The 144179-nt window shown below is 38.0% G+C and overlaps 2 protein-coding genes across 2 annotated transcripts; one reads left to right on the top strand and one right to left on the bottom strand.

The window, feature by feature from the left end:
* The first annotated feature begins 3370 nt into the window (after window positions 1–3370).
* LOC139718600 (phosphomevalonate kinase-like) lies at window positions 3371–7968 on the top strand. The gene is made up of 5 exons (XM_071630066.1): window positions 3371–3490; window positions 4522–4585; window positions 6158–6310; window positions 7208–7343; window positions 7808–7968. The coding sequence occupies exons 1-5, from the start codon at window positions 3396–3398 to the stop codon at window positions 7966–7968; spliced, it is 609 nt and encodes a 202-aa protein (XP_071486167.1). The 5' UTR covers window positions 3371–3395.
* A 27000-nt stretch (window positions 7969–34968) lies between these two features.
* LOC139718599 (long-chain fatty acid transport protein 2-like) lies at window positions 34969–81489 on the bottom strand. Its single transcript, XM_071630065.1, has 10 exons — window positions 81205–81489; window positions 80308–80335; window positions 79235–79450; window positions 69014–69175; window positions 57282–57406; window positions 55211–55411; window positions 54298–54391; window positions 42990–43188; window positions 37880–37977; window positions 34969–35679 (listed from the first exon to the last, which is right to left on the bottom strand). Exons 1-10 carry the CDS (start codon window positions 81487–81489, stop codon window positions 35372–35374), a joined length of 1716 nt encoding a protein of 571 aa, XP_071486166.1. The 3' UTR covers window positions 34969–35371.
* Window positions 81490–144179: the final 62690 nt, after the last annotated feature.

Raw genomic sequence — 144179 nt, 5'->3', positions numbered from 1 at the left:
GGGCACTGAGCACTCACTCAGGTAGCATCGAAGATCTTTGTTACGGGAAAGTTGGAAGAATTTTTGTTTGCTCACATCCCGTGAAGCAGGAGGGTAAGATAAAGGCAAACGCCAGGCGATCTTATACTGGATTCAATAACGTTCCAATTGCACTGATTTCAGCCCCAACCTGGTTTCAGCCGCACTACTAATATACGCAAACCTGTGCACGTGCTGTAAATTTACAGGGCAATTCGAACTCCGGGCGCGGGCGCGGGGCATGTTGTTGATGTTGACTGTTGGGTCCCTGCACTGCTACTGGTGCATGCGGCCATGCGTTTAGCAATCAAAATGATCCAGGGGTTTGAGGGCCATACACACTTTTGACCTCAAATTGACTCAATTGATCAATCTGCTGACAAATTATGTTCTCAGTCGTTTGAGCTTCTCTGCAACATGTGCAGTGTCATTACGATGCAGCCGTAGGGCGTAGGACGTAGTCATGAATAATAAAATAATTGCAATAAACTTCACTGTTCTGAAGAGTGTTCAGTAAACATTGCTGAGTGCATGTTGCTTGTCCTGAGTATACGTGAGTAGCAGTAAATTTAACTTAATAGATGAAAGGTGGTAACCCTTTATAATATACTTAGAAATCACTTTGGGAAATGTTAAAACGTATACAATTCAAATAGAAATTCAAAAGTTATTTGTTGAAAATCGGTTTTGAATTTAATTTTAAGTTGAAAAGGCTGAACTATCAAAAAAACAAAGTACCGTACTGGTAGGCCTACCTGGTACTGTAAAAGTGGAAATTTTCGTGGTGTTGAAATTTTCGTGCATTTCATGCAACCAGAAGCTAGCGCGAAAATAAAAGCACACAAATATTTTTGCATGCCATGTTTCAGTAGCTGATGTCTTTATTCCGCGGAATTAAAAACACGCAAAACTCCTCTTGGAATCTTACATTGTACCTAGCCAAGCGTGAAAAATTAGTCGCGCGAAAATATCCACTTGAAATTACACTAAATCAAAGCGATCCAATAAAAAAGGTGGGTCTGGCTTTTTATAATGTACCAGTGGTATGGATTGCTTTGGTATGGATTATATATCTCAGCAATATCAAGACAAGAATCAATAAACTGAATTCCTCATTGAATTATGTGCTCTTTCATATTTCATAAATAAGAGGTTTCTCATATATTAAAAAAAAACATTTTTATATAAAAAATGTTGAAAACCTTGAACCCTATCTCAACCGAAACTGTGCCATCCCTTTAATTTTGATAGAGCTCTGTTGGGTTGGCAACTACAGCTCGCCACACACTACACGACTCGCGACTATACGACCTTAGGACCATACCCAGTCGTACGACCTGCCAACGCACACTATACCATCAGACCTTACTAGTAGGCTTACGACTGTTCTGTCTTCAGTACATTTAACCAATGAGTATTAAAGTGCACGCAGTGCACACTGCATGCGCTTACATTTTACTGTATCTTGATTGGCTGAAAGCCCACGACCAGTCGTAGAAATTCACCATATCAAATCTCTACGACTGGCGCTGAGACCCAGTCGTATGACTGGAAACTGGCAAAACTGTGACGTCACACTTCCAGTCTTCAGGTCTTTATTACAGTGTAAATAGTCTTACGACCTGTCGGATCGTATAGTTTGCGACAGGCTTTACATTTAGATACAAAACCTGCAATATTAAAGGCCTGGAACTTTCATGTATTTTTTACCCAGTGTTACAGTTGTATTTATCATATTTGAATTTACATACGGTACGGTACCAATTGATTTACAGGAAATAAGTTGATAAGTTTAAGGGATAAAAGATGTCACCTGCTTCCTCCTGTACTGGAGTAATATACAAGCTGAAATTTTCGTGGTGGTGGTATTTTTGTGAATTTCGCGAGTTGCCTTTGAACTGCGAAAATAACAACACGCGAAAATAACAATGCGCAAATACATTGTAACTAAGTTCATTGCAGTTAGACCCTCGCAACCGCGAAATTAACAACACGTGAAAATATCCTCCAAGTAGCAATTAGCGAAAATATCTGTATGCGAAAATTTCAGCTCGTACAGTACTATAGGTTCTGCCATTCCTGTTGACACCGGCCGGTCCCACTGACGCTGGTGAAGTCTTGGCCTTTGGCGGGGGGCATGCGCCTTTATGGTCTTATTGTTAACGATTGTTATCGATGTTAATCGTGAATTAGCCAAGTACTAGTAGACAGGGACATCATCAAAGAAAGGGGGTGATAGAAGAGTAGTGGAAAGGGTGATGACAATGAAGAGAAACAAGCAGCAAGGGAGGTTGAGGGTGCTGAAATTCTCTGACAAAGGGTCATCCCATTCCCTAGCCCGACTAGACGCTGTTACTACGCTATGCGAAAACACCATGTACAGCGACTGGGCTGTGTATAGTTACCCATTCCCATGAATTCAAATTTCTCAAGAGAGGAAGGGGATCCTGATTTAGAAAGATGGTGAAAAAGAAAAGTTGCAATGCCGAGTGTATACAGAAATAACAATTTTAAGAAATATATATACCACTATTTACCAATTTGAGATTTGATCACTAGCTACCCACTGTACTGTATGCTTCTGTGAGTATTCCTGGCAGAGGCGCATGTTCTGCTGAAATTAGCCAGCAAATTGTGAATTGTGAATTATAGTGAATTGTCGGGGCATGCATGCTGGCTTCTACAGCAGTTTAAACACTTCTGGCATGGGACCCATTGCTAGAAATTTGTCATAATGCCATTCAAAGCAACTTTCCATCAAATGCATGCAAGTACAGTCAACCTTCCTTAAGTTGAATCTATTCGGACTGAAAAAAAAAATAGCTTCAGCTTAAAGAAAATTTGACTTGTAAGGGATTAGAATCAAGAGAAAATAAAGAGAAGAGGACTTGAAAAGAACTTTTGAGTTAAGCGATTATTCAACTTAAATTCAACTTTGGATCTATCGCTTTCAACTTTGCATTTACAATCCGCTCAAAATTAAATGCAAAGTGGCATTTGATTTACGGGTATTTGCGTATAAAATCAAGTGCAAGTCCTGTTAGCAATGGACTTGCATTTACATACAAAGTTGCATGTACATTGTATATGATTTTGGGGACTTGCATTTGATTTTATGAGTTTCTAGCAATGAGGCCCTCCCAGGTTCGCAGGAGCATTAGGTGCCAGGTTTCCATCAGAGAGGCTGGCTGATTTCAGCGGATGATGTGGGTACGCTAGACATGATATGCTTGTAGTGTGCATTTGAGCTCAACTGGTATTTGGCTTGTAATCTGACTCTGGCCGCTCTTCTATGAAAAAATGGTCTACTAATCAGAGTCGGTGTGTTCTTTTGTTTCTTTCAGGGCAGGAGCTTAGCTGCTTTCCATGAAGTGAAAATGGCCTCGGCGTCAATGGATCCAGCAGTTGTGGTTGTTTTCAGTGGCAAGCGCAAATCTGGCAAAGACTTTGTTACATCCATTTTGAACAAAAGGTAGAACTTCCAAAAAGATGATAACAAACATTGGGCTAGTAGAAGTCACAGCATTGATTCCTGCTGCAGCAGATTTTATTTTAATCATGTCTTAGAACATCATATGCCATGTACATAGTTCTAATAAAATTTGTAGGTATGTACATGTACATATCGGACCAGAAATGATTAAATTCACTATTCAGTATGCTACAGTGTGAATGTTGATACTAGTCTATAACTGCAGTAAAGACTGCCCAAATTACAAGTGTGCTAAACTTTTGTAAGCAGCAATCAATAAAAAAATCTTTGCTCCAGTTCAAACTGTCAACCCCCCGCCAAAAAAAACCCAAAAAACCAACCTTGACACCTTTGTAACTGTCCAGAAGTGTTCAGTGTAAGAATGGGTTCAACGTAGAGAAATAGACACGTCAGGGAAAGTTGAGTTGTTAAGAAAAAAATTACTGAGTTAGATATAATACACCATATGCTATGTAGGGTTTATATGCTGTTTATGGTCTCCTACGAAAATCAGCTTGTTTGTCTTTTACCCACAAATTGACACAAATTCATGAATGTTTAGTGTCGTTCGAATGTCACCATTTGCCTTGCTTACACTCGCCCTATGTCGCTTCCCTCATCCTCTCTCCTTTTCTACAGTCTTCTTTTGCCAAACAACAGTCCTTTCACAGACTGCATGCACATAGTATCACCATGAATCTCTCTTTCTCTTCTTGAATATCATTTAAATGCGGAAGTGAAATTAGATAGCCAGGAAAATTAATCTGCATTGTAATATAGTCCAATTAATTGATATGGCAGGGGTCGCATTTAACTTTTTTTTTGACTAGCCAGGCGGACTACTTAGAATCAATTTTGACACTGAAGCAATATTTTGGCTAGCCAGACGGACTAGTTACTTTAGAATTTTATGATTTTTAGCTAGTCCGACGTGAACTTGGGTGGCCAATGGCCAGCGGACCATTGCCAATTTCGAACCCTGTATGGTGATTTCCCAATGGTGTGAATATGTTGTAAATTTGTTGTTGCAGAATAGGAGAAAATGTTTGCAAGATTCTCACTCTCTCTGCTCCTTTGAAACGCCAGTATGCCAAGGTATGTACTTTCCTTCTTTCTTTCTAAATAGATCCGTGGAAACAGTCTAGATATATTCTGGTTTCATGACAATACCAAGTCTTAAAAGCAGCAGTTAATCATCTTTATCAAGTTCTTTGAGTGCTCGGTTAGATTCCCTTAGGCTGATTTATGCAACAAGGTGAATAACTCCATTTTTGTAATTGAGGGTGTAAGAGAGAACATTGGATGAATGTTTTTGCAGTCCAAGTATAAAGGTGTGGATATGTAGACATTGACTGTTCTCAGAGATGGTTACCATGGAATGTCAAAAAGAAGCACCTAGAGAATTCAAAGCTCTGTCGAGGTCATAGGGTCAGTAACCTCATGGAAGTGCATGCATGTTTTAGAAAAATTGTAGAAACGGTTCATGATCTGGCCCACTGTCCAAAACTAATTTGAGTTCTTTTCCCCCCTTTTGTTTTAGTGAGCATATTCCGAGTCTTTCATCGAAATCTGATTCTACCTTTTGAGAGATACTTTTTAGAGACAGACAACCAATACTGCTACACACTGTATATAAAGCATAACCACCTTGGCCGAGGTAACAGTAAGCTATTAAGAAACCTAGTCGACAATACAATTCACAGTATTGGGTTCCTCAAGGTTTTGCATTATTTGAAAGTTTTGATGGATAATTTTTGGTACACATTACCTACTAAGTACTGCAGATCAGATTGCTGCAGTCTGAATTCATGATGATCGGCTGTGTTATTTTCAGTTGGATATATATTTTTGATTTAGTGCAAGTTGTTTTTGCCACTCAACCCTTCCTGTTGGCTGATTCATTAACCCATTGAGGACGAGTCCTGAGTATACTCGGGCAGGTGTCTATGGGAAATGCGTGTTGTAGCAAAATCAGTCCGTCCTCAATGGTTAAGAGTTGTCATTAGCTAAAATAGAAATTAAGCCCAAATCTGCAAGGTTCAATGCGGTGTAGGAGCACTCATGTTTTACTTGTCATCATAGCAAGTTACACTTGTTTGTGCATAATGTTTGGTTTATAATGTTGGTAGCATTGCATTTTCAAGCGTCCAGCCACTACAATGGACATTTTACTCACTTGCCGCCACAGGTATTTGGCAAGGGTCCTGTGATTGCATTAGTCAAGGGCCTAATGATTTAACCGACATAGAGTTCTAATTCCCTTGGGCTCTCATGCAAGTGCATTTGTAGCACCCTGAGCTCATAGATAATCTGTGGACTTTTGAACAGGAGGTTTTGAATTGGATGATGATGATCCACAGCATTTGTATAGCACCATATATATGTTTTAAAAACACTCAAAGGTGCAGAGAAGTTGAATTGTATGTGGCGCAACTAACCTGTGATGTGTTGTTTATTGTTTGCCCTCATCACCTTGGTTTAAAAATGGATACTATGTACGATGTAGCTTTGCACTGAGGTAAGGCGGGGTCTTCTAGGAAAGCAATGCTATTTGCACTCGCGAGGGTAAGTGAAACTATAGGTTTGTCAGACCACTGTTAATAATTGTATGATAACCTGTCAAAGTCTTACCATTACAGGATGGATGTTTCATTCTCTACCCAACAGATTCACAATCTTGACTATGAGCAGCTCCTGACAGCATCGTCGTACAAGGAGCGTTACAGGCAGGACATGGTGGTCTGGGGAGAGAGGAAGAGACTGGAGGACCCCGCTGTATTCTGTCGTCTTGCTACTGAAGATGTGCCATCTCAGTTTAAGGTAAACACCTCTTAGATATAACAGGACAGGTAGACTAGTACAATGGTTTCAGTGGAAAGACTTTCCACTGAAACCATTAGTGTGTAAGTTTTTTGTTGCAATATGTCCTCTTTTGTTCTGATGTGATTGTTACAGTTTATTTTCTGAGTTTCTGCCATACATTGTTGACAAGTATGCCTGTGGACAATCAGGAATGCCATTTATCAGGCAAAAACCTGAAGTGCCATAAAAATAGTAATTTTCATGCTCTTTGATGTACAGATTAGTTCTTTCTATTTTTACCCACATCCCTGAGTAGTGTCTGCTACATACAGATGTAGCTACACAGCATAGTTAGGGATGTGTGTAGCAGTGTTGGCCTTGGGCATTTATTATCCAGTGCCCATCACATGTTTTCCATAGTATGTAATAGTCATGGGTAAATTTTTACATGTTTGTCTTCTTCTTGAAAACCCTATGAAGGATTTCCAGCAAACTTGTCTGGTAACATTCCTAGAGTAATAGGACATCTATTTGTTCAAATGGAGGGGGAGGGGGAGGCAGAGCCATGAAATCAGGGAATCTTTGCAATCTTCTGTAGAATATCTTCTTCACTTCTTCAGAGTAAATATATTGTTGATTGTAGTTTCAAGTTTGTTCATGGTGGATCCAAGGGTGCCCCCTCCGGCCTGATGGGGATTAAAATAGGGGCTAATTTCACAGCTTCATCTTCATCTTGAAAGCACATCATCAAATTTTTCACCAAGCTTGCCACGTATTATTGCCAGGGTGATAGAATACTTTTGGACTGACAGGTATCAATATTTTCGTACAAATTTAATTGACGAATGCTAGTAATGGATGTCGTCCCGTAAAGTCTATATTGCACTAAGTTCCTTTCGTCACCTGTAATTGTAGGTGTGGCTAATAAGCGATGCACGACGACAGACTGACGTGGCCTACTTCAAGCAGACTTATGAAAGCAGGACCCTGCTGGTCAGAGTTCAGGCTGAGGAGACTGTGAGAGCGTCAAGGGGATACGTTTTCAAAGCAGGTACAGTAGCGTGGCATGGCATGTAACTTTCACTTATCGCCACTGGCATTCAATGCATTTTATAAACAAGCACTTTTGCATGCATAATTTTACGTTCATCAAAATCTTGGCCACTTTGCACAATTTGCAAGAGTTTCGTGCACAGGAAAATTTATGGTTTTATGGTAAACCTCTTTGATTAATTTCATAGACTGGATGGAAAAGCACCACTTGTAACAATCTGCAGTCCTTACAAATGAACAATGATAAAATAAAACCAAAAACATAGAGTGGATAATGTTGCAGCCTGAATTTTTACTTCATTGTAACCTGAATTTTGTTATAACCGTATTCGTTATGATTGGAGTGCAATGTACATGAAGTCTTTGCAACGCAGCAAAATGTAGGGCCATGTGTATGTTAACTTCAATCTCAGAGTGTTGTGCAGTGTAGAATAAACTTTTCTGCTTTGTTTCATCTCACAGGTGTCGATGACAGCGAGACAGAGTGTGGCCTAGATGAAGGCGTGGAGTGGGATTTCATCATCGCTAACAATGGCAATGAAGAGGAGCTACACAGACAACTCACCCAGCTAGAAAACTTCATCAACTCCAAGTTAATTAATGGAACCTCCACAAAGTCATGACAAACAGCTAAAGATTTGCTCTTTTATTTTTAAGTTAGATGTGTATCATTCAAGGCAGGGAAAGTAATCCAAGGTATGTCAAAAATGGTGTGGATTTAACATGAAATGTGTATACAGTAGCATGCAGCGGGTACTGCGTAACTACTGTAAAACATGATATATTCGCGGCATGAATTTTTCGCGAATTGGAGCGGACGGCCTTTTTTGCGGCATGAAATTGTCGCGAACTGCCACTGGCATTCAATGCATATTGCGTAGACAAGAACTTTCGCGTGCATTTTAACTTCGCGAATCTTGGCACTAGCGAAATTCACGAAATTAAAATGCACGCGAAAATTCCTCGTTTTACAGTATTTAAATTCATGAAATTCTTCCGTCAAGATATTTTCATTGCAACTGATTATCATGGCTACTACTATAAAAAAAACAAACTGATCAATTCAGTGCTTATTTACATTGATGTAGGGCACTTTGTCAGTCAGTTGCAATGAAAACATCTGGACGGAAGAACTTCATGAATTTGAATGAGTATGCAGTACTGGCTGCATGCCATAAGGATTAGAACCTACACTTGATGCCGGGCAGAAGCTCGCTGGTATAGTGGAGATGACGCCTGCCTGGAGATCAGGAGGTTGTAGGTTCGAATCCTGCTCGAGTACAGTACGTACGCCCATGATTCTTTATCATGGCTAGTACTAAAACACTGATCAATTTAGTGCTTATTTATGTCAATGTACATGTGTAGGGCAATTTGTCAATCAGTTGCAATGAAAACATCTCGACGGAAGAATTTCATTAATTTGAATAAAGGGTTACTAAAACTCCTTGGCGTCACATGCATTATCGGAAGGGATACTAGAATTTGTGTACTTGCCACTGAGAAGTACTGTAGGTTTCATTGAACATTGATATCGTAGACTGCTTTCACACAGTCGAGAAACAAAAGTGCAATGCTGAATTACAATTACAATATTTTGTCTTTTTCATTTTTCACTGGTCATTCCAGCTTACTGAACTTATCTGCTACTCTCCTGAAGGTGAGGAAAAAATCATGCAAAAACCCATGTGAGGTCCTTTAATTTACACATATCTCCCAGTTCAGTGAAAAGAACGACAGGACCATATTTATCTTGAAATGCTCATGTCCTATTCTTAGAAGGAGCCAATTGAATTCACGGACATAGTGAAGATCACCCTGTGGGGTGTCTGTGAATTGTTCATGATCATGGCAGTGTCTGATGTATGCATTACACGGGAAGAGGGCTTGTCCGCTCTCCCGGCGAGTGAATGTTTCATTAAGAACCTGCTGGCCAATTGTGAGTGACAGTCCGTTGCAAGTGACTGCCACCCACTGATGCTTCCCACCATTCACGTACTTACTGATTGAAACTTGCTTTCCAATTTCTTGGAATACTCTTATCAGGCTGGTGTGAGAGTTGGGGTTGACAAACACAGTTTCCCCTGCTTTGACTTTTACTCTAGATGGTGGAGGAGTGTTGTTGCACGATGAAGAATCATTTACAGTGCTCTCCTGCTGGTCCGCGTAGGAAAATGACACTTTCATACGAGTTTCTGTGTGACGTTTTTTCGGTCTCGATGGTACTGGCTCCTCTTCTGTAGGTACACCTGTTGTACTTCAGGTGTTTGGTTCAAGTTTGCATAACAGCAAACACAGACTCGTTTAGTCTGAACATTATCTGTGCCACAGAGCCAACACACTTTCCACTGCTGTTTTTGAGTCTCTGCAGCTACTTGATCATCAAATGTGACTGTGAGAGTCCTGATTGCGTTGTTACTTTGTTTGGATGAGATTTATCACTCTTATCATCTCCGGCCATGTGAGCAGGTTTTTATCTCATCATCATCAGACCTTTAATGTGGATCTATGTCTTTGATACCACCATTTGCCGTTTTTGCCAGATCCCGTCTACGGTACATCCCTCCCGAGGCTGTTTGCACGATGTACGATTGCGGCTTGTGTGTTTTTTCTATGACAACAGCTGGTTTCCAGCCATCTTGTGCATGCATCATGACAGACTCATCTTCACCTAGCTGAGGGAAAGGTTTCGCTCCACGATCATATTTTTTTCTGTTGTGCCTGAATCTTTTCCAGCTTTTTGGGAACAGAGCAGAAAACACAAGGATTTTCTGCTGCAAAAGCTGGTGTGCTTCCTCGTAGGGCATTGCATCAACCGCCTTGTTGAAGTGGCTCTCTGGATTTAGAACTCGTTCAACCTATTTGGCCAAGTTTTCCTCAGAGAGGCAGTTTCTGGGTCGAAGTGTTTCCTGAAATTGTACTTGTGGGTTTTTCTTCTCATCTACATCCTTTGCAATGCACACACTCTTAATGATGCTGCTGTGTACTTTGTTGTTGGTACGCACATGATAGCTTTTCCCTATTACCTGGTCATTGTCAAATGCTATCAAACAATCTCCAGCTGACGGTGAAATGGGCTTTCCTGCCTGTGCAGTTAGCCAATCTAGAACATAGGTGTGACTGCCTGCCGGAGACAATGACAAATTTATGTTACATGCAATCTTGCTCCTTGTGACTGCATGAGTGATAAGGTTCTCAGAAAATGCCAAATGTAGCACAATGTTCTTGTGTTGTAGATGTAAATTTGCTCCACAGTTTTCGTGATATCCAAATCTTTACTCTCATCGACAAATGCAAGCTTGGGATTGGTGCTGAGTCCTCGTAAAAATGAACAGATCACAGGATTGCTTGACTTTGTCCACTCCCTTATGTTTAGGTGGCAAAGTGCAACATAATTTGTGTGCAAGCTTTTTCTTGATATCTTTCCCTACTCTCTTATACTGGCTCTCACCAAGAATAAATCATGCCACTCGCATCAACTCCTCTGACTTGAATGTTTCCGGCAGGAAAGTGAAAAAACAAACAAATTATTGAAGCATAAAAAATGTTACGCTTCAAAAGCTATGTAGATGACACCCTGGTAAAACTAACACTGTTCTACTTTTGCTCAAACAAACGCTACTTTAGCTCATATATCCTGAATACACCCTAGTATAACTCACTCGTATTCTACTTCTGTTCAAACAAACGCTACTTTAGCTCATATACATACTGGTGACTACTAGGGTAACTAGGCATATTAAGCACTACTGCATACATTGGTACGGGTTCATTGCATGAGTTGTAAAATTCTACATTCAGTTGAAAACGCTGTCTCCATCGCTTTCAGTTTTCTGACACGTTGCCAGACATCAACAAAGGCTCTGGAGGCTTCACTCCATCCATGTTGAATATTATAAGTAGCCACTCCTGAGAGTATCTGCCCAGGAGAGTACAGTATACACAGTCATGTAGATGTTATCTGACACTTTAATAGGAATGTGGGTTTGACCACCACTGTTACTGGACTCTGTATGCTAGTCTCAACAACTAGACTCTTACAGTGATCATGCCACTTCTTGTCTTTCGAAATTTGCTGAGCAGATACCACAACGATTTTCTGCTGCAAAAGCTGGTATGCTTCTTGTAGTGCGTTGCATCAACCACCTTGTTGAAGTGGCTCTCTGGATTTAGAAGTTGTTCAACCTGCTTGGCTAAGTTTTCCTCAGTGAGCCAGTTTCCTGGTTGAAGTGTTTCCTGAAATTGTACTTGTAGGTTTTTCTCCTTATCTACATCCTCTGCAATGTACACACTCTTAATGATGCTGCTGTGTACTTTGTTGTTGGTATGCACATGATAGCTTTTCCCTATTACCTGGTCATTGTCAAATGCTACCAAACAGTCTCCAGCTGGCGGTAAAATTGGCTTTCCTGCCTGTGCAGTTAGCCAATCTAGAACGTAGGTGTGACTATGTGCCAGAGACGATGATGAATTTATGTTACATGCAATCTTGCTCCTTGTGACTGCATGAGTGACAAGGTTCTCAGAAAGTTCTATTAAAAGGCAGTACAATGTTCTTGTTTTGTAGATCTATAGCAAATTTGCTCCACAGTTTTTTGCGAAATCCAAATCTTTACTCTCGTCAACAAATGTACGGTGCTTAGGATTGGTGCTAAGTTTTGCATGAGTTTCAAAATTCTACATGAGCATCATATGATCCAAGTGGAATTAAAATCAGGCAATAAAAACGCAAGGTCATATGCAATGTCCAGATAAACTAAATAGCCTATTAACAAAATTCATTAAATGTTGTAGAGTGTAGACTATTACCTTACCCACATCATGGCCGCTGTGGTCGATGTCATCGGGTAGGCTAATATATATTCGCCTCTCCGTACGCAGCTCTTCTCCTTTGGTTATTGCTGCCCTTATTTGAGCACTGATGTGACTCTTCTTCCAATGTCAAGCATCCTGGCTGACCTATGCAAAAACATACATACAAACAAACAAACAAACAAACACACAAAAAACACCTCATGAACATTAGATGCAAGGTGGTTTGAAAACATGAGTGTTGCCCATTTTATGATATTTTAAAGCATAGTTCCACTTGAAAATAAAATTTCAATAGGAGTAAATCAGACAAGCAATGAAAATTTCAGCAAAATATGATGTATTGAAGAACAACGAAGTTATGACATTTTATAGTTTTACATATTTGGATGAAACCGATATATACATGTACATGCAATATCATCTTGTCAATTTCTTTTTAATTCTTTTACATGAAATGACATTCATTCAAGCTTCCTCCTCCAAGAAGGTAAATATAGGAATCCATTTATGGCCGATTAAATGTTTTTTCAAAAATAGATTTCTTAGCTTTTGCTTCTTTTTTATGTTGTCATGTATCATGAACTGGTCCCCCCCCCCCCAAAAAAAAAAGGATGGTGCTATTACACTTTTTGGTTTCATGCTGAAGATATTTGTTGATGCCGCCATCGTCAAAGCAGCAGCTATGTCGCACGTCTGCCATGCAGGCAAATCAAAATTGCACATCCTCAGTACGAGATGTAGTTCAATTAGTAGCTCAATTAAAAGCAAAAAAAAAAATCAGACATTTACTGAATCAATTACCTTAAAATCAGGAAATCTTACTACTTTCTTCATCTTGATTTTTGCTGGACATCCCTTCTTCCTGGATTGCTGAACTAGCCGATACTTCCTTTTCCTTGGCAATGGGTGATCTTTCTATAATAGAGAGGACATTTATAGATAATATGAAATATATGTCAATGACCACATGAAATGTTAGATTAGTTGACATAGCATTTAACACATATTTTGCAAAAATTGAGAGTAATTAAGAAAATTTTTTCATTAAGCAATGTTTACATGTTATACAGATAAAAGACTTTCAAATTTTAATATTCAAGCAGTTACTCTTATATCCACACTTTGCAGAGGTATCCATTGTTTTTTACTTATCCTCTTGTGCACTATATGAATGAAAGCAAAGGTGCAGAGGTAGCTGATTTAAAAACAGTAGGAGTTGGAAATGATATTCCTGTCTAGTATTTTTCCTTGAAGAAAAACGAATGTGAAGTAGGTCTACACCAGATAACATATAGTGCATGTTCCTGTTTCAACAATTTATATTGTATAACCTTACCTTTGAACTAACTGTTTTGTGGAGATTCCGTGGAAAAAAGGTACCCTCATTTCCCATCCCCCTCCACAAACCATCGAGAAGTGGTCCCACATCTGATAGACCCTTTCCATTTGCACCAACGAAGAGGGACTGGCTGCCTGTTTTTGTCAGAGGCCTTACCTCTTTGACATAACAGTCGAAGAGAGACATGGCCTCTGTACTGAAGTACACATCTGCATGGCCATATTCTTGTGAAGGTCACATTAAAGGCGTAATTTACCATTTGCAGATGAAACAAAAACCCAGCATTAACGCTTCAAAATAGTTCTAAAATGTGAGTTAGGGCTAGAAACAACCACTGTAAAAATTTGAATCCGTATAATTGATGTTAAGTGTTGCTATACACAAAATGTGAATAATACACTTGTAGCTATTATAAAAATGTTTCTAGATTAAACCGTCTACAGTTACGGTTTATTGAGAAAAACACTGATATCTCCTTATATTTTAGGATTTATTGCGAAAATTTTATATGGCAGAATGTTTTGTGATACAACAGACCTACACATATGCATCAAATGTGAGATCTTGAAAATTTTTGAAATCACTGCTCCCAAAGGTAAACTGGACCTTTGATTGAATTGAAAATATCGTATCTCTGTTTACTGATTTATCAAAATTAATTTCCATTAAAAAAAATATGAAACAGACATAACAGAGTTTCAATGATTATTATAGTTATTACTATACAATAATATTTTGTCAATTTGTATGAACTAAACTTATTGAAACAATAATAACTGCTCTAATTCTAATACTTGCTACACTTAGAGTTGTAAGAGCCAAAGTATAGAAGACTAAACCAATAGCATAGTCTGTACATTACTTAGCCCCCCCAAAAAAAACCTGTAAAAAAGTTGTCACATTCCATCACCCCTGTTAAGTTGTTTCCAATTTTGTATATCTGTAATTATTAGCATGTAAAGTACCCCTCAGCTTAATTTCTTTCTCCATCTGCTGTATCCCAAACTTTGAAATCTAATAAAGTTCCAAAATATTTGTTTAAAAATAATATTTCTGTACATAATATAATGTGTAAGCCATTTCTACCGGACGTCCCAGTCAAAGTTTTACTGGTTAATTTGAACCACACAAAATTTACATGACAGATTCCGTGTACAAACTACTTGCATACAATGTATTTATATATCATGTGTCTAAAGTTCATGCATTTTGTGAATATATTAAATCAAATCAAATCGAATCAAATCAAATCAAGTCAAATCAATACATTAATACACTGATAACAAAACCTTAATGCAGGTCTTCCCATCTACCCTTCGCCGCTCTTGGTATTCGGACAGGGTGGCCCTGATTCCCATGCATGACCGGTGGGCATTTACTGTGTACAGGTCTACCAACAGGTAGTCCCGGACGGCAGCTTGACGATGCCACGTGATGTCCCCATCTCGAATGCAATCTGTGACAGTGAAGATAACACAGCAAGACAACAGTTTGTTACTGTAAATCGATTTGTCATTACATTAAGTAAACGTGAAACAATTCCATAAGAATGCCTTTTGAAAGTAATCAGCAAATAAAATACTTGGCAGTTACCAACATTACATAATTCCACAAATACCTAGTGGGACTAAAATGAATTATTAATAGCATTGATTTTTTTTAGGTTGATTTCACTAACATAACATAATTATTGCTCAGATGATAATAATTTTGTAAGTTTTCAGTACACATATTGAATCATGTGAAACGAAATTATTTTAGACCAGGGCCCCGATGCATAAAACGTTATGGAAATAGATTAGTTGATTTTGGAGTTCAGACGCTTTGGCTGATCATCAAAATTTACTTATATAATTGCTTAATATATGTTGCATAAAGCAGATAGTAGCTAATTTAATTGAAATATATGAAAATAGAAATTGATTGAGGCAGAAAATTTAACACATGCGCAAGATCATTGATATTGTCGTCTGTTAGGTTTTAGCAAGCTGGCGAGATGGCGCGCGGACTATATGCGATACGGTAAATACGCGGGTGATAGGTGTGATCAACGCAGTCTTTGCTTCCATTACGTGACTACGTCCACAGGTAGTGAATGGGTACGACTTGGGCATCCACTCATCTTATATCACAGTCTATGTACGTAGGTTGTTGTGCATGCAGGAAAGTACACCGGACAATTCACACGCACGTTTCCTTTGAACTCATTTTCTATCATATACTTTATAGTAGGACTGCTCTTTAGTATTTGTCAGAGCCTTTTTACCCATTTGCCGACCAATTAGCCCACAGATAAAGAGTAAGTCTTCAGACCAGGGTTAAACTCTGTAGCTTGAGCTCTAGCAGTAGTAGACGTACTTAATTAATATATTCTTATTGGAACAAAAAAGAGTAGACTCCAGACCTACCTCATCCTTCAAGGTGATATGAGTGTTAGAAACTCTATAGATCGCCCTTGATGCTGTACTTCTTGTGATGCCATGGATGGTGGAGGTAGTGTCAATTACAGCCCCAGTGGCATAAAAGTTCAAAGCCACGAATACTTGCTGGCTTGGACTTAATGCATGGTTCCTTCGGGTGTTGTGTTTTAAGGAATCAGACACCATGTCAATTATCTTGATACAGCCTTCGCGCATGAACCTATACTTTCGAAAGATCTCGTCATCGTTGCACACGTCTAGTGGGTGCTGTCTGTCTCGGAAGACCCTCTCCCTCCTCCTTGCTCTCTACAACTCCTCTCTCTCTCTCTCTGACAGCACATAACGCTTGTAGTAAAGCTGCCATTTTGTTCGTCTCTATGGTAGTAACCGCATCTTATGAAGGTGCGGTTAAGTAATACCACAGACAGTTTTGTACACTTGCCGTAGTTTTGGAGTGGTAACTTTACCGCAACTGTTTTATGCAACGTAAATTTTAGCTGAATCTCTTACTTACCGCAATTTTTCTACTTACCGCTGAAAATAGACAGTTACCGCTGCTGTAAGTTTTTTATGCAAATTAAACATGGGTTTAATTTCATTAAAAAGAGAGATGCTATATAAACAATGCTTACTGCAGTAGGTCCAGAACTGCAACAATCATGCTGCATTAATTTAAATTCAATTTGATTTCATGACTTTATTCATTCCATAATGATTGATATAAACCTACCTGATAGTTAATGTAGTTAATCTTAAAATGTGTATGAGCATTGATAGACAAAATTGGACGAGTCCCCAAATTCATTTGTACAAGCTAATACAATACTGGTCATTTGATACTCTTCATGGTGCTTTTCATGATATTCTTCATTTTTTTGAGTAAGAAATTGTGTGTTCTCGTTGAAATACAGAGGGGAATACTTGAATAAATATGTAAAGAAAAACAAAGAACAAATTCAAAAAGAAGGTTAATATTTGAAAAAAAAAATGACTGTTGGTTGGTTGAATGATTGTTCCTTCTTTCCATTATCTCTTCCTTCCACAAATTCTCAATGAACACTGAACAAGTAAAGTTTATGCTGCCGCCTTGCAAAGCACTGTAATATCGCCCTCGTGTGTTGTGGCTGTGTTGCATAAAGATTGCCAGGTGCTCAGCGTCTGTTGGAGGCAAGTACTGTCTGGCCTATCAGGTTAATAGAAATCATCAATGAGGAAATGAGGATTCACCAATTGCATCACATTCTAATAAAGTTGTAACAATAAAACTTTTCCCAGTACTTACTGAGATTAAAACAGAGAAGAAATATAATATCAATGATCACATGAAGTGTTAGATTAGTTGACATAGCATTACATATTTTGCAAACATTGAGAGTGATTAAACAAAGAAATGATGATTTTTTTTTTTCATGAGGCAATGCTCACAAATAGATAAAAGACTTTCAAATTAAGAAGTTACTCATATATCCACACCGTGCAGAGTTATCCATTGTTTTGTTTTCCTCTTGTGCACTACATGAATGAAAGCAAAGGTGCAAAGACACCTAGCTGATTTAAAAACAATTAAATATGGAAATAATTCCCGACTTGTATTTTTTTCTTTAAGAAAAACCATTGTAAAGTAGGTCTACACGAGATAACATAGTACATGTGCCTGATTCCACAATTAATATTGTTTACCTTACCTTCGTAGTAACTGTTTTGCGGAGATTCCGTGGGAAAAAGGTACCCTCATTTCCCAACCCTTTCCACAAACCATCAAGAAGTGGCCTCCATCTGATAGACCCTTTCCATTTGCACCAACGAAGAGGGATTGGCTGCCTGTCTTTGTCAGAGGCCTTACCTCTGACACATAAGAATCGAGGAGAGGCGTGGCCTCTCTGCTGAAATATACGTCAGCATGACCATACCTCCAGGAGGTTTTGTGATCCTTTAACTTAGAGATCTTAATGTCAGCTTTGTTAGTAACATCAGCACTACCAAGGTGCACATGGTTATTTTGTTATGCGTGCATCACATATACATGGAGTAACAATCCATCCTACCATATCAAATATCTTAACTATTAGCATGTAAAGTACCCCTCCACTTAATTTCTTTCTCCTACCATATCCCAAACTTTGAATTCTTTTGAAGTGCCCAATACTAAGAAAATAATAAATAATTATAATAATAATGATAATAATGATAATAATAATAATATTTCTGTACATGATTACGTGTATATGTGTAAGCCATTTCTACCAGACGTCCCAGTCAAGGTTTGACTGGTTAATTTGATCCACACAAAATGTACAGGGCAGATTCCATTTACAAATACAAACTATTTAATTTGTAGATTTGTGTATCACGTATGTAAGGTCTATGCATTTTGTGAATATATCAAATCAAAATCGAAATCAAATCAATACATTAATACACAGATATCAAAACCTTATCCATTTTGTGAATATATCAAATCAAAATAAATCAATACATTAATACACAGATAATAAAACCTTATGCATTTTGTGAATGTATCAAATCGAATCAAATCAATACATAGATACACTGATAACAAAACCTTTATGGAGGTCTTCCCATCTACCACCCGCCTGTCTTTGTATTCAGAGATGGTGGCCCTGATCCCTACACAGGAGCGGTGTGCATTAACCGTGTAGAGATCTACCAACAGGTAGTCTCTTATGGCTGCCTGCCGATGCCACGTGATGTCCCCATCTCGAATGCAATCTGTGACAAAGAAGATAACACAGCAAGACAACAGTTTGTTACTGTAAATCGATTTGTCATTACATTAAATGTAAACATGAAACGAAAATTCTATGCCTCATTATGAAGTACATGTATGATGCACGTAAGATCACTTGACTCTCTGAAGATAAAAGGGTATGTAAACTGTTTGTATGCGGTCATGGACTTCAAAACTTTGGTGAGAAGATTAAGATAGCAATATGAGTTGTAAACATAGACTTAGTCATTCAATGATACTTTAATAAAAAGTAGAATTGATATTTAAGATTTAAATTGAACTTGCTTATTATTCTCATTGTTTCAAAGTACATTGATTGGAAAAGTAGTTGTACCTGTCTATTTTTTTTCAATGATTGCCTATCACTTGACCTACAATGTGCTCACTGTTCAAATTTGAAGCAATTCGGATGGAAAATAACACATTAATTCAAATATTCATAATGCATTGTGTACGAAAAACTTGATTCTGAGAAAGAGGTCATCCAAGGTCAGTGACCTTTTTCAAACTTTGGTGTGCACTTTTAACCATTTTATAGGTCCTACATATAAAAACGCATGCAATCTTAATGATTCCACTTTAAATCCCTAAATCACAGCCACGTACAAATATTCTGAGATGTAGCTTAAATGTTCTTACACCAATTAACCAAGCATAAAATGTGATGAAAAACAACAATACCACATGTTTATGTGCATTAAAAGCCTCTAGAAATGTAGTGTATGCCTCACCTTCATCTTCTGCACGCACTTCCTCGGTAGCACAGAATCTTTTCTCCTTCCTCTTTTTCTTTACCTCTGGTTGTTGTGCCTGTTTAACTGGAATACATCAAGTATTTACTCACTAACACCACTATCAGAGGGCATTTATATCTACAGAAGATCGTAATTCTTGAAAAACATGGGAAAGAGCTCCAAAAATCCCTAACTGGAGTTATAAATGGAGTTTCTAGACAAAATACACATAAAATTTAGCAAAGCCAGCTGTATCTTCCTAATCCTATATACATGTATAAATTATAACTCGTTTAAAAATGTCCTTGGAACTCATACTGGACCTCTGAAGGTCACTCGTCAAATCAACAATTAATTCCAAAAACCTGGTAAAGAGCTTCAAAAATCAATAAATCTACTTCTACTTGGAGAGATAATGGACAAACAATGTACTACCACAACGAGCATGCTGTGTAGAATAATTTGAACTCCAATTCTAACCCCAATTTTGGCTAATGAAAATGTTTGTTCTTCAACTCCATAGGCCACTGTGTTACAGAATTTCCCAAAACATAGTTAAGTGAGCCAAAAATCCTACTTTCTGCAGTTTCATGAAAAATTCCCTAAAATAACATTACATATCATCTTAACCAGAATATTATTTCCTACAGTGTATCATAATAACAACAAATTATCTAACAATTCTGCATTTTACAATTTATTTTTATTTCCTAACCCCTTTTCCAAATCTTCCCCCACTCTTCCTATTCAACCTACATTGTATCGTACAACAATTATAAAACAACAGCAAACCCCCAAAACCTTCACTGAATGTTCCCATTCCGCATGAACTAATATCCCATACCATTCACATATATTGTTTAACATCAAGAGGGCCTTCAATCATCTCCTATCTATCAGCACAAACTATAAATCCTAACATCTTCTTTACTCATGTTGCCCGAGTACACCGAGTAAGAGGGAAGAAAAAAAATCTGCTCTGAACTTCTCTTGAACTCTACTGGTCTGCAATCGATCAGCTGTGTCGAGTAAACAGTCGCCCCCTTTACACAAGCGCGTACTCTTCGCTATGTACGCGTAATGTTTACTTATTCATTAGTAGTTTAAAGTGAATGCGCTACTACAGCGCTAATCCAGCACGTCTACATTCCCACAGCTGCCTATGGACTGATTCATTTTACACACATAGGGGTTCTTCCAACTATGGAAAAAAATTATCGGAAGTTAAGTTTAACTATACAAAAAGGGACTGCAATGCAGGAAATGTACCAAGAAAAGCAGGTAGGTACCTATGAATATGAGTCTGTAACTCGGCCCTCTGTATACTAACTGTCATTACAACCCTACTCATCAATGGACAGTTTTCTCTAGGGCTTTCTGGCACACCATGAAAGACAAGGTTATTGCGCCGGGATCTGTTCTCTAAGTCATCTATCTTGGCAATCATGTCTTCTCTCTCTGATTTAAGCTTTTTCACATCTGCAATCACATCATCAAGCTGAATAGCGCATGCAGTGATTTTCTCCTCATTCTCAGACACTTTCAGATTCACTTCATCTAATATCTCCAGAAGAAGTGACTCCATGCGTTGTTCCAAACAAGTGAAGCGAGACTCAAATCGATCAACAAAGCTGCTGAACCAACGGTGGTGGATCAGATTCCATCGACACTATTCAACGGAAGCGATCGTTTAGCCGTACCCACCTGCATCTCCCCTGCACACTCCGCTGCCGAATCCTCCCCCGAAGCGCTGGCCTGCTTCGTGTCAAGATCTTGCACGATGATTTTCCTGGGGGCCGTCAGATTGGAGTCATACTTTTCAGGAGTGTTTTCTGTCATTTAGGTCCCATCACTACCCAGGCTCTGCTACAGATCATCAATCGACAGAAACCTAATTTGCTTACCGCCAGAATCCAGACTCGGTCAGAATTGTGGTGGAAATTTTGAACAGCATTATCACATGGCTACAGTCTGATCCCATAGAAAAGGGCGCCCTCCAGACCAAATCATCTTTTTGGATGGTATGCGGCTTTGTGGCTATCTCCAGAGCACGAAGATACATACACGAATTGTCGTTCTCTGCACACAAACTCTGTTGTGTAATTACTGTCCAAGAATGTTGTACCGGGGGGTTATTCCCAAGTTCTGAGACCAAATCATCTTTTTGGATGGTACACAGTTTCTTCATACAGTCCACCCCTGTTCTGCATGTTCAACCACACTGTCGTGTACTGCAGAAAAGAATCAGCTCCTACAGTGTCCTCGTCATCTGCCACTCTCCACGATGTCAGTAATTTTAAGGATTCCTTGGCAGCCTCACTATCAAGTCTCCCATATTTCTTGGAAAGAACGAATGGTATGTAACCAGCTACATATCACAGCGCTTGTTCCTCCTCTGTGGACAGAGTTATCTCAGGACTTTGTTCGTCACCATCATTTTCTCCCTTTCTGCATCGCAGCATCAACATCTCTTCTAGCAGCTGTTGCAGTATGTACTGGAGCAATGTATTCTTGCACAGTTCATTTCGTTCCATGTTGATCCCTCGGAGGGCCTCCATCCCAGAGGGTTTTCACAGCTTCGCTTCCACGAATGTCTTGGAACTTACTGTAAAATGGCATTGTTCGCAGTTGGCCCTACAGGCTTGCTGTCTCCTCTTACAACTGCCTCCCACAGAATGTCCTAGGTTCCCGAGGTCGTCTTTGCTCTTAATGGCAACCCTTCTCTCCCCCTGTTTATGCAGTGTATAGATTCTGCCATCTTAGGTCCAAGCGACCTTTACAGCTTCTGATGATTTGACTGCCCAGAAAAGCTCACTTCTCGTTTTGGTGAGGCTTTCATGAATGAAAACAGGTTTCCCTTGGCTATTCCGTAGCACTTTCCTTGCCCGGTAGATTCTGTCACGAGAGTTGTAGTTCGCAAATTTAGCTATGATCCCCCTGGGTTTTCCGCCATTTCGGCGTCCTAGTCTGTGGCTCCTATCAAGATCTTTACAATCAACTTGTAGATTCATCTTTTCCCTGCATAGCTTTATAATAGTTTCATCAGTGTTTTCTCCTTCTGTCTCGGGTATTCCATGAAAAATTATGCAATTTTTCCTCGAATATTGTTCTGCTTCCTCATTTTGTTGACTCACTGATTTAAGTTTGTTTTCGAGAACAGCAATTTGGTCGTCACGTAGCTTTAGTTCATGTTCGAGAGTTGCGTTAAAAGATTCAGCCACTTTATCAGTTATGATTGGTGTTCAGAAATTACTGCTTCTTTGATGGCACTCACCAGTTTATTAATAGTTTCGTCGTCTTTGATGGCTTTGTGTAATTCCTCGCGTACGGTGCTCGTCAGGCACTGGGGCGCCGGGTTTTCCGCTTGAAGTTTTGTGTTCTGTCCGCGAGTCGGCATGGTATCCCCAGAGCATCAATTCAACTTGTGTTACAAAAATGAGGAAAATCCGATGTCCAGGATCATAAATTGATCAAATCAGAGATACTGTATGTACACGTAGATGACTATAATGATACTCGTAAGGAAAAAAAGTTACACGGAGAATGCTGTGCAAAATTGGTGACTAGGCGAAGTAGCAAGCATAAAAGAGGAGCTCACGCAAAAACACGTCCGTTCATGACCATGTGTTGAGGTATACTTAGGCTGTTCTGATGTTACAGACAGACAACGGACAAAACAAATTTGAGGAGAAATCACACATTGCACTTTTGTAAAACAAACAAACTAACAAAAAAAGACGGAAGTATATTTAACAAAGCATGTATAACGTTATCCCGTCCAACCATCTACTTGAGCTCCAAGTCAGTCACTTCCTTTCTCACAGTGCAAGAGTAGGTGATAGAGCACGGCAACTCCATTCCGTCAATGATTTGTGTGAAATTTTCTCCTGCTTTGATGATAGTTCCATCCTCTAGCCACAGCTTCACAAACCTGCAAGTGCAAGCAAACACACAATCAAAAACATGACACCATCAAAATAATACCATCTCACAGAGTACAAGCTGTATCTAACAAATTTCACCACCTATCAACCACATTTTTCTAACCTTGTGTTCTAGTTGAACTTGTTACTTCTGTAACAAAACAATTTACTTAACAGACACACCAAAATAACAAACAAATATACAACAAATACATGTATATTCATACACTCTAAAATGCCATGCATTCTTGCACAGTTCATTTCCTTCCATGTTGATCCCTCGGAGGGCCTCCATCCCAGAGGGTTTTCACAGCTTCGCTTCCACGAATGTCTTGGAACTTACTTAAAATGGCATTGTTCGCAGTTGGCCCTACAGGCTTGCTGTCTCCTTCTACAACTGCCTCCCACAGAATGTCCATGAGCTTGGGTCCAATAGTTGACACTATCTGTGGCTTCGTTGACAAACCTTTTGCCATTGCTATCTCTTGTTGCCCATTAGGAGAGGTTTTTGAAGTGTCCCTGTTTAACAAAGCATGTATAATGTTTTCCCGTCCAACCATCTACTTCAGCTCCAAGTCAGTCACTTCCTTTCTCACAGTGCAAGAGTAGGTGATAGAGCACGGCAACTCCATTCCGTTGATGATTTCTGCGAATTGTTCCCCTGCCTTGATGATACCTCTAGCCACAGCTTCACAAACCTGCAAGTTCAAGCAAACACACAATAAAAAACATGACACCATCAAAATAATACCACCTCACAGAGTATGTAACAAATTTCACCACCTATCAACTACATTTTTCTAACCTTGTGTTCTAGTTAAATATTCTGTATAACAACATCTGTAACAAAACAATTTACTTAACAGACACACCAAAATAACAAACAAATATACAACAAATACATGTATATTCATACACTCTAAAATGCCATGCATTCTTGCACAGTTCATTTCCTTCCATGTTGATCCCTCGGAGGGCCTCCATCCCAGAGGGTTTTCACAGCTTCGCTTCCACGAATGTCTTGGAACTTACTTAAAATGGCATTGTTCGCAGTTGGCCCTACAGGCTTGCTGTCTCCTCTTACAAACAACTGCCTCCCACAGAATGTCCTTGAGCTTGGGTCCAATAGTTGACACTATCTGTGGCTTCGTTGACAAACCTTTTGCCATTGCTATCTCTTGTTGCCCATTAGGAGAGGTTTTTGAAGTGTCCCTGTTTAACAAAGCATGTATAATGTTTTCCCGTCCAACCATCTACTTCAGCTCCAAGTCAGTCACTTCCTTTCTCACAGTGCAAGAGTAGGTGATAGAGCACGGCAACTCCATTCCGTTGATGATTTCTGCGAATTGTTCCCCTGCCTTGATGATACCTCTAGCCACAGCTTCACAAACCTGCAAGTTCAAGCAAACACACAATAAAAAACATGACACCATCAAAATAATACCACCTCACAGAGTATGTAACAAATTTCACCACCTATCAACTACATTTTTCTAACCTTGTGTTCTAGTTAAATATTCTGTATAACAACATCTGTAACAAAACAATTTACTTAACAGACACACCAAAATAACAAACAAATATACAACAAATACATGTATATTCATACACTCTAAAATGCCATGCATTCTTGCGCAGTTCATTTCCTTCCATGTTGATCCCTCGGAGGGCCTCCATCCCAGAGGGTTTTCACAGCTTCGCTTCCACGAATGTCTTGGAACTTACTTAAAATGGCATTGTTCGCAGTTGGCCCTACAGGCTTGCTGTCTCCTTCTACAACTGCCTCCCACAGAATGTCCATGAGCTTGGGTCCAATAGTTGACACTATCTGTGGCTTCGTTGACAAACCTTTTGCCATTGCTATCTCTTGTTGCCCATTAGGAGAGGTTTTTGAAGTGTCCCTGTTGGGAAGCATCTTGAATACACCTCTCAAATACATCTGGAAAGTGTGCTGCCATTTCTTCCTTCTCCATCATGTCTGGTCTCTGCGCTGTAATATAAGATCACACAAACAAGAACTGGTTTGTCAGCTTCTGCTGTATTGTGTGGCAACTGCAATGCACCCACTTCAAGCAAGGTACTGTTCATGATTAGCAAAAAATAAAATAAAATGGGCGCGCTTCGAAAAAGTATGCGCGGCCCCTTTAGGGTTAAAGTCAGACGATCGTCATCCCTAATGGTACGGAAACTCTGAATGACCGAAGTTTGTGCATGCAATTGCGAAATGCCAGACTCGATGCTATAGCCATAAACGTGTGGGACAATGCTGCCACTGAGACATGTGTGTGTGTGTGCCTGTGTGTGTACGCATCATACACAAACAGTGTGACCGCGAGCTGCGGTGATTCCAAGAGAGAGGCCAGAAGACGCGTGGCTCTTTTGGCCTCTCTTCATGCGCATGCGCACTGAGAGTGTGCGTCCATTCAGAAGCTCTCGTGGCTCGCTCGGACAGCCATTTTGGGTCAGGAGATTTGTAGCACATAACTCTTGTAGTCTAGAGTGTTGTTCGCTGACCCTTTGAGCCAGCACTATTCTCATTCGGTGTCTGTACATTTGATACAGAATGGGGGAGGCAGCGTGTTGCGTTCGTCTCCATGCCGCACAAACCACTCGCCACGATTGAGTGCCTTTAAGTTGTCATTATTCCACTGATTGACAAATTCCCTACTTTGATGTAAATTAAGTACTGAATTAATCTGTGTTTAGTAGTAACCATGATAGAAGAAATCATGGGCAAACATACTCGGGCAGGAAAGTTATCATTACTTGAGACTAAGTAAACTTGGTGTATGTGCAATTAACATTTTGTATTGCAACTGATTGACAAATTGCCCTACGTCGATGTAAATAAGCACTGATCAATTCAGTGCTTATTTATTTACGTCGATGTAGGGCAATTTGTCAATCAGTTGCAATGAAAACATCTCGACGGAAGAATTTCATGAATTTGAATGACATTTTCTATCTGTAAATAAGTTTAACCCATTTACATGTACTGCAGGCAGCATGTGTATGTACTGTGTACATTGCACTACGGAAGATCTAATGTTGGGGAGAAGTATTCAGTGATGATCTATCTGATGTTCAAGAATGTAGCCAATTGGAAGCGCTGAAATGAGTAACGTGTGCGTGCATTATTTTTTACGATCATGCACGGCCCAACGTCACAATGTTTACACTAGCAGTGCGCACTCAATCAGTTGTTACAAGTGCGTCATGCACTACTATACGCGCTGTCAATCCTGTAAACAACTTCTAGTTCGGGCTGCCAGCCGGCCTTTCTTGTGCATACTGTAACATGTGGCATACATATACTCTTATACGTACAGTACCGGGTACTTATATGTGCAGAATTTCCGAGTGCGACGTGCGTAAATGTTTGGGACGAACATCTTCGGACATCTTGACTTTTGAGTGAGTGCTACATGTAGCTGACTGGTATTGACCGACAAAGGTACGTGAAAAATGCTGTTAGTTTTCGACCCATTTTATAAAACAAATGATGCACAGGATTATTTCGTGGCGTTAGTGAAGGCGCCTCGTGCATGTTGCACCATAGTCAATACTCGAGTGCGCCGCACCTTCAGTAATGCACTCTATCCTGTGCATCATTTGTATAATAATGCATGAGATTTACAATGTGTTATTCCAAGCATTTGTTATTTTCTCAGTTTAATGAGCTTGTTCTTCAATTCATGGTTAGTTCCGTCAAGAAAGCAGTTATGATTATTTTTGTTTATTATAAGTTATGTTTACTTGAAAGCCTAAGACTTTTCCAAGAGAGCAGTGTGTTGCAGAGGTAATTCTGACATACATTATTTAAACCTTTTTCAAATTACATATTAATTATATCTATATGAAAACAAAAAATGGTAAGGCATAAAACAAATGAGCAGTTTCGGGCATTTTAGGAAGTAATAAGACGGGCGGTTTTGGGCATTTCTGTGACTAATTAATAGGTTTACGTATAAATAGGAGATAGATTTTTGTTCCTCTTAGTTGCTAATCAAGAAAGCAGATGAAAATCAAGCAAAAATTATGTATGTATTACACATGTGCAATGTGAAATAGCATGGTACACAATACAATGATATTATGCTGTTTTGTCTATAATCTCTGCAATAAAGTACAGTAGTTAGGAGACTTGGCTGGGAAGTGCTGTAATGATCTACATTTGTAAAGCTACATATCTAGATTTGCTTGTGTCATTTGTGTAATAGCTGAACTACTGTAATAGCATGCAATTGCTGTCACTTTTCATATTCAAACCGAGTTCTTAGAATAAACTACTATAACTTTAAATAAAAAAGTTTTAAATGTTTTCTATTTGGTGTGTCGGGATACTATTGCTTGTGAGTGTCTTGTGGCTATGTCTGTTCAAAGGAGAACGTTCATGCTATGAATAGAAAGAGAGAGAGGGATAGAGAGATAGACAGCAAGTATTAATGCATTCTCTGAATCACTCATTCACATACATGTGTGCACACAAACATACACTCACACAAGCACAAACAAAGGAGGATGGTGGTCAAAATTATGACAAGTAATGATACAGGTAATTACAGTGACATAATACTGCAGGGGTGACAAATCCTTGTACCTGTATTGCAAAAAAAAATGTCAAATTTTCAGGAGAATGAAACAACATGGCAACCAAAGCACTTTATCAAAGGGGATCGCTTTTCTTTGGACATGCCGTGGTGGCTTCATTTTTTAGGGTAAGGCAACTAGGGTTTGGACAGGACATCACTCAACTGATTATCTGTCATTTAATCTATAAAATAAAGTGATTTTCACCAAAGTATGATTTACTGTATAAGGTTTCTTCACCAAGTGAGGATAAATGAAAACTGAAATTGCAACAAAATCACTCTCTGATATTACACAGTTATGTAATACTTACTATGATAGAACATGGAAACATTGTGTATTTAAACATCTGACATATATTGGGATTTTGATAATTGTCTCCAAAATGCGGAGAGTGGACTCTACTAATATTGCAGTCATCATTGTCATTTTATGGACATTTACACGAGCTATTTAAAGGACAAGTTCACCTTAGTATGGAAGTGGATTTAGCGAATGCAACAATATCAGTAGGACACATCAGTGAAAGTTTGATGAAAATTGGACAGTTTGTTCAAAACCAAGGAATTTTCAAAGTTTCTTGCAGTCACTGCTGCATGAGAAGAGCATATAAAGAAAATACAGTGCTGTTTAAATAGAATTCCACAAAATATCAGTAAAAAGAAAAAGTACACATCCCCACGACTTGTTACTGATGTATATCAAGGGTAATGTTTTTACTTTGCCTTCTGAAAGAAAAAAGTCAAGTGCTCTTTTACTATGCAGGCAGAGTGAAGAAAATATGTTGAATTTTTCTTTCTTTCATTGTACACATACATGTAACTGTAATAGTCTTCTCGTCCAGCGATGGCGGCACCGGAACTTATAACTTGTGAGCGGATTGTTTGATTTCCCTCAAACTTTCACTGATGTGATCTACTATTGTTGCATTCACTCAATTCATATCGAGGTGAACTTGTCCTTTAAAGTGCATTTCAGTAATACATGAAGTTTACCATGGTGCAATAAAATGCTATGCTGTTTAACACTAATCTTTGATTGAAAATCTTCCCCAGCATAAGAGGGACTAGCTCTTTGGAGCCACACCTATCCTGCTAAAATGAAAATAATACTGAAAATGGGAGGAAAAATACAATAATCCCTTCACGGTCATACTAACCCATACATCAGTTGTGAATGAAGACACAATGGAGATACTAAGAGTAAAAAGTAAACACTGTTTTATTTGAAATACACATGTGGGATGGCATACATTTTACAAAACTCAGTACATGATTACGATGAAGTCACTTCACACAAAAATAAATGTTTTCATAATTTTAATAGAAGATGTACATATAAGTGTATCAAAAAACACTGAAAAAGAATAAGATACAGCCAACCTTGCCTAAGTCAAATCTATTTGGACTGAGGAAATAGCTTCGACTCAGAGAAAATTCAACCTATGAGGGGTTAAATTCAGTAGAATATAAAGAGAGAAGGCTTGAAAAGACCTTCAACTTAGGCGATTGTTTGACTTATGCAAGGTCCACTTAAGCAAGGTAAACTGTATTCCAACCTGGCACTTAATTTGTATTTAACAATTATATCGTCATAGGATATGCTACATGGTAAGTCGAATAAAACTTTGCAAAAGAGACCCGGTATGTTTAATACTGAAAACTATACATAATTACTCCAGAATCTCAGTGGGGCAGACAGAACAAAGTCAAGACAAGAGTACAAGATTTTTTTTTTTTCTGTTGACTTGCAAACATTGCAAACAGGATTTCTTACAAAAAGAGAGCAGGGGCATGTACTGGTTTGGACGACGATGGATTAAGCTGTTTTTGACACTCAGTGGAACATTTACATTACAGTTCTATCACTGTTATCTTCTTTATGTGGAATCGTGCTGCATTTGCAATTGTGAGGCTCATATCTTTGATGTCTTCCAGAGAAGATAGCTCCTGATACACACTGAACTAGCACTAGTAAAATTCTACCACAGATGAAAAGAATAATCATGCCTTTGTGAATCTAGGGAATGCATTGACAAACTCAAATGTGCTCGCAACTGAAAGTGGAAACAAATTACGATAATCATTCTTACGAGCACTTCTTGTCTTCTGTATCGCAAGGCCATGGGAAGAAGCACTCATTTGTTACAGATGATTTAAAAAAATCTCTCTTAATCATCACAATGAATAGTGATTGTAAAGTTTTGAGTCGCAAACCTTTCAGAAGCTCAATCGTAAAAAACACTTCCAGATCTCGAGATTTGCTTATTGAGATTCTAAAATCGTGATTAGAATAAGTTGCTTTCAAGTACAAGGAACATCTTGGTTACAATCACAATTCTTCTAATAGAGATTATGATGACGACAAAAGAGATTTTTCTTATCATCTGAAAGAGGATGTGTCATCTGAAATTCAGCAGATATCATCTTGATATCATGTAACGCCTGCAGATCGATGTCATCTGTTTTTTTTTTTTTTTTTTAAATCACACTTTATCAGGCCTTGACATGCAAGAAACAGTGGGAAGAAAGTGTTTCTTACAGAAAGATCATATCACACAGAGAATCAACAAGTATTAGAACCAAGTTATTGAAAAACAAAATTGTGAGTGCAAGGGCAAAACAGAGTAGAAAAATTGGAGGAGAAGAAAAAGAGCAAGACATGGGGGAGGGGAGGCTTCGTTTTACATTCCTGAACACAGTCCATTTTGCATTGTGTACTATTCAGCTGGAACTGGAATCCAAATTAAAGACAGTATTTCAGTTAATCCATCAGCACCGTTACATACACATATTCTCACAGAGAGATCCAAGATTACAAGATTACTTTTCATCTCTGAAGAAGCAGTATATGATTTTCTTTTGAAGTTAGCCATACTACAAGAAAAATCCCATCTCAGAAAAAGACTTACAACAAATGTAATGCCCATAAGTATACATTTCTAATCATCCACTACATATCCCTAGCATCGAGTCTAATATGTGAGATATCGTCGCTGGGGTGACAAGACCTCGTATCTACAAAATGTCAAATGTTCAGGAGAGCAAAAAAACATGGCAACCAAAGCACTGTATCCAATGGGATAGACAGTCCTTTGACATGCTGTGGTGGCTTCATTTTTTGATTCATCTAGCTCTCACATAGACTTTGAAAGGGAGAGTGACTCAGATGCAATTTATATAATGCAATTTCATAACTCATTCCCATATTTCTTTCCATGAAAGGCCCCTGACAACGAGTACACTCTGGACTGTTTTGTTTTGAAGCAGCACCATAAGAGAAGTGGAGTATAATCGTGGACCTCGGTATAATTTCTGAAACATGCACACTGCACAAAGCTCTCCATGAAACTGCTTTTCCTCGGAAGCTAGTTAAAATTATAGTCTTTGACATGGATCAATATTCATAATTCATACTTTCACTGTCCGACAACCTGGACTGAATAAGAACTTGCATGCACAAATATTACACACCAGCACAGAAAAAAGGCATGTGTGACTAATATTGTACAGTCATAACTACTTTTAATTACTCCTTTTAATTGCTAAAAACAAACAAACAAACATTCACGGCGGTTGTCTTAAATTGAAAATTTTTTGGTTGGTTTTTATGCTCTAAGAACCCTACCTATCACAAAGTTTTGATTCAAGATCACCCCATGTTAGAAATTATGACATGTGCAAGCACAACTCGATCAAAAATATGTCTAAAGATTACAATTATCTTGACTGTTCTGTACTCACGAATCAGCTAAATTGTGCAATTCATAATCAAAAGGTGACAGAAACAGAAAAAATGAAAATAAAATGAACCCCTTCCAACAATCCACCTATCCCTTTCCTCAATCTGTATAGACTCACATTTTATGATTTGGCTGCCCAAAAACTCAAGTGCTTCATCGGTGCTTTGCACAAGCTGGACCTGGCAATGCTTTGAGAGTATGAAAGAACTTTGAACTTCAGAGGTCCACACTAGAAGAATACTGCTTTAACAGCCTACACCATGTCACAACCAGACCAAGAAGAGTGGCAGGTACACTGTAGGGAGGAGTAACTACAAGATATGGAAAACATTCTACAAAATGTGACAAAATAAAAAAGAAATACAGGAATATATTACACATAATACACTGTTTAACTTCCTCACTGTGGCAGACCTGACTGCAGCACACGATGCGTGTGGCTACCTCTGTTACAGACGTGATCAGACCACAAAAACACTGAAGGCTACCGCTGTGGCAGACCTGACCACAACACGCTAGGCTTGTGACTACACTGTTGCAGACACGGGCAGACCACACAAGACTTAGGACTACTTCTTTTGCATACCATAGCTGATACACCATTTTCTCTATGCAGGAATTGTATATACATTAGACAACTAACACCCCATTAAGATTCCCCCTGTCTAGTAGAATATAAGGAAATCCCGGAAGAAAGCAAGACAATGTTTTTTGTTTGTTTGTTTGTTTGCTTTAATCCAAACTCGGCAAAGAGGTGAGAGGGACTCTTGTTTAGAGTTCTCTGGTCATCTAGCATGAGGTTGGCATACATTTCTATGGAAACCAGTTGGTGTGCTTTTTTTTTTCTTCAGAAGAAGTGGGCAGTTTGTTGTGCGCACATACATGTGCACTCAGCCATGAACAGCGCAGGTCACCAGAAGTGTGTGCTGTGTTCACTCTGAGACCGTTTTGAGTCCCCTCGTCTCCAGTAAACATGGCTAAAGGTTGTGCTAGACCAGTGATAGGTTGTCTAGCACAATATTCACGCCAGACTCATACTTTGTGCAGTGACCGTCTACATTGTGGAGTCCCCATCGTCTGAGGTGAACACAGAATGACCTCTTGAGGTTGTGCCATGTTTTGGCTTGACTTTAAATAGGAGTATAAGACAAAAATGTCAGATTGTACCCATTTGGACATTTATGTATTAATTATCATTTTGATATTTATATTTATATATCGTCTGTTGAGAATGAGAAGAGCTTTAAGTTGTCTTGAACACTGGGTTTTGTGGCAACTTAACGTCCTCATCATTCTCAACCGACGATGTGGACATTCACATATTTGTCAAAGGTGAAGAATGGTGTCAAATACATAAACAAATAGATTACTTTCACATCTCTGGTCCGTCTTGCAAAATTTAGTGTCACAGAATACAACTGATGTGTTGCCGTTACCATGTTGAGTAGAAGGTGCACAGCAAATACTGCACGATATTAAAAAATACCCAAACACGGCAAGCCAATTTGATCCAACCTGTAAACATCAGTTTCCTCCTCCAAAAACAGGGCACTTGCACACAGTGCCACACACCTGCAACATGGTCATATACATTTTTCTTTGGTGCCATTTTTTTAATTTTGTTTTGAAATTTCATTTGCATTGAAAACATGCAAACAGTCTCTCAAAGTAATTAACATCTCCTCTTGTAAGACTTATTTCATTCATGTCTTTGTCTACCCCAAAGCATTCTCCGCAACCCACACCAGAAGATATGGATTTCTATGAATTAATCCCTAAAATCTTTCCGCTGAAACTATACGTGGGTAAGACGATTACGTACTATAGACACCTCATACTTCACAAGTCTAATTTTTCATGAATTGGGACTTCTGCACAATTTCTCGAGTGGTTAAATTGTGATCACAAAATAGAGCGTTAAATGGAGCAATGTATGTGTGCACGCTGCATTTATGTTGGGATCAGAGTTAATGTTTGTGTGTTGGTAAATTCATGAATAGCACCTAATCCTCAAAACTCACAAAGCCCTCCCCGACGACATATGCGCCATACCCAATATTTACAAATTATAAAAAGGAAGATTTTTGATGATCAATCCTGTATTATATTTTATCTTTTTTTTTATATAGTATTCAATAGACCCACATGTAAAAATGAAAAATCTATCTGCTACATGAACCTCAGATTATTGTCTTACAGCAGAGCATACACATATTCCATGAATTTGATGAGTGCGCAACACAAAGCTCAGAACTGTTTCAAGCATAATAGACCAGCACATCTTTATAAGTTACCATCTGAAGAAAATGAAAAAAAAAATACATGTTAATATACAAAATTCAAAAGATATATGGATTAGTATACAAATGTGTTAATATAGAATATAGAAATTTGTAGACATATACATGCACATATCAGACGGCTGTGTAAAAATGTGAAGATTTCTGTATTCCCTGAGACAAACTGATACACACTTTAATTTGTTGTGGGTGGATTGGAACTGTAAAAAAAGAGAAAAAGATGACAAAAACAATGCCTCCTGTGACACTTTGTGGTGGAGACTTATGGTAGTAACAACCCAAAGTATGGCAACCCCAAATTCAGAAGGACACTTGTCACATAAATGCACCAATGGTTAAGATTCTGTGGTTGAAAGTCACCAAACACCTGTACTGCGAGACATATACATATACATATTCACAGTCATTGAAATAAAGCTAAAAATACTCATGATTACATTCAGATATTCTTACTGGCAATAAGATGATGATTGATTCAAACAATGTGAAACAGTAGAACAGTATAGTTTTCAAATCTTGTGATAATTTTTTGATGATAAAACGTGAGATGATCACAGACAAGTAGTTATCCAAACTTTGATATTAGAGACAATTTCTCACAAACAGAAAAATTAAAAAAGAAATAAAAAGAAAGTGAAAATATTTTTTCTCTACAAGCATAGCTTACAGACTGAACAACATCTATGGTAATCACAAAGCTTCTTAATTTAGTATCAGAAATTACTCCTCTTTTGTTGCTGTGTTGCTTTTTTTTTTGACCAGCAGCCCATGTCCAAGTGCTCCAAACGAAGAATTCATAAAGCTATAGCTGTTCAAGTACCAAAACACAAACAATGCAGTAAATTCTTCTTTACACCTTTCTTGTCACCAACTGAGAATAAGAACATTTGAATGCTTAATGGTATACACACAAGTGTAGACATAAATAGTACCAACTTAACTAACGGCAGCATGACGACTCAACACAGCTGCTTTTCTTCACTAAAGTTGAAATGATATTTGACACTTTGGAAAGACAACTTAATCACAGCATGCATCGATCAATCACCCTGTTCCATCTGGGATTTTTCCTGTATATTTTCCCCTTCTTTTTGAGCAATTTTGACATTCATGGGATGCAGGCAGTGTTCTTCATCTTTCCAACACAGTCCAAAAGACAAAAATGATAAAGTACTTTTTTGCTTGACAGCGACATCAGGGCAGGCACAATAATGATATGCCCTTCATCACACCGTCTTAAAATCCGAACCACAACCACTGTACTGCCCATGTCCATTCATGCTGATGGAATTTGACATGGGATAGCAGCATACTGTTTGATTGTGTTCTGTTAGGAATACTACCATTCCCAAGGACAACCCTGACACTTAACTCTTCTGACGACAGAAAATGAATTATAGGCAGGTTGAGGGCTTCATAGTTTGTACGCTCCACGCCCTATTGTGTCTAACAAGTTTGCGTCCATGGCAGCGTAGGTGGCTTTCGCCTTATCCGCCACGTACAGCCGGTCGGCTATCTCGCCTGGGTTGAAACCCTGGCTCACGAGGGCTCTCTTCTTGTGCTTGAACGTCGTCGTGATGTCCATCTCGGACATGATGCGGATGAACTTGGGACAGGCGTAGTCTGGCAGATGGTTGATGGCGTGGTCGTAGAGCTGTTTGGGGTCAAAAGCCTCGCCATCCTGGAGGACAATGGCTGCCATGCCAGCTCTTCCTTCACACCCTACATGAAAAGAAATGAAACGGACCAAGCTGGTAACTCTCTTGATTAAAACACCCGCAATCACTAGCAGTGAATGTCTACTGCAGCTTCAAGGACACAATATGCAAGTATACTGACACTTGCACATACTCGTCTTTGAATTTAATCACTTTTGGCAGCCAAGTACAAAATGTTCCCTTTAAAAACAAACTACAATCAAGAGTTGTTGCAGTGGTATGAATTAGTTATGTGTATTTCCATAACTAAATAGTTAATTTTATGAAGAGGACTTACTGCAATAATAAAAAGGCATGCCGCCCTTACAGCTCAAAAGCTCACAAGCTTTTAATAATATACTTCATTATCCCCACAGTGCACGCTTTTGCGGTAAGGAATTTGGACACAGTGAATGAACGACTTTTCTTCTTTCATTATTAACCTGTTCCTCCTGCAATTCTCCAACCGAAGAACCGTCAATGCCCCAAACAAAAGTCTCTACGCCCCTGGTACATAACATACCTGACTAACTCAGTACTACATCCTGTCTGACTCCTTACTTGACCACCGTAGAAAGCAATTATCATCCATGACTGAGGTAGAACAACCTCCCAACTGATGACACCATACTTCGCTACAAATCTGGTACACATAAAAGGTGCATGGTCGCGGTGGTTTAGTCAAATGCGTACGCGGGCGCACGGCGCAAGTTTCCTATAGAGACCTACGCTATTGACTCCTCTTTAGCGCTTACGCTGTGGCCCACTTCCCCGAGTCCCAAGAAGTCCCATCCACTGTAGTCAGTGGTCCGATCACAGTTTGGCGCATGATTCGGCTGAGGGGATGACAGCTTTAGCAAACTTCTTTTGTGATGTCATAATAAGAAGCACATATGCACGTACCTTGGCATTACTACAGACTGCATGATGCGCAGAGAAGACAACGAAGGCAATGGTACTTAGCAACACCTATGCGCTTTACTCTTGATGACAGCTCAACTTCGGCAATCTTCGTATCAATGCTAACGGTGATCGGCAGTATCATCAACAGCGCCCTCTACACCACCGGGACTATGCGCCTTTAAGCTACACTCACATGATTTCAGTCTTACAAGAAGATGTACTTATTCACATATATTTCTTTATTTCATTTCCTCCACTTTAATATGAAATAACATATTTTATGACAAATCAGACTTCAAACCTATTCAGATTTCATTTGAATAACAAGGACTACCAGGGTATCTCTAATCTCACTTGACAATATGGGTATGCATCACACTTTAAAGGGATTGTATAGTTTTGGTTGAGACCTAACTTCAGGTTTCTAAAAGTTTTTGGTGAGATATTGAGAAATCTCCTATGAAATATAAAAGATCATGTAATTCTAAAAGGCATTCAACGTTGTTTGATGAAAATTGCTTTTGAAATGGCTGAGATACCAAAACAGAGTAATCCTAATAAAAGGTGGGACCCAGCTTTTATTATGATCACTTTAATTTACTTTGTTTTTGGATGTCTCAGCAATTCCAAAACCGATTTTCATCAAATAAACTTTGAACTTGTCTTAGAATGGTGTGCTCTGCACTAGTTAATGACTGGTTTCTTGGTATCTCGCAAAAAGTTAAAAGCCCAATCCTCGCCTCCACCAATACTACACCATCCTTTAAACCCTTTGATTATGGGGTGCCATGTCAGCCATGTAGTAAGTTTTACACAAAATGTACTGTCTTGGAAACAACAAATTAACTAAACAACAAACAAACCAAAATTTCACACAAAATGCACACTACTCTGCAATTGTTACAAGATTTTACAGTAATACCAGAACTTTATACAGGTCATTCACGTTTTATTTTGACAATTCAATTATGTACATAATACGACCAGCACCAGATACCTTTCTCGACTATTACATGGGACCTTCATTCTGCATAAAGCTCACTTGACTAACCCAGCACTTCCAGCTCGCTCATCGTGTGACCATTTTAGTACTACCATCTTTTGCAGTCTCTCATGAACTAATCTGGGACTCCCGGTACTACACACGTACATACTCCTCACCTCCCTATTAAACACACGGTGATCTCGCAAACTGACACCTCACTTGACTAACCCAGCACTTCCAACTCATTTATCACGCTATTATTTTAGTACTACCTTCTTTAGCTGTCTCTCACAAACTGATCTGGGACCTGGGACAACTGACACTTCACTTGACTAACCTGGTACTTCCACCCCGTACACATTGCACTCCATGACAGCAGGCAGTCTGCTCATCGCATTGGAGACTTCAGTTGTTGAAACATTCTCTCCTTTCCACCTGTGTCAAGCAGAAGGACAGGAAGCAGGAGGGTGACAGAAAGTCAGATGGACAGATGGATACAACAAGGGTGAGAAATGGTACATAAGTCTTTTTGGCTCTGATTTTCTTTGGACATACGGTACAGTGTACACTAGTCAAATTTACCCATTGCTTTTTAAGTACAGTATCAATTAGGTCCATATGATTTAATTCTAACTAAACTAACTTTATCATACATATATTACACAATTCACTCACAAATGTAAATACTTTGCATTCATACAATCATGGAACATGTATGTTTAAGATTGTATACAGGGCTCGACACTAACGGTGGCCCGGTGGCCCCGGGCCACCAAAAACGCACGTCAGGACACCAAAATTTCAGAAATGAAGAATTTGGTGGCCTGATCGGGCCACCAAAAAAGGTAAGATGTTTGCCTTTAGGCCACCAAAAATAAAAGTTAGTGTGGAGCCCTGTTGTATATATAATGTAATTGTTGGAAATCAAAAATAAATAATGAAATGAAATACACTTCAATTTAATTTCATAGATGCTTGCAAATGTGAAAAAAAGGAAGTGTATGATTTACCTCAGCTTTTGACAATGCATACTTTGACAATATTACTTTGCAAGAACGACTGTAATTCAATACAGAATTTGTATTTCTACAGACATTTTGATATTGAGATAAATGCCCGTACAGACAAAAGAGAAATTAAAAAAGAAGAAGATGAAAAGGTAAATTGACATCAAACCCGAAAAGGAGGCTGAATTAGAAGAACCTTGAGTAAGGATGAGGCTCCAATCACAATGTGTATCGTGACAGTTCTGATTACTTTGTACACTTAACGCTCACAAGTCCAAAACTGAAATCTATGAAAGGACAGATTCACAACTTCCGGCACTATATACTCATTCAAATGTGTTATCAGTTCCTGCATGCATTTGTACTTCCTGCCAACTAGGGGGTCGCATGAACGGTCGTTGGGACGGCAGCATTGCAATGTTTGTTACTGTTTGCACGGGCCTTCCAAAACATTTGATGACATTCAGTTTTGTGCAATATCGAAACTCCAGACTCACTGTATTCACAATGGCAACAAGGACAAAGTGACCACAACAATGACTTTAAGCACTGCCGATCATCTAACCGGTCAAGGACTCAGCGTGTCTGCTACAGCACGGCTGGCCTAAAAACAACTGCAGACGGCACTGCCTTGCACTAAATGCAATAATTGTAACTTATCTAACCTTGCATAAGTAGGAAACTTCACATGCTCTAGATTTATTACAAAAAAAACCCCAAAACAAAACAAAGAAGAATGTTGTGGAGGGATACATTTGATCTTCTTCAATCTTTTGCTTTTATCAATACTGAAGAGCTGAAGCAAATCACTGACTCACACAATATTCTGCAGTCAATACACACTATATTATAATAGCAAAAAGTGCACTCACCTACACCTGAAATGCATAATTGTCTGAGAAATCTATTCGATGCAGAATCCCTAATATACATGTATAAAGGGTCTTTGCCTAGTGAGGCTCTAACTCATTCCAAGAAGGAGAAGACGAAGAAAAAAAAAAACTTCCTTATTCTGCTCTGATGCCCCCGTTTATGGTAAGGTTGTTTTTGCCATCCTGTAATTTATATTGAACAAAAGATACCAACCCCATCCAACCCTCATAGTGTGCAAGGTTACCTACATTTGTACATGTACAACCATTTGAACGAAGGCATCAGCAGTGTCTGACCTCTAGAATAGAGAGCCATTCATAATTGTCTGTGAATAGTGTGCTATTCAGTCATTTAGCAGTGAAGCATATGAAGTATTCACAAGGTTCCATGGTGTTTTTGATATTTGTTTGCAGGTCAAAACCTTTAACTATCTTTTCTCAATAAAATTTTACTGTATTTTTCCCCTGAATCTAATTTACTGATTGAGAACGAAAGCAACGATTGACTGAGAAAAGCATATGTGAAGTATTCACAAGATTCCAAGGTGTGTTTGATATTTGTTTGTGGGTCAAAACGTTGACCATCTTTTTTCAATAAAACTAGAGTGTATTTTTCCTCCGATTCTAACTGATTGAGAACGAAAGGTCTCACATGACCTACATAGAATATTGATACAATGAACCAATATCACTGAACCATGAGACAACCTATTGATATGATGGACCTACAACCTTACATCACTGAACCACACAATGACCTATCTATACAATGGTCCTATGGAGGACTGAACCATATGATACGATACTACAGTGGGTTGGGGGGGGGGTGGTTATCATCTACGAAAGAAATGTCAGTACTATAACAACAACTTATACCTACAGGTACACTAGTTAGCTGTACACTTAATACGAGTGAGTTCCCCCCCCCCCCCCCCCCACCTCCTGCGTTTTTGGGTCTTTAGTTTTACTACATCATTAAGTATAGCTTTATGAAACCGCATGAGTTTATTACACATCGTTCGTGCCTGAGAGTAGGTCAATAAAATCTTTAAAAATACAGCGATTTGCCACAAATGCAGATATGAGGTTAAGACCTCACTTATCTCTCTGTAAAATGTAGAGACAATCATGGGAATAGTTGGCTTACTACAGAGTCTTATTTTCTTGCCATCCTTCTCTGTTGGGTCGCAATGAACCCCATCCCAAATCTCCTGAGCTTTCAAAATGAAATATGGCAAGACTGTGCACAGACTAAGCAAACAATGACTCTGGTAGATCAAAAGGCACCGACTCGACTCCATATGGGGAATCAAGCAGCAATTATAGTGAGGAGGAATTTCTTGAGAGGGAACGGCAGTCACATACAGCACAGTGGAAAGAGTTTGAACAATCAGCAGGCAAACAATCCCTTTTGATGGGACCACTCGGGATAAGATAAGAGGTCTGCATGCCGATAGGAAATGCTCAGTACATAACGGACGGAATTGAATCACACTTCAGCATGAGCGTGTCATGTTCAAGAGTTTGACGCACCTTCACCTTGTCAAAAGTTTAGATTGTTGTCATACTGGAGTTCTTTGACCTACATTGTGATCATGCGATATTTGCTGGAATATTACAAATAAAAACAACAATAAAGATGCCTTGCAAAGTACAAAGTTCTGCACACACAGAAGTCCTACAACAGAAACCCCACTCATAGCCACAATACAACGGGTACAGTATGAAATGCTGGCTCAACTACGAATGAGACCAAGAATATATGCACTGATAAGGGCTGTTGAGCAACAATGTCAAGGCCGATCAACTGCGCTATAAACGGTTTCTGTAGTCTCTGCAGAAAGGCATATTTCATCTCGTGCAATGAATGTCAGTGGCATGAAACAGCCAGCAACATTGAAAAAGACACTGACATTTGGTAAAGGACAAGTTCACCTTCATAGACATGTGGGTTGAGTGAATGCAGCAATATTAGTAGAACACATCAATGAGATTTTGAGGTTTGAAAGTTGGCATTAATTATAGACAGAATGTGTTTAATGAGGCCTGCTTAATTTCAGTTTAATCTGATAATCCCTTCATTGTTGTTACTCAGGTGGTTCACTTCCTGTTTTTTGTCCCATTCATCCCACAGCCAGCATGGTTTGGTAAAAAGATTAAGCGCTTGAATAGACACTGTACTTCAGAGCCTCTTTTCACAGTTCACACTTTTGCAGAGTTTGTGCTTTCTTTCCAATATTTAGGTTAGGAGAGTCCATTTGATTTGAGTTATACATCATTTTAAAGCTTAGAGTCTGCTCTTTCAGAATATGGTCTTAACTAAAAATTCATGTCTGGCGACTTTTTGTTTGTTTTGAGGTGCAGGGTCACATATAAAGAAAGTATAAGTAAATTCAAGATATTCTCACTTATCTCACATGATACAAGAGCACTCGACTTCTCTCTTTCAGAAGTCAGAGGAAATAATATTACCCCTAACATTAGTCAGTAACATGTCGAAGAAATGTGTTCTTTATTCAAAAAGTCAAGTTTTGTGAAATTCTCTTTTTTTCCCCTTATATTGTTGTACGTATGTGACATCACACACTGTAGTAGTCTTCTCCTCCAGCAGTGATTGCACAGATACTTTAAAAATTCATAACTTTTAAACGGATTGTCGGATTTTCCCCAAACTTTCACTGATGTGTTCTACTAATATTGTTGCCTTCACTCAATCCACATGTATATGAAGGTGAACTTGTCCTTTAAAAAACTATATACATTAATGGTAGAGGCATAAATACAGAAAATAAACAAACAACAACAAATTTTGGGCTTATACTTCACTGCATTCGTCAGTACACTTGCAAAATAATGGCAACTCTTTCATCTCATTGATTATGTATGTGGTTTTTTACTTCACGAAATTATGCCTTTGGATGATATTTTAGAGCGCTGACCACATACACAGAGACTCCAACCCCAAGCACCTTCTGACCTGGAGATTCTCCCGCCCAAAACCCCTAGCAAACGGGAGACTCCAAGTTGATGTGTGCGAAGCGTGAAGTTCCTAGGATTCTAGATGTTCTCTGGTGCTATCTAAGGCTTATTTTTTCAACATATGATAGAAATAAGTAAGAAATCCTTTCCACCGGGAGACACAGAGCCAAGGCTTGAGAAATCAAATCTCAAACGGGAGAACGGGAGATTGTGCAAAAATGGGCTTTCGGCGGGAGATCTCCCGTCGAAAACGGGAGAGTTGGAGTCTCTGCATACATATCTGACAGTATTCAAAGTGAATGAAAATGACAAGATACTGTAAAAGTGGAATTTTTTGCACAAGTGATTGTTGTGAACGTTTGGCCCGGTAAGATGAATTTCCCCTGTTTTTAATTCCTCGAAAACCAGATTTTTCACATGTTAACAACTCAAAATTTGTTTGTTTTCATTTCATTTTCACACTAGTCTCTTGCTAAACGAAATGAGCAAAAAATCTCCCCTTTAATAAACAGTAGCCAATTTTCATGTGGATTCATAGTTTAGGCCAACATGATTTTTAGTAGAGAGAGAAAAGGGGCAGGAGTTTCACCTGAAGGTGTCCCCTAAGCGGTCCTTGAAGTAGACGTAGCCATCCACACCGAACATCATGAGGTCACCACTGTTGAAGTAAAGGTCACCAGGCTTGCGAACATTGCGGACCAGTTTGTTCTCTGTCTGCTTCGCGGCCCCGCGGTAGCCCAGGAACTTGTTGAGCTTGTCCTGTTTGAAGAGCAGAAGTCCCACCTCACCTAGAAATAGAGTGGACAGAGTAGAAAGCATTAACTCTTAACGTGCCATGGTCGCCGATCGGCGACCATAGTCCTGACGTGCCATGGTCGCCGATCGGCGACTAAGAAGAGCAAGAAAACTCCTGCTCATTAAAATGTTTGTGGTATCATAATTACTTGCACTATAAAACTGCCATTGATATATAATGATAGCAGATAAGTGTATCTATCGTTTGAACTAAATATTTGTGTATGCTTACATAGGATTTTTTAGAGTAAATTCATGATTTTTCGACAAGGTATGTTTTCTTCGCGCCGGGAAAATTCGGCGTGAGCGCACCCTCTGTGAGCTGTGTATAAATCAAAAGTCTCATTGGTAAACCACGCGTGTGTACGCTATTGAGTCTGCGTGTCTTTTCTATGAGGTTCCAGTCGTCTTGTTCCGCTTGGATGCTGTCCTGCGGGACGGCTGAAAGCATGCTTTCATTTTGTCCCTCAGAGAAGGTCAGCTTTTATTTTGACGGTCAAGCCTTTCATCCTTTTGTCTGTTTGATGTACTGTAATCGTCCCGACGCTTACATACAATCAGATACAAAAGAAGAAAACGCCTTTGTCCTTGTGTATGCACGCGTACCAGCAAGCGAAAACTTGACTCGTGAACTAAGCCGCACGGCACATCCATATAATTTGCGTTGACGTGATCGTCATTGTTTTTAGCCTGTCATTGCCGGTCTCCTTGTTCAAATGAAAGTGAATACCAGGAGAAATTTAGGTTGGCGTACTTTAGGACTAAAGACAGAATGGTAGAAAAAGAGGGGGAGGTGAAAAGGGTATAAAAATACCCAGGTATAGTCCCCATTTGTGTATGAATGTGTCATTACATAATATCATTAGCGCTAGAAAGAGTTCGATATACACACCTTGAGAAAGGGAAGTACTGAATACATAATGCAGCTGGTATGGTAGTGCCCGACATCATAGTAATTTCGTACGCATATTTCTGCGTACTTACGATCTTCAATACTCGCGGGACCTCGTAGACTGGCCTCACAAATCGTTTATAAGGACCGAAACCGCAAAAATAGAATGCAACACAAAAATGCAAAAACGTTAAGAAATTCACATTTTACCTCAGATTTAGAAGAAGATGTCGATTTATCGCAAGATTTTATCATGGGAACTATTCAAAATGTTCGTATTAGACATTTTGCGGTGAGAAAAAAAAATGAGCCTCATTAGCCGATTCTTTTTCTCTTTGTCCTCCCCTCGGTAAGAATACTAGTAGGTACATGTAGTGAACCTTGGGTAAGAATTGTGGTTCTGGTGCAAGAACAAGATGTGAAAGCATTGACTATGCCATTACGAAAATCATGTACCTAATTATAATGCGATTTTTTTTTTGCGGTTGTAAAAGACAACTTTTGATTTTTTTTTTTAAATTTTTGGAGAGAAAGATATACTTGAAGCCTATTCTCCAAAAACCTGAGTGAATAATTTGCGTACTTTTGCTGAATTCGTATTTTCAGGACTTTGTGAATAACCGGTGTTATTTTTTGCAGACATTTCATCCACTTTGTGCTGAATTCAAAGCCACAAAAAAGGCGTTCGGTGATACGATCCGCTCTCCTACTGTATACATAGTAAACGATTCATAGACATTCACAAAGCACACATCGCGATAGCTAATGTCCTATCTTTTTGGCCCTTTGTATGCGTTGATTGTGTACTTTCTTCTGACGATAAGTGTCCCATGTTTTGCAAAATGGTAAAGTGCTCAACAAAACTAGTCAACAAAAGGAATTCCAATGTTGACATTGATCAAATCCAAAAACGTACGTGAAGGACTTTCCAAGATAGCGGAAGTCATTCAAACTGACTAAACTCTCACTAAAACCCTGTGGACTTACGAACCTTATTGCTATCTGCACCGCGTAGTGCGCCGTGTTTTCATTTCTGTTGTTGTTATCGTACGTATCGAGGGCTGCAAATTATTATGACGTTACACTTCTGAAGATCGTTTTATAACGGATTTTTGACTCGGTGAAAAATCCATCGGAAATACAAAATAAAGATATTACTTTTGACATTTCTGGGCAATGAATCGAACCGCGATATGTCTTTATTTCTTCTTATTGTTGTTGTGTATCAATGAGCTCCTCATATACTTGGCGAGCAACTCTCTTGCACTTCCTCTTCTACAAAATTTCGTGAATAAATTTGGCAAATACAACAGATCACAGTACTGTAGGCTGTCTTACTTGACACCTGACGCTGTTTTACGTAATTTGTGCAAAGTGCAACGTGATTTTGACCTTTTTTTAGCTTAGCTTTTTTGTTCTAATCTAAGATAGAACTAAGTGTACCCGTATAATCAAACCTTTTGTTGTGGAACTTGCCTTGATTCTTGTTTGTGTGTTGTTTGATATGTGTGTGTGTGTGTGTGTGTTCTTTTTTTTTGGGGGGGGGAGGGGTACTATCCATACAAACGATCAAGACGCAGCCTTTTTCAATATTCAATAATTGGTGCAATTTGGTCATACAAGAATGTCGTTAACTCAAATCTTTACTTCACAAAATAAGTGAAGAAGTCGAGGTAAAATTATTATATCTCTCTATGATATATGAATAACTTCAAATTATTGTTGTAACGTTAACCTCAATATCCACCTGTCCCTTCTCTCTCTCTCTCTCTCTCTCTCTCTCTTTCTGACAGAATCGCTTTGTCTCTCAAACTCTTGTTGTTACTAATACCCTATTGGCGAATTTCATTTCTTCTTTTTTTTTCTCTCTCTCTCTTTTTTTTTTTTTTTTGGGGGGGGGAGAACTATATACTCTAAAGAGGAATTGCTGTACAAGGCTTCGTGCATTGTTTCTTCGTACCTTGCGTCTCGTATGATTTGATGCGGATATAAAAACTGTTAGCTTACATGTTGACGTTGTTGTACAGTACGTTTGCATGGAGTGTATGATTTGATGAATTCCTTTGTTGTGCATGTTTTCAGCTTCGCTTATTATACTTTTCCAACCTTACATGCAACTAAGTGTGCTAATAATCATACTCTTGCTTTGTTTGTATGTGTGCTTTTGAGTCTTGTTTGTCGGTTGTTTATTTGATTTTGTGTTTTTAGGCGAAGAAGAAACTGACGACCTCGATCTATGTATCAGAGAGAGAGAGAGAGAGAGAGAGTAAGAAATATACGCATATTATATACTTATATATTTATATATATATATATATGTATGTATATATACATATATATATATGTATATATATATTATATGCACACATGTTTATTATTATTATTATTATTATCGTTATACTGTATGTCATAGATAACTATTTTTGGAACGTCGAGTTCCATTTCCATTCGTCACTTTCTCTCTCTCTCTCTCTCTCTCTCTCTCTCTCTGTCTTTCTGGCAATAGTATTCTCTCTTCAAACTGATCTCACTCCACATATACAACCTGTTACTGAATATACATTGCACCTTCTCTCGTCAATAACTCTAGATACTACTAGTATCCTTCAGTAGTTACATACACTTCAGTTTTGCAATCTCACTATAATTGATCAGCTTTGATCTGACATTACACACTCAGCAACGCTGATTAAATTACAAATAAGAAACAAGGTTGTCTTTATGTTTGTAGTTTCTTTTCGTTGTTTGTTTGTTTGATTGATTGACATCTTGTTTCTTTGCTTGATATTTTGTTGCCCCGGCGGCTCAATCCCACTTACCAGCATTGCCTTCTTCTTTATAGCTGCTACACGGGTACGATGATTTTTGAAGTCCTTTGATTCTCTCTTTCTATCATTTTGCATCATGGTAATTTTGTTGGAAAGATTTTAGTTTTTACTGCACCTTTTTTTTTCCCTCATGTTTTTTTTTTTTACCTCAAATAACGTGATCATACTAATCATATAATGTTTAACAATTTTATATATATTTTCTTTTTTTTTTCAAAACATAAGGATGCGTGCTTGACTTGATCATATTCTTTGATGTGTGGATGCATGACTTTCGCGACGGATGAGTGCTAGACTTTACATTCTGATTTTGCAGTTTTCTCCGATATTACTAAGGTTGTGAGACGTTAGCGGTTAAAATGTCGGGAAATGAATCTGCCGTCATGCGAAGGTCCAGCATCAAAACACTTTTCCGAAGTGAAGTACAATTTCTGGGATACCTCTAATATCGCTGATATTCTGTTTGTAAGTGTTACCCAACACCCAATGTACCGATCACGTCAAAAAGCAAAGTAATAGATTTTTTCACATGGTCATAATATTGGTGCGATACGAAAATGAAACTCACTAAGCTCCAAAATAATTTCAGTAAACAATGATATTGTTACCGATCAAAATCTTTTGAAATATTCAGAAATACGCAAACCAAAAATCACTCTCTCCCTTTCTTTACGCCTCCCCCCCCCCCCCCCCCGAATCACCGCACTGCAGTGCACGCAAATGAACTATCAGTAACCTTTGTTTATTTCATATGGATGTGTAGTTCTTGGTCTGTGTGCCATTATGTCCTTCATTTTGAAATAGACTAATTAGTTTGAGAATTTCATATTCCTACAAAACGATGTTCGCATACAGTTCGCGGGAATATTAGACCTAGATGAGGGTCTGATTGCTCTTCAAAATCTGGTGAACGTTTCAGAATGAGGATTATGTAGATATGTGTAGTGCTATATTTTCAAATTCCACTTTGTTCCACGTATCTGGTTTTAACCAGCGCTAGGCGCAACAAGCACGTGGCTTCAACTGCAGGTTTCAGCGGCTGTCCTCGTGGTGCTGTGAGTAAATCGCTTGTTGTGAGCCAAACACGCGTCGTTGTTATGAAGTTACTAAGGTTACACTTTAGTCATGCCGCGATCGCTTTGGTGGTGGGTAGCTACGCAAAACAAGGAACTGACCATTGATCGATTACTCGTAGACTTTTGATGAAATAATAAGGAAGGCATGCGCCGCATTGTCAATAAGATATTTTTTGGTCCGACAGTGTAGCACATTGTTCAAGGCATCCTCGGATTATCTCCGCCTGTGACCATGGGCTCGCACGCCAACGAGCCCCTCACCGACAAAGGACTGCCGATTTCAATAGGGCACGCTCGCCCCTCACACTAACAAAAGAGGGATTACTGTTGGCACTTCCTGCTCAAATGGATAAAAGAGTGGAAAGACTCTCCTCCAAGACCCGGGACAATTACCTTTACTCTCAAAGAGGAACCGGGACTAAATAACCAAAGTTTGGGAATGAACTACTCGGTCAAAAAAGTAAATTGCATGGGCAAAACAAACTGCGAATATCTTTGAAAGTATACGACTCTAGTTGACAAATGTGGTATCATTCGAAAGAAAAAATGTATATCTAAAACTTTGTCACAGAGTCAAACACACGTTCTATTGAAGAAAATTCACAAATAATTCTTCCTTTTCATGCTACCCAAAATTTCTTAATAATTTTTTTATGATATGATTTCTTTCAGCAATATTTCAAATTAGGATAAATATTACTGCAAACTGACGACATGGCACGAAAGAACTACCATTTCTCCACATTTTTTGTGCAGACAACATTTCAAAACAAGCAGTAATTACAGAGATATGACAGTTTGAAATTACCCTGTCTATCCAGATTCGGAGCTTCCGAGCACTGGCTAAAAATCTCTGGCACGTTAGGGGTTTTGGGCCTGGCACATTAAGAGTTAAACAATAACCTTTCACGGGTCAGTGCCAGGACTTGACTTTACAGAATGAGACCTTCAAACACATTATCACATTCTTTGGGTTGGCTGAGGCAGAGATATTACCATGGACGCTTCATTTAATCAGTAATATGTTTAAGGGTGTGTACAGTTCTGGTCGAGGTGAGGATTTAGCATTTAAACGTTTTGTGAGATATTCAGAAACCACTCTATGAGATGTCAAAGAGCATGCAATTCTAAGGGGTATCAAAAGTTTTGTTTGATGAAAATCGGTTTTGGAATGGCTGAGATATCCAAAAACAAGATGAAACAAAGAGATCCTAATAAAAGGAGTGGCCTGTCGCCTTTTATTATTATCACTTTTTTGGATATCTCAGCCATTTGAAAACCAGTTTTCATCAAATAAATGTTGAATCCTTCTTAAAATTACATGCTCTTTCATAATCTCACTTAGGAATGTTCAACACATGAATCCCCACCTCAACCAGTACTGTACAGTTCCTTTAAATTGATGGAAACAGCTTTATGTTTAATAAGGACCCTTGTCATTTTTTTTTCTTGAGGCAAGTTCTATGAGTATGATTGTCATTACTTAAACATAACAGTGTCAATGACAGCTACAGGGCTCCAATATCCAGTACAGTACATATATATCTGCTACAGTCAGGGAAGACTGCAATACTCACTTCATACATACATTGTACATACAGGTTGTACATATTATGAGTATACCTGGAAATGCTGCACAATATATAGGATTGCAGTTTTGAAGATACAACATCATCCTCCTTGAGCAGAAGAGCCTTAATTTGATGCAGTTGCCATAGGAACAGGACGATAAAATACCATAAATTTCTATTCAAGGATCCTATCATTGATTTCACATGTGATTAGTTTGTCTGTGCTGTCTTGGAGGAATTGCTGCATAAGGACAACTGCTGTGAAATCACTTGCACTACCATTCTCAGGCATGATTCAAGATGGCAGAAAACTAAAAATTGGTCTGTTGTTTGGTCAATATAATATGGCGGATATCATATTTCTTGATTTTGTGAAAATATCCAGCTAGCACTCTTTTTCAGTAGCAGCATGTTGGAACAAGATGCTTCCATAGTATGTTGCAGTAGACATGTATATAGGAGACCTCACTAAATAAATCTTTCAGGATGTGCACTTGAATGTAAAAGTGGGTACAGTAGGTACAATGAATGTAGGCAGGCATGTACAGAGTGTACATCCCTGAAAAACGAGTTTAGATGCTAGCATATAAAATGCACATAATCGTCTAAAAAAACAAACAAGAAACAAGAAATGTTGCTTTGGCTTAATCGTTTCAGAGAGCAAGTATTTGAGAATGTAAGCATTTTCATTTGACCTTCAACCCTTGCCCTTTGACCCCATGGCCTGCAGTTCTCTTCAAATAATCACTAGCTGGTATTTTCATGACAAAGTTATTTTTCAAACTATGGGGAAAATAGTGATAGTTTAAACATTGTCACTTCACCTTTAACCCCATGGCCCAAATTTTCCCCTACAGATTCACTGTGCAATTTAATATGTTTACCTAGTTTAATGAAGTGTTACATCATGCATTGAGCAATCTCCAAGGTACGGAGAAAAGAGCAGGCCCTACAATTTGTCACCATTAAATAATACATGTAGAAATTTAGCTTTTAAACCAACTTTTGATTTTTGGCCTTTCATCCCATGACCCAGTAATTCTCAAGAGAGTCATTGTCAGGCACTACATACATACATGTATAACTATGTAAAGTTTCATGAACATACGTACCTTGAGCCATTTCCGAGTAAAATTTATTAAAGCAGTTTTACTTGACCTTGCCCCAAAAACTTCCCTACAAAATCTCTGGTATTGTGTACTCCCTAGAAAGTTCCGTAACAAAATACCTTCGGCTGCAGGCATTGCAGAGATATCCACTATGGGGTGAAATTTATGGAATTAGACCTTAACCTTGACCTCTGACCTTGAGCATATGCACCCAAAAAGTTGATAGGCACAGCCTATAGCCACTCATCCATATCCATCATGCTAAGTTTCATTTGGATACCTCACATGATTCTTCAGTCACATCAATTGTACGCTGTCCACAAAATCGATTACAGACGGACGGAAGGACTGAAGGATGGATGAACGGATGGACAACCCGAAAACATAATGCCTCCGCCAACACTACGTAGCGGAAGCATAAAAAAACAAAACATTAATGTTCAGTGTACCATATGCACAACTAAGATTAACCACTCATGGATATACCAGGACCCTACCCTTAGGCTTAATGCTTTTATTGGAAAAACATGATGCCTCCAATCATGTGATGTATTAAACTATAGAGAGTAACATCAATCTGCTAAATCACATATTCCCTTTTCAGTGGATTCTCTTGTTTTGCAAATTTGTAGTGAGACAATTTGAGAGAATGCCTCCTGACTCTACATATTAAGGAGCAACATTGTGTGTGATGTTATCATTTGCAGCAATTCTAAATTGTGCTCTCTGACAAAAAGGCCATTGGATATGAAACAATACTAGTGAGAAGATACTGTAAAACACAATATTTTCGCAGCATGATATTTCGGCGATTTGCAGCCGACGGCCTTTTTCGCAGCATGAAATTTTCATGAGTTGCATATAACATTCAATGCATATAGTGTAGACAAGAACTTTTGCGTGCATTTTAATTTCGCGAATCTTGGCTCTCGTGAAATTAAAATGCAGGTGAACATTCTTTGTTTTACAGTAGTGTACAGGAGATAGCACATCTTCAAACTGTCTGGTGCATCAACATACATGTGTAACTAGATGTGGCAGGAAGGCAAATCACACACACAGAAGATATAAAGTCCAGGGAAAGCATTCCATCCCATAACTTACTCCTGTAAAACGAGGAATGTGCGCATGCATTTTAATTTCGCGAATTTCGTGAGCGCCAAGGTTCGCGAAATTAAAATGCACGGGAAATTTCTTGTCTACACTATATGCATTGAACGCCCGTGGCAATTCGTGAAAATTTCATGCCACGAAAAAAGCCGTCGGCTCCAATTTGCGAAAATTTCGTGCCGGGAACATGTTTTACAGTAACTCCCACAATGGATTTAACACGCAGTGTAGAACCGTGATTGGGTTAATTGCATGTTCTGAGAATTGATCACTAGTCCCGGTGCACCATCTGTTTCTACTGCAGTCAAGGACTTGCCACCAATTACCCTTCAGTGCTGTTGGCATGGCCTCCTCTGACTTTTCAATCCACTGGTATCACTTCATCTAGAGTTCACAGGAATGTGACCTTGAACGTAACAGATATGTTCACACAACATCTGTAATCTTCAAAGTTTTAAACTTCGATGATTAACCTGTAGTTTAAATCTACAACGCACACCCACATGACGCCTAATCTTAAAGGTTTACCATTTTGAACAGCTTCGCACTTGCTGATTTATCAAACCAAACGCCCTGAACAAATTCATACATGCAGTGCTAGCAATAAACCCATAATGTGGGACAGCACAGTAGTGTTCAACATGCACTCAAGGTTGACCCAGAAGCTTTATTGGGGCACTAGGGTTCGCAGAGAGGTCATGCTATTAAACTTTTGAGCTCATTGATCATCGTGTCCGAAAGATGCTGCACTACGAGCCTGGACCCAGACGGCTCGTGGATAGAGCATAAACCTTACACTCTTCTGGTTCTAATCCTCAATTTGTAAGATTGCTTTAACATTCAAGTGTGTCAGAAGGCTTAAAAACTATGAGCTTATATCGTCAAGGATTTAAACTTGGAGCTAATCCTGATGTTTAGAAATGGTGTGTGAATGTAACCAATGACTGGCTGGGATCATCAACAGCTTCTGGGTGCAAGCGTAGGGCAACGGATACGTTTCATAAGAACACATGATTACAGGAACAGCTGTGTGCCATGTGTAATCAACACAGATTGTACAAAAATCTGACTGGTATTGTCTTTCACACCTACCTCTACTACGCATTTACACAAATACACTCATCACTCTACACTGTAACGTAGCCACTATCTTACTTCCCATCCCCCCACCCACCCCACAAGTTGAATGTCATGTAATTGATACCACAAAAACAATACACATCCTGGTCCATGATATGAGTCAAGTGGAAATCAGGCAGTACAAGCAGGACATTTGGCTCATTCATATAGTCTTGAAAAAAAAAAAAAGAAGAAAGAAGACACACGATGAAACTAGATATGTTGCTATGGCGACTTGTAGGCCTCCTCTACAGTACATGGTATTATTCTCCTATAAAGTTAATACAACTGCAGGTCTACAGTGCATCTTGCCAGTATGAGAAGACACTTTCACATTATTGGCAAATGATCACTACCTACCTACCTACCTTGACCTACACTGTATGACCCTGACTGTCCAGGAGCACCCACGATTGATAAGTGCAAATTTGTCCACTCACACAGTATGTACAAAGTATAAATTATGCCATGGTTTCCTCTGGATACCTCAAACAGTTCTTGGGTTAATTCGTAGTCCACAAAATTGATTATGGACAGATGGAAAGAAGGACAGACAGACGGACAACCGGAAAATATAATGCCTCTGGATAGATTTTGTGGTAGAGGCATAAACATGAAAGAGAGCAGGAAGAAAAATCACAAAGAAGAGTCCGATAAAACCATAATCATTATTTTTTCTTTTAATTAAGAAGCATCTTATCTCCTTGTTTTCTACAATGCAAACAGATCTCATCGAAAAATTCCACCCAAATGCAAATTTTCCTCGATCTTTAGTACTTCCAATGGCAACATGTGTAAGGAAAGACTGGTATGTTTTCCATTGAGGAACCTCAGTTGTCACTATTAATATTTGAAAAACATATTATCCAAACAAAGGGACACAGCATTTTGCTACTTCATGAATTTATAAGCAAGAACCAGTATTAGACATTTTTTGAGAATGAGCTCCCTCCGCTCCCCCCCCCCCCCAAAAAAAAGAAGGAAATAGCAGTTTGCTCATTGCATGTTATTCTGCACTTTAAATACATAACTTGGTACTGTATACGCTGTTATTTTGCGTACAGATAATTTCGTGAAATGTTGTTTTTGCGAATTGACACAAATTCATTGTTAAACTTGTGGTACAACTGTGATTTGCTAAATTCAAGAAAATTAAACCCTCATGAAAACAGCTTATTACAGTAAATCTTTGATTTCAGTTTATGAGAACATTTTATAAACATGCTTCTTCATGGCCTAAATCTCATACTTTTTCCTATGCACAAATTATCAGTTTCAAGATCACAAGGAAAACAATGTGTGTGTGTGAACAGACCTCCTGCTTAGCATCCTCTGCAAATCAAAGCAGAATCATATCAAACGGAATGTTCTGTCCTTGGGACAGCTAATTTACTCACCCCTTGGAACTGGGATGCACCGACCATCTGCTCCACGGACAGGCTGTGCTGTGGCAAAATCGCACTCCACTATAACACAGTTACCAGCCAGCTTCTGCAAAGAAGAAAGCATAAAATACTCTAAATATTTCATTTCTCATGCAAAGCACACAGTCCTTTGACTTGTTACTGACATTATATACATGAAGGGTTATATCATTCCCCCTGATTTCGAAAGAGGTACACTGTTTACTCTTTCATTATGCTTGAACAAAATGTAATTTTGTGGCACTAACTTCATTAAAAAAAAAATAATTGTTTGCAGTAACATCATGATGTCTTGTAGTGTTCTTATCCACAGATGGTGGCATCAAAACTTTAAAAATTCATTAACATTTGAAAAGATTGTCTCATTTTCCTCAAACTTCATTGCTGTGTTGCTATGTGTTGTACTAAAATTGCTGCATTTACCCAGTCCATTTGGGAAAGTTCCATTTGTGGAAACTTCCCCTTTAAGAGAGCAGCAGGAGAAGACATGACCCTATAAACCTACACAGAGAAATCAATAATATTTTATCATGGTCTGATCCCATGGAATACTTTACTGCATTTATAAACTAAATAAACTCTAGGTCATTGCAGCAGTTTAGAAGTAATTCTAGACGCACTTCCTGTATCTAAACACCCTGTGTTTTTTTTTTCATTTTAATAGCCAATCACTTGTGCCATTGGTATTTGTCTTGTATTTACTTTGGGGCCTTTTCCTATCAAACTTGATAGGCTATACTTGGTCCCCCGCAATATGACTATACTATGATTTGAAACTGTTACGGTTGATGTTTTCATGTGGAAATAAATGAAATGAGACTATTGATTTTGGTTTAACATGTCTAGGGGTTACAGTCTGATCTCTAAGCTGCAGCCAGTCTCGTACCTCTGCGAGCCAGGAGTACCTGCCGACCGACCCCACTTTCCCGTCCGTATTGATGAAGCCGCCAGAAGCCTCCGTTGCCGTGTACCACTCCACGATCCTTTGAATGTTGAACCGCCTCCTGAACTCCTCCCAGATGTCTGAGCCGAGACCATTGCCGTAAGCCATCCGCAGCGTGTGGTCATACTGCCCATCGTTTGCTTTCTATGGGTTAAGAGTTGGCCAAAATTTTCTCAATTTCTTTGTTGAACCTGTTTTGTTAAGTCCAGGAGGATAGCTGCAGAAATTATCACCATTAACAGTAACAACTCAAAATTCCAAATTTGTGACTTACATTTGACAGAAACTTATACAGGAAGTTTTGAAATTCATACAAAGTCACAAAGAAATTTCACAAAGTTACAAATTTACAACAAAGAAATGCAGGGCGAGAAAGAAACAGAAGCTCTGCAATCTTCTTTTAAAATATTGCCATTGCAATTTTTACCTATTACAGAGACTTTCCCATCCAAGCAAACAGAAGGCTTACAATTGTACCTGAAAAATTTCTTTCCTTTTTTACTCTACCTCACAAAGAACAATAAATAGATACACATCAACACTTATGAGCTTCAGAAATGTACACTGTAGGAGCTACACATTGTAAATATGTACTGTGTTTCATTAAAAATCAACATAGTTCATTGCCACTGTAAGAATCCCGGCACCTGCCAAGATTTTGTTTTTTATTTTTGTATCTTTTTAAACAAAACTACAACAGTGGTTTACATTGATTCAAACACAAAGTCTGCATAACAAACTTTGTAGCAAATACAGTGTAGAAGTACCTTGGTAGTTCATATAAACTTTTACTCCATGCATATCACTTGTAAGATCAGCGGATGTCACCAAAAATATAGTAATGCTTTATCATCCATACACTCAATTGGTACACTGTATGCTGATGGATGGTACAAGGTGATACGAGATACACAAGTATGCAGGTCAAATTCTGGATAAAAGGTTGTGCAAGTAGACTTTGCATGTGTCGAACTTGTGCACGGGTAATAAGAGCATAGAATGCTACCTATCAATGACAGTTTAATGTTCATGTCTGTTATCTCATGATGAAATTTCTGTCAACACTTATAAATCTACCAGTGTTCAGTCCACATAAATATATGTAATGGAAACAGACCTTTGCATGACCTCAATATAGTATGATGCCCTATGTACACACATTTATTAAGTCAATGTTGTACAAGGGAACATGGTACAATGGAAGCCCTTACACAGTTTGAAAGCCTTAATGATAAATACAAAGTACGAGTTATACGTCAACTATTCCATTTCCATGTGAATGTATATTATGTTAATGTTATTGTCACTTTCATTTGGCTGAATAAATGATAATACATGATAGATGATAATGATAATAAATCACTGACTATAAAAGAACACAAACAAACCGTAGAAAGCAATGTGCCTTTGCTGAAAAGAGTTTCAAAAGCGCTTATAACTCCAGTGACATAGACTTTAGAATACAGAAAAAACTAGAAAAGCACTCTGAGAGCACAGACCTCCGCCAAGCAGCTACTTTCCACCGATGATCTTGCTCTTCCTAAAGAGTTATTTCTCCTCTCTCCTCTCCACCAAGCTGGGGAAAAGTTTTTGGGCTCTTCCATAGAGATCAGTGATTTCCACCAAAAGGTATCACATGCTGAAAAATAGCCTGATTTCTCAAAAATAGAAGCCTTCATTACGTCATAAACCTCAGCTGCGCGGCGCAACTCGCCCTACAGAAACTACAGCAAACCTCAAAAACACACAGCTTGAACTCCCAAGTTCATTGACCCTACCTGTCAAAATATTAAAAATCCTTCATACATTCCCAAAATTTTTTGGATCACTACCAAAATTTTATCATTTGTTTAACTTATGTCATTCTCAACTTTTCCTCTAAGTTTCACCCAAATCCGTTAACTACTTTCTGAGTTATTTTGCAATCGGACAAACAAACAAACAAACAAATGGTAACGAAAACAACCTCCTCCCTTGACAGAGGTAATAAAATGATCTCAAGGATTTATCTTACCTCAGGCTGAGCAAGGAGATACCTGCAGAGCTCTCCAATGTACAGGAAGACTGTGGCCTTGTGCTTGTGGACATCATCCCAAAAACGTGAGGCAGAGAACTTTGGGGCCAGTGCAATGGTACATCCTGGGAAGTATACGAATTTGAGCATCTATCACTTAGTACCCTTCTTTCCCTGACACACATAAACTTTTTCACATGGCTAAACTACAATTAAAAAAAAAAATGTAACAAATTTCAAAAGAAGACATCAAACACTCAATATGAAATCAATACAAGGTTGAAATAATTTTGCAGCACAGATTTTCAGTGGAAAGCTGCAGATGATGCATAATGAATAGAAATGAATACATGTCTAAAGCAATCAAATAAAATCTACCTCATAAATTCACACTTTATATGCAGTATAATGCTGTACATACTACTTTGTACAAATGACAACTTCTACTTCTTCACATACTTTAATCTGAGGTCCTCAAAAAGATTTGCTTTTAAAGTCAACTTGAAATTAATCTGTTAAAGTCAGTTTGTCCTTGAAGGCTGAAAAACATCAGCTTTCAACAGCAAATATAGAACAACTCAGGTTGCTACATATATTAAAGCACTTTCCCGATTGCCCAGGGCAAGTGAAAATAAAATTTGGGCAAGTGTTTTTGAACAATAAGAACAAAAGCTTGCCCGAATTGGGCAAGTAAAAAGTTTTGAAGCCATTTTTTTCCCACTTATTTCCCCCAACAAACCCACAAAGTCCACCAAACAGAGAAGCCCAAGTTAATGGCTGTTTAGTGATGCACTACACTTTATATCTCATACATTGTATTGCAACTTCTGGACACTTACAATGTACGTGAACAAGCCTAAATGCAATGCAACGGCAACACTTGATCAGACCAACTTCAATACTCCATTGCATGCAAATCTATTGTGATTTAAGCCCGTAATTGACTTACATGTGATTTATCTTCTTAATATATTTTGGACCTTTTTTTAGGCAAGTAAAATTCATATTCGGACAAGCGTTTTGCAGCAAATTTGAAAATCTGCTTTCTTGACTGGGCAAGTGGTAAAATAAAGTTATGAAGCACCCTGCAACTTCTGTTACTTTTTCATTTTTCATTTTTTTTTCATTTTTTTTTTCATTTTTTTTTTAGGTGCAATACCCTGTTTCCAGTTGCCTGAGCAATATGAATAGAGCAGTCTGGTCATTGTTAAGCAGTGACCGTGAAAATTGATGGTGTGATAAAAATCTGCAGTGATAGAGTAGTTGATAACCAATTCTACTCTGGTGGTTTGTGAATTAAAACCGTGAACTTGCGATGAGTTTGTGATAGGGGGCTGCCATTGAAGTGCCACTGAGACCATTTAAGTTTGCTTACAAGTGCTTGTGACACCTTTGGAATCAAGAGCTACTGCCTTCAAATATATTCTGCTTTTAATTGTAATATAATGTCACACAATTTTCCGCACAGTGATGATACAGAATACATGAAGTGTGGTTATGCATCATAGATGATTAAAAAGCTGACGTTTAAATACAAAAACTATATTTCCAACATCATTCAATACAATATTAAACTAACAATGCAAATATATCCATTCAGTATTTTTCTCTCCCCTGGTGATTTTACAGACATTGAATCATTTGATCATCAATATTGTGCACTCTTTATCAGCTTTTCACTAGTTCTAACAAAAAAAAAGAAAGAAAAGAAATCTTGTTCAAAGTTTTATAGTACATCCAGGATATCTGCCAGTAGCCTTCCATTCTGATCAATATTAGCCAAACACAAATTTTCAAGCATAGCTCACTTGCCAAATACAATGTATGCCTATTAAAGTGGGATGTATCTTTCCTCAAGCCCTCTCCTTGACCCCGACGTGGGACATAAAGTTTAGTGGTACCTGAGAGGATTTAAAACATTATGACTGCCCATTCCATATGTTACAGCATACTATTTCGGTCAAGGGTACACAATACTACCAGCACAATCCTGATCACATGTTTGAAATAACTATAACTGAACTCAAGTCACTCTTCAAGATGTTGCTTCTGGTCTGTATTAAATTTTACACTTTATCACTTTATGATGGACTTGGTGGCACAGCTTTTTTTTTTTTTCTTTTTTCTCATTCTTTCATTCTTTCTTTTTCTTTTTTTTTCTTCCACACTCTCTCTTTCTCATGACATTTCCATTCTCACAATGAAAAGTACCTGCACAATTTTCTTCAACATTTGTATTTTTCTTTCCCATATTTCAGCCAGCCTGAAAGGGACGACTTGGCATACAGCATACTGTATGACTTGTGATGCACACCAGTTTACATCTAGGTATACCTACATAGCATCTATGACAGATAGTGAAGTTGCACTAGACAAAAGTACTGTATTTCTGCATGTTCAGTGTTTACACTTTAATTTCACTATGAAGTAGTTTTGAACAAAGATTACAAGGGGTGAAACTTCCTGAGGTACAAAATGCCAGAGGGAAATATATCGAAGGTTGAAAATATAAAAATTTTACCGGTATTAAGAATATCACTTCTAGGTAAATTTCACTGCTTAGTATACAATTTGTTTATAAAAATGCCAGAGGATAAAATACCCTCACAGCTTTATTAAAAAGATTTGAAAGAGCTACAGTATACTGTCAAAACACGGCTAAGATATAAATTTTCAGTTTCCTATGACTACGCCTGGTGTTTCATACATTGTATGCAGCACCTTTAAAAAATTGTGATTCTGAGAAAAAAACTGGTCTTTTTAATCTCTTAAACTTCACATTGTTCTTTAATGAATGTTCTTAATACAGATGTTCTTAATACAGTACAGGTGTATTGTCTCACATCAAATCACAAACAAGTAATTTTAATAGTTGCATAGCATACTTTAAAATCCAAACGAAAATTTGAACTACTTTCAAGAGCTTTGCACCAAAAATAACTTTTTGACTCCATACAGAAAGCTCAATTCCTTTGCAAACAAAGCTTTGTAGTATGGAAGAATAAATAGAATACATCATTGATCATGTTCAAAGCCATGTAAATGCTGGCACAGGCTGGTCTGAAAATACATGTAGACTCTATTTTCTTTAAAAGCTAGTATACCATGAAATCTTAGCTCCACAATAAGGCGGGCTTAAATGTTCCACAAGCATTAACCTTTAAGATACGTTTCAGCAGCCTTTTTTGCAATGAAGTATGTTTGTAGGGAAGATAAACACAGTGCAAAAAGTGCACAGACAAGTTCAAAGATGCCCAGCCCAAACCACATCCATACCTCAATCATAAACGGGTATTCCATTGAGAAAATATTGTAAGTGTAGACACTGATTCGATCTGCCAACAACATATGTGTAGCTATGCTACACCTATTGCTATAAAACAGGAGTATGCAGTGATCCATACAGAAAGAAGTGCAAAACAGTGTCTTTACTATCTACAGGTCAAGAGACAATCTTCAGAACTGTCTGGTCTGAGCGGAAACTATGTTTGAAGAAAACTGTTGAACGGTCAGGCCAGAACTTTGCAAGGGGGATGGGGGATGGGGGGGGGGGGGGGGGGGGGGCCAATGCGACCAACATCCCAATGTGACCAGCTTGTCATTGCGTGTCAATAATGTGTGTGTGGTTTGGTGCAATTGCGGTCACAATACCTCTGACACAAATTTTTGTAACACACGCCCTCCTTTCACCCTACAAAAATTGTAGTTAATCAGGTGATCACCGGGAGAATCAACGGGGAATCACATGAGGAACATCCGCGAGAAATTTCTTTCATACTCGTGAGCGAGCTTCCGCTTGTATTTCTCTTACCCGCTCGTCTGCAGTGCAAGAATGTACACGTTATGGCATATGCGAAAAACGGTCCGCAAGATGCGATTGGTATGCTGATCTATGCCGTTCATCTGAGAGTTTCTCGATGATGTAGGTGCCTCAGTGAGATCTCGGGGGACACACGCAAGTTTACCATACGTATGTTATGATCCAACATGGGTGAAATTTCTGAAAAGTTGTGTGGCACTTTAACTACTCAGGAGTTTTTGTGATGCCTTTCATGCTACAGTATCATCCAAAGGATCGTGGGTAAGCTTGGGCGACATTAAAATGCCAAGCGTGACAGAGGCATATCAAAGCATGGACCTGGGTAGGGATTTGGTAGCACAGTTTTGTTTGCTCAGTCAACCACCATGATCCTCTAAAACAAACAAGTATTAACTACTGAGCAAGCCTCCCCTTGACATATAAAGCCGCCTGTTATTATATCTTACTATCTGACTAGTGCCACATTATCAGTAATTAATCTGGGCATGCTATATAAAATGCAAGATTCCTGCTTGACATGAGGGGATAAATGACATAATAAAAGCTCATATATCAAAAGTTACATTCAGAAGACAAGCCCTAACCTCCAGGTTAGGAAACCTCAAGGTTAAGCTCTTGCCCCCTAAACTTCGACGTGCGTCCACACGACGAATCTTAACCTCGAGGTTACGAAACCTCGAGATTAAATTCCTGCCCCTTTGAGTGCGTTGATTTTTGTGTCCACACGGTGCTTAACTATGAGTAGGGACCCCCCCGGCTCGTGGTTAGAGCGCTAACCATAAGATTTCTCGTGGCTCTTAACATCGAGCTAACCTCGAGGTTAGCTAACTACGAGTGTGTCTTCACGGTCCCTAACTACAAGCTTAACCTCAAGGTTAAGGCTTGTCGTCTGAACGTAACTTAAGTCTACCTTATAATGAAATACCTGAGGCATTTCACCGAGTGTGAATGAATGACTGCCTGCATGTTCTAAATAAAAACATGAAAATGTACATGATTGTTTGCACGTTACTTGATTCTAATAGGATCAATTGACAGCATTACGAATCAGTGATACATCACAGGCTCTGGAAAACAATATCACTACATGGTAGATAAATTTGAATTGCACTTAACACTCCAGCTGACTTTGAACAAAAGATTTGTAACACAACATCAGGCTATTCAACAGAAAAGGTTGAAATCCTGGTCAGACATGATATAAGAAAGCTATAGAATTTTTCCTCAGTTCTTTGAAGAAAAAAAAATCAATAATGGCTGCCAACACACATGCAAAGGAAGAGGCAAGGATGTTGTTACCTGACTATATCACTGATTTAAAATTACACAAACACATTACAAAATCATGCTTAAGTTCAGGATTTACCAAAGGTCTTTCAATCTTTTTCAGACAGTGTACCTTTAGCTAACTCAGTTATCACACCTAGGTTATTGCAGCACAATTAAGAAAATTGTTGCGAAGGATAAAACTTTCACGTTCATTTTAATTTCATGTCAAAGAGCAACTTTTGGGGAGATTCGCATGGAGTTGATCATCACATCATCTCCGATATCAACACATCATCTACGGTAAAAAAAAAGTAAAATTAAATGCAGTTGCTACTAAAACACCATTTCCTGAAAATATAATGTAAACTAAAAATTCTACATTTTCTTTATTTTTAGGGCTGAATTTGATAGAGCTTTCACCATTTAGTGGCCTGATACGAACATGACATCCAACTTGTAAAGCTTGTTATTTATGAGACAATGCAAAATCAAAGTTTTGAAATGGAAATGCAAAATGGGACAAATGAGGAATTCTTGCAAAATATTGTACAGTAAATGTAAATCTGTATGCAGTTGGCTCAGCAGTCTGCTGTTATGAAAATGATGCAAATAGCTTAGTTGCAGGGAGGCATTAGGATTATTACTGCATAAGAAGTCACTTGACACACCCACAAAAACGTGACTTTCCTGCATTGAACGTTCTCATTGCACTTACATTCACAAGAAACAAATGCAATGAGGGGAAAAAAGACACAATCTGGTCCAAGAATTTTATGGCAAAGTTCCAGGTAGTTTTTGGCATGCATACATAATGTACGGATGTACACTGTATAGTTGCCTATCAGGAACAGGGAGGGGCTGTTGGGTGATTGTGTGACAGTTAAAGGGGACCTCTGGAAGATTTTCAAGCTTTTACATTCAAAAAACTATAAATAAGTTATACTGAGTACAGAGTTTCAGAATTTATAGTGCCTGGCATGAGAAATAATAAGGTTTCAAAATTTACAACAAATTGCAATGAACATGGATGATGACGTGGCAGCCTCGCTATAAGAATGCACGAATTGGGGCTCAAGGAAGCAGAACAAAAGAAGAAGTCATGCATAGATTCTACACAAGTGAACTTATGAGGCAAGTGGTATTCTAATGGAATTACACTGAGCACTACATTTCTGAAATATGTGAGGCTCCTTTGTCATCAACACTGTTCAGTGTAATTGGTTTACATTTTTCAGAGTACCGGTACCTGGTATTGGTTTCTCTGCTCAAGGACCACAATAAATTCTACAACTCTATTCATACAAGTACAGGGGTTTGATTACAATCATGGGAGGTATCTGATATCAAGATAATCCATTACCAAGGCTACCATTGACCCAACTCCAAATCAGAACAGGAAACTGTGAGTGGGTGCAGACTTGCAGGTTCAAGGGCTCCAGAGCTTGGTATATGATGACAGTGTCTGTGTAGTTTGGTGTGCACATCACACACACACAGGAGGTGGTCCCTCCCTGCATGCACGAAGGAGGTTATACTTGTATCACACACCCACCTTGCACACACAATATGATTAGTGAAAAACTATAGTTGCACGGACTTCAATTTATGAACTGGCAAATCAAGTGCTTTTTAAAAATATGTGAATGTATGCCACTTCATTGATTGACATTGTGACATAGAGCTACAAGTTGTACAATTGTACCACTTGGGGGGGGGGGGGGGGGGGGGGCAAGAACATGAAGTTGTCATATCATTTCACACAAAAGGGAAATGAACTACATGTAGCAATCTGCAAGTGTTTGAGATACTTCCATACCAGGAAAGGATGAAAAGTAATGTGACTGCTGTACATATGAACGAAAATTTAATTCACAATGTTTTTTGATGAATTTAATTCACAATGTTTTTTTATGAATTTAAGTTGACTTCTGTTCTGAATCTGTTTTAAACCTACTACAACATGTACATTATACCACTATTGGGCAAGTCCAAGATGAGGCCAAAAAAAAAAAAATTGTTGCATTGGCGTAACCCGCCCGACCCTAAAAATTCCGCCGACCCCATGTTTTTTTATTATTTTTTTTGCTATCGATATCAAATATATTGTTGATTGCGATCGCGATCGCACAAACCCGGAAGTGGAAACAGCTCTGGGGATATCGGATGTACGAGGGAGTGATCTAGCGCCTCGCATAAGCCTTCCTTGATCAGTACGTCATCTGTTTCCAACACGGACGCGTACTCTAACAAGATTTATTCAGTGTATACGTAGCATTCAGACTGCAATGTATTGTGCACAGTTTTGCCATAGGTTTCTTGTGTGGAGAACTTACACGAATCTGTATATGTGGGACTGTAATAGAGATCGCCGTGTGCGATGAAAAGATCGTACATATGGGTCAATTTGCATCTATCTTATCTAAGTCAAAATAGTAAAATATGAAGTGAAAACATTCAGGATAGGGATTTCAACATCTTTAAATTCTGTGAAGGGGTATAATTCCAGTAATATCGGCCTCATAAATGATTTGTAGAATAGATGAACACAGCACATTCGGTGCAGCAGTTGTAACTGTTTACTGAGCTGAGCACGAGTTTTACACGTAAAATGCAGGTAGCAAAAAAAAAAAAAAAAAAAAAAAAAAAAACCGCCCGACCGACCCTATTTGAAAACCTCATGTTACGCCAATGCAACAATTTTTTTTTTTGGCCTAAGGTCCCCTCAGAAGGCAAAATTTCATCTTTGCTCAATATTGACATGTTTGGTATCATTTTGAAGCTTATGAGTTGAAGTTTTGATTTCCATGGACGAAAAAATTATATTATGTAAATTTATGCAAATTTCAAATGTGAAACACAGCGTTACGTATGGGACATTTATAAAAATTCATATTAATTCAAAGGAAAGCAAATGATATTTGATTGTTATGTGGACATAAGAAGTTCATCAAATAGTTTAACTTGGTATGAAAATTTTAATAGGGATAATGCACATGATTATGCAAATTAGCTCGTGTCCTATCATGAGATGTCCCATACGTAACAAATTGAGGTCATTTTTTTAGGTTTATTCTGAAATTGCTAAGGTTATATTAATGCCCTTTTGGAAAGTTCTAATTTATTGTTTAGAGAAATTAAATACCATAGAAAAAAGAAAAAACAGTAAAAGGAATATTTTTTATTAGGCATTGAAATAATGTTACGTATGGGACATCCTCATACATAATGCATGTGAATGCATGTAGCTAGCTGGGAAGGTCTCTCAGTACACAAATGGTCAATCATCCTGAAGAAAGCATCCCAACATTGTAGCTACTTTTTGAATTATAGACACTTTAAACAATACATGTACTTGACTGAACAATTTCCAGAAAGGGGGAGGGGAAAATGGCAAAATACACAATGAAAAATCAGCATTAAAGGGATGGTATACCTTTTTTGTAGAAATGGGGATTCAGTTTTCAACATTTAATGAGATGATTGGAAACCAATTATGTGAATTACTAAAGAGCATACAATCCTAAGACTAGAGGAATTCAAAGTTTAGTGATTGAGATCCAATTTGAAATGGTTGTGATATAAATATTTAAAAAAAATATAGAGTAATTTTTTTTTTAATTATTGCAAGTTATACACAAATTGTCCTTATTCAGGTCTCAATAATAGCCACGACAAAATTCATGGGTATACATACTGAGGTGTGACTCGAATCAATGACCTGACTGCTAGACAGACATCATATATCTACTCGATCACTGGGGTTTCACGCAGCAGGTATTGCTTATTTATAAAAATTAATATTTCTTGTGTCAAGTTGTTTTTTATTGAAACAAAATGGCAAACTGCCCTTCATCAATGGAAGTAAACACTTTAAACTATTCAATTTTTCAGTAGTAACTATCCTGATAAAAATAGGGCATACATACTCAGGTTGGTCATAAAAATATAGAATATGATTAAATATGATTATGATGGTAAATATTTGGGGAATATTGTTCCCTTGTCTATCTGGATCAGTATTTGAGTAGTTTTAACTGATTCCATTTCAATAATTATGCAAAAATTTGTTTATGGGTATTTTGCAAAATTATTTTGCAAAACACCCATAAACATGTCTCTCCACACACTATACGAATGGGGGACAAAGGGCATGCATACTCAGGTTGGTCATAAAAATATAAAAATATGATTGAATATGATTAGGATGGTGAATATTTGGGGAATATTGTTTCCTTGACAATCTGGATCAGTATTTGAGTAGTTTCAACTGATTTTACTTCAATAATTATGCAAAATACCCATAAACATGGTTCTTCACACACTTAATGAATGGGGGACAAACTGTCCCATACGTAACTGTCCCATACGTAACACGTCATGTCTGTCTTTAATTAGAACCTGTAATTAGAGCTTTTTACCTAATGACACGAAACTTACCTGTGATAATCTTGAGTGTTGTGACTTTCATCACAGTGAGTTACAAGTTGCAGAATGAAATACTTTCAGAGAATTTGAGGTTGAAAAAAATGTTCAAAAAAACAAAATTTTTCTGGTCCCATACGTAACGGCACATATTTTCTCTTCTAGAATATAATTGTGAAGGTCATTTTTCTCCATTTTTTGCATGATTATACTTCTCCTAGATATCAATCACCATGATAAAGTTTAATATGATCAAAAGCCATTAACACTATTTTTCAGGTCATAAAAGTCTCTGAATGTCCCATACGTAACGCGCGTGTTATCTTGGACTTGCCCTATTCTAAATCCTTTTCTGCCTTTCCCCTAAAGCAATGCAGGATTGTGTACCTTACCATTCATAGAAACTCAGTCATATGATTTCCACTTTCAGTTCTTTTAAACAATAATGAGTACTGCTCACTGACATTCAAACTTCATAATTTACTCATCTGACAATGACCTGAAAATGGGATGAATTTCTGTTTAAATACAGCCTGAGAATTGTAACATTTTAGAGCCACATTCAAACACAGGAGTTACACGATTCTGTATCGTGAGAGAGAGAAGAAAAAAAAAACCCTACATATAGCATTGCTGCTGTTCACATTCTGGAAAAAAACCCCAAACTCTGCTGCAAACACTTTGAATCTTTCACATGCTTTTTGACAGAAGTGTGCTACATTTATTGTGTACCTGCATGGCACCTGTGCATACAACATGATGTGGCAAGTGGCATTATGGGATTTTAAAAACTGAGCATTTCTTCACGCACCATTCACACACATTATTGCGAGGCTTCCACCAAAACATCAATCTTGACTAATTTTTGCACTGTGATGCGTTTTGCAAGAGCTGACAATTGTTTGTGTCCTCACACAAGACTTTAAAACGATTTTTGCATGTCACCGCAAAACTATAACATGGAATGGTGTGAACGGAACTACAGAGAGTCCATGACTTCAATCTTCAAAACATCCTTGTACCCTTGAAAGCCTAGGAACTTCCTTCACACACCATTTCAAGGAATCACTCTGTGGCTATTAGTCACCCATTTTAACGGAGCTTACCGACGCAACTGTTAATCAGGGATAATCCACAGGCAATTCTGAACTGATGCTTTGACACTTTCCTCTTAGCTTTTAATACCCAATATCAAACTTACAAAAGCCAAGTCAGGAAATGTGGTCTGCATGCGCTATTTACATACCGTACAAGTGAGCACAGCATTTCGCAAATCTGGACTTTGAAAGGCAATGAATGAATGTTGAATCACAACTGGGACCAACAGCAAAGGAATGATATACATGCATTAAGTACCAATATCATACGTTATCTTTTCAACCAAGGAGATGATATAGATATTCACTGCTTTCCTTTTCTGAGAGCTATAAATTTCCTGAATATCATTAATCCATGGACTTGTGAAATGCACTGCAGAGGATGGTGTGTGTGTGTGTGTGTGTGAGTGTATTGTATGCTTGTTTGTACAATGTATGTGTGTATGAGCGTAAGGGATACAGAAAGATATGAGTAAGGGCTTTAATAACAGCTTTAAACAGCTTTAATAAAGTTCTTGATCAGTGAGATACACTTGGTAAAAATTGAAGGAGTACCAGGTACAATGTTGTACATGTACTTGGGGATTAGAGGTTTAGATCTGAAATGTATGAAGTACACATGATATGGGGTATAGGTTGTTACAGTTTCTGGCCAGATCAAAATAAAAATAAAAAAACAAGAAAGTAAACCACATACACAGGAGAGGATTAACATGTACAGGAAGAGTGCCAAAAAAGAAATCAAAATGAATCTACAAATTATTATAGAAATTTTCCACAAAATTGTCTGAAAGTGACTTCGATGTACATTGTAACTGGGTTCAATACAAACAAGAAAGTAATGCATCCTCAGATGCCAAACTTATATCAGTATAAAACAGTATTGGAGTAATCTGATGGCTAAAATGGCAGATTTGTGACAAGCAGTAATTTTGCTTTCCCTGAATTGCACAGGTACTTGTAATTATCTGTATAGTAATACAATTTTTTTTAAAAGCTGAATGGTCCATGAAACAGGAAGTATAAATGTTTAAAAAAAAAACAGTACAAAATACTGGAAAAAAAAAAAAAGGAGGCACAGGTGGCATTTCTGTGCATCTCGGGCTGCTATTCAGATCACATACCTGCATTGATTGCGCTCAAGACACCATTGATGAGACCTGAGGAATGATAGAGTGGTAGGCAGACGTAGAGAACGTCATCAGGCCATAGGCCACCAATGATGTTCCACACTTGATAGGCCATCATGGACGTCCGGTGGGGCACCTGGACCGCCTTAGGCAAGCCTGGAGGGTCGTGAGTGAAATTTAGCAGGAAAGATTGAGGACGAGCTTCGAACAGTGAACATTAAGCACACATGATAACATACTTGATAATATCAAAGGAATGTTCTATAATAGATCACAAGACTCGCTCCATATAGGAAGGATTGATTGTAGAATGCGTTGGATGAGAAGAACACACTCAAGTAACCTCCATCACAGGTTTCCTCCCTTTATACAACTGAGAACATATTCCACAATACCACATGGGATCTACTTTATAATTATCAATCATAAAATCGCAGAGATTTTGAGAGTGTATAAATAGGCCTACATTGTGTATGTCAACAACAACAGCAATATAAGAGTCTACATATCAAAATTCTGAAGGTACCAGCATCACAGCATTTTCATCACAATCATGGAATTCATTTGTGCATTGCACCATAATTTACACACCACAGCAATTTTACAAATTAACAAATGTGGCTGCCAGTATGTCACATGCAGTGGCCTTTTTAAATCCATAGCACACACATATTGTAGGATCTGTGTCAAGCTGTACAATTTTTGACCTTCATAGAATTTAACAGTAAAACATTGCATGGTAGATACATTATGTACATTTGTATGCACAGTGAATGACATCGAGCACCGTAACAGCAATATGAACAAAGAACCATGGAATGATGGAATACATATAATGTATGGATGTAGGCCTGTTGAATAATAAATGTGTAGTCCCATAATAAAAGTACTCTACAGTGAATAAAGTACGTGTTACAAATCTTTGCATTTCCTGGAATCTCTTTTGCTTACTTGGCTTTCACCTTGTTTTCTCTGAGGCTCTCACGAATACAAAGTGAAACAGATGATATTCCAAGGTCTAAAACAGATCAAACACTAAAAAAGGCTCAACAATGGCCATTCTCCATCCTCAATAATGCCTTACACAAGTGCCCTTGTACAGTACCCGGTATTTTGAAAGAAAACAGGAGTGTCTCTCTAAATATGCTATTCAACACTTCTTGAAACCAAATCAAGTTGAGAGGGATAGTACCAACATCACAGGCCACTAGACCTCTCCTACTTTTGTGATGGTGGTGTTTACAATGCAACACCTATTTTTCATCAAAATAACTATGTCAAGGTTGGTCTCAGTGCTTGGAAAATTCTGATTCTTTTTCCTTCTTGATGAAAATAACTATGTCAAGGTTGGTCTCAGTGCTTGGAAAATTCTGATTCTTTTTCCTTCTTGATGAACTGCGTTTAAAGGGTATGGTTTGTGATATAAATTTGCTTCACCTACATGTAAGATAAAAACCAATTTCAATGCTGATAGACACTTCCTACAGTTGAATAAATGTACAAAGTGTACATCAAAGTCAAATCACACGGGAGACCTACCTGGTGTTGGTACTAAAAACTCAAGGGACTCTAGATGTCCTCCCCATTCATAATAAGCAGCTATTTTCGCATGGGTTTAATTTTCGCGAATTTCGCGAAATCACTGTAGGACTGGGAACTTAACAACACACGAAAATGTCGCCATGCACTAGGGTAATACACTGTAATGCACTTATATCTCAGCATTGGTGTCCATTCGCGAAAACAATATCTAGCGAAAATGTCCTTGATCTCCTCATTCTCGAAAATATCTGTACGCGAAATAACAGCTTATAAATATTACAGTACCCAATGCCTCTCTTCATAGGCAAAGGACTTCATAATTAATGCATACATGTGGACATGAATACAGAAAAGATGCATCTGACAGCTACTAAAGAGATAATACGAATTCAGTGATTACTCTTCAACTTTTATTTAACATATGTTCAAGTTCAAGTAAAATTCATACAGACCTCCATGAGATCATTTAATGGTCACGGAACTACAGGCGTTGAACTAGTATTCAAACTCAATATTTTACCATGTGTGATAAGCCAATCATTTAATTTGTATTTTATTCAAATTTATTGATTTTTCTCTCTTACATTCACTGTTAAATCAATTCCTGGGCTTTTACTGATACAATAGCTCTTCTAAAATGCACATATTTGTGCAAACCTCATTATGACAAAGGGGGAGGGGGTCTAATACATTGTACAGTGTATTCTATCAAAAGGATAACAGATGTTGAAATCAGAGAGTTGACTCCCGCAAAACTCGTCATACACAATTGTACATGACTTCTGTGGTTGTTTAGACCAAACAGCAGTTAAATGGACAGCTGACTAATATCATGAGAACATTGAACACTTCAACATCTTGACACTGGTATCTTGCTGGTCTCACTGTCAAACTGCTTTAAATACAAGACTTTCAGTGCAAAGGCCTACCTTACAAAACACACAATGTTGTATGAACTTTTGCTCTGATACCATCACTGTATATGATTCTTTTCAGTGCAACACACAAGGGTACTCGGTATGCATGAATACATTGTACAAACATGCTACGTACAATCGTAGGTGAAGAAACTTTCAGCCACTTGTGTCACTCTATTTGGCTCCCTCCGACATTCAGGGAGTGATCACATGACAGCAACTAACCTAGTTTTTCTTCACTGTTTGCCTGTAGCCCATCCACTCCATTGTTAATGTTATGTGTGGTGCCGGCGGAAAGTGGCAGAGAGTGGGAGGAAATCTCTTACACAAGGCATAATACGTCACCTGGGACAGTTTGTCCAAACATTAAACAGCAGAAGAAACAAACACAGAAACACACTTACACATAGTATAAAGACACACACACATTCACATTTTAATGGACAAGTTCACCTTCATAAACATAAGGATTGAGAGAATGTAGCAATATTAGTAGAACACATCATTGAAAGTTTGAGGAAAATCAGACAATCCGTTCAAAAGTTATGAATTTTTGAAGTTTTTGTGCAGTAACCGCTGGATGAGAAGATTACTGCAGTGTATGAATAACTTAGATGTCACATGCGTACAACAATATAAGGAAAATATAAAGAGAATTTCACAAAATGCCATCTTTTGAAAAAAGTACACATTCCCCTGACTCGTTACCGACAATTGTTATGGGTAATATTATTCCCCCTGCCTTTAGAAAGAGGCAAGTCGAGAGCTCTTTTATTATGCGAAAAAAGTGAAAATATGTTGAATTTTCTTTTACATTTTCTTTGTACTGTTGTACGCATATGACTCACAAGCTGTAGTAGTCTCCTCATCCAGCGGTTCCAACACAAAAATTTTAACAATTCATAACTTTTGCATCGATTGTCCAATTTTCCTCAAACTTTCACTGATGTGTTCTACTAATATTGTTGCATTCTCTCAATCCTTATGTTTATGAAGGTGAACTTGTCCTTTAAAGGCAAGCCCACAGAACACACAAATCGAAGCGACATATCAGTCAAGGTTGGCAGAAAATTGATGGACTATACAAACTAACTGACATTTGGACAGATGGATCTCATGTAGACAGGTAGATAACCAGAGAAAACATGTTTCCATACACTGTGCAAGGTTTGAACAGGGAGGTGGTTTCCCACCTCCCTGGTCTGAAGTTACTCTATGACAATCAAACACAAAGAATGATATGTATTTTTTATTCATTGGTAGAGCATGCTATTCATAGGGATATTACGAAGTGAAGTTATGCACTTTTTAATTTGTTTCAAGTACATGAATACAAAAAAATGTAAGTGCTTGGTACTGGGCAAGTCCAAGATAACGCGCACGTTACGTATGGGACATTCAGAGACTTTTATGACCTGAAAAATAGTGTTAATGGCCTTTGATCATATTGAACTTCATCATGGTGATTGATATCTAGGAGAAGTATAATCATGTAAAAAATTGAGAAAAATGACCTTGACAATTATATTCTAGAAGAGAAAATATGTGCCGTTACGTATGGGACCAGAAAAATTGTGTTTTTTTGAACATTTTTTTCAACCTCAAAACTCTCTGAAAGCATATCATTCTACAACTTGTAACTCACTGTGATGAAAGTCACAACACTCAAGATTATCACAGGTAAGTTTCATGTCATTAGGCAAAAAGGTCTAATTACAGGTTCTAATTAAAGACAGACATGACGCGTTACGTATGGGACCGTTACGTATGGGACAGTTTGTCCCCCATTCATTTAGTGTGTGAAGAACCATGTTTATGGGTATTTTGCATAATTATTGAAGTAGAATCAGTTGAAACTACTCAAATACTGATCCAGATTGTCAAGGAAACAATATTCCCCAAATATTCACCATCATAATCATATTCAATCATATTTTTATATTTTTTTGACCAACCTGGGTATGCATGCCCTTTGTCCCCCATTCGTTTAGTGTGTGGAGAAGCATGTTTATGGGTATTTTGCAAAATAATTTTGCAAAATACCCATAAACAAATTTTTCCGTAATTATTGAGGTGGAATCAGTTGAAATTACTCAAATACTGATCCAGATTGTCATGGGAACAACATCCCCTAAATATTTACCATCATAATCAAATTCAATCATATTCTATATTTTTTATGACCAACCTGAGTATGTATGCCCTATTTTTATCAGGATAGTTACTACTAAAAAATTGAATAGTTTAAAGTGTTTGCTTCCATTGATGAAGGGAAGTTTGCCATTTAGTTTCAATAAAAAACAACTTTACACAAGAAATATTAAGTCTAATAAAGAAGCAATACCTGGTGCGTGGAACCCCAGTGATCGAGTAGATATATGATGTCTGTCTAGCAGTCAGGTCATTGATTTGAGTCACACCTCAGTATGTATACCCATGAATTTTGTTGTGGCTACTAATGTACTGAAAACTGAATAAGGACAATTTGTGTATCACTTGCAATAGAAAAAATAATTTTACTTTTTATTTTTTTTCTATATATATCACAACCATTTCAAATTGGATCTCCATCACATAAACTTTGAATTCCTCTAGTCTTAGGATTTTATGTTGTTAAGTAATTCATATAATTGGTTTCCAATCATCTCTTTAAATGTTGAAAACTAAATCCCCATTTCTACAAAAAAAAACTATACCATCCCTTTTGATTTTTCATTGTGTATTTTGCCATTTTCCCCTCCCCCTTTCTGAAAATTGTTCAGTCAAGTTCATGTATTGTTTCAAGTGTCTATAACTCAAAAAGTAGCTACAATGTTGGGATGCTTTCTTCAGGATGATTGACCATTTGTGTACTGAGAGACCTTCCCAGCTAGCTACATGCATTCACATGCAATATGTATGAGGATGTCCCATACGTAACGCATTTGTCCCATACGTAACATTATTTCAATGCCTAATAAAAAATATTTCTTTTACTGGGCAAGTCCAAGATAAGGTCCCCTCAGAAGGCAAAATTTCATCTTCGCTCAATATTGACATGTTTGGTATCATTTTGAAGCTTATGAGTTGAAGTTTTGATTTCCATGGAGGAAAAAATGATATTATGTAAATCTATGCAAATTTCAAGGGCTTCATTTGCATAAATGTGAAACACAGCGTTACGTATGGGACATTTATAAAAATTCATATTAATTCAAAGGAAAGCAAATGATATTTGATTTATATGTGGACATAAGAAGTTCATCACATAGTTTAACTTGGTATGAAAATTTAGGGATTATGCAAATGATTATGCAAATTAGCTCGTGTCCTATCATGAGATGTCCCATACGTAACAAAATGAGGTCATTTTTTTAGGTTTTTTCTGAAATTGCTAAGGTTATTTTAATGCCCTTTTGGAAAGTTCTAATTTATTGTTTAGAGAAATTAAATACCAGAGAAAAAAGAAAAAAAAGTAAAAGAAACATTTTTTATTAGGCATTGAAATAATGTTACGTATGGGACAAATGCGTTACGTATGGGACATCCTCATACATATTGCATGTGAATGCATGTAGCTAGCTGGGAAGGTCTCTCAGTACACAAATGGTCAATCATCCTGAAGAAAGCATCTCAACATTGTAGCTACTTTTTGAGTTATAGACACTTGAAACAATGCATGTACTTGACTGAACAATTTTCAGAAAGGGGGAGGGGAAAATGGCAAAATACACAATGAAAAATCAGCATTAAAGGGATGGTATAGTTTTTTGTAGAAATGAGGATTCCGTTTTCAACATTTAATGAGATGATTGGAAACCAATTATATGAATTACTTAAGAGCATACAATCTTAAGACTAGAGGAATTCAAAGTTTATGTATGGAGTTCCAATTTGAAATGGTTGTGATATATATTAAAAAAAATAAAGTAAAATTATTTTTTATTTATTGCAAGTGACACACAAATTGTCCTTATTCAGTTTTCAATAGTAGCCACAACAAAATTCATGGGTATACATACTGAAGTGTGACTCGAATCAATGACCTGACTGCTAGACAGACATCATATATCTACTCGATCACTGGGGTTCCATGCAGCAGGTATTGCTTCTTTATTAAAATTAATATTTCTTGTATCAAGCTGAATTTTATTGAAACTGAATGGCAAACTGCCCTTCATCATAGGAAGTAAACACTTTAAACTATTCAATTTTTCAGTAGTAACTATCCTGATAAAAATAGGGCATACATACTAAGGTTGGTCATAAAAATATAGAATACTGTATGATTAAATGTGATTATGATGGTAAATATCTGGGGAATATTGTTCCCTTGTCAATCTGGATCAGTATTTGAGTAATTTCAACTGATTCCACTTCAATAATTATGCAAAAATTTGTTTATGGGTATTTTGCAAAATTATTTTGCAAAATACCCATAAACATGGTTCTCCACACACTAAACGAATGGGGGACAAAGGGCATGCATACCCAGGTTGGTCATAAATATATAAAAATATGATTGAATATGATTATAATGGTGAATATTTGGGGAATATTGTTTCCTTGACAATCTGGATCAGTATTTGAGTAGTTTCAACTGATTTTACTTCAATAATTATGCAAAATACCCATAAACATAGTTCTTCACACACTAAATGAATGGGGGACAAACCGTCCCATACGTAACTGTCCCATACGTAACGCGTCATGTCTGTCTTTAATTAGAACCTGTAATTAGAGCTTTTTACCTAATGACGTGAAACTTACCTGTGATAATCTTGAGTGTTGTGACTTTCATCACAGTGAGTTACAAGTTGTAGAATGATATACTTTCAGAGAGTTTTGAGGTTGAAAAAAATGTTCAAAAAAACACAATTTTTCTGGTCCCATACGTAACGGCACATATTTTCTCTTCTAGAATATAATTGTCAAGGTCATTTTTCTCAATTTTTTACATGATTATACTTCTCCTAGATATCAATCACCATGATGAAGTTCAATATGATGAAAGGCCATTAACACTATTTTTCAGGTCATAAAAGTCTCTGAATGTCCCATACGTAACGTGCGCGTTATCTTGGACTTGCCCTACTTTTTTTTCTTTTTTCTCTGGTATTTAATATCTCTAAACAATAAATTAGAACTTTCCAAAAGGGCATTAAAATAACCTTAGCAATTTCAGAAAAAACCTAAAAAAATGACCTCATTTTGTTACGTATGGGACACCTCATGATAGGACACGAGCTAATTTGCATAATCATTTGCATAATCCCTAAATTTTCATACCAAGTTAAACTATGTGATGAACTTCTTATGTCCACATATTAATCAAATAGTATTTGCTTTCCTTTGAATTAATATGAATTTCTATAAATGTCCCATACGTAATGCTGTGTTTCACATATATGCAAATGAAGCCCTTGAAATTTGCATAAATTTACACAATATCATTTTTTCCTCCACAGAAATCAAAACTTCAACTCATAAGCTTCAAAATGATACCAAACATGTCAATATTGAGCAAAGATGAAATTTTGCCTTCTGAGGGGACCTTATCTTGGACTTGCCCTACTGCAAAATCGGAAAATAGCATTCAACACAGACATAAAGCTTTTCGACATGCACTCATTAGAGTAAAATCGCATGAATGAACAGAAAGCCAGAAACAAAACAATACAAAGGAAGCGAAGGAAATTCGCCCTTATGGTTTCCTTCACTTCCTTTATATTGTTTCGTTTCTGGCTTTCTGTTCATTCATGCGATTTTACTCTGATGAGTGCATGTCGAAAAGCTTTAGTATAGTGTCTGTGTTGAATGCTATTTTCTGATTTTTAATTTGTATGAGGTGAAATTACATGTACTGCTACACGTTGTACATTTCCCCAAATTTACCCAACATTCACTTAATCATTTTTACAAAAACACCATGCCATATTTGCTACTATTCTACTCATTTTAATATCAAATGTGATGAATCACTAGGAAAAGTTCAATATTGATTTCCCACAATTTTTGTTCAAAAAGTCAAAAATCAGTCTAGAAAGTTTCTGTCCCTATACAATTGTTATCAAAAATATTACTCAGTACCCATCCCAGCTTGTCTGTTGTGGAACTGCATTTAAAGCATCTCGTTTTAGGGCATTGAACTAGGCTCTCACAGAATTGAGGGAGGAATGCGTTAACAGGCGACACTGGGGCAGAACTTCTACCTTGTGTGTGCCTACCGATCTTGAAATCTCTTTGCTCTTTCTCATCCCATCACAGCTTGTACATCCCCAAAACTAATAAAAAGGGACTTCAAAGGCAGTGCACTCCTCAGAGCCATTAACAATGAGAAGGGGAAGGATGGTCATTGTGTTATAAAATACACACCTGATAAGATTTCATTGTTAGCATTGGTCCAGTACATGCCTGTTTGCATTATCACGACCATTTCACCTTTGGCCTGAGGTAAATATGTTGACTGCATTGTGAAGTGTCCAGGGACTCGTACCATATTCTAAACCCCTATATGGTAACATCTGTAAAAGGGCTTCAGATAATACAGTACCACTGACTACATCCTTTTTAGATCACATCATAGCTCCTCTGATTACCATGAGTTCGGAACACAATATTGCTTTACTCCATCATTTGTCTTGTGTGAAAAAAAGTCAAGTTACAGAACCATTTTAGCTGTCCCAATCACAGTCACAAAAGGTGGGAGTGTGTCTTGTAAAGCATCGTCAATGTGAATTACCTCACCTTGGCTTTATAATTTCACATAAGAGTGGCGAAAATGAGACATTCATTGCCATTCCATACAGGTGATGTCTGTAACAAGTGGACCTCACCATACATAGCAAACAATTTTTCTCCGTGTTTGACACACTGAAATGCAAATTATAAAGACTATGTCCAGCCTACATGTATACTACAGGGGTCAGAGAAAGTAATTCATAGACTCTATGTGATTCTCACAAACTTTCCTACGAAGCTTGCACTATGTGTTTGTTCTTCTTGGCCTGTCTTCTTATACACTGAGAATAGGTGAAAATTTCCAAGAGTCACTTTTATACTCACACCAAACTGACAAAGCCTAATTATTTGTCCATTTTGTTGATCAATATTATCAGCATTTTTCACTTAAAGTGTTGTTCTCCAGTCTTTTCAATACCATGGTCTACCTGTGTTTGCTACAAACATGTAAGGGATGGTACGTACAGTTTTGATTGAGATGGGGCTTTTGCCGGTTTCCAACTTTTTTTGTGGGATTGAATGAGAAACTCTAATCAATCTCATGAGATATATGAAAAAGTATAGCTACAGCTGTATACAAGAAGTTCAAAGTTTATTTGATGAAAATTGGTTTTGAAAGGGCTGAGATATCCAAAAACAAAGAGGCCTAGTAAAAACTGTGGGACCCACCTTTTAATTAGGGCCACTTTAATAGGTTTACCAATTGTATTTGGATAAAGCCTTTTAAAAAAGATTTTCATTGAATCCTAGAATGCCTCTTCAGGGGCGGATCCAGGAATTCCGTAAGGGGGGGGGGGGGGGGGCACAACCAAGATTTCTGGTGCTATTTCGGGGTTTCAACTCATTTTTTTTCTTTTTATTTCTTTTGTTTTACCAACAAATAAAGAAGGGGAGCGCGTCCAGTGCGCCCCCCCCCCCCCCATCTCAACAAAAACTTTACCAACTACATGTATATGAAACAAGTCTGAACTGCATTTTCTTGGCAACATAAAACTTCATTGAGTTCAATTGATCACCAAGTTTGTCAAAATCTTACCGGTGGTTCCAGAGGTAAAGATGAGGGAAGAGATATCTTGAGGGGTGACTTTTGGTAACTGGTCCGGAGGGAGGGGGTTCCCTGATACCTGACTTGTGTCCATGGTGGACACTCTGTCCGGGAGCACATGACCGTTAGGGGTGTCACCGAGGACCCAGACCTTGACCTGCAGCTGCTGAAGGTCGGGCAGAAGCTCTGCCATCACATCCAGAAAAGCTGAGAAAAAAAAAAGAAGGTATGTAGACATGCATTATCAAGGCAATATTCTCATATAATTTGATACATTATAAGCAAAGCTGATCAACAGTCATATCTACAACACAAGGAGTCTACATTATAAAAAATGCAATGTGAGTGCCATTCTACATCACGTCTATTGTACTATGCATTGGATTTGTAGGTTGACTGCAATTGAATGAGATGAAATAAGACGCATTATGTAAGTCAACATGAACATGCTGAAATGTGCAATTTATATGAAAAGAACACATATCCCAAACTTGATAGAGAAATATACACTGTACGGGTTTTTCAACATTAATGGTTGAATCAAGGTAACAGAGCAATTCTTTAACTTTTGGATACATAGATTTTACCTTTCCAAGTTTTCCCAAACTTTGATATGTTTCACTAAGGTTTCTGCACTCACTCAGTCACAATTTGTGACCTTTTGTTTTCATTTAAGGTAGAATATTGGAATATGGTATGTATAAAAAAAAAAACATATCTGTAGACATTAGTTTATGAAAAATGAAAGGTCTTCCTGTATCTACAATTTATTATCATTATATACAATTTTTGTCTATCCCGCTAATGAACCATCCATTCAAAATCACAACCAGATACCATCATGCATCATCACACACAGAAGGGCTGCCAACTCTCGCGCATTGAGCTAGAGACTCAAGCATTTTGGTCCTTTCTCACTCTAAAACTTTATTTTAGCATGCATTTCTATTGATCTCACTCATTTTGACTTTCTATTGATCTCACTCATTTTGACTTTCTATTGATCTCACTCATTTTGACTCCTAAATTATAGCATTGGCCTATGGTGAGTATGGGAGTCTCACTCTCAACAAGTTTCAAGTGTTGGTAGCCCTGCACACAGTGGTGGAACTAGAAAGGTCAAAGTCTGACACTGTAGAGACAGCAGGTCTTGTCGTGATGTCGAGTCTAAAGGTAAACGTTATGAAATTATGAAATTATAAAGTAAAGGTGGCATTATCATGAAATAGGTCCCCGCTCCATTCACCGCCATTTCTTTCGTCATAGCCAGGGACTTCTTTCAAACTCCATAGACTTTGCACATAGTGGAGACGCACATGCAGAACGAGAGGGGACCGATTTCACAATTTGGCCAGAAAGGTTAAACTTAAGGCAAGCATAAATATTGTTAAGTAGGAAAGAGTTCCTTATGTCCCCCCCCCCCCCACCAACTTGCACAAAATAAACAAACCACCACTCCCCCTTACTAATTATAAACTAAATAAAGGTTATGGGAAGTCTTCCAATAAATCATAAATGGCATAAATTTTATTTAGTCCATTATTAGACTCTAGTAAAAAAAAATAGCAATCTATCCATTTTGCGCGAACTAGTGGGGGGACATAAGGAACTCTTTCCGTTTAATAAAGTAAATTATAGATTAATTATAGATTAATACAATATGATGTAGACTCTAGTAGACCCATGACCAGGCCATCCCATGGCATTGGCCATCATATGTAGACTATGTCTAGATCTAGTCTATGTAATGTACAAATTTATTTACCTTTCGAAGTTATCAAAACTTTCACATTGCTGATATTGATGCAGTGAAGCAAGCTCTGTGATTTTAGATTGTGATTGAGAAGACTAGTACTGATGCCCAACTTTGCAAATCCTAGCCACAGAAACACAAACATCGGTTCGTTTCGTAATAAAATCGCCGCAGTATCTCCATGCTGTAAGTCCGTGTGTGTTTTCACCCAGCGGGAGACCCGATTCGACTCTGCCTCGACCTCGGCGTACGTGTAGCGCTCGTCTTGGTACAAAATGCACGTGCGACTTGGATGTTCGACAACTCCATCGTGAAGGGCAACTAGTACAGTTCTGTTCCTGCTCGCATTTATTCGGTAGGTTAGTAAGGCCTTCGCGAGTCCAGACAGATCCTTGAAATCCTTGATAAACGTGGCAATGGACTTTCTCTTTATCCCAGCGACAATAAGACTTAAAACGAGAGCAGAAGCCCCGAGGACTTCCCAATGTCCCATGGTGAAGATATGTGACACGACACGAATGACTTGACTCCGCCCGTTGACCACGCGCTCAGCATGCAGGTTTGCGTCTGTGAGTGTGTGTACATAAAAAGAAGCCTCCAAACTTTGTTGATATCTGTGGTTTCCAGTGGCTAGCCTTATTATAGGCAGGTTGATCGCCAACAACGGATTACTTGAAGCCAGAAAAGCAGTGCTTATCACGGAGACGAATACAACAACTGTTGAAGCACGACGACTGACTGCATCAAGAGAAGAGAGAACACATTACATACACCCTACCCGCCCCCGACAATCTCCTGCACAATCATGAATGAGAAGTAATTTTACTACGAATGCACACACGGTCGGTCGGAGTACTAAAATCTGTGTCGTCGGTACATCAACCAACCGCGCTCGTTCACACAGGACAGGTATTTGTACCAGTTCATAATCAACGGGATATCACTGTGACTGAGTATGCTACTCCTTGCTACTTCGTATTACACCTTCTACACTTTACTGACTGGTTGACCTGTGAAGATTATAATTCTGAACTGCCGTATCAATTCGACCACGCCGTTAAATCGTTGGTTATTACTTCAAGTTATTTATTCAGCAGCAGACGGAGAATGACAGGTTACTTTTTTTTTTCAACACTGAGCTTTGAAATAAAGACTATCCCATGTAAACACTGTGAGCTGATCTTTTGAGTTTTCAATGGTAAAAGTGCTTGTTATGAAACAGGTCGCGAAGCAGTAGTCTAGATTCACAAGCATTATGCTGACGGACTTTGAACTCGTAGGTACGGTGTGTACGAAGAAGAGATGAGTGTCCTGTGATTCAAGGTCTGATCCTCCCGCATTTGTCTCGGGCCGGTGTGTCGGCACGTCACAAATTTTGATTTTGCTTTTCAGTTCAATTCATTTCAAGTCGTTTGTTCATCTTATTTTCTGACAACGCAATATGACAGTATTGCATCTTACAATACAGTACAAGAATAACCAATCATGAATGTGAGAAAAGAGAAATTGAATGAAAAGCCAAAAGGCTTAGTACATTGTACTATAGTTCCCTGGCTTCGATATCAATACAACGTACCATGTGTACGCGTACTGAGTATATTAAATACTCGTAAGGCTCTCCTAATATTTCAGGCTTCACTGCGAAATTTTTATATTGTATCGGATGTTTTGTGATACAACTGACCTATACACATGTGAAAAAATGTGATAACTTGAACACTTTTTCAATCACTGCTCCCAGTGGTAAACAACACCTTTCAGAGGAATGACAATTGTCATGATGTATACCTATACGAGTAGGGATTTGCAACAACCCAGAAAGTCATTAAGGAGAATTCCACCTTCTTTATTCAAGCGCACACTCCCTCAACTTGTTCATGCCATAATGATATTCATGAAAACTAAATGTAAAGGGTATTCCCCCTGTTTTCCGAAGTAGGTAAGTCAAGACATATTTGTCTTCTCTCATTCTAGAGATGAGAAATATAATATTGTGATTTTTCTTCATAAGTTCTTTTATGTCGTTGTCCATACATGACGTCATAGAGTGTTAGTCTTCTCTTCCGGTGATGGCTGCACCAAAACGTTCAAAATAAAAAACTTTTGAATGGATTTTTCCACAAACTTTGCTAATTATGATTACCCTATTCCTTTAAATAGCATATTGGGTTTCATAAAGTCAAATGAAGCAGTGCTGTAAAAACAGTACATGCAGCAGGGGCGGATCCAGGAATTCTGTAAAAGGGGGGGGGGGCGTGACTAATATTTCTGGCGCCACTTCCGGGTTTCAATTCTTTTTTCTTTTTATTTCTTTTGTTTTTAACGAAAAATAAAGGGGGGGGGGGGGCGTGCGCCGGTTGCGCCCCCTCTGGATCCGCCACTGTGCAGTATTTAAACTGGTTAGTCGCTGTCTCCAGTTACATCCATCTAACGTACCAAATTCAAAAAAAAAAAGAAGAATTGATTGAACGTTTCTGATGCCTTAACCGCAATTTCACTCCACATTAATTACTTCGACTTAAATGAATAGAGAAGTTCTCATGAGACAAATAGAATGACAGAAGATTCTTTGAACTGGACCTGAAATATCTAAAGGCTGTCATCAATATAAAGTTCCCGATGTTCAATCTGAATAACGATAGATTACTTGCGATATATATATATTTAATTAATATATATGAAATATACAAATATATATAAATATTGAACCGAATATATATATATAGTCTTTATGTGAGTCCCCATGCATCCATTTCAAGTTTTTCCGGGCCTCGCTCACAATGGCGGTCTCCTGCATTCAACTGTCTCTGTAATTTACTGAAAAAAATATTACATAATTATCTTATTTTATGTTTCTGTATATGACCATACTGCTCAATGCAATTGCTTATGTGTATTTATGTAATGTTATCGTTTTAAATCACTGCATTTGTTATCCTTTGTCTTTGTGCTTTTGAAATTTGTATTCAATTTGTATTTCATTGAATGCGGAAATAAATCAAATAAAAAACAATTTCAAGGGTTTATGGTAATGTCAAATCTACATTCATTTCAGGCATTTGCTCATTTTAGTTACATTTTTTTTTTGTTCATTCTGTGCTCTCTCAAATTCACATCTATTTTCACTAGGGCAAATTGATTTTCACGTGAGTTGGTAAGACCAACACTAATGAGATATTTTTCATGCAACAAACGTAAAGGCTTCTACAAACCTTAAGTGCACTATGCTATATTTTGTGAGCAAGCTTTTATCAGCCGCTCTTTCATTTGGACATTCTCATGCCAAGTAATGTGATTACACCGTTTCTCCTCGATGTATTTTTTTCCCGACCCGCCATCGCTGGACCGGTTAAGATCGGAAACAAAGATCAGTGCAGCCTGAGTCCACTGCAGGCGGAGTGTCCTCTTTCATAGACTCTTTCACCTTTCTTGACCTAAAGTTCCCTTTGAAAAGTATTGTGGCGTCATTCCACTCAACGTTATGTCCTGTATCTGCCTATTAAAAAGCTGAATGGGATGGCTTGTTTAAACCCGTTGAGGACGGACAGATTTTAAAATATTGCTATAACACGCGTTTTCCATAGACACTTGCCCGAGAATACTTGGTTCTTGTTCTCAACGGGTTAACAATCCAAGAACTCTTTGAATTATTGTGCTCCTTCAGTCGATCCTTGGTAGCTCCGCACTTTTTCTCAACATACTTGAATAATCTAAGCATTAATTCGTGTAGCCTACATGATTTATGTAAACGCGTCTTGAAATAATCTAAGCATTTCATGTATACAGGATTTATGTCAGCATGTCTTGAAATAATCTAAGCATTTCATGTGTACAGGATTTATGTAAGCATGTCTTGAAATAATCTAAGCATTTCATGTACCGGATTTTGGTAAGCATGTCTTGAAATAATCTAAGCATTTCATGTACAGGATTTATGAAGGCATGTCTTGAATTAATCTATATCGATGAATGGAATGCACATAGGGCTTTAATGTGCATTCGGTGACTTCAAAAGTTCTATTTTCTTCGGGACGCATGCAGGAAACAATTATTTTCTAATTTGTTGACGCGCTGCACAGAGTCGTATAGAAAGTAGTACACCGCACTGGGCCTTCGTCGACTTTATGGTTCTTATACCAAACTTGTTGAGCGCCATCTACGGCTTAATCGTTAGTTAGTTTCGGGTAACTCTCACCAATGTTACCCACGATGCTAACATAAATCTCAGGGGGAAATATAAACAAAACATATACCTGCTAAAACAGTTATGTAAGGTGTTATATCAACATTTACTAAAGACCAAGACACAAAACAGTAGGTCAGATTCAGAAAACACGTGATTTTTTTAATTCTTTGAATGATGATACAACAGTACAGTGACCTTCCATGAAAGTCGTCTACTCCACATTCTGATCGGAGTCGAGCTGAAGACATCCCTTGCAAAATCAGAAGTGAAATCAATTTGTCTCCTTTTATAGATATGGAACATGAAAGACACTGTAGGTACCATTTGCAGATGAAACAAAAACCCAGCTTTAGTGCTTCAAAATAGTTCTAAATGTCAGTAAGGGATAGAAACAACCAATGTAAAAGTGTGATTATCAGTATAATCAATGTAACGTACTAATGATATACACAATGTGAACATATAAGACGCTTAAATAAGTAGTACAATTTGTATTTACCATTTGCAGATGAAACAAAAACCCAGCATTTAGTTCTAATATGTCAGTAAAGGAGAGAAACAACCAAAATGAAAATGTTAATCAGTATAATCAATGTTAAGTATTGTTAAATGTACGAAACGTGAACAAGAAAGACACTTAAAAGGGTTTTATTTTCCATTGATTTGCAGATGAAATAAAAACCCAGCATTAGTGCTTCAAAATAGTTCAAATATATCAGTAAGGGATAGAAACGACCAATGTCAAAATGTTAATCAGTATGTGAACAATAGTTATAATAGAATTGTTTCTAGAATAAATTAATCGACTATAGTTATGCTTTACTGAACTTGAACTTTATTCTGTTTCATTTAAAATACATATCATTTGCACAATAACAAACTGAGGACAGGAAACGAGTATAAGAACATGCGTACAAATGAAACATGGAAATTACAAAAAACCAGAGTCTTGTCAAGGTAGTTCCCAACAGAAAGAATAAGAGGAAACAATATTGCTTTACGATCAAGACATGAGAAAAATAGTGATAGCTCCTTTATTCCAAGTTTTACTTTGAGCTCAAAATTTTATATAGGATGTTTTGTGATACAACTGACCCATAACACACATATGCATTAATGTGATGTCTCGAACATTTTTAAATCACTGCTCACAATGTATTAACACTTAATTCTCTAGAATTCTTAAGAATATAGTATCTTTAGATTATAATTTGGTGTGTTTTTTCAGTTTAGTATTATGAAAGATTATTGCGTAATATTTATTTTATTTGCGAATTGGTGGTAAAAATTGTGAGGAAATATTTTGTGCAATATATTTATCTTTTGAATGTGATTTCCTCAGTTTGGATGTTATGTATGATAGCTCAATGTGTCCTGTACATAGGTTGGAGATATAATGTGATTGCAATGCATTTTAGCCTCACAATTTTGCAAATTTTTACCATATAAACCATTCTAATAACAATAATGATAATAACAATTATGATAATAATAGTAATAATGATAATGATAGTGATAATAATAGTAATAATGATAATGATAATAATAGTGATAATAATAAAACACGTGTGTCGATGAAGAATATTAACAGGTGTAGTGAGACCAGTATATATACGCTATCAACTGTAGATTACCAGCGTGGTTGTAGTGGGTGATACAATCAACTGGACAGTGCCTAAGTATAAAGAATGGTGATGCAGGAGGATGATGGTGGAGGACGACATGATTACCTTTCAGATCGATATTTCCCGAGCAGTCTCGAGAGTAAACAGTTTAAAGGGATGGTACAGTATTGGTGGAGATGAGAATTGGGCTTTTAACTTTCTGCAAGATACCAAGAAAACACTTATAAGATAGTACAGAGCATACCATTTTAAAAGGAATTCAAAGTTTATTTGATGAAAATCGGGTTCGGAATAACCTAAACATCCAAAAACAAAGTAAAACAAAGCGATCGTAATAAAGTGTGAGTCCCACACTTTATTAGAATCGCTCTGTTTTGGATATATCAGCCATTTCAAATTCAATTTTCATCAAATAAACGTTGAATTCCTCATGGAATTCCTCATGGAATACATGATAAGAGATTTCTCATTATCTCACCAAAAATGTTAGAAACCTGAAATTCGGTCTCAACCAAAACCATACGATCACTTTTTTTACCTATATACACTGTAGCTCCACTGAAATGAATAGTCCCGCCGTGTTCAAGATGATGGAGTATACAGGCAAACATAACTATCAGCGAGAGCTTCGATGAACTCGATCATAGATCAAGGGAGTTACCAAACTTTGAAAGTTTCACACAATATATACTCAGTAATCTATATCCGCCCAGGTCATGAGTCTCTCTTGAAAACAACTTCTTGTGGTGTCCCCCAGGGTTCCCTACTTGGCCCATTATTATTTATTTTGTACATAAACGACCTCCAAAATTCTTCTCAGTATCTTTCTTTCATATGCTTTATTTGCTTTATTTCTTTCACATCGTAACTCTAACACGCTTATACATATGTTAAAAAATGAACTGAAACTTGTTCAGTCCTGGATCCACGCAAATAAGTTGTCATTAAATATTGATAAGACTCATTACATGCTGTTCAGCAATTCTCTGCAATCTGTTTCTGATTATGTTAAGATCAATGGTATCAATTTAAACCAGGTAGATAGTATTAAGTTTCTAGGACTTTACATTGATAGTGATCTATCCTGGAAAACCCATATTAAAGGGATAGTACAGTATTGGTGGAGATGAGAATTGGGCTTTTAACTTTTTGCGAGATACCAAGAAAACACTTATGATATAGTACAGAGCATTCCATTTTAAGAGGAATTCAAAGTTTATTTGATGAAAATCAGGTTTGGAATGACTGAAACATCAAAAAACAAGGCAAAACAAAGCGATCGTAATAAAGTGTGGGTCGCACACTTTATTAGAATCGCTCTTTTTTGGATATCTCAGCCATTTCAAAACCAATTTTCATCAAATAAACGTTGAATTCCTTATAGAATTACATTCTCTTTCATATTTCTTAAGCGGTTTCACATTATCTCACCAAAAAATGTTAGAAACCTGAAACTAGGTCTCAACCAAAACTGTACGATCCCTTTAACTATTTAAGTAAAATTTTGTCCAGAAACATAGGAATTTTGAATAAGCTGAAATATTTTTTCCCCATACATATATTACAAATTATAAACTCAACAATGATTTCCCCTTACCTCAACTATGGAATTCTTGCATGGGGTAATTCGTCCAGATTTTTGCTTGATTCGCTTTTCCTTCTGCAAAAACGCGCCATCAGAATTATCAATAACGCTGGATATCTATCTCATACAAATGAATTTTTTCACAAGAATAAAATTTTGAAATTGCCTGACTTGTTTGATTACAACCTAGGTATTTTCATGTATAAATACTCCACGAATGATCTTCCTGATGTTTTTCTTCACATGTTCAAAAGAAACTACTCAGTTCACAATTATCCCACCCGCCAACGGGACGCTTATCACCTTCCACGTACTCGAACAATTTTCGCGATGAAAACAATTATGTATGCGGGACCGAAATACTGGAACGATCTCCCCTCTGAACTCACAGGTTGTTTATCATTATCATCCTTTAAATGCAAATTAAGACAGTATTTATTGAATAATTACATTAATTCAGCTCACTGAAATCTGTTTTGTGCTGTACAGGACTATCCCGCTGTACCGTACTCCAGGGTTGTTGTTATGTTAAAACCAGCTATTTGTGCCCTCAAATTCTGTCACTGTGTCTATGACCTATTGTATTTTCTTCCTTCTCAAAAGACATTTGGGGCGAGGTAACAGCTAGTATTTTAATTCCTTCCGCACTGTAACTGGTTGTTGAATGTCTTCTTTTTTTTTTTTGGGGGGGGGGGGGATTTGCAGGTGCATGTGTTCCCTCCTTAATACACGCAATGTATAAATCTTTAATATTTTTTGACTGTATTATTGTTATCATATATTGAGTCATATTGTTATTATCGCCAGAACGACAATGGTTCATCCGCCTACAGCATGTGGCTTATCCGACCCCAAATCTGCATTAGAGAAAAATTTGCTATATAACTGTATAAATGTACTTTTTTTCTCTGTTTCTGTCATTGTTGTACCCGTTCTCCCCATCTTAATCTTTAACTCGATTTTAACTGGGATCTACGCTCAACAAGCTCGCTTTTAATTAGGTTCCTTCATATTTCTTTAGCATCCATTCACAGATTCAAAACGTCATAGATCGACCACTATATGTTTTATATATTTGCAATATTTTATGTATGTCTCCAGCTTGATATCATGTACTTCATTTAATTTTGTTATATTTGATGTAATTTTTCATCGAGAAATATGAAAATAAATCGAAAATATACAGAACAATGATATCTGTCAAACATAGGGAAAGTCCATCCAATCTTGCTTTGTTTGAATACAGACAAATCACATAAAGAGATCAGTGGGAATTTGGTTAAAATTGGACATGCACACACACCAACACACAAAAACTATGAACTGATAAAGTTTAGAAAGTAATTAAGACGATCTGTAAATTTGTGTAACGTAGGCATTGAGCGGCACTCTTTGTACCCAAAATTTCACTAACTGTAATTTCTCAAATATTTCAGCGCAAACAAATCCGAGGGCGCTGAGGGGGACATACAAAACCGTATTATTCTTGTCATAATATTGTACCAACAGTACTCCAAAGTTTTTTTTTTTCTCGTGAGAGAAATGAATATTTGTGACTTTTTGTGTATAATATATAAAATGGCGAGGTAGCTATACTCAACATCTATAAGTTACAAAGAGTTTCCAGTTTATCTTGCTCTCGACACTTTAAAAGTTCATACTTTTTTTTTTGATTGCCTATTCTCCCCCCCCCCCCATGTTCACAGATCTACTTTTATGACTGTTCTGTTTTAATGCAAAACATTATACATGTAATATCAGGATAGAGTGTCTCCACAAGCAACCTATTCGTTTTCACTCGAGTATATGTCTTTTTTTTAATCCATTTACAATCCAAGAAGAAATGGATTATACTCCTGACACTGTGCCGTTTTGTAGAGTTATGCTTCCTTCTTGGTGTTTTTTAGTTATATTGTCCGATGAAACTGCAGAATACAAGCTTGGCTTTTCAGCACCTCTCCTCCATTTCCTACAACTTTGATTTTAATTCATTTTCATCTGTGATGTGTAGTATTGTTAATTTCACGTATTTTTCTTCGTTACTTCATTGTAATGATATTGTGTTATTTTGTAAATGGAAATGTTTTGCATGGTTGGAAATGAAATAAATGAAATGAGGTAGTGATGACGAGAGAGAGAGAGAGAGAGGTTGCTGATTCAGTGAATGATTGATAAGGAATAATTCAGTATCAAGATATAGACATAAAAATCATATTTTTTGTTTGATTCTATGTTATTGCAGTTTTACTGAAATTGCTGGTTTGCTTGTTTTGGAGGTTCTCATACTTTTATAAGGACCGTGCTCTTCAACTATACTGTACCATCTACTCTTACTACTATACTACTACTACTACTACTACTACTACTACTGCTTACTGCTACTGCTGCCTCTACTAATTCTAGCATGCGCAGCAAAGTATAGGTGGTAACTTGATAGAACCAAAGACATTGACAGAACGTTATTTATTTATTTATTTATTTATTTATTATTTATCTATTTATTCTTTTTTTTTTGGGGGGGGGGGATGGGTCATCATCCCCCCACCCGGTCTTGGAGTTTTCGACATTTTTTTTTGAGCAAAAAAAAAAAAAAAAGTGTGTGTGTGTGCGTGTGTGTGTGTGTGTGTGTGTGTGTGTTTGTGTGTGAGGTGGCGCGCGGGGGGGGGGGGGGGGGTGATGCGATGGGAGTTGCAGGCCCATCCCGTTCTTGTAGGCCTTCTTGTAGGCCTATAGTAAGTTCCAAGCCATTTTTTCTCATATAACCCGAAGAAGAGGGACCAGAAATTTTGCAGGGTCTCGCGGCTATAGTATACATCCTGTATTATCTACCAGCATAACTTAACAGTATTTCGTTTCATTTATGGTCAGAATAAAACATTTATGGGAATAATTTTTCCCTGCGATGGAACCTAGTATATTTACACGTATGTTGAGAAGCAGGATAGCCTGCATTTATTTCTCATATCACAAACTGTCTCGCCTTGACTTTTCAATAAAGACATCATTTCCTGCACGGCATAAATGTATACCAACATTCTGCACAATGACTTGAACAGAGTCAACATGCAATGATTAACATCGGTTTTCATTCGGGGACGCATCGACACAAGGATATTCACTCAATTGCTTCTGAGAAGATCGCCAGAATGATTACTGCTCCAGGGAGGACTTAAAGGTAGGGGATCCCATTTGCATGCCTTAAATTACAGTTGTATAAATACAGTGGTATGTTGAAGAGAGTATCATTTTAGAAACTCCCATAAAGTATTGAAAGTGGAAGGTAACATTTAGTACATTTTTATTGACCGTTAGATTTTGAATTGAATTTTTTTCGGGGCTCACCGTAAATTCCAGTACATTGCTAGGCTAGCTTTGCAGACCCATGCACTGCATGTGTGTCCATCATGTATATTTTGTGAAGAAAGTTCATCAAAACTTACAAACATTTCTGTATACATTCTTGCCACACACTCTATATGTTATTACATCAGCTCTTATACTTTTAGATTTGTGTTTGTAGATAAAAAAATACAGAAGACTGCAACAAAAAGGCTTAAGTGTGGCTGACACACAGAACTACTGAGCAGTTGAGTTTTGTGCATTATTCAAATTGTAGATAACTGTTGACTTCCAAATTTCTCAGCAGTGGCCTAAACAAGTCCCCTGAGGTTCATATTGAATGTTTTGATACATTTTGGGAGGTCTGTAAAAGGTATCCCCTACATTGCAAAACCTGATACGGGGTGGCTAGTTTAGCGAGTTTAGTGGCCCTATAATTGGATGAAGAAACAAGAAAGAAATACTAGTGTTTATACTCAAGAAAACAATTAAGGAAAAATGGTTATGATCGCGTGTATGAATTATTCTCAGAGGCTCTTTAATTGAGATTCAGAGTTTAACTTTCACTACTCATTAATTTGAAAAGAGTCTTGGAATTGAAACCAGTGCAGCAATTATTTATGCAGTGTTTGCTTTTGTGGAAACAAGCGAATGAAGTAGGACAATTAACAAGTGATTTTGGAATATAGACCAGCACGCGTATGATACTTCATGTCTTTACAATTCTTTGATTATCATCATTATTATAGTGATCTATTCATCGCAGTAAAGACCAAGTGTTTGACTGGGCCCTATTAACATATGCAAATGCTTATTTAGATATATTTTTTAAGCGCAGTAAAACGTCTTGACATCAATACCAATTTAAATACAATTTATTTATGATAGAAGTAAAGTCAAAGACAGAGAAATTACACAGATGATTTATGAATCGTAAATTGCTTTGGAAGGCTTATAGCAATCATCACTAGTCTTGTTTCAGTGTACTCTTGTCATTTTCATGACCATTTAGTGTGATGTATAATCATCTGCAAAGGACTTTACAACGAGCACTGATGCAAGTTTTTAGAACCAGCATTGCAAAATTTATGACATTATGACCATGCCTTTCTCGGTTGCTGTCATTTCTCTAATCCTACAACCACAGTCAAACGACTCCACTTTCACAAGACAAAAAATATCAAGCATTTGCCGTCTACATGTCCCTCGTAAGTCACATGGGAAATTTTGAATTATTATAGAGAGCTGAATTGAGTGCTCCGCGAGAGAACAACATGCTCAACACTTAGAAGAGGTTGAACAGAAGAACAAACCTGCTGCACGTACCCAGAACAAAAAGAGAAGAGAGAATCAACAACGTTATTCACTTTTAATGTGGTCTTCTTGTGAAAGTATTTCCCAACCTATCTGCGAGCAATTTAAATTATTGGAGTTTTCGAGATCTCACATCCACGCATTAAGTAGGCCTATACGTACCATGCTCATGTCATCCTACACAGATATTTTACATGATCATTGCATGGGGTGTTCTGCTTAGCCGTTAGGAGTTAGTGTTTGGATAGAAGATTAAAAAATAGTTAGTGTATGAACAGCCAAATGCACGCAGAAAAATCATGTTTTCATGTAGGGCTACACTTTGCGGTGTTTATAATGCTCTAAATGTTAGCTTTGATTTTTCGCAAAATTATTTCATATGTCGTTCTATTCTACACAAAGTTATGCGAATGACACTGAAAGCATTATCTATTGCATCATCTAATTTGTATAATATCAGTGTGGCTATGAAATCCCTTATCGTTTTGTGCAAAGCTTATTCTAATACCAACTTCACAACATTCTTATTTCGTGCAAAATGTCTTCTTTATGTTTTACTGTCAGTGGCAGATCTACGGGAGCGGGGAACCCCTTTGGGCTCCTAATTTTTTGTTTTGCTTTTTTTCTGGGGAGGGGGGGGGAGGGGGAGTTGTAGGGAGTTTAATCCTCCTTGAGCTTTTCCATTTGTTTTTTGTTTTGTTTTGGTTTTTTTTTCTTGTCAACCAATTTTTCGAGGAAAGTGGCACCAAAAAATGTGAAGACCTTTTTTTTTTCTTTTTTTTGTTCTTTGCTTGTCATGACTCAGACTATACTGGAAAGAACACAGTGTCCCACAGTGTGTTCACAGTGTGGTCACATAGTCGACTATGACTATTGTGAAAACGGTCGAATTTAACAGTGCGGAGATGATTTCACACTGTGGTGTGGTTTTCACAGAGTGTTCACATGGTATTGTTCTCAGTGTGTAATGTATTTGTAATTGTACTAAGTATTTTTGGAAGAAATTCTTGAGTGGTCCACAATCTACAATCACTGCTTTTTAGTGAACCTCTCAGTTCTCTTTTTTTCCTCCTCAAAATATTTTTTTTTGTATATCGTTTATCCTTCGCACTTTGTAATACTGTACATATAAAATTATGCTTATGATGGATTTTCTGATTTACCTTGTGTATATATTTTGTTGGAAGAGAAAATAATGAGAATGTAATAAATGAACTATACATTGAATTGAAATCTAGATCAGCCCCTGACCCTGGATATGTGGATTTGTTCTCTTAGGGTATTTTCTACCCTATATGAGAGCAATATTCAAACTCATTTAAAACACATCGAATAATTGGAGTTTTCGGTTAATCGTGATGAGAATGTCCCTCGTATAGGAATGATTATACAACACCTCAGAATGATGTCGAATTGTGATTGGCCAAGAACATGTCACATGACATTCAATAGAAAATACCTATCAAACTCATTGAGAGTGACAGCCATACAATAGGCCCCTGGCATGGGCCTATAGCACGGCTCGAAGGTACTATAGCACGGTTTCGCGGGGGGCTACTAATGCATGGCCGCTCACAGAGTTCTGTGGCTCACACCCGTAGCAAAGCGCCAGCAAACTACATTGTACAGTGTACGTGCTGGCCGGCTGCGCTGCGCTGCCGGTAAGTCTCACAGACCAGGCGCGGCGGAGTACTGCAACGTTAACGTGTACGCGCAGTTACTTTACCTAGCTAGTTGCATGTATCGCGGCCTGTAACACCTAGCGGTACTGCTGTGTTTTTACTTTTGACTCTGATCTGCTACGTGGACCACAGTGATCCCAACATCAAGACTTCATTTCAAATTGAGAAACCGTAATTTGATTATTTTTCTGTGTTTTTATACAAAATCATTTTCGGAAATAGACAAAGTCTAGACCTACTACTAGATCTACCGACATCTCAGATCGACCTAACAGTCAGGCCTAACTCGATCTAACGTTAGCGTGGAATGGGTATAGACCCTGCGGAGTTCGTGATTCCTGTGACTGTGTGGTCGAATCATGACGAGTGTTTGAAAGCAGTACACAGGGTGGTTTACAATTCTCTGCCTAATTGTTACATTTATTTTTGGGCCTTCCTGAGTTGGCGGTCACTAATTTTGTATTGTGATTGTGGACAAGGTGTTGTATAAAACGAATAATTTATGATTTTGTTCGTGCATTGGGGCACGTAATACCGCACTCGGCGCGAGATTCGCCACTGGTCTATTCAACGCGGCGCTACGCGCCTTGTTGAATAGACCAGTGGCTCATCTCGCGCCTCGTGCGATATTCGTGCCCTATGCACTCACAACTCATAAATTATTCGTATACTTGATCAGGTGATGTGAGAGGAAGTTCCAAGAAGATGCATGAACAGAGGGATCGGAAAAGCAATGAATTTAAGTTCGAGGAAAATTTGACAATCCTTCCGCATAATGTTATATATATATATATTTCAAAGACTTGTTTGGATCCACATTCCACAATCTAAGTGAGAATCAATAGCAATACACGATGACAGAATAACAATATTGTACAAGCTAGGACATCAAGAAAACGTGAAGAGAGTCTATTCACCTTATGAGTGAAGTGGGCAAATATTCTCTGTGCCGACTGGAGTGAGCAAGGTGATGCTTTTTCGACGCCTTGGAAACTTTAATTAGACCTGCCACAAGCGACTCTAGATAGTAACTTAAGGATATTGGATAGGATGGGTTTAACATTTTACAGTAGTTATAAAGATCAGTTAAACACATTAAGAGCCCAGAAGGAAACGCGGACATGACATTTGTAATGATTGATTTCTGTCATAATCGCTGCGATCTAATCTTCCACCTCTTCAATGTCTGTTCAGCATGATTTATGGTGGAGTCTTCTACAAGAATTAATGCCAGATCTTTGGGGGAAATTGAGGTGGGAGGACTTCTCGCGATCGGTGTTTCCGAACGTTTAGAAATGAGTTACAGGTATCGCTTTCACAACTAAATTCCCCGCTCACTTCGAGAAGTAATAGGATACACTGTGATGATGATAGAGAGGAACCTCTGTATTAACTTCTACAAACACATATCCACTGTTTTCTACTATGAGGTAGAATGAATTGAAAACAAAACAAAAGCAAAAATATGGTACATCAGACGTTGTATGCCCGGCTGTGTTCTGTTTTGCTTTGTTTTAGTTTTATTCGACATCTCAAAGAAGCTGTCTTTCGCGCTTATTCTGCGTTCACTGTCACAATTTCATTAGCCATGTGTAGCGATAGGGAATAATGGGTCTGTATATAGTACAATGGGTACTCTTTACGGATGCACGTCACGAGACCGACACCCACTAGCCATACAACCCACGAGTCATAGAGCTCACGAGTCATACAGCCCCATACAGCTCACTAGTCATACAGCCCATGAGTTCGGCACTAAGCTAACAAGGCTCTCGAAACCGACAGATTAAACCCCGTGTTGTATCTGTCGAACTCGTGGGCTGTTTTTACCTAGTGTCGAACTCATGGGCTGTATGACTCATGGACCTCTTTCCAATGTCGAACTCGTGGGCTGCATGACTCCTGGGTGTCGGTCGTGTGGGATTACCCCCTCTTTACGTTCAGCCGAGAGGCAGAAGCTGGAGAGAGAAAGCAGAGCACAAAATGTCAGTCTACCGAGTCGACTGTGCTCTTTTCGAGAACGAAATAGTAGGGAGTCGTTGACGAGTGGACATCGGCTCCATCGTCACTATCACCCATGACATCCTGATCTGATCTTCTTAATGTTCTGCGCGTGTCTCCTGAAGGCGTTGAGCTGGTCGTCATGAACGCTGCCCCATCTGCAGCCGGACTGTCCCGCCCTGACAGGTCGTCTCCGATGGTATCTCTTTCTGATGAGATTATAGCTATATCATCAGCTGTCTCATATATGTGATAATCCGAACCGCTACATGACGTTGCCCGATTAATGTCATTAATTTTTGAATCTCCGCTGAAAGGATGGACATCAGTTATATCGCAATAATGGTTGATATCTGGGTCAGAAGAATATGCAGCTCCATTGGTTGGATGTAATCTGGATTCATCAAGCTCCGCTGTGACTGAGTGCAGATTTGCGTTGGGAATGGATGGAGAAGAAGCTGCGTCCTGTCGCAAAGATCCGTCGGCTCGTATCGTAGACATCGGAAGCACGCTTGGAAACTTTTCCTTTCTCTTATCCATGCGTTGGATGCAATCATTATCGGAAGAAGCTTGCGCAGCCGAGAGATCTGGCAAAGACGTCCATCTCAGATCTGGCTGGTTCGACCGCCTGAAAATTGCTTCGGGACTCGTTAAAGACATTTCGCGTGCAGCTGTGAAATCGGAAAGATTTGGCAAACACGTCGTAGAGACATTGCTATTACCGACACTCCTAAGTTCTGATGGCAGGAATAACTTCGGTTGGAACGCCCGCTGATCAGTTTGATGTTGCATGCTGACTCGTCGGAGTGACGGTGGTACATGCGAGACCTCTTGAAGATACTGCAGTGCCCCTAGCCTAGGCGACGCCGATGTCGACGCCGGCACTGACGGAGCCGTAAAAGCAGGGGAGTCTGCTGTTGCCTGCTGCATGATGACGGACCTTATGCTTGTATACTCATTGTTTGTCTTCACACTTTTTGACCTACGAGCAAGCCTCATACTCGTCTCTCCTCTTCTGCGCACAAGATGGCAGATAATTGTTGCAATTGCAACAATTGTCACCGTTACAGCCACAATTATGATACAATAGTAGATTAAGTCCAATGGATGTTGCCTGTCGCTTCGATCATGATCCGTCGAAAGTGTTCTTGAAGACGTGTAAGTGGTGTGAAGTGTAAGGGATATTGTTGGTGAGGAGGGTGTTGACTGGATACTTTGCTGCAAACGCTCACGTAATTCATTCGCAAAGCTTTCGCATTTGGTTGCTTTTACATTTTCACACGTAAGCAACCACGGAGCCACGGATGAACAGCGGCAATAGTCAGGATACGTAATGACAGATGACTGATCAGACACAGAGCAAAAGTCAAGGATGAGAGAAACAAAAGCCTTCATTGTGGGTAGTAGAAAGGAAAAACAGGACTGAGGTTGACCAGGTGTAACAGATTTTTTCTCACATCCAAACATGAAAAAGGATGCTCTTGTATCATTTGCTACTGTTAAATCCATCTCACAAGTTGGAGTATTCACAACATATTCAACGCCTGCACCAGTCAGATTGATATTATTTGACACCCAGTTACCTCCAAAACATTCTCCTAGACGAACGACTCCGAGCTCTTGATGGAAATACATCCACTTTATCATTGGCTCCTCCTGCAAAACAGGATTCGTCTCGCGTGTCTCATTCGATGCAGAACAGACAAGAGTCGCCATCGATACTCCGTGTAACTCATCGCCACTCTGAGCCGAAACAACAAGATTGCAAAACATTTGTTCGTAAGACAATAGAAACAGGATGATGTCCATCGCAATACCCATGGCGGAAGTTTTTGCACTGAGGCGATAATATAGTACCATGGACATCAAGATCACGGGGTGATGTTAGTAGTGTTGGTCGTTTGCATAAGAAGTCTTTGAAATCCAAAAGCGTGGAGAACCCTGGTTTGATTTGAACCTCACAATTTTATGCGTCCCCGTGAAGGTTCGCCGCGTTTGCCAGTCAGCATCGAGCGTTTCACGATACCTCCGGACTGAGTGCAGGCTGGTGAAGATTGAAACTCAGTATCGGCGAGCACGCCACCAACGTCAGTTTTGCGCTCGTAAATAACGACGAGTAATATTACTGTATTAAGTGTTGAATTACATTCTTTTACTTTCAAGTTGTGAATGACTATTGTTTTTTGACAATGGCAGGTTTAGTAGGTTTCAGTATGTTATTCATTTCAACCTCCTCAAACACAATAGAAATCTCAATGAAAGCCTTGGCAGGTGGCGTGGTAGAAAAACAAAACAAAACAAAACAAAGACGATGTTTATGAGAACTCGACGTACCCAAAATATAATCGTTTATACTGGACCCAGATTAGGAACAGCTGAGATAACAGTACCAAGAAATCTTCTAAATTCATCACAAATTTATTCCAACTTTTTGAATGCAGCACTAACTGATAACTTAACTGTTTATAATAACCTCCCAGGCTCCCACCTCTCACTTGTCTCTTGGTTTTTTGTCATTACTTTAGTTTTGTACACACGGCTCAATGAGTAGTGTCTGTGCTGTAACATTTGTGTTTGTATATTCTGTACATATATAGATACTTTTAGATACTTTGAAATATGTCATATGTATTTTTTTTTTTTTTGGGGGGGGGGAGGTGTATTTATCTGCAATATAAATATCATACCTATAGATATGTTTGCCTTCAAAAAAGGGTCTATTTATCTGCAATATAAATATCATACCTGTCTGCCTGTAGATATATTTGTCTTAAAATGTTCTAAGTGTAAATAGATAAATTTGGATATACATCACGTTTGCGGAATTTTGTTTTTCGAATGATTTACGCTTTACAAGCTCCGCTTCTCATTTGGAGATCACGCTTTTTTGTCGATTGATTTCATCATCCTAACCACTGACAGCGAATTATGCATTGCTTATATTAATTCGTTATATTGATCTGCATTGCGTACAGATTGTTAACATTGTACGATGTATTGAGGCATATACTTTGTATTTGTATTACCTTTCTGTTGGATGGATGAAGAAAAGCTCCATTGAATTGAATTGAATATTTAAGAAAAATAAGATTGACGCTGAAATAAAAGAACCTCAATTAGGCCCTATGCGTTCTAAGGTCTCATTTCAAACTGAAACGTTTATTACTATTCCCCGTGATCAGATTGGCGTTGAGCGCTGACTCTTTGGAGGATGTAATGGATGTTGTATATAGATCAGTATTGATTATGTTCACAACAGAGAGGGGGGGGGGGGGGGGGGAGGTGATTGATATATTGCAGTCTCCATGGTGGAAGTTAGCGCACGGTGGCGATAGAACCATGAGGATTGAAATCACGGGATGATGGCTCGAGCAGTCTTTGAACATCAAGAGCATGAGGGACATTTGGTTTCAACCTCACAATGGATTTTATTTACTCATCGCCATTGATTTCCACGGCATGGTAAGCCAGAATCAGTATCTATACCAGAAACTGACGGCGCCAGTGTTAAAGATTGCAAAATTCAGATTGATGAGTACGCCCCCAACGTTATCATTTTGCCACTGTATTGATGATCAGCTGTTTTGCTGTACAGACTATTTTCTGTGAGCAGTGGTGATCTGCAGGCCTACACCTGTTTGATATTATAGGTGCACCTACTTTGATGTTGTGACGTTTTTCTGATGAAGGGAGTTTTGAGAGGTTGGTTGCGCTCGTGTTTTAGTCGACATTCCTTTGCATTGCAAACTAAAATTATCATTATTGATATGCTTCATGCGCTAACTTGTTAAATTCATTCAACAAATGAAGTAAACGATAGACTGTTACTGAAGAAAAAACAACACACGTTTCGTTGCTAACAGGTATTAGAAAATGAAAAGATTTAGGGACATTTTTTGACACTTTGTTCGTGTTTTTTTTTCCAGCTTGGAATGGTCATTAAGGAGAATGGACGTTTTAATCTGTTAAGAGTAATGTATAGAAGAAATACAGAGAAAAAAAATAATAATGCAGTGATGTTTTACGTAAACGTCTGATCCTATAGACACAGAATGAGACATGGTATTAAACTTTAATGCTTTACTATCTGGCGAAAGAATTAATATCGTCATCTCAGGAGCACGCTACTATCACGGAATAGGGAGATGATACCTTATTAGTTGTTGTTATTTTAAAGAAAGAAGAGAAAGAGAGAAAAATTGGGGACCTTGACAACAAATAATTTGCCTCGGACAATACTAACATAAAACAAGCATAATAAATCTTAGAAGAATTAAGCATGAATATTAAATATACCATGAAGTCTCCACAAGGGAGCTCATATAAGAAAATACCTACTATTGAATATTAGTTATTATTGAATAATGATAATGATATTATTTATTATCATAATTGTTATATTATTATTATTTTTATTATATGATTAATAATAATAATAATAATGATAATAATAATATCTTATTTCTGTTAAAGTCTTCTTGATTGCGTGGTTTGAAAATAGATAATACCATAAGAATTATCTTTTGCATTTTTTTGATACGAAGAACGATAACTCCCCGCGCTTCCCCCCTCCCCCCAAAAACAAAAAAACAAAAAACAAAAAACAAAAACAGGAAAAGATAAAGATATGGAATTCATTAGAAGAAAAAATTCGATTGCATTTCTTATGCAGGCTTATAAACAAGTTGCAGGGAGAATTCTTCTATTGCTTTGTTTTCATCGTGTTAAACTGCAATGAATTCAATTTCCAAATCTCATAATCATGCGATACTATTAAAGTAACTGTTAGCACGTTCTGCTCCGAGTGGCTAAACCTACAAAATAAATTCTAAATTCTACAAAAATTAATAAATTCTACAAAATAACTCACCGGGTCGATTTTCCCTTAAATAGAGTTTGTAGGCGGAATATAGGGGAATCAACGTCTTGAAACTGGACAATTAGTGACAGACCTAAATGAACCTGAGGATAAATATCGCCCTCTATTGATGGATATCATGCAGGTAAGGCAGACTCACACTGTAAATCAGCTGGGTTATCTAACCACATTTTGATTTCTCTTCCTCGTTGGCATAAATAATTCTGGACGGGATGACCGTGGGAAAGACAATGGAGCTTGGTTGCCTAATAGATAATGAAAGCAACAATGAATAAGCGTAAAACAAAGAAGAATGGCTTGCCATTATGGTTTTATGCTCCTACGATAGAAACCCCCCGCCGTGACTTCCCTTTGAAATTCCCATGGCGTCACGCTAATAGCAGGTAAGCTGAGAGAGCTTTTCCGGGTGGGCTATACTTTAGAGTTTGGCAAAACAGCGGTAGGCTCTCTAAAAACAAGACCTAATTATCAAACATGAATCTTTATTAACAGGAAAGGAAAAGAAAGGCTTCCCAATATAAATCCCACATGTTTTCGTTTTCATTTTCATTCCTAGCAAAGAGCAGAGAACGTACAAGCCTTAAACCACTTGACAACCGAATGAGATATTAGAAAATGTCTCTGCTTTCTGGTATTCATTCGATACTAAAGCTAAGAGGATATAGTTTGTGTGGGTGTAACAAGAAAGATCAGGTTGAGAAAATGCAACTGTGGTGAAAGATAACACTCACAGGCCTATACATGCAAAGTATGGGAGAAAAGACGCAGTAACTCCTCGTGTGTGTGAAGCAGAACCATCAAAGCAACACATGGAGTAAAGGCCATAATGGAGAACATTAATGAAGAATTGAAATGGAATAGGCTTTTTTTTAGGGGGGGGGGGGGGGAGGAGGAATGAAAAGCACCTGCATGAATGTACTAAGTACAATGCAGCGCACCCCTTATGTTTAAATAACATTTAATTGAAATCTGTACATTTCCTTCTTCTTTTTTTCAAGAGTGTCCTTTTTTCCTGGATTTCGGCAGTTCTCCCGACTCAACTTGTATAAGAAAAGCAAGAATAACGCACAGCATACATAGAAGAGAAAAGGAAAGAAAGAAATAGAGAGAGAGAGAGGGAGAGAGAGAGAGAAAGAGAGATAGAGAGAGGGGGGGGGGGGGAGGGAGGGAGAGAAAGCAACGTCATTCATCTTCTACTCTGTGTACGTCCCTCTCTGCCTCTGTCTTTCGAATTCGACGCACCTGCCCCCATCCTTCGAAATCATTGTCTTCAATTTCCAGTTTTGTCACACTACATCACTCTATATCTCCTTGTTTCTCTCTTTGCTCCTCTCTCCCTCCCTCTCCCGCTCTTTCTGTCACACACACACACACACACACACACACATAGAGAGTGCCTCTTAACTATTCGAATATTCGTATAATCAGTGTAGTATAAAGTAAGTTTAAGAACAACAACAAAGAAACTGATGAAAGAGTCACAGAAATATGAACAGAAGAGAAAAAATATCAAGAGTTAAAGGGATGGTACCGTTTCGGGTGGGATGAAACTTTTCTATAACAATTTTGTTGAGATAATGAGATACCTTTCACAAACTTTGAAAACAACAACAACCATATAATTCGAAGAGGAATTCAAAGTGTATTTGATAAAACAGGGCCGGCGCAGCCGTGGGGGCCGTGGGGGCTCGGGCCCCCACACTTTTTGTGCACCATACAAAGGAATACATAAGGTGTCATCACTTTGTTAGCTCATGAAACCCGGAAGTGGGCCCCCACACTTTTGAAAACACTGCGCCGTTCCTGTAAAAAAACGGTTTTGAAATAGCTGACGCATCCAAAACAAAACAATCCTAATAAAAGGTGGGACCCACCCTTTATTAGGAACGCCTTGTTTTTACTTTGTTTTTTTTATATCTCGGCCGTTTCAAATCCAATTTTCGTTAAATAAACTTTGAATTCCTCTCAAAATTGTATGCTCTTTGACATTTCATAACATAGTTTCTAAGTATCTTGCAAAAGTTAAAGGCTGAATCCTCGATATCCCTTTAATTTCCATCTATTTGTATAAAACTTCGAAGAAATGGCTGTGCATTTTTTTACAAGGCAAATGTATCCAAACAAGATCCTGTCTCTCTTTTTTCTTTTTGGAAACACATGAAATGCATGCATACAGAAGGTTCTACTATAGAAAATGTCTACAATACCGCCATTAAACGACAGGTTAATTTCTTTCTCGGAGAATGCACAAAATATAAAAAGAAAGTGAATAGGTTAAACTGTCTATAATATACTGAATTGCGGCATCTCCTGGCCTCGACTCATGCTGTTGGATCCTGTGTTGGTTTCACTCAACTGACTTCCAGCTAAATGGGTGGTACAAACTAAAGACTTTTGAAGTATATTGATATTAATATACATGCAGTCGCCATGTTTACGGATTTATCGAAGGCTTTCGATACTTTGTCACACTCAATATTGTTATCAAAGTTACTTTATTATGACATTAGAGGTATATCGTATCTGTGGTTTAAAAGTTACTTGTGTAGCCAGAAACAGTTTTCTGTGTATCAAGGGCATTCATCGAATCCCCAAATTATTTCATCAGGTGTAGGGTACCCCAAGGTTCGATCCTGGGGCCCGATTATTATTTTTGATTTACATAAATGACCTGGTTAATTGTTCACAATTTTTTGAGTTTGTCTTGTTCGCTGATGATACGACTTTAATTGCCTCCCATCAAAATTTTGAGACTTTGGTCAGTAGGATCAATTTTGATTTGGATGAAGTATATAATTGGCTTGTTTGTAATGAATTATCTTCGAATATTTTGAAAACAAAATTTTCTATCTACAGAAACAGACAACATAGGGGATCTTGTTATGATAATGCCAAACTTTATATTAACAATATTTTGATAGAGCAATGCTCTGTTGTCACATACCTTGGGGTACAACTTGATGACTGCTTGACGTGGGATTCTCATATAAATTTTGTCTGTGGTAAAGTATCCGGATTGTTGGAGTTATGAATAATATGAAAAGTATATTGCCTTGTAATGTCCTCTTGTTATAACGCATTCATTCTACCCCATATAATGTATTATAATGTGTTATGGGCTTCGTTACATCCCTTTAAAGTGTCAAGAGTGCTACGACTCCAGAAGAAAGCACTACGTGTTTGTGCGAACACTCATTATTTTGCTCCGTCAAAACCATTGTTCCACCGATTTCACACATTGAATGTCCATGACTGCAATGTCTTGCAAGTTGCCTCTTTAATGCATAGGTATTTCACCAAAAGCCTTCCCCCATACCTCACTGAAATGTTTTGTTTGAATGATAAAGTACATAGTTATAACACCCGTCAGTCATCAAAATTCCACCGCTTTAAAATAGAAACAAACATCCATTCAAAATCAATTCGACACCTTGGTCCGGTCATTTGGAATTCACTACCTCCCAGCATTCGAAACTCACAATTTAACAAGACGTTCAAAAAACAAATCAAAATATGTTTCCTCGCCAAATACTAGTTTCACGTTGTTTCACACTTCATCCACCACTTATATAATTCACCCAACATAGCGTTGCATTTTCTATTATTCTTGTATTATCCAAATCTTCATTGTCAGGTGATCCCATCACTGCAAGCCCTTGAGGCTTTTACGGGACACCTTTTTCTTTCACTTTACTCCACTTCTCTTGTTCTTTTTTTTAAAAGTCTGACCTTTTTAAAAGTCTGACTTGTTACCACTTTGTTATATGATGACCACCTTTGTCATTCCTTTGTGTATTATGTGTGAATTATGTTATAATTCATCTTTTTAACTGTATCATATCGTATATTATATGCTCTCAGTCAATCAATCAATCACTACGACGCGACGGTTCGATGTGTTCACAGCCTCAAGTAGACCGGCTGCTCCTTTCCCTCAATGATCTTAAAGGGATGATATAGTTTTGGTTAGGGTTAGAATTAAATGGGGAATTCAGATTTTAAGGTTCTGTGAGATAATAACTAACAACTTGCGAAATATCAATGAGCACACGATTCTAAGAAGAACTCAAAGTTTATTGGATGAAAATCGGGTTTTAAATGGCTGAGATATCCAAAACCAAAGTAAAAGAAAATGGTCCTTGTAAAAAGATGGGTCCAACTTTTTATTAGGACCTCTCTAATTTGGATATTTCAGCCATTTAAAACCATTTTTTTTTCATCAAATAAACTTTGAATTCCTCTTAGAATTTATTTTGTGGTGAGGTTTATCATTATCTAAAAAAAAAAAGTTAGAAACCTGGGGGCATTTCATGAAGCATTTTGTCAGATATTTCGTCTGACAAAATGTTAAAAGCTACTGAAATCCTTGCATCTGATTGGCTGAGAGCAAATTTGTCCGACAAGTTGTCGGACAAAAATGCTTCATGAAATGCCCCCCCCCCCCCGAAGTCCCATATCTCAACCAAAAATATACCATCCCTTTAACCTAGTCGGTTTGTACCCAATACCTATACCCATTACCTCCTCTGGGCTGCATGACTTCAACAACCGAAATTGCAGCTTTCACATTGTGCACAGATTTGCCTTTGAATCTTCATCGTCCAAGGGCATTGCTGTTGCAGAAACTGTGCTACAAATGGGCGGGCGATATAATTATCTCATTGGCTACGGCGTAGCCTGGCGAACAGTATACTCAAGTTCTCGTCGCGAAATTCCCTTCAGTTCCCGAATCCATTACGGAGCCCGATTACATTATTACGTACATGAAGAAAGTTTGAAATTATTCTATTCATGACGATGGTATAATTAGTTATTTTTAAGGCATGTAAGGTACACTTCGGAGTAATCTGTCTCGAAATGGGTTGATTTGTATGAGATGTATTCATTTCATGACTACGATCATTCTTGAATCTCTTTGCACAAAATATCTATTGTATTTTACCATCTTGTGTTTTGTTCTTACCATTACAGTATGTTTCATATTGTTTTATCGTTTTTTTCGTGACGTATAAGTAAGTTGTAAATGTGCCTGTAAAATGGACCCCAGTGGGGAAAAAAAGCTTTGTCGTGTCGTCTTTGCCAGTATGAATAGGGCGATCCACCCGCATTTCTCTTCTATTATCAAAGAACCATTACTTGCTCCTGAGTGCATAAGTAATTGCTCGTTGCTCGTTTTTATACGGAAATAAATCATATCATACCAATCAATCACCGCGTGACGCTTATCTAACCTACGTCGTTTATGGCAGATATTATAAGGTTTGGGTCACGTTCGTCAGCTTGGTTCTGCACGCTGCCGGTGTGCTGGAGTCAGTCCCCTAAAGACTACGTTCATCAATATTTCTTTGACAACTTCGGAACCACAATGGTTCCTGAATTTTCTAAGAAATAGCATTATCAGGGTATTATACCATATAAGCATGGTATTTTTTTTTCTCTAGAAATTCAGGAAGCAAATGATTATGGTTTCGGAATGGCCAAAGAAACTGAGATGAACGTAGGCCCTATATAGTCTGAGGCTCTGACACCCTTCGCACCTGGAAGACAAAGAACCTCCGTCATTCGACTTGCGGACTTAAAGGGGCTGTACAGCACTGGTTGAGGTGAGGATTCAGCTTTAACGTTTTGCGAGATATTCAGAAACCACTCTATGAAATGTTAAAGAGCATACAATTCTAAGGGGAATCAAAAGTTTACTTGATGAAAATCAGTTTTGAAATGACTGAGATATCTAAAAACAAGGAAAAAACAAAGAGATCCTCATAAAAGGCGTGGCCTGTCAATTTTATTAGGATCGTTTTTTTTTTATATCTCAGCCATTTCTAGGCCAATTTTCATCAAATAAATGTTGAGTCCTTCTTTAAGTTACATGCTCTTTCATATTTCGTTAGATGTTTCTCATTATCTCACCAAAAATTTTATAAATCTGAATCCTCACCTCAACCAGTACTGTACAGTCCCTTTAAACAACCAAGAACATTGTGTTGGGAGCTGATCGATGCATGACATACAGTCCTATTACAAGTTTTGTTATGTGTTGCAGGAACTTGACAGCCATAACTTCCCGGTAGCTAGGAATATAGGCCTAAGCCTGCACATCTATAGATGTATTTCATAAAGTTTGACCTCGATAACGTCTCTGACCTATACATGCGAGGCACAAAACGTTGCCATGAACAATAGCTCTCAGTTTCGTCTACAGTGTTGCTTAAGAGCAGTCAGAGTGTAGACGAAAATTTGTTTTTAGTAGGGGCCTACATCGTAAATGCAATGAATGGAGAACGTTCTTCGATTTCAAGGGGACCTCCGGATGATTTTCAGACTTCAACGTTTGAACAACTATAAATCAGTTAAACTGAGTAAAGAGTTTCAGAATATTGGGATGAGGAATGAGAATGTTTTCAAAATTTATAAAAAATTGCAATGAACAAGGATGATGACATGGCAGCCTCACCATAAGAATGCATGAGTTGGGGCTCAAGGAAGCAGAACAAAAGAAGAAGGCATGCATAGATTCTTCACATCAGGTGAACTTGTTGAGCAAGTGGTATTGTAATGGAATTGCACTGCTACATTTCTGAAATATATGAGGCTCTGATGTCATCAACACTGTTCAGTGTAATTTGTTTAAGATTTTCAATTTATTGGTTTCTCTGCTCAAGGACCACAACAAATTCCACGAATCTATACATGGAGCTGTTGATTTATGTACTACATGATGTGAAATTATGAAAATCGTCCGGAATGTCCCTTTAAGTAGTGGCAGCAGGCACGTACAGTACCTTACAAAGTTGTTTGATTTTAACAATATCTAGTTGCACAAGGAAATCATGTAAGAGACCAGACAGTAATTGGGATACTGTATTCCAATGAATGATTAGAACCATGACTGGCTGTCGGTCATGTCGGTAGTCCAGAGGATATGACGCCTGTCTAGCAGTCAGGATGTGGTAGGTTCGAATCTCAACCGAATGTAAGCCCACTAATTTATTTAGTTTTTTTTTTAATTGATAATCATGGCAACTACTCAAGTACTTAGTAATAGGTGTTTCTTCATAAGACGATAAAGGGTAATTTGTCGACCAGTTGCAATACAGGAGTAATCAGTTAGTGTTAAAAAAAATGTGTTCCATATTTACACTCTTTTCTTTAAAAAATGGTGACTTTAAAGGACAAGTCCACCTTCACGTGGATTGAGTGAATGCAGCAATACTAGTAGAACACATCAGTGAGAGTTTGGGGGGAAATTGGATAATCCGATAAAAAGTTATGAATTTTGAAATATCTGAGCAGTCACTCCTGGATGAAAATATTATGACTTGCTACAGAGAATGGTGTCACAGGCGTAAAACGATACAAGGAAAAATATTAGAAGAAATTCACAAAATTTTATTTTGAAAAAGTGCACATTTTCTCAACTTGTCACTGACGTTTGTTAAGAGTAATATTATTCCCCTGCCTTTTGAGAGAGACGAGTCAAGTGTTCTTTTGTTATACAATAAAAGGGAAAATTTGTTTAATTTTCTTTATATTTTCTGTACATCGTTCTACACATGGGACATCACAAGCAGCAGTTATAGTATTCTCATCCATCAGTAGCTGAGAGGAAACTTAAAAAAGTCATAACTTTTGAACTTTTGTCCGATTTTCCCTAAACTCTCACTGATGTTTTCTGCTAGTATTACTTCATTCACTCACTCCCCATATCTATGAAGGGTACTTGTCCTTCAGACTTCCAGCAGTTGCATGCCTGATACGCGTGGTCTTCTAATCAATCAAATTCGAAAAGCCGATTCCCGTGACTTTATATTGCAGGTCTTAAAATGTCTTGTTCTCTCCACCCCCCCCCCCCCCCCATTTAAGGATTTCTGTAAACACGCAGTAAAGTATAGTTCTAGCTATTTCATGCTTGGATTGAAGGTATCTTTGTTTGCACTGCGTTTAAGAAAGTTTAAAATAAATTTACGCTCTAAATACTTGGGGAATGATATTTCTTGATTTTGACAAACATGATATGGCATAATTTCAATGGAAAAATTACACGAATTAGATATTGAATGTGTCAAAAGCTGGAGCGATCGCCAAGTGTGCTTGGAAGATTCACCGTTATCAAATCACCTTCATAGCTGCAGTATATACCTGTCTCTTCTTGATTCTTTATACTCCCTCATAATCTACTCATTCATACTTTTATTTGGGAAAGATAACTCGATCGAAGTTATAAAAAAAAATAATGTCACAACTCCAACTAATGGGGGTATTTAAAAGATAGATGCGGATACACGAACATGCGGAATTATCAAAATATTGTCATGATTGTGAATGTGAAAATTCGCACAATGACACAATTACAATTTAATTTCTTATAAGGGCTCTTGTGTCAGAGATTCTACAATATACTGCATATTTAAAGGGGAAGTGGTAATACAGTCCAAATCGTATAAGTTAGTCTGATAAAAAGAGTTAGATTTTACGAGTTCAACGGTAAAAATTTGACTAAAATCGGATGAAATATAAGGAAGTATTGACATTTTGAAGTTTCGCTAATTTTTGCAAAACAGTTCTTGTACTGTGGATATGAATATGCAAATGAGTGAGCTAACCATGTCTTACCCTCACAATTTTTCATTGATCCTGTACAAAAAAAAGAGAAAATGACTGAAATTCAATGTTTCTGTCACTGAAGTCTGAAACATGATGTTATTCCTGGTTGAATAACTTCAGAGTAGTGATCAGTTAGATATACGAGGATTTGAGCCTCGGGCATAATTGCATTTGAATGAAAAATTGGAAATTTCAAAATTCTATGTGTGGTACGTTGGAGGGAATGACATGCCCACTTTTCCATTTGCATATTGACTGTTCAAGAACTGTTTCCCCCAAAAGTAGCGAAACTTCAAAATGTCATAACTTCCTTATTTTTCATCCGATTTCGATCAAAATTATACAGTTGAATTCGTAATATTTTACTCTTTCTTATCAGACTAACTTATATTTGGACTGGATTTCCCCTTTAAGTAGTTGAAGATTTTATCAAATGGTTCTGTCTAACTCTAACCCTGCTATTTTGAGAGTAGTTTACTATGGACGTGTTCTGTGAACTCTGTGAACCACTATCGAAAAACAGGTTGCACTTGATACATGCATACAATCGAGAGTTTACAGTCACTAATCATATTTTTGTATAGATCATGGTGGCAGTTTGATTATTTTTAAGTCGACATAGGAGAGAGGAGAAAATTTTGTACAACATCATGAACATTCTAATCATGGGAGGCAAGCGAACGGAAATATTCAAAGCAAAACCCAACAATTTAATGATTAGATATCTGTAACGTATATATTCTATTTTACCTTTAACAATACCGGAAAATTTCGAATAATTTAAGCAGTTGAAATATAATGACAATTTTTTAATCACTTCTCATTATGTGCAATGGTGCTGATTTACATTGGTTTTGATATGAGATATTTTAGAGAATTTTTTTGACTGCTCTTGAAATCGATTTCATGCTTTCTGTGTGATGAAGAGACTGAAATGCCTCTCCTTTTATATTGCGAAATATAAACTTCCTTTACCGTTTCTGATCAGAACAAGAAACATGGACCTCGTTTATATATACGTATATATATATATATATATATATATATATACATGTATATGAAGTGTCATTGCAAAATGACCTAAACGCCATTTTCAAACATTTCAAAGTAAGTCCATCATCAGATAGAACAAAATTAAATCTTTCCAGTAATACCTCACTTGTGACATAACAAGGAATGTTCTAGATGTTATGATTTAAAATATCCTATATTTTCATATTATTTTTTTTGTAGCTTTAATCACAAATATCTCAACTTAACAAGAATGGAGTTAGCTCGTTTTGCTATAAAACTCTTCATATAATGTAATATATAACAGAATTATTTTTTAAAGAGAAAACATTTTATATGACTTGTGGTCAATGGTCATACAGAACTTTTCGTAAGTATAAATTGTGTGTTTAATATGTAATATTAAGCGATAACTGTACCATGAATAAATCGAAATATAAACAAACATACTTGTTACAGATTTTTCAATGTATTGATAGTCATCGAGACGATAAGTATTTTGCGACATATACAAGGTTGACGATAAATGATTTTATGTTCATAGAGAAGAGTTTGGTCTAGGAAGTATCTTTCTTGTAGAGTATTCTGTACTTAGTGGCATGTACAAAATTTGTGTGACTTGTATTTTCAAATATGCATTTCAAACATGATTAGCGTTTTTTTATTGAATTCATGATACTGTTGATTAAGCTGATTAAGTTATATCAGATACCTTGTGTAAATCGAGAGATAAAGGTGAAAATGAAATTAAAAAGATAGTACAAGTAGTTATTCAATAGTTGAGATCGAGAAAAAGAAAGGAAAAATCGATTGCGAATTCAAAAAAGAAATTAAAAAAAAGGTACAATGCCCAATAAAATGTACTCAGGAGACAAAGTAATGCAGCCAGCAATTATACCACTGACCTTCTGAATATACTTTATTGAATTCCAACCTGTGCTACATGGATATGCTACCCTCGGGAATTATACAAGACAGAAACGCAGAATGAATAGTATAGACTCTCTACTTAAGCTTGTAAGCTTGACTCTTTCAGAATGATTAATAGTACCTCTATTGAGTTGACTTGCCTTTGAAGGCAAGTACAGTTTGCATAATTTGCTTGTCTTTATCAACGGCGAGTACAGTTTGCATAATTTGCTTGTCTTTATCAACGGCGAGTAAACTGTGGGATAGCTGACTCGCCGGGCTGCTGCCTTCTCATCAACCGGAGTATATAATATCTACATAACATATTCCCTCTGTACAAACCCAGAGTAAGTCCCATAAACGTAATTATGAGTGTTACTGCCTCAAACCATAGCTAAATGTTCTCCTCTAGACCAATTCACACATTACTTTCCATATTTTGTTTCTAATAACACTGTAATTCATTATGTATAGGTACATACGTAGGGATGTCCGCGCCTAATCATTGTTCACAAATCATAATTGTCCCTCCTTCACACATTGACAAATCACTTTGAACAATTTGATTTCATATCAAGAGGTCAATCAGAGTAGGGCGGGGTTGGACACATCATACCCCTTCAGCAATATGCCAAAATGGTGATACTTGTTACCGATGTAACTCGATCAAACAAAGGAAATAGAAAGTAACACCTCCCTCTCCCTCTCCATAAGTGCGTTTCTGTTCAACATGTGCCTTTTAATGTCGATGTCCCTCGAAAAGACAATTTTGTTTTATGCAAAATGATGCCTTCTGAATAATCAAATAGATCCGTTACCATAACGACTCCGTTGTGAATTCTTGCTTGAATTCAATGCCGCCTGTATGCCGTTTCGATCTTCGGAAATGAAGCGGAAAAGCAGCAGAACTTTTAAATTTCCAACATGTCCCAAATTTCCTCTGGCCTTTGCGTCGTCTATCCGTTTAAGCTAAAACGCATGAGTAAGTGTCAGCGTAGTTAAACCGCTGTCACTTCGAATTCATCTCAAATCATGCATTCCCAGATGTATGCCAGTTCATTTGTCCGGATTAAACATCAAAATTAGGTTCAATGCACTGGTGTTACCGAGGTATTTCCACTTTCGCCTCCGATGGCACAACCGTATGCTGCGTTTACACCATGTTCCTGGCAACCACGGCAGCCACGTTTCAGGCCACCGTGGACAAAACGGGATTGACGTGAAACAACGCGGTGAGACGGGATAGGCAAACGTGACAGGCTGTGATTGCCGTGGATGCCATGTCAGATTTGTTTAACTGTCAAAATTATGACATGGCATTCCTGGGGCTAATGAGAAATCTCGTATGCCTTGATAAAACGGGTGAACGCAACGAAACACGATGGCACGTAATGGGCCGTAGCAAAACTTGGAGGCAGTCCGTAGCGGGACGCGACGAAAAGTATCATAGTTAAGCCTTATTAGACGCTGTGAGAACAGCGTCTGATGCTATAATATTCACTGGGGCGAGGACTGTAACGAACAAGACTAGAATGCAAAGGGAGAAAACAGGAGAATGTCTCATCTACTCACGGCGAACCACGCTGCCGTGGCCGCCGGGAACATGGTGGAAACGCAGCTAAACGAGAGATCATGTCTGGGAGTTGTATTTGGTCAACATATGCACGCCTGTTTTTCCTTGCGAAAAGGGAAAATAAGTGCATTTCATTTTCCATGAGAGATTTTCACGCCAACAAACATCACTTTTGTCGTATTCATGATAGATGTTGCTATTTCTTTATGTTTGTATGATGATTTATATTGTTAACATGGGATAGATGAAACATAGGCAATCAAAGCAATGCTTCCCAGTTTGCCCACAAATTGTATTTATCTAAGTGTCAATATATATTTTGTTAATGAATATTACGTTTTATGATTATCTTAAAACGACAAACCTAAAACTAAAAAAAAAAAATGAAAAATACATTTCTAACATGTTCGTGATTTGGCTAATATTTTCCGTGTGCTCTCGTTAGCTCTCGGCATTAAGGGTCCATGTTTATATTGTCAAATTTATACAACTCCAAACAGAAAATCCAATGCCAAAATTCCCTTCCTGTTAATGTGGCGGTATCAGGAAAATTCTACTTAGAACGAAACTAAACAGTATTTGCTTTATTGCTATGTTGTTGCCGGGATAGTGTGTCCCATATTCATATCATGAGCATACTAATTAAATGCAGGACGCTTATCTTAACGAATGTTTTACAACTTATAGTAGTGTTGATGGAATGGCGACGGTTTTTTTTTTTCGTAAGTTGACGGTTATGAGAAGGATTTAGTAAACGTGATTACAAGCTCCAAAACTCACGTGAGAATTATTATATGTTTGCTCCTATTACATAGCTTAAGATAATCATCATTTTGTATTTCAGAAATGAGTGCCGTCATTTGACTTAAGAACTATAGAAATAACACACATTTATAGCAAATAAAGCAGGGATATTTCATCAGAATCCAAAAATAGTTCGATATAATCTTATGGTTGAAGTTCTCGATGATGGGATGGTAATATCCCAGTCGATTACAATGTTAAACATGGAATAATAATGGAAAATATGGTATCATATTCTGCAATATATTCAAATAAACATATGATATATTCTGTAGAAAATAGAAAATCTGTATTCGATCACTATAGGTAATTATTCTGTCTTTGCTGCCAGAATGAAAGGTTTGCCTCAATCATTTCAGTACAGTAAAATTTGCTTGGACCGTGAGACGAGCTATACCAAGCCAAACAATAAAGGTCTGTTTACATTCTCGGTAATGAGGGGAATTTTCTTTTGACTCTCTTAAAATGGTAAGGAATAACACGGAAGTGGTTATAGACTTCCTGTTTGTGTGTGCCAAATTGAATTACGCAGTCCTGACAAACAGGAAATAACCTTTGACCCTCAATATACCTGCATTTGAAATGATTAATCGACATGTAAAACCACGAAACCGCGTAATGACGTATAAATAGCATTTGTGATACATAATCAAGTATCATGCTTTGAATCCAATGGCATCGCCCGTTTTTTACGGTGTTCTGTTGTTCTCAACATTGCTCGACATCCAACGTTGCTGGTATTGTTTAGAAAGTGATGACGTATATTGATATTTTATTATGTATTATTGTGCAAAGTGGATTTTGCTCTGTGAACTTTGTTCTCGGTTTCATCAAAGAATCTTCCTTCTTCAAAGTTGTGGTTTCAACATTGACAATACCGCGTGACTAGAGACTGTTACATGACATTTCCATCAGCATAATGTACCACGCTGATCGCTAGGAAATTGACGTGAAGATCATCCCGTTTTATGACATCAGTTTCGCTACTCTGGTTGGATTGGTATGCATACTTTATATTGGAAGCAGGTTGTCTCAACGACGATCTCTTTCGTTGTCAGAGACTTATGCTAATTCAAACAAGAAAACAGTGTAATCAATGTCACAGTCCTCATGAAATTCCCTTGGAGTATTACTTTTCTTCTTTAATGCTGGTCATTATTCAGATCGTGAGTTAGCAACAAATGACATCACTGAGAAACTGAAAACCTCCATGAAACACATCTTACATAGATTATATCTGTCCTGTATTCATACTGAGTTCTTCTCTATACATACTCAATCCGCTCCTAAGCTGATTAATCACGGTATTCTAAACTGATATGCGCTGTACAAGAATAAGATTGGATGTTTTGCAAACCACTAAAGACACACCATAGAACAGATATGCTTTGTAAAGATTAAAGGCTGCCATATTATTGTACTAACAAATGTTTTTGAGGTTACACGTGCGTAAACTTAAATAAAACACGGCAAAAAATCCCAATGCAGTCACTTAAGTATAGCGAGAAGGAATAACGTTGCAGTCAAGACTCCATCACCACCACCAACAATACAATCTTATCTATCCAGGGTATAGGCGCATAGATTCTCCGGGTACACGCCACGAGCTAGATACCCACGAGTAATAAGTCCACGAGTCATACTGCCCACGAGTCATACAGCTCACGAGTCACACAATCCATGAGCTAGACACTGAATGAACAAGGCCATCAATAACAATTGCCAAGTAGAATAGGCCCACAAGCTAGACACTGGGCCTTATTTGTCTACAGTATCCAGCTGGTTTGCCTGTATTACTTGAGGTCTAGCTCGTGAGCTACATGACTCGTGGGCTTTATAACTCACGGACCCTTTTCCCGCCTCATTGTCTACCTCGTGGGATGACCCCGGCTCTCCACTGTCGCTATTGCCCTCCCAGTGGGTCATTGTTAGTACCACAACATTGTCAGGGACCCACTTTCAGACCTTACTTTCTTACGAACACACATTTTGTCCATCAGGTGTGTAACCACCTTACAAAATTGTACCTGAAGAAAGTTCTGAACATCACTCATCTGTATAATCGTATTGGAAACACTCACATTGAACTTGAAAAAAGTGTGCCCACATTTTAGTTTCTCATGTGCATATTGTTCACGCTCGATACTGTATTATATTCTTCATTATTCTCTTTCCCTAAAAATAAGAAATAGAAGATAATATGGACATTAAAACGCTAAATTTGTCTTTCAACAATCATGCCTTGATAAAATCAGAACAATCTTATACTGCTCTTCATCTCAATCTTAGCTATATGCATGCGCTGGTACAACAACAACAACAACAACAACAACAACAAAAAAAACCTGTATCTAATGAACTGTCGTTTGGACCGGGTACAAAAATACCGTCAAGAAATTCCTCTGGAGTAACTTAAGTGATAGTTGCACACCTGCCACAATATGATTTCCTAGGAATCAAATTTTTGTCAGTTCTTGAAGAAAGTCCACCATCGAGACATCTGTATATTCAGACATACTATCATATCAAGCGAGGTATAATTGCTTATATACAAGTTTTATCAGTAATAAATATGCGATATCAAAATTCTCCACTGCACGAAAGGGTATGCTCCCGTCCTCTCTCTCGAGGTTTTCGAAGTGGAATATGCATACATACACTTACAGGCCCATAAACATATACAAGCATACATAAATAAACATACATACATACTTACATACATACATGCATACATACATTATGCCATGATTACCACTGGCCCGGGGCCACTGAAAATTGGTGTTGGGTCACCAAATCTATCATATGGCCCTATCGGCCAAATATGAATCGAAATGGATTGTTTTATTCCCTTGCTTTTATTTCGGACCACGGCATGTCATTTTTCGGACCACCTAAAAAAAGTTCGAGCCTCATATTATCCGCTGTATGTGCGCATATTATATTGCGTGGGTCTCGCTTTCAATTGTTCATGTCACCAGGGTAGCGATTTTATTAACTAATCAAGCGGAAAGCCATGGAGAAGCAACTTAAGCATGAATCATAACATGCAAGCGACATCCTGCACGTTATAACATCGCTTCATGCTCGTTAATTTCATCATCCTTAACAACTGTCTACACAAAGATTAAGCATTGTCAAAATCGCCAAAAATTGTCCTGCACGATTTAATGCGTTAGTCTGCTGATGAAAACAGGAAATTCGAGTGTGCAATGTCTTCATACAATTGATTTGATGTGTATGGATGCGTGCAAAGGAAAATATTTTGTATTGTGACGGAGTGCGTGGTTGTTCCTCCTTTCGTTCTTTATACAGGAATAGGTGGGCAAATGTAATGCGCAGCAAAAAAAAAAATGGCTTGTGAGAAACCTCAGTGAATAATACTTACTTCACCTTAATAACACATGAAAAAGAGCCACATAATGTGTCATTTCAAAGTGCAAGGACCCATACAGTTTCGTTTCAGAATGAACATTTGGGAAGGCGTAAATATTCACCGTGTGTACAAGACCTCGATATAGCATATGTTTTAACAAATTGAAAATACGGGAGCAGCAATATACATTTGCAATAGAACATCGCGTGCGCACTTTGACAGGACGTCGTTTTCTTCCCTTTTTTAACGAGGTCACACGATATGTATGTATCTATTTCACTGAACTGCTCCAAGACGCAAGATACATTTACTGTTATATACGATCATAAAGTATTGTGTAACAATGATCATTGTTAAACAGACCCGTAACAGGCAGGGTCAGAGGGTTCAAAGGACCTCATCCCCCCCCCCCCCCCCCCTGCGCTTGCAATAAATCCTTCATCAATAAAAAAGAATTTTGCCACTCAAATAAATAACCAAAATTATCGTCCTACTTTTTGATATATTTTTTCTTTTAATATTCTAACCAAAATGCACACCAGAACATTAAATTTCGGTTCTAAAAATGAACAAATTCTCCATGTGGGAGGAAAAACACAAAGAAAAACAAAAACCCTTCAACCCCCCCCCCCCCCCCCCCCCCCATGGGCAGCTGTGCTTGGGTACTAGATTCCTCCACAAATGAGCAGTAAATGAGAAAATCACGAATATATTTAGAGAAAACTGTTTTTTGTTTCGTTTTTTTTAATCCAATTTTGATAAATGGCAAACATTATCGTCTTCATATTGTGATTACTCCACTGCTTCCAATTTTGAACCCCTCCCCCTTAAAAAAAATGTCTGAGAGACGGGCTTTTTGACACTGGGAATACGCTTCAAATTACCGACGGGATGCGATTTAGTTTTTGATCTCGGAACACTACCAGCACCTCACCCAAAGCATGGACCTAACCAGAGAATAATAATCCCTCATTTTTCTTTTCTTTACGAAGCACGTATACCTTTCGCATACAGTATATATCAAAGAAAAATGCAAAGAGAATTGTGCTCTTGATTTGACACCTAAAATGATACAGAAAGCATTGGTAGACCAAGATTTTTCCTACGTTGTGATGGCCAAATCTGGATGGATAAGATTGTCACAGCCAGTGACTTTGAATAAATCGGTAGCATTTAAGCCTCACATCTTATTTGGTCGAGGACCGGTATAGTTTAGTCACCAAGAGGACGGAAAGTATTGGGCTGGCTCTCTGTAGTGACGATGTTGGTGGAGCTCTGGAAGGTAGCGTCTGGCGAGCGGGGCGGTTGCTTTACGCTTTTGCTTCCTTTACGTTTCTTCACCACCAGAACGCAAATCATGGCCCATACAGCGATGGCAACGGCAGGGGAGACAACTGCCAATATTAGAGTCAGATTAACTCCGCCACCATTGCCACTATCGTTGCCTTCGGCACCTTCGTTGCCATTGTAGGTAGTGAAACCGATGGCTGGAATAATTGCAGACGTGGGGTATTGGGTACTTTCGACATCTTCGTAAATTAATGTGGTACCATTTAAGGCATCTGCGTTCACGAAAACAAAAGCGAATGCGGAAGAAATGCTTCCATCCGTCTTCTCGACGAGGCACTCAACGATGAGGTCTTCGGTGTCGTTGTGAGGTGTGAACTCAAGAGTGACGTTGGTGTCGGATGTAAAATGCACAAGCCCTGCCTCTGACGCTGATATTTTAGACAATGTTTCTTGCCTGAAGAAATGCCATTGGCGCCGCGCGTCAGCGCCATCGTCACTCGAGCAGTCCATGGACTGGGTTTGACCACCCGTTAGGCTCACCATCGAGGGATTCAAGTATATGCCGGCCTCTCTGCAATTCTGCGTACGATGTAGTCCGGAAGGTAGCGTCAAGGTACATGTGGCTCCGTTGATGATGCCGTTTATCTCCGAACTTCTGTCTGTGATTGAGACCCGTTGAATTACGCCAAGGGGTAATGCAAGCTGCTGGAAGGTGGTCTCTATGTCATCTTGAAATCCAAGGCTGGTTACTGCTCCACTGTCGTCTCTGAAAGTGCGCGGATATTTCAGGCAAGCAAAATCGAGATGGTTGGGGTCGTTCGGTGGACCAGACGCAGCGAAGCACTGCGGGTCGTCATAGACAAACAGGTTAGTCGATGCTAGTATGCGGTATTTTGCATTTGAGGGAATACTTTGTGGTGAGTTGCAGTTTATATTGATGTAAGCACATTCATAATGACCAGGTTGTCCCGAGGTAGGGATGGCGGAAGAGGAGATATCCAACTGAAAGACATCCCCATTCCGTTCCACTGAGTATACTTCTTGTGTGTAGTAGTGAGGTGTGAGTTCACAGGGAGGATCTGCAGGGCAGACGTAGCACTTCCCGATGTGGGTTCCAGCGCCTAAACCGTCGACGTACTGCCATACGATAGCGTTATTCTCCGCGTCTCGCACCTCGCATCTCAGCGAAGCTTCAGTGCCATTGAAGACATACGTGTCGTTGACTGTTTGAACAAGCTGTGGCGTCGGCTGCACTGGACTCAAGATCAAGCAGAAAACGATCATGTAGAATCCTACCTCATTTTTCCTGCATACACGATGATGCATGCTCGAAAACAGCGATATTTTTCCTTCCATTCTTTATTTCGACGATGAACCCTGTTGACGTGCCAAACGTTATACACTGTCCTCTTGTAAGCACATGCAACTATGGGCATTACATTACTCCAGCCAAAGTTTTATCTCCCCAACCGCCCGTATATTTCCTTCTTCGTCCTCTCACTTTTCAAGGGGCAGACGTTCAAATGAAATATGGAGCTATGACCGTTTAAGGAATTGTCAGCGAAAAGAAACCATGAAACAATAGGTTGTTGTTAGTGAATGGTGAAAGATACAAATGAGGTTTCGTAGGTCTCGATTGCTGGATGTCACTGCGACGGAACTTATTTCCTCCTCATCACATGAAGTTTCTAGTTCGTAGTTTGCAGTCCAAACAAAGAGTCTCGCAAAATGCCGATGGGAGAGAGGAGTTTCGACTCCTCCCAAACATCCGCTGTGCTCCACATTTCACCTTCATTAGCATAATCAATCATTCTCCTACTCAAAGTATGCATGGTTTCGCTTCAACCTACTGAGATGCAAATGTTTATTGTATCTTGAGAGGACGCTGATTTAATTTATTATCCTGCAGTGTATCAGATGACGAAATGCTTGTCAGTTCTCCTCTTTGTTCAAGGGAGGAGCCGTTATCGTCACTATAAGTGAAACAACAGGGTCATTCAACCTGCATAGAGACCACTGCGTACATGCTTGAAAAGGGAAGAGCTGGAAATAACCACCCACAACATATTACACACGTATGGAAAATTGTCCCCATGCCTTTCCAACCACTTTTGCTTTTTCATAATTATATATATAGGTATATAGAGGTTGCATAATTATATAATCTTATATATATGAAGAGCTTGCTTCCGAAAGGCTATAAAATCCATCATTTTCAATGGATTTAGCGCATTTTCGTTGAAAGTTCTTTATATATATATATATATATATATATATATGTAGATAATATATATATATTATCTGTATAATAATAATTATGATGATGATGATAATAGCAATAATGATGATAATAATAATAATAATTGTATGTAGGTACACACCTAGACATACTGCAGTGATCATCGCATATTAATGGTGGTGTCTTATGAATGCTGCATACACACGTGATCCACCCACGTCTTTGATAAATGACAGTTTTTTTTCCTTTTGCCCTTTCTTGTCTATAAAGTCATATCTTTTCATTACTTTTTTCTTTCGTGTTTGCGTATTGAAACACTGCCACACCCACACCCACACACACACACACACACCTGCAGTATCACATTACGGTTTCAAACAAGGCCCACTAATATCACGTTCGCGTAATAACATACACAATGTTTTTATAATGCCACGACTATTGATACAGAGGATCACAGAAATGTATGATTCTTGCCTCTTGTGGATTAGAATGAGAAGGTATTTTAGTTTCCGTTGTAAGGGGAAACTTTTGCAAAAATATAAAGTACGTTCCAAAGCAAGGCACTCACTCAAAATTGTTGATTCAGAAAACCTACAGTGTGCCTGAAGTGGCGTTTGAGTTCGTCTGTTGCTGATATCTTGTCGTGAGAAAAACTTTCATATGTCTGAATTTTGCAGTGTAACGTTTTGTCTGACATATACATTTTTGTTCTGCTAGATTCATTCCATTTCTTTGGCTTGTGTAATGAAAAAATTCCAGGAACAGCCTTGTTTCATATTTTGGAAGAGACGTGATCTGGTGGAAAAATTAAAACACTCTCTTTCAGCCTAAAATTCTGTTTGTTTGACTTTTGCAGAATCAGCTGGTCGATAATGCCGACAGATAGGGTGCCCATTCTCTAATGTGTGTGTGTGTGTGTGTATGTGTATGTATGTGTGCGTGTGTGTGTGTGTGTGTGTGTGTGTGTAAGTATGTGTGTTTGTGTGCCTTTTTTTCAAGAATATTTCCAAGATTTACTGTTTGATATTAAAGTACCGACCTCACCTGTATTCTTGAACAGAAAGTTGACAGTGAAAATTGACATGCCGGTTACTAAATAATGAACAATCTCTGTCGACAAATAACTAGTCCACATTCAGCGTCCCGGATTCAGAGTACTCTGATTCATCACATTTTATTGATAGTTTTAAATCAAATCTTTGCTTTTCCATTGATAATAACACGACAGCACAATCAACATTGACCAAGAGAAGCATTCACATTATTTGCATTTGATAGAATAACAAACTTTACACTCAATAAGCACAATATTGCATTCTGCAGCACGTTGTTCTGCAAAGATAATCGTTCATGTCTTGATTGCTCGCTGGTGGTTTACTTTAATTGTTCAAGAAGAATCCACTTCAAACTGTGACGTATATCGCCGCATGTATACTCTGTGAGGTTGGTATCATTCAAACTAACTTCACAAAGGTGTGTAAACCACAGGGAAAGAGGAAAAAAAACCTTAGGGGATAACATTCCAAAATTACGTCTGATGCACGGTGCAATGGTGTGTAAAGGTGCTCAATCATATTCTGCGCTGCTTGTAACCTTATGTAAGGAAATGAGCGTCGAAACAGTTTAGAACAAGTAAGAAAAGCTGCTCATGTTTTGTAACTGATATGTGATATTGTGGATATAACAATGTGCCTGACAATACTTGTATAAAACGGTACCACAGGAATCAATCACATGGTCCTTACAGAGATGACGAAATCTTAAATATTTATACGCATTATGCGTTCATCTATTCAGGTTTTTCTTTTCACCACAATGGTTTCATTTCAGGAATTACCTGAATTCGACGGATGTGCAATTTTGGGTGATGAGTTCAAGCAGTCTTTCGTTACATGGCTACTCTAAATATGGAATTCGACCCAGAATATTAGCGCTATCAAGAAAAATATGTCATTGAATGCCAAGTGTAATGACACACTTAAGGTGGTGTTTCCAAAATCTAAATCGAAAAAATAAAATCAACTAATCCCAAAATCAAAACAGGACAAAACACGCATCACGTTACACAAAAACATGTCTAAGGCAAATCGTGTTGTTTCTGCATCAGTTTCAATTTGACAGTTTACCAACTTTCTAGTGAGCATAATTCGATAAGAATTTCTTTACTGTTCTCCAAAGTTGTGATTTAATGATCGTAAATGAATGTCATCGACACAATCTATAAATTTGAAAAATTGAAAGGATTGTATATGCTATAAACCCTTATAGTAAGTTTAAGATCTTGGTGCAAGCTAAAGACCGTTCATTCTATACATAATTTGTGTGTAGGAAGAAGACATGGAAAATACATACAGCCATGAAAAGTTGACACATTGCACGTTCATTGCTTATAAGCATGGCATCACGATCTTACAACGAATCGGCCACTCTGACAGTCATTAAATGACATTGACGTTTAGCAACATTTACATTACAAGGAATTGATACCCACAATGTCAGGTTCAATTACGTTTTTATGACGACTGGAAATTAACACAATACATCTCGGAATGCAACTGATCGACAAATTGCCCTACATCGACGAAAATGAGCACTGAATTGATCAGTGTAGACATGGGTGTACGTACTCGAGCAGGATTCGAACCTACGACCTCCTGATCTCCGGACAGGGGTCATCTCCACTAGACCACCGAGCTCCCGCCCGACAAGCAAGTGTTGGTTCTAATCCTTATAATTATAGCATGCAGGTGGTACTGCGTAATTATTCAAATTCGTTAAATTCTTCCTTCGAGAGGTTTTTAGCAACTGATTGGCAAATTGTCCTACATTGATAACACCTGTCCGGAGATCAGGAGGTCGTAGGTTCGAATTCTTCTCGAGTATGCTCATGATTTCTTTTATCATGGCTACAACTAAAACAATGATCAATTTAATGCTTATTTACGTCGATGTAGAGCAATCATTCAATCAGTCGCATAAAAACCTCTCGACGGAAGAATTTCATGAATTTGAACGTCTCGGAATATCTACATAAATTTGTTATGCTTATTCCTTTTTAAATTTTCCAAGACCCAACTTCCTTCACGATTGATAATGTAGATGGTTCTCGGACCGCCAGTTAAACGGGACGACTTTTTAATACCTGACCATTTCACATCAATGTCTATTTTAGTCTAATACCAGGCGTATATTTCGCCGAAGTCTGCCAAAAAAGAAGATATTACAATTATACATTTTTCGCTATAAATAGCTAGATTCATTACTTTCCTTCTTGTCATCTTGACAATCATTGTTGAAATCTCTATCGCAGTTAATCAAAGATACCTGGCGTATTGTGGAAAACTCATAATGTTCTCACAACGATGATTTCAATCGCACTGAAAATGTGCACATAAAAGAACGCTGAAGTACATTCAACTTGCACGAATATAAACACTCAAACCGGATCAAAAGTGCAACTGACCTTATGAAATATGTAACAAATATTAGGTAATTTTGACTTAAAGAGGAGGGGAAATCCAAGGTAATCAATCCGTTGTCATTCTTGCTTAAAATGAAGTCAAATAGCTTTCTCCGATGAGTTTCTTTCTGCGCTCGAACCGTGATTGCAAATTTGGTCAATAAATAAATGTATTCTATATCGTTAGCAATCACAAAAAATATTCTTTCTTTGAGAAACAGTTTTACGTAAACTCTTGTTCTTTTTCAGTGAACCTAAACTTTCAACCTGCTGCAATTTCACACACAGGTTTAAACCATTTAAAATAGCAGACATTTTCTAAACATCACCTATTATCTTGATTAAAATGACCCGTTTCGTGCCGTTCTCGCCTTTCTAAAGTACTTCTAAGACCATCTATGATGAAAGGTATATCAAAAATAAATTCTCTCATTCTTTTCATTGCAGTTGCATTTTCTCTCGTATACACATATGTGTGAAAACGTTGAACGATGTACAATTGGCCATTTTCGGGCTTTGCGACGTTCAAACCCCTGTAAAATTGTGACCTGGGGGTGTTTTTCATAGTTTTAGGTATCATTTGGTAGGGGAGGGTTGTGCCTTTTAGAAAATATATACTTTGTACTGTTGTTACAGCATTTCCAGAAAAATATAATGCTTTACAGCTGAAAAATTTGCCAAAAATGCATATTTTACGAAAAAATCCCAAAATCATACATCGCAATTTTTGTTCTAACCCAATTCTACAGCTTAGATTTTCCTTGTGAGTAAGCCCACACACTTCAACTATTAAATCAAATACTTCTGCAATGAACGTGTGTATTATTTATTTATTCAGGAAATGTTGAATTCACTAATGTCTGAAAAAGAACGTCTCTGAATGAATCATCTTTTCATTGACGCTAATTTGAAAACATGTAAGGCCATATTTAGTTAGCGTCTTATCCATACTACCATTCCATCAAAATTTGTGAGTGAGCTGTATGAAATAATCGAGTGGTGGCTCATGAAATAAAATTATACTGAATAACCATCAGAGATGTTCAAGTGGTTAATGGTGTCATTAATGAAAGTGGGTTATGCTTGAGATAAAAACTGGCGATCAGTATGTCAGTGTGAGCCAGGCGACTATGATGATTGGCAACTTCAGTAACATACTGTCCACAAAAATGAGTTCTGGTCGAAAACCTGAATTGGCGAATGTCTCTGATCAAAACGAATGTCCCTGACTGAAAATCTCTGAAGGGATATTCCTTCATTTTGACACTTTCACACTGCATAATACTTTATTTGCGTGCTTATTTTACGCACTGACGTGCCATCCTGGAATAAAGTCAGCACAGTTCAATGACGGAAATGCCCACAAATCCTGAAAATGTGAGTAATAACAAAAACTTCCCTGGTGTTTGTGCCGATTTATAAGAACTATTATTCCGCAGATATGCCAATCAGTATCATTTGTGAAATTATGTACTTAATCTTTGGATTAGAGGTAAATTAAAAAAGGATTGACAGCAAATATGTAAGAATCTGCACAAATATCAAAGACCGAACGTCTCTGAGCAAAATAAAAAACGTCTCTGATGATTATTGTTTCATGAAATAAAGACATCCACTATACAAATTATGAGAACATTAAAGTAAAATTAGCGCTGGATGGTTATAGTTAGTATAATAGGAACAAGTAGAACAAAGTTTACACAGGCGTGTTATAATATTAAGAAAATTAAAGCCTGAAAGATGTTGGAAATAGGAAGAAAAGTTTCAAATTTAAGGTTATCTGTCGATTGAGCAAGTGTAAACACATTGCCAGGACAGAAACTATGTTTTATGACTAGTAATAGGTCAACAGTCTAAGATTATCATGTAGTAGTCACTTGAATTTACATATTTTTTGTGAGAGAAACAGAAATGTAAGAAAAACAGGTTTAGGTCAGGGACGTTCTCTGAACAAATAGGATCTGTGCTCAAACCAATATTAATGACCCGTCACGGCGAACTGGTGTCTACGTTTGTAGCACATAGGTTCTTCAATCCAAATATAATGCCAATATCTTATAAAAATCAAACCCATTAAATACTGATAAGCAAAGATGTTTACGTCAGAGACGTTACACGGGACGTTTTACATATTTTCAACTAGTACAATTAGGAGTAGATCTTTCATTATTCCACAGTAGATGGCCCTCGTGTACATACATTGTTCTAGATAATTTGCGCAATCCAAAAGCAATGTTGATTTTATAATTTTGATCAGAGACGTCATTTGTGTGAACATTGTTCTTCCAGCGCATGGTAAGTTGATTTTAAAATCATTTCAACTCTATTTTTTTTTCTGACAGCAAGATGGGTAGACCGGATGGATTTTAAACGCTCCGAATATTAGAATTTCCTGTTCAGGATCTTTAAGTTCAGTCATGTTTATGTAGCCTATAAGTTCCAGACCACGGCCGTTGTACTGGCAAGACTGGACGGACATCTTCGAGGTGCCATCTGTTTACAAAATAGTGACTATCCCAACCCTGGTTCCAGGTAGCAAGCGACGCAGTCAGTACCATGCACTGATTGAGGACATTGAATACCAAGTGGAGGTGAAATTCAGTTCAATGTTATAATGCGGACTCTATTTAAATGCACATCATCACATTTTGCTTTTGAGCCTGTAAAATTACAGGTTTACACACTAAGAAATAAAGGTTCAAATTTGCACCCAATATGAATAGCAGCACACCTGCGGTGCTCACTTGCACCCTTAATTGTGATTAATTGCACTCTTAATTAACTGCCTTTTTGAAGTTTTGTTAATTTCTGCAAACAAGTTCTCGTACAGTGGATAAGAATATGCAAATGAGTGAGCTAACCATGTCATAACCATCAATTTTCCATTGATCATTTACAAAAAATAACGAAAAATTAATGTTTTTGTCTTTGAAATCTGAAATATGATGCTATTCCTGGTTGATTACCTTCAGAATAGAGATCAGTTAGATATACCCAGATTTAAGCCTAGGGCCTAATTATGTTTCAATTAAAAACTGGAAATTTCAAAATGTTTATGTATATGGCAAGTTGGGAGGGGATGACATGCTCACTTTGCCATTTGCAGGTTCATAATGACCATTCAAAAAACTGTTTCCTGAAAAATTCATAATGTCATAACTTCCTTATTTTTTGTTGAGCCCGTAAAATTTTATTCTTTCTTATCAGCGACTAACTTATATTTGGGCTGATTTTCCCCTTTAATGAAGCTTTTTCCTTTAGAAGTAAGGCGAGATATTCTAGTGATATTTTCTAGATTTGTGAGCCAAATACACGAGAAAAGGAAAAGTACGAACGTCTGTGATGAAACAAAAAAAAAATGTCTATTAACAATGTCCCTCACTTAGTTTCCTCTACAACACCACTTATGTTTCGCCTTTGGGAAGAAGGAAGAGAGCTAATAATCCCATACCGATGTGACAAGTAAAATGTAATATCTTAATGTTATCATTGTCAACCTCTTGAAAGAGGTTTTCAGTTAACTTTTGGTCAACAGATAGGTGCTATACCACACCGTTGATATTCTTATGAGTTTGGTGTTGTGGCAACTGCTTTACATTGTTTACAATTTATATCTGCCATAGTATACAAAAAAGCGCATTTGATGCTTTTAGGATGAGTAACGGTTTTAAAGTACAGCTTTCTGAGACGACATCATTAGTGGCCCAGGTACGGTCCTAAATAAAAATCAGAATTGGCCTGACATACACATACAATCATATTTTAGCCATAGTGGTCAAATTAAATTAGTATTAGTAAATTCTTGTTTACCTTTGTTATAGATTTGGAATACATTTCAAAGCAAACATATTATTGATAGCGTGTGGGCACACCTGCGTATAAACCGGAAGGAGAAATACGAAGTAGTGGTCATCATAAACAAAACAATTCTTGACATATAGGCCTAGGTACCTGTTAATAATTTCTCAATGAATGCTGAATGCTATGTTTAATAGGAGTATATTTCAAAATAAGGAGTTTGATGTTTAATTTTAGTGATAACTTACAGCCGTAACGTCCCTGATGGAAAAGAAAATGTCTCTGATATAAACTAGTAATTAGGTAAAGTGGTCGAAATTGCAAGTTTTTCATGTAATTTTGTTGTCTGTCATTCAAAAGTGTTATAAGATTTGAACAATATAACAAGAACACGTTTGTACTTGATTTTTGGTGTAAAAATCGAAATTCCTCTTACAATTAGAGGTTTGTAGTTACAATCGGTTAGTATGAAAAATAATTCAAGTTGAAATTACCATTCTGAACTGTTGACAAAAGATTAACATGTTTTTAATAAAAGAATAATGTTGTTGGTTCACAAAACTCTTAATTATGGATCAATGGACATTGTTTTTTATTGCCTATGTCTGAGGAACGTCTATGAGTGAAACCTGAACGTCTCTGATCAAAACGTGGCTTACTTTCAGCATCTGTAGAGGGCTTTTATGGTGATTTGATCAAACGAAATGCACAAAATTCATTATTATCATCTACTGAACATTAACATGTAAACAAATGAGACCCATGCTATATGTTTTGTTCAAATGAGATGAAAGTGAAGATAAGAATATGAAAATCTCTGCTTAAATGACAAAAAGTCCACTTTTTCTTTAACTTCCGTGTGTATTAGCTTTTGTAAACTTCACAGGAGGTAAACAATATTTTAGGAACAAATTAACACAGTCTTCGAACAGATAAACCAGATGAAAATATCTTCATTTTAGTGTTTTTTAATCTTCATTTGAATCTTTACTAAAACAATGATTATATTAGTCAGAGACGTTCACCAGTATGTCACAGTTCTATTTAACCTTGAATAAAAACAACACCCTTGGAAATATCCCAGTATAATCGGGTTTGCAAGAAAGCTGACATCAATGACTTTTCACTGAGATATATTTATATCAGTGAGTCACATGTTTTAATTTTGACCCCTGATTTGCCCAATTGTACATCGTTCAACTTTTTCACCCATATATGACATTATGTATTACTGAACATTTTGCAGATCACGACAAAGTTATGCCGACGTTGCGGACTTCGGATGAATTTTCTTTGATAAACTGTATCAAATTTACATTTCATTACAGCTGAGTCCTTTGTAGATCATCCCTTGCTCATATTATTTGCAACAATCTATTATTATCTAGCCGTATTCAACCTCAAATCACATAATGAAGTTAGAGATGGCTGCATGAAGAGTTTGAATGTATAAACAGGTAAACGCCATCTTCAATTTCCTTAACCCTTTAGCAACTGAAGATTGCGTACAAAATGCCCTATTGTTCCCTGGAAGGTACAGCAAAAGCAAACATTACTCTCATTTCGACAACTTTCTCATTTACGCAAAATAGATCATTGCATGTTTGTTTCTGTCTATTATCAAAAATGTTTATCTGAAAGCCTATTAAGATTTTAACCAAGAGACTTGTGTATCACAGAAATAATTTTGACATACTTTTGTTTACCTTTGACGTCATATATATTCCATATGAACACAATAGAAATAGTAAAGCATAAAACCATAAAAAAGCGAACGAGCGGTTTCGGGCGGTTCAGTTACTAATGGGTTAAAATGAGATCATCAAATAGAAGAAAGTCTTTTCTCTACAGAACAGGAGATATTTTTGAAGATATTAAGTATTTATAATAGAAATACATATAGACATATATATATTTTCTCAATTTTCCTTGTTTATCAACAGCTTTTATCTCAACTATCCTAGCTGAAACCACTGATATATCGGTTTTTACATTTAAACTCTTCATACGATAGATTTACCAGCACACCTCCGACTTCGTCAGCAGCGGCATGATACATAGGCTTCTGCTAGGGGGCGTCCTTTAACATGCGTGCCGTTCAGGGAACGATTCAAATGGGTTCCATTCTAGAGCTGTCTATATATCAAACTGTCTTGGCGACTCATCCCTTTGTTTGCGCCTGTAATTTGTGATAGGTATTTGTTTGAATCTCGGTCTTGTCTCTTTTGTAAGGTAAGCGCTGAAAGCGGAAGTTGTCGTAGCCTGATTCAATTTCCCTGACGTGCGGAACCACGTTGTTGTTCGACGACGTCCTCGTCGTCATTGGAATGCTATCTGGTTCCTTCCCTGGCGCCACATTCACCGACTGCTCCAAGGTGAAATAGTCGTGATCCCGCGTAACCTCATCCGATTGTGACGTTTCATTTAGTACCATGTTATTTCCGGCACCGTCGTCGTCCCCCTCTTCGTCGTCTGATATAGTCTTGTCAACGGAGAAGTAGAAGGTCTCATCTCTCTCTTTATGTGGTCTTATATCAGAGATTCGTGAGTTCACAGTAGATTCAACATCTGTATCGCCTCGAACGTCATTGTTTATATCCTCGAAAATGATTCTTTGTGGCCCAATTTCCATTGCCGAATGTTGCTTTACGAGTCGTCTAGTGCCGGCAGGCCCCGAAATACGAGACCACGAGAGTGACGCGAGAGGTAGGGCGGGGTGGCACTCAGACATCGTACGGCGTTTTGGTATCGAGGGAAGAGCATAGCCATTTGGCGTCTCATCTTCCAATAATACGTCCGATGTCATCGGAAACACAGGATTAGGAGGTTGGTAGCGCAAAGACGAGCTTCGATTTTCTCCGTTACTCTTGACCTCATTCGTCTTGGACCGTTTCGATCTCATTTCAGACGAATCAATGGTGGCGTAGTCCTGGTTCGACTGAGCGGGGACACCCTCTATCTTCGCTACCTTAGTTTGTTCTGGGTCTTTTCCCACAGTGGACGGCTTCCGTCGACATGTACGCATTGCCAAGACTAGACCAAGAGCCAGGGCCAGGGTAGAGGCTGCCACGCAGTAGTAGATGAGATATCTCAACTGGAGAAGAGTTGGAATAGAACTAGGATCAGGAACAGGGTTTAAAGAGCTATCATTTTGCAGTTTATCGAAGTTGGTTTTCACAGCATGTGTTCCTTGTGTTTTTTCACTCTCAAATTCACTTTGTGAGGATTGAGCGGGTTGTAACATTTCACCGGTAGATAGATCTGGTGCGTTAGTTGAAACAACTCCCTCTGTATCAAGTGCTGTTGTTCCGTCCAAATTGACCTGCTGTGGTGGCAATATTCGCCGTTTTCCAGACACGAAAAGCTTTCCGACACCACGAATCTTTCTGAGGTTGCCGGACATCGGTGTGCTCAGGCAGAGAATGATCATTTTGTCAAAGACAAGGGGAACCTTCACGACAGTAAGCACATTGGCGTTTGTCATAATCTGGGGTGAAAGCCGTCCGCTTGATTGCAACTGTCCGTTGTTGATCACAACCCATGACACGATTTCTGTTGACGGGCTGTCGTACGTGTATGTCGCTGTCTCACCCTCGGTCAGAGTGTAATTTAACGGCGTGAGTTGTCTCATAAAGTCACAAGAGCGTTGAGAACTGAGCCCAGGCATATTCATAACACAAGTTTCTCTTTTGCTGAAATCAACAAACTCGTTCAATGCTTTGCGTTTAGAAATCACACTCCCATTGTAGCCCTGTACATCACCACTACCAACGGAACCGTCTTGGTTTGAAATGTTACCAACTGCATACAGGTAAGTCTGATTCCAGTAGCACTGCATTGTCACGAAATCTGAAGCAGGGGCAATATTAATGAGAGATTGACATGTCGGAGATAAAATATCCCTCTCCGATACAACAGATATTCTTCCAGTGCTCTTTTCTTCATATTGCGTGGGACCCTCATTTCGGATCTCATAAAAACATTTATAAGTCTGGGAATCAGTCCGTTTTAAGTTCGATAAATGCAGCAGAAATATCTGGCGATTTTCGTGGGAAAGCGTCATGCGTGAGTCTTGGACAAAGCTCGTACAGGCATATCCATACTGACATCTCCCTAGATCGTGAGTGGTGTTCTTCCACAAAATGTTAAAATTGTCCGGAAGACTTTCAGAAAAAGTGCAGTTCAGCGTAACGTTTTGTCCCTCGATCACCGTCGCGTTGTCGAGTTCACGTATGACATCAAACGCTTTGCTCCCCGCTCCGTGCGCGAAGAGTAAAGAAGCGAACATCGTCAACGCTGCGAGATGCATCATCTATACACTTATAGTCGACTAGTCGGGGGCAACTTCCTCAGCCGCAACACACTGTCACACTCAAACACCGTTCAGTTGTTAGGCATAATTGATAAATGCTTTATTGAAGTGTTGTCAATTATGGCAGGGATCAATTGTTAAACAATCAAGTATTTTAAGCGCTGTCCCAGCAGGTGATCTAAAGTCCAAGTCATATACTCGGTGACTAATGAAGACGTGCTTCCAGTGCTGCATGCTTTCACGGTGAGAGAAAGCAGACTACTACATTTTCCCCCAAATCCTGACAGAAAGTGATTCGGAACACAACGTTCTTTTCAACTCACACCTTCATCGACAACGCGTTGTTACGAGAAGTCCGTGCAGTCAAGCTGGTTTGACTTTAATACAGAAATTATCGTCTTTGGCGCGCACCTTTACTTCGCAGGCTACCGCGGTCCGCACTTGACTCCTAAATCAATAAGTGAATTCAATGAGGTGTGGCAAAATTCGAAGCACATGCGGATCGTCTACAGCACTGGTTTGTTGCTCACTATACGAGGGCAAGTTGTGAACATCTCTCGGGGGCTTGCGCTTCCTACGCACTTCGCGCGCGAATGAAATTTGATTCCGGTGAAGTCACTGCTCTCCAGACCCCCCTCGAAGGCAGCAGTGACCAAAAAATTAATGGGTATTACGATGACAGGGTAGCTGTAGCTTTTGTTTCACGTTTATACGCTCCTTCCGTAAAATAACACTTTCTGTTTTCCTGTCACCGCGCAACTTTGCACTTTCAAAAACGCTGGTAAGACGGACTCGATCTTGTTTTCAAGTGAGTTTGCTCGTGTTGCTCGACGCTGGAAAATGATTGGCGTTGACCAAGGCGGCAAAAATATAGAAAGATACAGACTGATTCTACATTGGTCTTTCCATGAAGAACGAAAAGAAAATGTTTACCAAGAATTTGGCCGGCATGCACATTTCATGTTTGTCCGGTATTTATCGTCGCGGTTTGTCAGTCAAGCACGGACAGGACATACCGACTGACCGATGTGTGTGCATACGATGACTCAATCTCTGTCGCAACGACCTGATACAGGAATGAAAGAGGCGGTGAAAAATCCCCAGCACGTGGTTGTTTTTTTCTCTGAAATTGAAATATCATCCCATGATCAAGGTAAAATTTCTAAAAAGATTAAAATGACACGAACCAAAAGTCCGAATTTCCATCAAAAGCGACTGTAACTTATAACGTAATGGGGCGTCGATGTGCCATATGTTTTTATTAAAAAGCGACATTGATTGCACGTCATATACATGTAACATTATGAGGTGGTGACGCCACAGCTCTGAACTTTCGGATTTATTCGAGAGTTAATCATTGTAGAAAACAATTATAGTAAGTTATAGTACAGCTAATTTATCCCTATTTATCGTCAATGGTGAACCAACCACAGCCCCCGAAAAAACAGCAAACAAACACCTGCGCACAACTGGGTAAGCTTGCATAGAGGTCAATTGGTGACATTAGAGGTGAAAACACAAACGTCTCCTGTACTTCCATTGCGTGAATGCAACCAGTATCATTTTGTTTAAATGAAAGTTGAGTTGTCTACAGCTCTCCTTTCTCTTGTATTCAGTCCATAAAATGTCTATCATTCTGCTTGTTCAACCGTAATGCATTCATCGAAATCGATTCCAACACTCGAGATAAAAGCTCATACTCTGAAATTTCACGGCAATGTATCACATGATCGAGTAAAATATGTCATAAGACCGGTGGAATCTCCTAAGAGTATGTATAATTATTGAGTTCTAGGGCAATTACCCCATGTACAATTACCCCCAGACCCTTCCCCTAACCCTAATCCTATTCCTAATCCTGAACCTAATCCTAGCCCTAACCTAAACTCTAACCCTTAACCTAACCCTAACCCTTTAATCTTTACTCTAACCTTTTCATCAACCAGTATTTAGGCGGGGGTAATTGTCCTGGGAAGGGGGAGGGGGATTGCCCTGATACGAATTAATGTCTTATTTCAAAGTTTTACGGCATTTTTTTTATAGATCCCCTTCACTTTTTTTTGTTTCTTCCTTTATTTCTAAATGACGTGATTTCTCCACTTTATAACAGGTGATTACCCTTGCTCAATAGGCGGACTAGAAATTTACGAAAGTTATGATAATGGAGCAGAAAGTACAAGAAAAGTTACTCAATGTACCACAAGTAGTGTCTCTGCTGAACGTTTTCCAAGGGGTGATTAATGGGTGTTAATTGTGTCTGACCATTCCAATCATCCTGGTGTCGTATCGTATAACAGCAATCACCACGCTTAATTCTGTATCAATTTTCACCCTGACACTGCGTCCAAGAATCCGCTTTCACAATTTAGTAACGCAAGTAAACTAATGAACACCGTGGAGTCAAGAAAACAACAACAAAATGAAACAGAAACCCGATAAAGGTATGACAACATTATTCTCATCACATGATATTATCTATCAAACTGAAAGGCGAAAAAAGAAAGAAAGAAGAAAATATGAGAAATCCAGTAGTAACAAGAAACATGTCACGACAACACCACCAACTGACACAAAACAAGTACCATCTTCCTGTTTTCTGTTATACAGCAGTTTTTTTTTTCTTTTTGGGCTGACTTAGCGGAAGACGCTTTAATTTCAATGACATATGGTCTACCATCATTGCACAATACATTCCCTGAAAATGACGATGATATGGCAATACATTTGCATTGATATATATATATATATATATATATATATATATATATATATGTGTGTGTGTGTGTGTGTGTGTGTGTGTGTGTGTGTGTGTTTGTATTATTGGCGATAGAGAGCAATGTTGCTTGTTTTGTTTTTCTTGCATTTTAGGTTCATTGAGAGTATAGTGATGAGCTTGACTCTCAGAACATAATGGTAGCAGACTCTGCTTAATGTCATTATGATCAAAGCTTGCAGGGTTTGGTTACGTCCCTAACAACATTAAGCCTACTCTGATTACTCTTTGTGCACGGAAGAAGGCGGACGTAATCCCTGGTTCTTTACGAAAAAGATCATTGATATCATTCCATCGATTTCTTTGTTGTTATAGTTCACAGTAGTGACAGGCCTTTGATTTATTACACTCACTCTCTCCCTCCATTATCCTCTCAGCACTGAAGACGAGCCAAAACAGAGGGAGCAAGGCTCTATGGTACATTTTCAGTTGAGACGGGGCTTCAGGTTTCCAATTTTTCTTTTCAAATAATGATAAACATTTTATAAAATAATGAAAGAGCATGTAATATTCAGATGGAATTCAAAGTTTATTTGGTAAAAATTGGTTTTGAAGTGGCTGAGATATCCAGAACAAAGCAATCCCACAAAAGGTGGGACCCACCTTTCATTTGGATCACCTTGTTTTACCTTGTTTTTGGATATCTGAGCCATTTCAAAACCGATGTTTATCATATTATGAACTTTGAATTCCTGTTAGTTTGTATGCTCCGCAACATTTTATAAAGTAATTTTTAAGTATCTGGCCAAAAGTAAAAAGCTGAATCCTCCTAACCTCAATCAATACTATGCCATCCCTTTAAAGGTATTGTTTACCATTTGGATCAGTGATTTTATGTTCGAGTTATCACATTTGATGCATATGAGTAGGTCAGTTGTTTCACAAAAGATCCTACAATATGAAAATTTCGCAATAAAGCCTAAGATATAAGGAGATATTACCATTTTTCTCAATAAACCATAACTGTAAAACGGTTTAATCTAGAAACTATAAATTCATCTTTAATCTGTAACTATTGTTCACACTTTCGTATATTCACCAATACTTAACATTGATCATACTGATTAACATTTTTACACCGGTTGTTTCTGTCCCTAAATCATATTTTCGAATTATTTTGAAGAACTAAAGCTGGGTTTTTGTTTCATCTGCAAATGGTAAATTATGTCTTTAATGCTGGTAGTTGTCAGCCAGCAAACGTCATTTCATAATAACGTCTTCCACACAGCAGTGCCTCCTTTCCCAACGACCGATTTTTTAATCGTTTACCATTTCCGATCCGAGGCCAGGGGGTTAGATTGACGCGAAGAAAAGGAAGTAATTGTTAAAGTGTCACTGCCGAGTGGAGCCTCTATTTGAAAGTGCTATATCCTTTATCAGATCAAAATGTTGCTGCCTAGGGAAAAGGGCCAAAAGATCAGGAAAATGTAACAACGACCAATTATTCTACAATAGGGCAGATCACTGACATCAAAATGCGATATACATCGTCTTACTTACTATGTTTGACTGCGTATGCTATGCATGCAGAGTACGCACACCATTAAAAAAAAATCTTGGCTTATGATTATGATGTCATCTAACCCCACCCCGTCCCGCCCCCCCCCCCCCCCCCCCACACACACACATTATATTATACAATCAGGTGCTCATCTGTGGAACGCATGCACGTTCCCGATTTGGGGGGGGGGTTGGGGTATATTTTAGGGGCTCATTTCGGAGAAGAAATCCCGAAATAACAGCTGAAATAGGGGGTCTTTTAGTGTTTTTTTTCCCCTGAATATATGTCTAATTAGGGTGATTCTGAAACCTTTCCCAAATAATCCTGAAATAGTATTTCGAATAGCATCGTAGTTTCAAAAGAAAAAAACAAAAACAAAATAGGGATAGCGTGACTTCTTGGTGTTTGACCCATCTCCCGAATGTGCTTATTATTAATATGTATGTTTTGCTGCAAAGCATGCCGGGTAGGACTTCTCTTCGCAGAGGCATTTCGCCACATGCACTGCATATGTCATGGTGTTTTTCTATCTTTCCTTCCAAGAACCTCAATAGGGGGTAATTTTGATGGCTTCCCTTTTAAAAGCCCGAGATGAGGGTCAAATCCTAACCCCTTCCCATTCTTAAACGGGGTATCACTATTAAATAATCTGGATCAGCATATTAGGTTGACCGTCTGGGGGGGGGGGGCATCTAACACAACATGCACTTTTGGAAAAGCAGTAAAATAAAAATCAGTATTAATGAAAATAAAGAGATTTAGTTTATATCCTGTCTAATCGACCTTGCAAATGAGTCAAAGATGACTATACTGATCTATGCATAGTATCTACAGCTGGTTAGCTCCATGATCTAGGTCAGCACTATATGATCTAGGTTAGCCGCTGCGGGAGGCTCCAAGTTCAGGGAGTACGTAGATTTTGACGAGGGAACGTGGGAATACTGGGATTTCAGTTCCTGCACCAGCACCACAGCCGATAGCGTAAACAAAGCAATTTCTGTTTCCGTCTTTGGGAGGTACGACATTTTTAGAAATGAAGACGCATGAATGAGCCCACTATCAACTTTCGAAAAAGTACATTCCAGTGCAAGTAGGTTCATTTCTCACTTTTATCCTTCTTCTTATGACCTACAAACATAATTTCATTCCATATTCTCCCCTCCTTGATATATATATATATATATATATATATATATATATATATATATATAAACATTGTAGTTGTTCCGCGTACTCGTTCTAGAAATAGCAATTATGAAGTCACAACAGAGGAATGCAGGGAATGCATTAATAGCCAATCTTGATATATATATATATATATATATATATATATATATATATATACTGTATATATTAATTCGGATTATTCATTAAATCAAGATTGGCTATTAATGCATTCCCTGCATTCCTCTGTTGAGACTTTATTATTGCTATATATATATATATATATATATATATATATATATATAATATATGTATGTATATATATATTATATATATATATATATATATATATATATATATATATATATATACATATATATATATTTGGCCTATATATAACGCCAATATATACCTTTAAATTCCATGTCGCACTCTCTTGCAAAAGGAGAAGTCTGCCTTTCCACTCGATGCCTTGCATTCTAGACAATTTATACGCCCCTTGGTATTCATGTATCCCCAAACCCCCAAACACAAAACAAGTCAAATTTGTGTCACAATATTTGACAAAAATAATAACCTTTCTCCTGTCTGGAGTTATGGAAGCAAACGCGACATACTCCGGATTCTTTTTACTTGAAAAAAGGAGTTTCCTTTCTTTTCGATCCTTTCCTTGTCTGAATATTAAATAATTATGAACATTTGACAGTAATATAAAGGAAGAATTTACTTAGGTGATTTATTGGTTTGTTCCGGTAACATTAAGAAAACGGAAACATGTAAAAGCGAAAAACGAAGTCTCGTATCTTGCTGAAAGACTTTTGAGATATTTATAGACCAGTTGTTCAATGATTGATATAGTATGATGGTGTTAATGAGCGCAGTTACATTACGTAATATTATAATAAACAGATAAGACACAGTTGACATCAGCTCTCAATTGGCGATTATTTCAAGCCACTGTTATTCATCACTGTATGCGATTGCATAATGTGTGTTGGGGAAAACATGGAGAGGCTTCAGTATAAAGAAACAACACATGAATTCTATTTCCAAAACATAAAAACGATCTGAATACACAATGATGGTAATGATAACAGCAATGATACAACTTAATTACAGAAATATCACAAACAAAAACAGAGGCAAAAACTATCAAAAGTTTTCCCGATTTTGTTCTATACTTCACTGAAAACAATAAAACTTATTTTCATGTTATAGATGTGTCAAAAGGCTGTTACTAAAGATTCTGGCTACCACGTCGAAGATTATGGCTTCACTTTGCACCTGTAATCGTGTGACATTTATGTTTCGATCAATGTAGTGGGAAAGACTCCTAAATGAGGACAGGAAAAACAAAATGTTAGATAAATATGCGTGGGAAACTTGCAACAATGTCAAGATAAAAGTCATGTTAATCGCGATTCAGCTGAGTTCAAGGGACGTGCGGTTGGCAATATTTCCTGTCTGACAGCAGATAAAAGTTTGAAAATTGCCAAAGGAAGGAGAGCAATCCGCCAACAGAAATCAATGTATCTAAACAGTGTCTGTCCTGCTTTCATTAGATGTACGTCCGTTCCGACACGGAGACCAGTCCACGCCAGGTGAGCAGCGAAAAGAGGAGGCGTGCAAGGCCTCCGACGGTGCTCCCGTTTCCCATGGTATCGAGGATGCATAATCAGATAAGAGGAATGTTGGTGTGTGCGTCAATGAGTGCGGTGTCGGCATCAAGTTTGTGTCAACATCTGGGGTCTTTTGAATGGTTGAAGGCAGTTAGATTTAAAGATAGGAACAATGACACTCAACCCCCAAATTAATAGCAGCTTCCTGAGGTATACTGTTGTATATTAAGCGAAGAAACCTTCTCAAGCATTCTTACCATTCGTTATTATCTTAACAAAATATTGTAGTAAGCTTTATCATGTTATATGTTTTTACAGGGTTTCTTCATCTATGATATCGCTTCAATTTCTGGGATGAAGATTATCAGTTAACCTCGATTCCAGAGAACAAAATCACGTCACCGTAAATAGTTTGTCATCTGCCCAAAGAAAACTTTTTGCACTACATCGTGATCACAGTTGCTACTTTGATTTGGCATGTCGAAACACCACTTCTGTAGATATTGCTAATAGTAATACGCTTCAAAATTGTAAATCAAAAAAAAAATGAAATCTGTATTATTATCTGATAACTGTATCAGCCAACTTGCTATTGCTGCTTTTGTCTTTTTATTCAAACTGAGTATAATGATCTTTTATCTTTGACCATTTTTGTGATTTATATCATACTTGTTAACGATTTGTCGTTTTGTGAATACCTGAAGTTGCTGAATAAAAAAAATGAAGAAGCATTCTACAATCGTTTAATAAACAGGGCATTCGGAAAATGTGGGAAAAACCCAAACAATAGTGGTTGTTGTTTTTTCTCCCTATCAATAACAAAATAGCAGCGAAAGGGCAATGACACGGAATTTTTATGCAGACATGGTCTTGAGGACGAAGAATCAGTGTGACAGTAATCATCTCTTCCCGTCTGTCAATGACTCAGTCACTCGTGAAATGCACAGAGACGGAGCGGAACTGTTTTGAGTTTGACAGCGACGATAAAAATCTTTCCTATAACGGTTTCAGATGCGTCCAAAATTCAGATCATATGTAGGGCAATAACTGGCTGCAGAGTCAAAAGTGGAATTGGGGGGGGGGGGGGGGGAGGAATAAAAAAACGGAGGTACCGTGTGCGTGTGGAAGGGAATGGCCTGGCAGATACACTATATAGTTATGCAAGTGTGTGTGTGGGGGGGGGGGGAGGGTCTGAATATTAAGAGGATAGCATAGAATATGTTGTTTTCAGATACATTAAATTTAGAGATTGTATTTGTATAAAAAACAACAACATGACTTTGATCTAAGACTTTTATTCTTCTTTCCGTAAATAAACCCGACATAGAGGCCTACATCATACACTTTATATACATATTATCATCGAATTCCACGAACACATTCCCAAATAGATGGGGGTGGGGGGGGGGGGGGAGTCGATGTAAGAAAAAAAATGGATATGTATTTGACAAAACATCAACTTAAGGAAGTGTGGTTTGAGTTATGATATACATCATACACTTTCTACGCATATATCATCGAATTCCACGAACACATTCCAAAATAGATGGGGGAGGGGAGGGAGGGGAGTAGATGGGATAAAAAAATGGATATGAATTTGCCAAAACATTAACTTACAGAAGTGAGATTTGAATTAAAACTAACAGGTGTAACACCCCCACACGAATGAGATCGAAACACACGAGACCACAGAACAGACCGAGATAGGTATAAAAAGAACACACACACACACAAAATGGAATGAGAAGAGAAAGATAGAAAACAAAAGGAAATGGGGATAACGAAACGATGAAATCAACGCAGACGATCTCAAGAGACAAGACAATAAGACGAGGGAGAGGGAGGGAAAGAGACTTCTCCAAGCTCAGCGGAGTAGAGTGAAACATGACGTCGAAGAAGGTCTTTGAACATGTAAACAATGTTACGCTTCCTGTAGTCCCCCAATCGCCCTGTACTTGAACCCAAGTGCCTCCAAGGTACCTCTACCAGGCCCGCTCCCCTGGGGACCACCTGTCGTCATCCATGACCTCCAATGCCTGTCTGGGTTATTCTTTTTTTTGTTCATTCTTTGTCTCTCTTTTCTTTTTCTTTTTTCTTTTTTTTGATATCTGGTGGGCATAAACATGGTTGGCGGTCACATAAGTCTAATTAGTTTCCACGAAAGTGTTCCACAATACATTCCAAAGGTTACCGTTGAACGCCTTAAAGTTTTTTTTTCTATTTATTTATTGAACAATATCAAACGAAACAATGAAAGAATTCATAATGTGTAAACCTACGTTATTGCCTGCCATGGTGAAGAATCCTGTAGACCATGAGTATTGTCTAAAAGGCATTAGATTTTATACCCGGTCATAAATGAATGAATTCTCATTGGTAGAGCAAAGTGGAAAATGTTTACTTTCGAGGTAAAACCATACTTTCATATACAGTATCAACTGCAAAGACTCCGCGGAGGCATGAATTAACTTTCTTCTTTCCTGGTGGTTCAGTATACACCTTCTGGTATCTTCGTGTAGTCAGAGAAGTCTGTTAATTAAGAAAAACATTTTATCCTTTAGGTGAAAAATAAAAAACATTATTTTAAATCAATTCGTATCCGCTGAGAACTGAATGTATCACAATTTACGTTTGCTATTTCTTGGACCTTTTTTTTTTTGTTTCTGCCAAGCAAACGATGAATCAGAATTACTGCAGCGCTAAGTGTAACAGGATTTGAACATCAACCTAAGTGGTTATTCAGGTTTGCCTGTTTGTCTTTACAAACGTATTCTCTATAATGAGAGGTACAGAACAGCGTACTATATGAAACATGATTAGTGTTTTCAGAAGGCTCTTTCGCACACTCACATCACGGTTACGTGTAATACTGGTGATATTGCCAAGGTTAAAAAGGGCAGTGTAAAATGGTAAGAGTAGCTCCAGCGTTTTAACAAAGATTCTGTGAGAACACCGCCGTTTAGGGTGAGGTTAAAACGCATATCAAGTCTCATGCCACAACAAGCACGAGCTGGTGGCAACGAACACTGACATTGGGATTGGGTGTCGGGACTTGATAACGTCCACTTACTGAGGCGCCGTGACATCGGTTAAACTCATTGCACTATCTTAATGGCGTGCACCAACTCGCAAAACCTTGTGTAAAACCATGGAACTAGCTCCTTGGTAAAACGAAAATGAAGAACTCGTTGCTCCACATTCACTGACGTATACTCCAGTCTAAAGAGAGCGGGTTGCTATTTTTGTCGAGTCCTTCGCAATACTCCCGCTAATTTCGTTCTATCGGGAAAAACATTCGAGCGATCGCTTCCGTGTTTTTATCTGTTTTCCTTCCTCTCCATCACTTCCTGCAACACTTGATTCTCCTTCGAATTCCACTGATATCCTCACAACCTGGCTTTGTTTAAGTGGAAATTGGATATTTTGTATATCAACTAACATCCTCGACCTTACCTTCGAATGAGGACCTCAAGAACGCAAGCCTCGATCGACCATTTCTCGATAATAATTGAAATCAATAAAAGTATAGATAGTTCGACCTTTTTCCACCCACATTATTTCTTACATAATCAAGGACAACAGAAAAAAAATCATGCAGTCTTGATTATACCCCCTTTTATATATTTTTTTTCGCTGTTTTTATTATCAAAGACAGTTTGACACTTTGGTTGCTCCGTAGGATTGCCGAACAGTTTTGTGTATATGATAATTAAATGTGAACTAGAGATTTTTCAGAGACACATCTCTGCCATTTTGCTGCAGCACGCATGGATACGAATATACGGGGGGGGGGGGAGGATTAAGATTGAATCTCTCGATTTTTCTTTCTCTCATAGTAAACTATTTCAAACGTGAATAATGCTAATGAAGAATACATACAAGTCACATTCAGAAGAAACATATCCCATCCTAGAGACGAAAATGGCAGAACCTATAAAGTCGTGAAAGGTTGCAGTTGGCTTGCTCCCATCAGATGCACGCCCCTTGACTGTGTAATTTGTGTGTGTGTGTGTGTGTGTGTGTGTGTGTGTGTGTGTGTGTGTGTAGGGTTTTTGCACTTTCATTTTCTTCTTTATTTTCCACAATCAATAAAGACTACAAAATGGAAGCGAGTGATCATGGAATAGATGAAGATCAGT

This window comes from Diadema antillarum, unplaced genomic scaffold, assembly GCF_040938485.1.
Source record: "Diadema antillarum isolate AM-2024a unplaced genomic scaffold, OU_Dant_1.0 scf00000097, whole genome shotgun sequence".
In the NCBI taxonomy this organism is placed as follows: Eukaryota; Metazoa; Echinodermata; class Echinoidea; order Diadematoida; family Diadematidae; genus Diadema; species Diadema antillarum.
This window is presented reverse-complemented; position numbering and strand designations above follow the sequence as displayed.

Excerpts from the sequence above, each read along its gene's own strand:
- LOC139718600 (XM_071630066.1), top strand. The coding sequence starts at position 3,396 with ATGGCCTCGGCGTCAATGGATCCAGCAGTTGTGGTTGTTTTCAGTGGC. Across the intron at positions 6,311-7,207 it reads ATGTGCCATCTCAGTTTAAG|GTGTGGCTAATAAGCGATGC; the intron begins GTAAACACCTCT and ends CTGTAATTGTAG. Across the intron at positions 7,344-7,807 it reads GGGATACGTTTTCAAAGCAG|GTGTCGATGACAGCGAGACA; the intron begins GTACAGTAGCGT and ends TTCATCTCACAG.
- LOC139718599 (XM_071630065.1), bottom strand. The coding sequence starts at position 81,489 with ATGGGACATTGGGAAGTCCTCGGGGCTTCTGCTCTCGTTTTAAGTCTT. Across the intron at positions 54,392-55,210 it reads GGTACTCCTGGCTCGCAGAG|AAGCTGGCTGGTAACTGTGT; the intron begins GTACGAGACTGG and ends TCTTCTTTGCAG. Across the intron at positions 37,978-42,989 it reads CGCTTAGGGGACACCTTCAG|GTGGAAAGGAGAGAATGTTT; the intron begins GTGAAACTCCTG and ends TGCTTGACACAG.